Source organism: Thalassophryne amazonica, chromosome 4 (assembly GCF_902500255.1).
Source record: "Thalassophryne amazonica chromosome 4, fThaAma1.1, whole genome shotgun sequence".
Taxonomy (NCBI): domain Eukaryota; kingdom Metazoa; phylum Chordata; class Actinopteri; order Batrachoidiformes; family Batrachoididae; genus Thalassophryne; species Thalassophryne amazonica.
Window position 1 is genome coordinate 57,522,238 of NC_047106.1, and position 144,179 is coordinate 57,666,416.

At 41.3% G+C, this 144,179-nt stretch overlaps 2 protein-coding genes across 5 annotated transcripts in view; one reads left to right on the forward strand and one right to left on the reverse strand.

Moving 5' to 3' along the window:
* Window positions 1–8,626: 8,626 nt before the first annotated feature.
* git1 (G protein-coupled receptor kinase interacting ArfGAP 1) lies at window positions 8,627–88,155 on the reverse strand. Of its 4 annotated transcripts, XM_034167933.1 has the most exons (21): window positions 87,776–88,155; window positions 78,012–78,145; window positions 77,318–77,430; window positions 72,270–72,375; window positions 71,883–71,969; window positions 71,631–71,761; window positions 71,355–71,449; window positions 71,159–71,201; window positions 68,008–68,034; window positions 65,279–65,327; window positions 56,571–56,643; window positions 53,075–53,172; window positions 51,338–51,449; window positions 47,529–47,653; window positions 39,539–39,691; window positions 32,208–32,552; window positions 25,069–25,149; window positions 16,492–16,568; window positions 13,561–13,746; window positions 12,758–12,821; window positions 8,627–9,750 (listed from the first exon to the last, which is right to left on the reverse strand). In XM_034167933.1, the coding sequence occupies exons 1-21, from the start codon at window positions 87,825–87,827 to the stop codon at window positions 9,535–9,537; spliced, it is 2,367 nt and encodes a 788-aa protein (XP_034023824.1). In that variant the 5' UTR covers window positions 87,828–88,155; the 3' UTR covers window positions 8,627–9,534. The 4 variants fall into 4 exon arrangements, with proteins under 4 accessions (XP_034023824.1, XP_034023825.1, XP_034023826.1 ...); XM_034167934.1 differs by lacking the exon at window positions 68,008–68,034; XM_034167935.1 differs by lacking the exon at window positions 32,208–32,552.
* Window positions 88,156–98,550: 10,395 nt separating this feature from the next.
* Window positions 98,551–144,179, forward strand: part of ankrd13b (ankyrin repeat domain 13B) — a 219,567-nt gene continuing 173,938 nt past the window's right edge. The window contains exon 1 of the mRNA XM_034167937.1: window positions 98,551–98,864. Coding sequence (XP_034023828.1) covers window positions 98,757–98,864 — 108 coding nt within the window. The 5' untranslated portion in view covers window positions 98,551–98,756. The remainder of the gene's footprint in view (window positions 98,865–144,179) is intronic.

Here is a 144,179-nt window from a genome sequence, read left to right on the forward strand (position 1 = left end):
CAAAAAGTATCAGACCTTTTTATTTTTTTCAAAAACCTTATGGATTTAAATCATGTGTGCTTGCATGAGCCAACCTTGAACCGTCGTGTGCATGTGTGAGTTTTTTCACGCCTGTCGGTTGCGTCATTTGCCTGTGAGCAGGCTATGAGTGAGCACTGGTCCTCCCCCCTCGTTGGATTTTCATTTTGAGGAAAATGTCTGAACGATTGGAGCAGCGCTGAATCAAATTTTTCCAGAAACTGTGAGAGACACCCAAGTGGAAACCATTCGGAAGATTCAAATGGCTTTCGGTGGCTTTTCAGTCAAGTAAGTATCCGAGGAATTGTGTAAGAGCTGGACATGTCACAACATGTCCTGCGAGACTTCCAACTTCCGCACGTCTTTCATTACAAAATCTCCTGTAACAATGGAATGTGCCAAAAAAGTGCTGATGTCCACCTCTTCTGCAATTTCTCTGGTAGTCAGACGACATCCCGGATCAACACAGCGTTCACTTTGGAAATGATCTGGTCGTTTCAGCATGTCAATGGCCGATCGGAGCGCGGCGCACCTTCCGCCATTGTGCGCCGTCTTTAAACCGGTTGTAACGCTCCTTAATCTATGTGATGCCCATAGGATTGTCACCGAAAGCCGCCTGAATCTTCCGAATGGTTTCCACCTGGCTGTCTCACAGTTTCTAGAAAAATTTGATGCCGCAAAGCTCCAAATCGTTCCACCTCACAATGAAAATCCAACGAGAGGGGAGGACCAGTGCTCACACAAAGCCTGCTCACAGGCGAATGATGCAACCGATGGGCGTGAAAAAAATCACGCATGCGCATGAAGGTTCAAGGTTGGCTCATGCAAGCACACATGATTCAAATCCATATGGTTTTTGAAAAAAATAAAAAGGTCTGATACTTTTTGGACAGACCTCGTATATATAGATAGATATAAAATGTCTGAAATTCGGTTTGAGTTAGGGTTAGGGTCAGGGTCTCATACATACATTCTCTTATCAATGTGATGAAAAGCATAAAAATGTACATTTTGGTAGTATAATGTTCATTTGCAATTGTCATGTGGTTTCTCTGTTATTTTGACTGCAGTGATTCTCTGCCATGCAAGGGATCATGGGATATCAATAGGGTGAATGGTCACCCATTTTTGAAAACAAAGATGGTAGTGGTAGGGGGGAGTGTTACATGGCAACTATTTTTTGTATTCCTCACTTCATAAGTTTTCTAAAAAGGTATAGTTTTCTAAATATCCAAAAAATTTATAATTAACCTATGAATCATAAGAAACCTGACTACAAACCCAATGCTACAGAGTATCCATTGATTTGTCAAAGATCACAGCATTGTCTATGAAGTCAAGGTCAGTCAACCTTTCCTCCCCAGCAAAAACACTTAAGTCACTGGTTTCCACAACCCTATACAACACCCAGTCCATACAAGCATTGAACAGTATACAGTAGTGTTCAGAATAATAGTAGTCCTATGTGACTAAAAAGATTAATCCTGGTTTTGAGTATATTTCTTATTGTTACATGGGAAACAAGGTACCAGTAGACTCAGAGTCTCACAAATCCAACAAGACCAAGCATTCATGATATACACACTCTTAAGGCTATGAAATTGGGCTATTAGTAAAAAAAAAAGTAGAAAAGGGGGTGTTCACAATAATAGTAGTGTGGCATTCAGTCAGTGAGTTCGTCAGTTTTGTGGAACAAACAGGTGTGAATCAGGTGTCCCCTATTTAAGGATGAAGCCAGCACCTGTTGAACATGCTTTTCTCTTTGAAAGCCTGAGGAAAATGGGACGTTCAAGACACTGTTCAGAACAGCGTAGTTTGATTAAAAAGTTGATTGGAGAGGGGAAAACTTATACGCAGGTGCAACAAATTATAGGCTGTTCATCTATAATGATCTCCAATGCTTTAAAATGGACAAAAAAAACAGGCGCGTGGAAGAAAACGGAAAACAACCATCAAAATGGATAGAAGAATAACCAGAATGGCAAAGGCTCACCCATTGATCAGCTCCAGGTTGATCAAAGACAGTCTGGAGTTACCTGTAAGTGCTGTGACAGTTAGAAGACGCCTGTGTGAAGCTAATTTATTTGCAAGAATCCCCCGCAAAGTCCCTCTGTTAAATAAAAGACGTGCAGAAGAGGTTACAATTTGCCAAAGAGCACATCAACTGGCCTAAAGAGAAATGGAGGAATATTTTGTGGACTGATGAGAGTAAAATTGTTCTTTTTGGGTCCAAGGTCCGCAGACAGTTTGTGAGACGACCCCCAAACTCTGAATTCAAGCCACAGTGCAGTGAAGACAATGAAGCATGGTGGTGCAAGCACCATGATATGGGCATGTTTCTCCTACTATGGTGTTGGGCCTATATATCGCATACCAGGTATCATGGATCAGTTTGGATATGTCAAAATACTTGAAGAGGTCATGTTGCCTTATGCTGAAGAGGACATTCCCTTGAAATGGGTGTTTAAACAAGACAATGACCCCAAGCACACTAGTAAACGAGCAAAACCTTGGTTCCAAACCAACAAAATTAATGCGTCGCACATGTGAAGAAATCATGAAAAACTGTGCTTATACAACTACATACTAGATTAGTGATTCACAGGATTTCTAAAAAAAGCAGTTTGAACATAATAGTTTTGAGTTTGTAGCGTCAACAGCAGATGCTACAATTGTGAACACCCCCTTTTCTATTTTTTTTTTTTACTAATAGCCCAATTTCATAGCCTTAAGAGTGTGCATATCATGAATGCTTGGTCTTGTTGGATTTGTGAGAATCTACTGAATCTACTGGTACCTTGTTTCCCATGTAACAATAAGAAATATACTCAAAACCTGGATTAATCTTTTTAGTCACATAGCACTATTATTATTCTGAACACGACTGTAGGAGCTAGAACACACCCCTGACAAACACCAGTTTTCACTCTTAAAATATATATATATATATATATATATATATGTATATATGTATATATATATAGTATAGCTCCGTATAGTGGTCACAGTAACTCTGTATACAACCCCTGGCAAAAATCATGGAAATCATTGTTTTTTTACCATTCATTTTTATCATTGAAGATTAAAAGTCTGGGTGTGGGACAAGCACAAAACAGCAATATTTGCATATAATGATGCTGAAAAAAGGTGAAAAAGTCATTATAGACTACTAGAACAAATTTCTTAAAAACCTTTCATTGTAAAGATAACTATAAAAGTGTGAAATTTCACCTTTTTTCTGTTTTTCATACAATATGATCAAAGGACATAATAAGTGCCCGTAGTCTAAGAATCACCCGTAAATCTAACATGTCTATCATATATTATGTAAAAGCTACTGAAAAACACGCTGTATTCACAATACATATATACTGATAACACAAGACATCTCGCAGACATCAGTGTGCACACACATCCTGCAGTCGATGGTAACTTCCACATTTTTCAGAAGCTCATGCATGTGCACACGCATGATCTCCTTTGGATGGCATTAAAATGTCATTGAGTTTAGTAATTATTATGAAGACAATCCTCATATGGCCGAGGGCATTTTAGCATTGTGTTTATATTTCATAATATCAAACCTTATGAGCAGATTAGCAGCAGCATTTAATTTGCCTTGTGCATGGAATATTTTTGATAAAATTTTATTTTACTTCCGGAGAAACTTTTTCTCTGGTGATCAAACATTTTTTTTTATCATGAATTTCCTCAGGAAATTTTATTGTAATGTGTTTGTGTTAAAACTGTTCAATTTTGCTTTAAAAATTGTCTTCAATTATATTGTCGTATCTGACTGTCATACTTCTATGTGATAAAAAGAGTGTTTTGTCATGTGAATTTCCTCAGGAAATTTATTGTGTTTGTGTTAAACTGTTCAGTTTCGCTCTTAAAAATGTGTGTTCAGCAAGTTGCATTGTCGTATCTGACTAATGTCATACTGAGTCTTCAGATCTGTGATTAAAAACTTTATATTAATATTTTTTCATAAGAATTTTCTCAGGGAATTTATTGAGAGTAATGTTTGTTTTAAAACTGTCCAGTTTTGCTCTTAAATAGCATAAAGTATTATTAACTGTATGTAGATGTAAGCTGAATTTATTTTTGCTCCTAAAATGTGTAGTTGGTTGTAGATCAATAGATGAATGTTTTTTTAGGTTTCATTATTATTTCTCGAAGATTTATTCTTTTCTCTGAACATCTTTTGGAGTAGTGTTGGTGGTACGCCATGTAAGAAATCTTTTGTAAAGTTGAAAATTTTTCATTTTATGTGCTTTTTTATTTTTGAGCATGATGTTTAATTCTGTAAAGATGAATTCCATCATTAAATCTGTAAGTGATTTCAAAAGTTTCTGCATTATTGATTTTATATGTGAATTCCATTAATACATTGCAAGTTACTATTTGAATAAAACCTGTTGAATTTTAAAACATTTATAAAGTTTGTTTTACATCATTTTTAGTTCTCGATAGGAAAAATCACAAAAAAATTATAGATTTATTGAGCAGGAACATTGCACGAACATCATATGAACAAAGAATGAGGACAGGTAATGTTAGCGTTCAAACATTCTACAAATGTTCATTTAATGTTCTGGTTCAACTGTTCACATGATGTTTGTGAATGTTTGTATAATGTTCATTGAATGTTTGCATGCAAACATTACCTGTCCTCATTCTTTGTTCATATGATGTTCATCCAATGTTCATGCCATGTTTGCAAACGTTCTCATGCAAACGTTCAAATTCAAAGAATGTTCAGTTTCGTTGAGAAAAAAAAATAAAAAAATCACAGCATTCCCTCATATGAGTGTCCAAAGAAACTACAGAGAGCCACCAGGACAATTAACACATTTTATTATTTTATTACAAATGTACAGCTTATGAGTTTCCATTACAATTAACCTTTTTTAAGTGACTGTTTTCTCTACTTTATACAATTTTTAAACTTCTTTTAAAAGATAACTCTCCCGTCACCGATCTCCCAAAGTATAGAGCTGTGAGGAATCACGGGGACAGTGACGGAACACGCCGCAATGCACTGCCAGTCATGTGCATGAGTCAGCGGTTGCAAACCATTCAGATTTGTAACTGTGGAAGGCTTGGTCCAACTGAAGAGTGTTCAGGGATTATGTGCTCAATTCCAGGCGAATTAGTGATGAAACAAACATGAACTGACAGAAGCATTTAACATTCACACAAGAGGCACCCGACATCGGGTCTGAAAGGTTGGGCGGGGGGGCAGCATGTGCATTTTACCCCCTTCCCCCACCATTTGAGATGACCATAACGCTCAGCCAAAGTGAGCTCCAGCCCCAGATCAAACCCTTGTCTCCTGCACCTGATGGTCATGAAGGAACAGCTGTTAGTAGAGTGCGCGGTACGTAACGCACATCCAAATCTCCCCGGCTGGTGTTTAAAAATAGTGCAATTCATAACCACACTGTTATCAGCTACATCATTTCAGGTTGTAGTCAGACCATTACTACATACGCTATGACCATAATTAATAATAATAATACACCCTAGTGCATCTGGCAGCAGGAGTTACAGGATGATTTGGAGAACAGAGCCTGAAGCTCACTGGGAGCAGACATAAATATCTCACAAACATAACCTTAACATATAGCTTAATACAAAATATAGCATGAAAATATATGTTCATATATATATATATATATATATATATATATATGGCTCTAGTCTATAACTGAGGCAATCATGATTGAAGGGAGGAGCATCTGTACTGGCCCCGTGCACGTTTTGCGTTGTCTCAGCAGTCAATACATCACTGTAACTCAAACAGGAGATGATGATGATGATGTGCAAAGGCATTTGACATTAAAGAACCACACGTCAAGAGGATCTGTTATGACAGGGAACAAGAGTAAACAATCCAACCTCCCCTACGGAAACGCAGCCACATGACGGACAAAAAATACTGACAAGACACCCCGAGCCATGACTGAGCAAAAAAAGTTGGACGCAGAAGTGCTTTAGTACAACCCCTGGCAATACTTATGGAATCACCGGCCTCGGAGGATGTTCATTCAGTTGTTTAATTTTGTAGAAAAAAAGCAGATCACAGACATGACACAAAACTAAAGTCATTTCAAATGGCAACTTTCTGGCTTTAAGAAACACTATAAGAAATCAAGGAAAAATAATTGTGGCAGTCAGTAATGGTTACTTTTTTAGACCAAACAGAGGGAAAAAAATATGGACTCACTCAATTCTGAGGAAAAAATTATGTAATCACCCTGTAAATTTTCATCCCCAAAACTAACACCTGCTCTTTAGTCTGCATCTAAAAAGGAGTGATCACACCTTGGAGAGCTGTTGCACCAAGTGGACTGACATGAATCATGGCTCCAACACGAGAGATGTCAACTGAAACAAAGGAGAGGATTATCAAACTCTTAGAAGAGGGTAAATCATCACGCAATGTTGCAAAAGATGTTGGTTGTTCACAGTCAGCTGTGTCTAAACTCTGGACCAAATACAAACAACATGGGAAGGTTGTTAAAGGCAAACATACTGGTAGACCAAGGAAGACATCAAAGCGTCAAGACAGAAAACTTAAAGCAATATGTCTCAAAAATCGAAAATGCACAACAAAACAAATGAGGAACGAATGGGAGGAAACTGGAGTCAACATCTGTGACCGAACTGTAAGAAAATGCCTAAAGGAAATGGGATTTACATACAGAAAAGCTAAACAAAAGCCATCATTAACACCTAAACAGAAAAAAATCAAGGTTACAGTGGGCTAAGGAAAAGCAATCGTGGACTGTGGATGACTGGATGAAAGTCATATTCAGTGATGAATCTCGAATCTGCATTGGGCAAGATGATGATGCTGGAACTTTTGTTTGGTGCCGTTCCAATGAGATTTATAAAGATGACTGCCTGAAGAGAACATGTAAATTTCCACAGTCATTGATGATATGGGGCTGCATGTCAGGTAAAGGCACTGGGGAGATGGCTGTCATTACATCATCAATAAATGCACAAGTTTACGTTGATATTTTGGACACTTTTCTTTTCCCATCAATTGAAAAGATGTTTGGGGATGATGAAATTTTTCAAGATGATAATGCATCTTGCCATAGAGCAAAAACTGTGAAAACATTCCTTGCAAAAAGTCACATAGGGTCAATGTCATGGCCTGCAAATAGTCCGGATCTTAATCCAATTGAAAATCTTTGGTGGAAGTTGAAGAAAATGGTCCATGACAAGGCTCCAACCTGCAAAGCTGATCTGGCAACAGCAATCAGAGAAAGTTGGAGCCAGATTGATGAAGAGTACTGTTTGTCACTCATTAAGTCCATGCCTCAGAGACTGCAAGCTGTTATAAAAGCCAGAGGTGGTGCAACAAAATACTAGTGATGTGTTGGAACGTTCTTTTGTTTTTCATGATTCCATATTTTTTTTCCTCAAAATTGAGTGATTCCATATTTTTTGCCTTCTGCTTGGTCTAAAACCACAATTTTTTTTTCCTGATTTCTTATAGTGTTTCTTAAAGCCAGAAAGTTGCCATTTGAAATGACTTTAGTTTTGTGTCATGTCTGTGATCTGCTTTTTTTCTACAAAATTAAACAACTGAATGAACATCCTCAGAGGCCGGTGATTCCATAATTTTTGCCAGGGGTTGTAGTACTGGCATTTAGAAGCAAAAAGAACAGGAATTTAAGCTGTGCATGAGTGAGGCAACAATAAGGGAGCTGGAGCATCTGCAGAATGAAATGGTAGTAAGTTCTACACAGGCCCTGACACCCGTGGGCAGCCGTGCATGTGCCCAGATTGCGTAGCGTGAAGCAGATGAGAGATTATGACTGCCCCTGGAGGGGACACCAGTCTGATGCATGACAATGCAATGAAGTGTTTTGTCCAAGACAACACTGCATGACCAGGAATCAAACAGCTCTACATATTTATAGCCCAACTCCTTATCCCACTGAGCTACCGACTTTGCTGTGTCTGTAAGACGATCATGATTACTGTGATTTCAGAACATAACTGCAACAGTTACAAATGTTATAAACCTGAAAAAAAGCATCCAAAGGAAGAGTTAAGAGTTGAACCTACAATCCCTCAGGCACCTGGAGAGGGCTCTGATCATATCTGCATCACTGAGACACGATCACATTTGTTTGACTCATCACAAGCATCCATGTTCATATTGAGAAGTGGTAACTTCTCCAGCATCACGACAGATTCATTCATTCCAGATCTGCCATTTGCTAGTAGACGTGCACATTTCTGAATAAAGCTCATCCAACAACAGGGAGGTTGGTTCTCATGCACAAAGTGAGCCAAAGTGGCGTGTTTGCCTTTATTATCTTCAATGGTTGAGTAAAATAAATACAGGTTTGATTCTATCAGCTCACCGGCGCTGTTGAATGAGGCAAACAGCTGAGGGCGCCAGAGGACAATGATCCATCTCTAGTCAAAATGCAGCTTTTGGTCTGAAGGGAAAAATTGAAACCAAAAACAAATATCCCACAATGCCTCTTTCTCCCGTTGGCCACAGGACATTATAACATCACGTTATAAAACAAACAAATGATCACCCAGAAATGGAGTGTTAGAAAAATGACTTCACAGGTCGTGTTTAAATTTGTATTCAGATCCCAGTAAGTGGCTGAACTCACACCCCCACAATCTCCCCGTTCAACACAACGGAACGCAATCGAGACAATAAAATAAACTAACAGTTAAATCAAGACGTCAGTAAAAATATCCATACAAAAACAATAAGCATGACAAAACAATAAATCACAATTATTCCAGTGTAAGTGTTTTGCTTTTTTGTAAGTCAGTCATTTTTGTCTTCAGAGGTGCAGATCAAATTGACCTGCTTATTAAAAAAATAAGTAAAAATCAAAGAAGAGAAAGAAATGAAAACATGCCAGATCATGCCGTGTACCAAGTGGGACTGACGGGCTGAAGGTGAAGGGGGGCAGGTGCTCCTGTGGGTCTTCCTCGGCACCAGGAACTCATCCTGTCTGCAGCGAGACAAGATGGGGTCAGAGAGAGGAGCAAAGGGAGGGGCACAGAGGGAAGGAGGAAGAGTCTGACTCCTCAAGGACAGTGCTGGATGTGGACAGGCGGGAGGTGGAGGGACAGCGAGAATAAATAAAGCGGTAAGAATATCGCAGGATCTGTTTGGCTGGACACTGTCACCTCCGTGCACATGGCACACACCTGATGCCGACTTTGCCGCTCCGAGGTTCCACTCGTCCTTCCCAACTTTCACCTCACGGAATCACTTTCCAGTCTGACACCATTCCATCTGTCATGTTGCGAACAATCAGTAATCCTTAACTTCATCTGATTCCTATCCAACTTCCTTTGTCTTCCTCTCCTGATCTGCCCATCATTCTCTTGTCACTCCCCCCTCCCTCATCCTCCCGTCCACAACTGTGATGTGTTCCTCTCTTCCACCCTGGCCTCAGAGCCCCTCCATGTACAGAACCCGCCTCCCTCCCTCTTCCCGCTCTGCCCATCCATAGGTCACTGTTTCTTCTCACGAGTGGTTATGGTGACTAGCTGTTTGGCAGCCTTGGCAATGTCATAGGCGCACTGGATGACCTGCTGTGTGAGGAGTTGGTAGTCCACTGCAGGAGCTCCAGGGTCTGATGGCGCCGCCTTATGGCACTCCACCTGCAGCCGTGAGGCGCTGGAAGCCAGCAAGCGGAGTGAGCAATGGACTGCATCCAGGGCCGGGCGCTGTGGAGAGATGAAGGGGAATCAAACCTCAGAACGCCAAGAGAAAGTACGGCAAGATCACACAGACAAAGCTCATTTTCCACATGAGCTTTACTACATTTCAGGAAAAAAAACAACCAGGCATTCCTACAAGCTTCCTTCACAAAGAATTTCTTCATTAGTTTGTTTCCAAATATTTCAGATACAGTCATGTGAAGAAGTTGGTGCACGCCTGAGCTTTTTATTATTACAATTTATAAAATGATGCCCCTTAAACTCACAGTCAAAAAAACTAATCTCTACAATAAAACAAAAACATAAACGAAATAAAACTATAAAAGCCAAAACAGCAAAGAAACCTTTAATCAGCAGGCAGTTTCCTTAAGAAAAGTCAGGGGATGGATAAATCCACAGACTTGTCGCAATGGGCTGAAGACCAGAGGATCCTAGGTTTAAATAACCATCCTTGGGTAAGGTCCAAAATCAATAAGTGCTCCCAATGTGCAGGCAATCGGTTTGCATGGCAGCATGCTGGTATCAGTGTGCCTGAGCGGGTGAATATGAGACTGTAAAGCGCTTTGAGCGTCGACTTCAGATGGAAAAGTGCTACAGACATGAACGTTTCCAAGTTAGTGAATAAGTCTTGGACTTCATTTGCATCAATCATTCAGAAATGCAAACAGTATGATACTGTGGTAAATCTGTCCAGAGGAGATTTGTGAGGGAAGCCACAAAGAGGCACAGAGAACTCTGAAGGAGTTATAGGCTTCTGTGGCTGTGACTGGAGAAATTGTGCACAGTGCACCTTTTGTCTTCAACAACTTTGTGGTGGAGTGGAACAGAAATGGATTTGCACACAAGAAAGCCTAAAATCTATCTCAAGGCTCCTGTGTGTCTTCTGAAAAAAAATCTTATACTTAAAGGCACCCATATTTACACACACCATCGCTTGGCTTTTATATTTTTAACGAATGTATATTATGTTGTAAAGATTAATTTTCACTGTGAGTTTAAAGGGCACTGTGTGAGAAATTTTAATATAAACAAGCCTGATTTTTCTTTGATTTGATGTCATGAAAAATTCAAAAGCTTAATTAATTTCATTTGGAGGTCTGTTGCAGAGTGTATCACACCCACACATTTCATTATTGCATTTTTTGAACAGGGGAGTTCTCTGAGGCCTCATGTCCATATGGCATTAAGCAAGTAGGTCCCTTCAACTGCTCCCATGTTTTCACTCGGGGTCACCACAGCAGATCTAAGGGGGATCTGCATGTTTTACACCGGATGCTGTCTGGACGCAACTCCACATTACATGGAGAAATGTGGCAGGGGCGGGATTTGAACCGGGTACCTACCACATTGAAACCAAGCCCACTACAATTTAGAATACAAGGTCTGTGAGAAAAGTATCGGACCTTTTTATTTTTTCAAAAACTATATGGAATTGAATCACGTGCGATTACATCAGCCAACCTTGAACCCTCGTGCGCATGCGTGAGTTTTTTCACGCCTGTCGGTTGCGTCATTCGCCTGTGGGCAGGCTTTGAGTGAGCACTGGTCCACCCCTCGTGACATGCGGACGGATTCACGCGGCGGCACAGAAAAACACCTCCGTATTGGAAACCATTCGAAAGATTCAGGCGGCTTTCGATGGCTTTCAGTCGAGTGAGTATCCGAGCAAATTGTTTAACAGCTGGGCATGTTCCAACTTGTCCCGTAAGGCTTCCAATGGAGGTGTTTTCCTGTGGCGCCATGTCATGAGCGGCTGGGTGCTGACGCGCGAATCCGTCCGCACGTCTTTCATTACAAAATCTCCTTTAACAGTGGAATGTCCGGATAAACTGCTGATCCCGACCTCTTCTGAAACTTCTCTGCTCTCTCATGACGTCCTGGGTCAACAGAGGCTTAAATCTGGAAGTTTTCAGCTTGAAACAGGCTGACGACGGCGGCTCTGGGTGCGGCGCGCCATCCGGCGCCGTGGGCTGTCCTTAAAGCGATAGTAACACTCAATCTCTCATCAACCGTTAAAATTTTCACCGAAAACCATATGAATTTCTCTAATGGTGTCCACTTGGATGTGTCTCACAGTTTCTGAAAAAATTTTGATCAAGCAGAGCGGCAGTCTCTCAGCAAGTTCTCAGACAAAGGAATTCCGACAGGAGGGGTGGACCAGTGCTCACTCAAAGCCTGCCCACAGGCGAATGACGCAACCGACAGGCGTGAAAAAACTCACGCATGCGCACGAGGGTTCAAGGTTGGCTGATGTAATCGCACGTGATTCAAATCCATATAGTTTTTGAAACAAATAAAAAGGTCCGATACTTTTCTCACAGACCTCGTATTTCTTTACAGAAGCTGTTGGTCTTGATGACTTACAAGATGATTGCATTTACTGTTTTTTTGACCAAGCGCGCTAACCACTTGTCCACCACCCCCGCCTGGGTCCATGTAGCATTACTGTTTCTTTTTCAGTTGCTCAAAATGAGAATGGCATGCATGCAGCTGCAGAGGAGAAGAAAAAAATAAAAAATACCACAAGTGTTTTCGTAGAGGACCGCTTTTTTTTTTGTTCCCACTAAGAACACTTTGAATTTTTTGCTCAACTGTCACTCAAAATCAATCTCAATGGAGAAGAGAGCAAAATCTCATCTGTGATAGCAGCTTGGACACATACTTCGTTTTGGCTGTAAGTATTTTTTATTGCCGTACATTATAAGCTAGTCATTAGCTATTTATGGTTTTCACAGAAACAAATATCAGCGAGAAGCAAAACTGAAAATGTCGACACTGCTGGGATGAAGCATTTTTGGGCCCTCACTGTGCTTTTCCCATTAGAAGAAGAAAAAATAAATGTTAAGTGGACACAGACCATATACAACAATTGCCAATGTTGACTCAAAGGTTTAATTACTAACACCGTTTTGATATGACAAAGTATTTAAAATGACAACAAAAAAGTCACCTTTCAACTCAAAAGGCATTTTGGGTGAAACAAAGTGAAAAGGAAGACAAACATGGCACTTACTTTTGGGAAGAGTGAAGCCATCTCAGTGACAGCCGAGTGGATCTTCTCAGAACATGGAACAAAGCTGAAGAGGAGAGAAAAAACTTCCACTTAATGCTCTGTAAAAAGGCACGCTCATTTTATAACAAAACAGAATGATCATTTCAAAACTGACCACAGCGCATAATCGTTTTACTCAAGTATAACATATTTTCGATTGGCATATTCCAGATAGTTAACGGGAAATAGTGCAACATGATGCACTGATGACTGAACAAAACTGCTTATTTTGGTGATGTTGATGCCGTTTCAGTCAACTGTGAACAACAAACTCCTTTTGAATTTTCATCAGTTGAAGTTTTGGAGCAAACTATAAAATTAAAAATATGGGGAAGCTGCTGCTGTGAAAAGACTTGCTTAAAAACAAGGAGTCACACGTTGTCAGGAAGCGGTTATAAAGTGTTCTGTGTCAGAAGCAGACTTTTTTCCTGCATAACAATACACTAGTCATGAAAACAGAGGGCTGATTGTGTCCGTTTATCGCACTAACTATTGGCCATGTTAAGCTCTCGTAAGCGATTAGCATTGTTTGAATAAAGAGGTCATTTTCAACAGTGAACTAAAAGCAGATGCAGCTGACACTGATACTGAAGATTTTTACAGCCTGTATAGAAACATCAGTCACCCTGTAATGAAGCAGACAGCAGAAATATGTTAGGAAAATGGGGTTGGAATTCAGAGCAAAGCGATCACTGGTAATGTTATCAAAATGCAGACAATTCAGATTCATACCCGGTCCTGAGCCGTGTCTGCCTTCAACATACCTGTCATGTTTGAACTCCTGAGCTGCCCTGAGAAGTTCCTGGATGTTCTTGGTCACCTGTTCAGTTTTTAATATTACATCCTCTGTACAGGGCAAGGTAGGGTCCGGCTCCCCCGCCTCCCCACCACCCCCGCCTCCCCCCTCTTCAGATTCCCCGCGGCCTTCCTCCTCACTGCTGCGGCCCATACTGAAGAGAGAAAAACACATGAACATGTAATGAGAGACACCTTAGAAGAAAGACGACCAGGGGCAAATCAAGCGGAATGTTTCAAAACATTCCTTCTATACATCTGATGACATAATGAGGCCCCAACTGAGTCCAGTACGTGATGTGTCTCCTTTTTCACTGGACTTCAGCACAATGTTCTGAAATGTGAGTGCTGCAAAGGTTTACAAATGTTCGGAACCAGTCTTTCAAGTCTTCCATCACTAAGTTGCAGTACTGACAAAACGCTTTGTTGTTAAGTGCCGACATTTCTCCCCGCAGTTGTTAGCTTAACTTGTAAACTGGTCACACAATGTGTCCGTGAATTGTTGTTCCAACATTCACCAGGTGGCGCACACGTCCTCAGGACATTACAGACTCAACAAAGTTGCTTTTTGGATTGCTCTGGTGTATCAAAGTTCACTAGGTGTGAAACGTTTTGCCCTCATTATAGCTTCTTTTAATCTCTCTTGTTTTTGAGTTATGTTTGATACAAGCAGTGGAATAACTCAACAACCCACATTTTTACTGTACAAGGCCTCCAGTTTCCTGCACAGGGAGCAAGCAGCAGTGGCCTTGCTGGAAATGAAAGAAACTGACAAACAAACTAATTCCAAAGAATATACAACTAAGTTAAGAGCTACGTATAATAGGATTATTCCTTGCATTAATTTAGGTGTATGGTACGATACAAGTATGATCATACGGTATGATACAAGCATAACAACACTGCTTTCTGGGTCAATCTGGTGCATTTAAAGTTAATCAAATTTTTATCAGTTCATCCTCATTTCATGCACTTTTAATTTAGAGCAGTGAAAGATGACAGTATTTATTGATTCTCTGGTGCTAAAGTGGATTTATCTATCCACTCACTGCATTTCATAGGGTATATACAGTAGTGTTCAGAATAATAATAGTGCTATGTGACTAAAAAGATTAATCCAGGTTTTGAGCATATTTCTTATTGTTATATGGGAAACAAGGTACCAGTAGATTCAGTAGATTCTCACAAATCCAACAAGACTAAGCATTCATGATATGCACACTCTTAAGGCTATGAAATTGGGCTATTAGTAAAAAAAAGTAGAAAAGGGGGTGTTCACAATAGTAGCATGTGCTGTTGACGCTACAAACTCAAAACTATTATGTTCAAACTGCTTTTTTAGCAATCCTGTGAATCACTAAACTAGTATTTAGTTGTATAACCACAGTTTTTCATGACTTCTTCACATCTGCGAGGCATGGAGTCAACTAACTTGTGGCAACTTTCAGCTGTTATTCCACTCCAAGATTGTTTAACAACATTCCACAATTCATTCACATTTCTTGGTTTTGCTTCAGAAACAGCTTTTTTGATGTCACCCCACAAGTTCTCAACTGGATTTAGGACCGGGGATTGGGCAGGCCGCTCCAATACATTAATTTTATTGGTTTGGAACCAAGATTTTGCTCATTTACCGGTGTGCTTGTGGTCACTGTCTTGTTGAAACACCCATTTCAAGGGCATGACCTCTTCAGCATAAGGCAACATGACCTCTTCAAGTATTTTGACATATTCAAACTGATCCATGATACCTGGTATGCGATATATAGGCCCAACACCACTGTAGGATAAACATGCCCATATCATGATGCTTGCACCGCCATGCTTCACTGTCTTCACTGTGAACTGTGGTTTGAATTCAGAGTTTGGGGGTCATCTCACAAACTGTCTGCAGCCCTTGGACCCAAAAAGAACAATTTTAATCTCATCAGTCCACAAAATATTCCTCCATTTCTCTTTAGGCCAGTTGATGTGTTCTTTGGCAAATTGTAACCTCTTCTGCACATGTCTTTTATTTAACAGAGGGACTTTGTGGGGGATTCTTGCAAATAAATTAGCTTCACACAGGTGTCTTCTAACTGTCACAGCACTTACAGGTAACTCCAGACTGTCTTTGATCATCCTGGAGCTGATCAATGGGTGAGCCTTTGCCATTCTGGTTATTCTTCTATCCATTTTGATGGTTGTTTTTCCGTTTTCTTCCACGCGTCTCTGGTTTTTTTGTCCATTTTAAAGCACTGGAGATCACTGTAAATGAACAGCCTATAATTTTTTGCACCTGTGTGTAAGATTTCCCCTCTCCAATCAACTTTTTAATCAAACTACGCTGTTCATCTGAACAATGTCTTGAACGTCCCATTTTCCTCAGGCTTTCAAAGAGAAAAGCATGTTCAACAGGTGCTGGCTTCATCCTTAAATAGGGGACACCTGATTCACACCTGTTTGTTCCACAAAACTGACAAACTCACTGACTGAATGCCACACTACTATTATTGTGAACACCCCCGCTCTACTTTTTTTTTTTTAACTAATAGCCCAATTTCATAGCCTTAAGAGTGTGCATATCATGAATGTTTGATCTTGTTGGATTTGTGAGAATCTACTGAATCTACTGGTACCTTGCTTCCCATGTAACAAGAAATATACTCAAAACCTGGATTAATCTTTTTAGTCACATAGCACTACTATTATTCTGAACACTACTGTACCAAGGCTTTTCCAAAGCCTAGGAATTTACTCAAAACAAATCAAATATTTAAAGACCATCAAATTTTTTTCCTCACCATTGTTAAATTTGACTTTAATGGGCATTTATGTCTTTGGAATTGAAGTTTTCATTCTCAAAGATACACAAAACAATCATTTAAACCTAAACACAGTGTCCCTGCAGTTTGTCTAACCTTTGTGAGATGTCGTATGTTTGTGTGTTGTCGTAGTCACTGTCTGTGCCGCTGCCATGCTTCTCTGCTTTAGGGACCTGGGAAGACAATGACGGCATGAACACACAATTATAATTACATTTATCAAAAACCTCCTCTGTCGTTCCATTACACAAAGGTTCAGCGACAGCGGCCTCAAAGCTACGGGTTGCCACACCCTCTCTCTGGCTCTCTGGAGAGACAGAAGGGGGACATGCAGAGGCACAGAGGCAGAGCGCAGGCCGGGTCATTGGACTATATCTCAGTGACTGCCAGAAGTCCAGATATTTGTACTCAACGACTGTGCACTTCTGTTACATATGTCACAAAAGAAAAAAGAAAAAAAAAAAGCCATTTCAGGCTTCAGGTTTGCTTACAGCAGGAGAGCAGCAGCATCTATAATACAATAGCCAAGTGGCCTGTGTGTGTGTGTGTGTGTGTATGCCTTCGATCACATCAAAACCTGGGAGTGCTGACATCTGCTGTTTGGTATGCTTATGCATTTTGAGTCAAGGATGAACACTGCGAAAACAGAATGTTGATAGGATTAATATTTTTGGAGAAATTACCTATTTTTTATAATGCAAATTGTATTGAGATTTTTGTTTTATAAAACACACAACAAATATATATGCCACACCGACCTTTTTAAATCTACTTTACAGTTAGCCAGTTGGTAAAAGCAGACCATGTACAATCATACTGATGCATTTTACATAGGAGGCTGTATGTCACTTTCTCATAAGATGCCAGTTTAACCATAGTTGTCAGCCATTCATCATAAGGAGGAGGGTTCTTTTTCATCCAGTGTCTTAATAGAATCCTTTTTGCTGTAGTCAGAGCCAGAACAAGCCACCTCGTATCAAAAAGTGAGAAGTGTGAGTCTGGGAGTTCTATTGTGGAGCCTAAAACTGCAAGTCTGGCAGTAATGTTAAACCTTGTTTTCAATACTTCGAAAATGACTTCCATAATGTTCTTCCACCAATCTTGAAGAGCAGGGCAGGTCCAGAGAATATGTGGGATAGATGCTCCCTCCTCATTACATCTTCAGCATATGTCTTTAGGAATCAAGTTCCAATTATGAAGTTGATGAGGGGTTCTATGCCACCTATGAATGATTTTTAATTGAATAAACTTGTTGCTCATTTCTTTATACATTGTTTAAATTTTGTAAACATGAGTGCCAGTCATTTTCAGATATGTCCAAGGCCAAGTCTTCAGTCCAGTGTTTTTTAACCTTTGATAATGGGTCGCCCAATTGAATAAGTAACATTTTGTATATGTTAGAAGTAATACCTTTGCCACTGGTCAACTTACAAAGCAAGATTTCCACAGAGCTGCCCGAAGGACAGCTGAGAGGGCTTCCCAGCCATTTGGACAATGAACTACGTAATTGGACATATCTCCAAAATTGACTGCGTGGCAAATTATACCTATCAACAACCTCATCAAACCTCAGATAGTTTTTGGTCTTGGCATCAAACAAATGGAATACAAAGGAGATTCCCACTTTATGCCACTGTGGCCAGTTAACTGATTTTCCCCCAATAAGAATTTTTTTTATTATTCCATAAAGGAGCTAGTGGTGACTTAAGAAAATCCCAGTGACCCGCTCTATGTAATTTAATCCAAACTGATTTGGCTGCTGTAATAATGCGATGATCTCTGTACATTCTTGTTTTGACACCAAATAAAGTCACCCATGGAGATTCACCTCCATTCACATCAGACTCCAGCTGAAACCAGGGAGGTGAAAAGTGTATTGCGTTTGATGCCTTCCACCACGTCATTGTTTATGCCTGTCTAAAAACAGAAGCACCTGCTTGTGGCAGAATGCGGAAAAGACAAAAAGCTCTCAATGAGTGCGTTGTGTGTAACTTTGATCACAACAAAACTGTGGCCAGCTGACAAGGATGAACACTGCCAAAATGGAACACTGATGGAACTAATATTTTTGGAGAAGCTAAAAATATTTTTGGAGAAGCTAACAAGACTGAACAATGGACATTGCTAACTACATTCTGGACTCGCATGTCATTTCAGCAGGGGGTGTTAATCATCAATCAATCAATTTTTCAATCAATTTTTTTATATAGCGCCAAATCACAACAAACAGTTGCCCCAAGGCGCTTTATATTGTAAGGCAAGGCCATACAATAATTATGTAAAACCCCAACGGTCAAAACGACCCCCTGTGAGCAAGCACTTGGCTACAGTGGGAAGGAAAAACTCCCTCTTAACAGGAAGAAACCTCCAGCAGAACCAGGCTCAGGGAGGGGCAGTCTTCTGCTGGGACTGGTTGGGGCTGAGGGAGAGAACCAGGAAAAAGACATGCTGTGGAGGGGAGCAGAGATCGATCACTAATGATTAAATGCAGATTGGTGCATACAGAGCAAAAAGAGAAAGAAACAGTGCATCATGGGAACCCCCCAGCAGTCTACGTCTATAGCAGCATAACTAAGGGATGGTTCAGGGTCACCTGATCCAGCCCTAACTATAAGCTTTAGCAAAAAGGAAAGTTTTAAGCCTAATCTTAAAAGTAGAGAGGGTGTCTGTCTCCCTGATCTGAATTGGGAGCTGGTTCAACAGGAGAGGGGCCTGAAAGCTGAAGGCTCTGCCTCCCATTCTACTCTTACAAACCCTAGGAACTACAAGTAAGCCTGCAGTCTGAGAGCGAAGCGCTCTATTGGGGTGATATGGTACTATGAGGTCCCTAAGATAAGATGGGACCTGATTATTCAAAACCTTATAAGTAAGAAGAAGAATTTTAAATTCTATTCTAGAATTAACAGGAAGCCAATGAAGAGAGGCCAATATGGGTGAGATATGCTCTCTCCTTCTAGTCCCCGTCAGTACTCTAGCTGCAGCATTTTGAATTAACTGAAGGCTTTTTAGGGAACTTTTAGGACAACCTGATAATAATGAATTACAATAGTCCAGCCTAGAGGAAATAAATGCATGAATTAGTTTTTCAGCATCACTCTGAGACAAGACCTTTCTGATTTTAGAGATATTGCGTAAATGCAAAAAAGCAGTCCTACATATTTGTTTAATATGCGCTTTGAATGACATATCCTGATCAAAAATGACTCCCAAGATTTCTCACAGTATTACTAGAGGTCAGGGTAATGCCATCCAGAGTAAGGATCTGGTTAGACACCATGTTTCTAAGATTTGTGGGGCCAAGTACAATAACTTCAGTTTTATCTGAGTTTAAAAGCAGGAAATTAGAGGTCATCCATGTCTTTATGTCTGTAAGACAATCCTGCAGTTTAGCTAATTGGTGTGTGTCCTCTGGCTTCATGGATAGATAAAGCTGGGTATCATCTGCGTAACAATGAAAATTTAAGCAATACCGTCTAATAATACTGCCTAAGGGAAGCATGTATAAAGTGAATAAAATTGGTCCTAGCACAGAACCTTGTGGAACTCCATAATTAACTTTAGTCTGTGAAGAAGATTCCCCATTTACATGAACAAATTGTAATCTATTAGACAAATATGATTCAAACCACCGCAGCGCAGTGCCTTTAATACCTATGGCATGCTCTAATCTCTGTAATACAATTTTATGGTCCACAGTATCAAAAGCAGCACTGAGGTCTAACAGAACAAGCACAGAGATGAGTCCACTGTCCGAGGCCATAAGAAGATCATTTGTAACCTTCACTAATGCTGTTTCTGTACTATGATGAATTCTAAAACCTGACTGAAACTCTTCAAATAGACCATTCCTCTGCAGATGATCAGTTAGCTGTTTTACAACTACCCTTTCAAGAATTTTTGAGAGAAAAAGAAGGTTGGAGATTGGCCTATAATTAGCTAAGATAGCTGGGTCAAGTGATGGCTTTTTAAGTAATGGTTTAATTACTGCCACCTTAAAAGCCTGTGGTACATAGCCAACTAACAAAGATAGATTGATCATATTTAAGATCGAAGCATTAAATAATGGTAGGGCTTCCTTGAGCAGCTTGGTAGGAATGGGGTCTAATAAACATGTTGATGGTTTGGATGAAGTAACTAATGAAAATAACTCAGACAGAACAATCGGAGAGAAAGAGTCTAACCAAATACCGGCATCACTGAAAGCAGCCAAAGATCCTTACATTAAAAACGTGAGTGCATGATTTTACTTAGTAAGTTCAATGTAAGTACACAATACAATTGTAAATATGTTAAAAATACATGGATGACACAAAAAAGTGAAAGCACATATTTCCATTGTGGCCCATTTAAAAGTCAAATGACAAAACAGAAGTAATAATAAAATAATAATAATAATAATAATAGTGTGTATATGGCAACAACCTAAACAATTTATAAATATATTAAGACAGTAAATTAACATTAAAAAAAATGACAATTATGAGGAAAGAAGGGGCTTGAGTTCCTCTTTTAAAATTGTTGAGGTCTAAGGTGCAAAAAGCATTCTGGACTCACAAATCATTCCAATTCATTATACAAGCATTTATTACCACCCTTGAAAAATATCAGCTACCTATTTTATAAACACTACTTAATGTAGAGCTCGTGGATCCCAACAGGCATCATGCTAGTTTATATAAGACTTTTATTGTGAAATGTCGACAGCACAAGCAGTTTTTCCCTGACTAAGCTTAGCATCACGTGACCATCTTTGGGCAGAACTGTGCTGGAAAACAACAAAACAGAAACCAAGAACCATCATTTCAGTCTTTAAAAGTAGGAAATTCCTAAACATTCAGCTTTTCATTGATGCAAGGCAAGATTTGCCTAAGGATTTTAAGCGAATTAGATTACCAGCAGTTATCAGCATGTATAAATGAGTATCATCAGCATAGCAATGAAATATAATCCCAAAATGCCGCAATATGAAGCCAAAGGGTGCTTGTGGCCAAGAGGCCTAAGACAGACACCTGTGGAACCATAAAATTTCATGTCACTAAGGCTAGCAGTGGTGGTGTTGTGTAAAAAAAAAAAAAAGTGAGAACGACTGGTCAGGTATGACGTCAACCATGCAAGGGCACTCCCAGTTAATCCCAAAATGATTCTCCAGCCGACTGAGTAAAAGAACATGGTGATTCACGGTATCAAACGCAGCACTAAGATCTAACAGCACCAGAACCGTAGTGGTGTCAGAATCCATTGCAAGCAGATGATCATTTACCAATTTAGTGAGAGTTGTCTCTGTGAAATGATATTTTCTAAAAGCAGACTGCAGTGGTTCAAAAAGATTATTCTCAGTAAGACAGTCCACGAGCTGCAGTGAAACCACTTTTTCCAGAATTTTAGAACAAAATGATAGATTTCTTATCGGCCTGTAGTTTTTCAATATACTAGGGTCAAGATTAGATTTCTTAAGTAATGGTTTAATCACTGCAGATTTGAAACATCCAGGAACAGATCCAGAAGTTAATGACAGATTAATCATTTCCAGCACAGTCGGCCCAAGAGTGGGCCACAGGTCCTTAAAGGACATGTCACACATTTTTAAACGTCCCATTTAGTAAGACAACACAAAAGTACTCATGATTGTAAGTCTCTCCAGACACGTGCTAATAATTAGTGATCGCTGATGTATTTTATTCCTCTCACTGAGCGTTCCGGAAAACGTCTCACTCGGCAATTCTTGGAGTGTGACACACATTTTAGAATGAACAGAAACATCCCGATTACTGAGACAGAGGGAAATGAACCTGCTCCATCCGAAAACGAAGCTTCTGACCTTTCGTTCGAAAGTGATGGCTCGGATTCACAGAGGATTTACAGACAGGAAATGACACACTTCACCTCGAAAGTTTTTAAGAGTGTTGGATTTTGGAAACTAAAGTGTGGTGACGTTGTTTGTGTGGATGCTAGTTTACTGAAGCTGTGTACATGGATGTGAGGACATCTCCATGACGCTGTTTTAACAGACTACCTAGGGAGATGGATTTGTTACACTGGAAAAAGTCAGAATATCTTATTTCCAGGAGTTAATGGACTTTATGTGCCACAATCGTGAGAGAACTAAAAGCCCAGCTGGAGCCAATGATCGCTTGTGTGTTGGGACTTTGATCGTGTGGAGTTTACATTTGGAAATAAATCTACAGCTGGATGAGTCTGGCATGTTCAGGATTTGACCCCTTTTGTGTTTTGTGGCAAGCTTTTTTATTATTATTATTATTATTATTATTATTATTGAGTGTGAATTTGGAGCTGGACTCCAAATTCTCTCATTGCCTCTCATCAGCTGCACTGTGCAGCTGATGAGAGGCTCCTGCCACTGTGAATGTCTCCACAATTACAAAAATTAATATAATTAATTGTGCACAAAGCTGATCCTGGAGCAAAGATTGTTATTGACACGCTGCGTTTGTAACTAATTGTCACAGGTGCACTCAAACTTCTCAAGGCTGCTGCTTTTACTGTGACTACATGAAAAAACGAGTCATCATGACATGACATCACATTTAAGTTTGGAATGAATCTGTGCTTCAGTTCTTAACGTTAGCAACTACATTCCATTGAAGGGCACCCTGGGACACTTCTAATAGGCACGTCACCTGTCGGAAACACCAGAGTACTCACAAGTACTTTGTTTTCAGACGTCTCCGTAGCTGTTTGCTGCGAATGCTGTATACTTTGAAACTGCTCACAGAAGTGCACAAAGTAATCCAGGTGGATCATCGGATGGTCACTAACAGCGTAAATCTAAACTGTTATGATTTCTGTGCGACATGTCCTTTAAAGTTTTGTTGGTATAGGACCAAATAAGCAGGTTGTGCTTTTAGTAGATGTTACAAGTTTTGCCAGCACACCTAGTGAGATACTATCAAGTTCTGTAAATCTAGATAATACCTCAGTGATGGCACCCACCTTGGGTCACAACTTGGGGCTCCAACGAGGGCGGTCGCATCTCCTCCACTCTCCCTTATCTCTGCTTTCTGCTTTAACCTTCACGTTCCTACTTCACCAGACTGTGAATTCCTCAAATTACACTGGATACTGGATCTATTGGATTTACCATGGAATTGATCAGCTGGTCTCTGAACGCTATTGATACTATTTTTTCTACAAGAAGGTCAGGACCGGGGGATCCTACCTGCCCAGATGGAATGTATCCTGCGGGCTATGTTCTCGACTCCTGGGGCTCTTGGCGTGTGGCATGCTTGGGGCCTTTCTCTGTTGAGGACGTCCAGGATTTATTCATTTTTAGTCTTATGGTAGCAGGGCTGGTACTTTTTGGCTTTTGTGCTGCCCTGATCTACCGGAAAATTGGCAAGACGGTGGCATCAAGAACCACAGCCCCTCGTTTGTCTGTCATGATTAACGAGGTTGGCAAGGCAGTGCATTCTCAGACTGCGATGACTCTTGAACTCAGACGCAAATTGGATGACATCTTGGAGCAGATGCGTGCCTTGCAGTTGAAGTTGAAGGTTTCGGAGGCCGGTGAATATTCCTAATTCATAACTAGGATTTGGTTGTTCAAGTGGAACTGTTAAAAGTGTTTTTCACTGCTCAACCACAACACTCCAGGCTTATCAAGCCTGAAGGACAAACTGCCCACTGTTTTCCTCCAGAGGAATTTATTCAGGCTTTGGTGAGATTATTCGGCTCCTTTCTTATCTCAACCCACAAAGACAATAAACTGACAGACTTACACATGGACAAAGACTGACGCATGCTCCATTTTTCCCTTCACCTCCCTTCCTGCCGCCCCATCACACACCCCATCCCGGCCACCGCTCACGCCACCCCTTTCCCCTGCGGGGGCTGCGCGGTTTTTAGCTGCAGCAGGTCCCCCCAAGCTAGCGGTGGCGCGACTCCAGTTGCAGCGACTACCACACACTCATATCGCCTCAATTTGGAAAACGGTCTGTTTCAAGTTTAGTGCACATAAACAATGTCAAATGTATATGTGTTGTCTTAATTCTGATGTGTGCCATTATTACAGTAAACAAGTAATAATTGTGGATTAATTGCCGTTTGTCTGTGGAAATGTGAGTGTGGATGTAATCTCGTTGTTGTTGCACTTGCAGTGACAATGATAATAAAGCTATCCATCCATCTAAATGTGTACGCAATGTCAAGTAGACAGAATTATTTTGAGAACAGAAACTATGATGTTGACCTAAACCAGTTAATTTATTGAGCATTCCTTGCAGTCTTTGATCTTTTCTTAGTTTAGTATACATTTTATTTTATATGCAGATGCGATTACCTACAAAAAACCAAACCAAATTATTCTAGATTGTGTCATTCTTTTCAGAGAGATATTCAAATTATGTGTGAAAATTCCTGTTTTTCTCCCCACATCACATATCGCAGTGGAAAAAATGTCAGTTTTTTCCAATGACATGCAGCCCCAGAACTGTAGGATGTTTAACATGGTACACAACCACATGCAACTGTAAAACATAGATAAACTTTAGTTCACTAAATATGACCCCATTAAATGAAGGGACTGCAAATGTGTAAATGTGGACACTTTAAGGTTTACAAACATATGAGTGGACCCAGAATTTACAATTCCTGAACAAATGGAGTCCTAGTCCTTGTCTCAAATGAAAAAGTAAAAAAAAAGAAATGATGACTCACCATGTACCTGCCCATCTCTGTGGATCCAGAGAGATGTTGGCCCCCATATAGTGCTGCACCCCCCGTACCACCCTTCCTTACCTGTAAACATGAGACAGAGTGACAGACAGAAGTAAAGAAAAAGAAGTGCATAGAAAAAAGAAGTTGGACAAAAATGAAATGAAGACATGAGAAAAAGAAAACATTTTTAAAAATTAGCAGAGAAACCAGACAAATGATCAGCTCGCCCATTATCCTGTCAAAGTGGAGCTTTGGTCTCTGTCAACCGCTTACATACGGTGAGTTACTCTAACCTATGTTGTACACTAACACAACAAAGCAGCTACAAAATGACTACACACATACATCAGTACCAGTATGCATAATAAAGAGAGATCATCCATGTGTGAAGATGAAACTGGAAAACAGAATGCTTACATCCAGAGGATGCACAGCTGTGCTGCAGTGAGCAATGGACAGACAGGTGACAAGACAGACAGGTAAATGTGAGACAGATGGGGACTCAGACAATGGACGATTGTTCACATGTGCCTCTGTAGAAAAGCTGAGCACAGAGGCAAGTGATTTCCAATAATTATCTATAGTTCCAATAATTATCTATAAAATTAAATTAATCACCACTGAATAAATACTGCTGGATGCTGCAACTGAATGTGTTGTATGGTTAAAATGCTCTTATCCCTGTGAATTATGGATGTGTGCACAGGTACAACTTTATGTGTGTGTCCACCAGCAGGAGAGGATCAGAGAAGGGAGAAGTCACTGGAGGTTAAAAGGATTAAAGCACAGAGTGGCATAAAACATTTGTAAACCATAGGGTATGTTTATGGATTTTTATTTATTTTTTATAAATTAAAAATTCAGGCTTCTCTATTAAGAAATTTCTGAAATTATGCCCTTTAAATTAACAGTGAAAACACCATGTTTTCCTTTGTGTTATTTATTTATTTTTAATTAGTGTGGAAGTTAATCCATTGCAAATTAAAGTACGGTTGGTACAGGAAAGTTTAACTACAGCATAAATCAAAGCCAAAATAATGTAATCCATAAGTATTGACACATTTATTATAATGACAATAAATCAGTATTACAGCAAATATTCTTTTGTCAAGCCGAGGGATGGAATTTACATCCATCATTAAGAAATATAAATGGTATCATACTGTATGGCTAAGCTATTTGGAATAGACCGTTGTCAAAAGTGAGTGACTGTGCAAAAAGCAGTGAGTGAGAAAAGCCATGGCAACTCAGAAGTGGTTGGTTATAATTTCTCTGGTTGTGTCTGGAGACACTGCATCAGGCAACTTTTGTTTGCTGCAGCTTCATAGTGAACTGGGTGGGCAGGAGACCAACGTCATAGTCACCACTGGTCCAACAGTTCACCATCTTGGAACCATCTTTTCTTCTTCAATACGCCAAGGAAAAATAACAGGCAAATTATTTTAAAATAATGCCAGATATTCATTAATTTGAGATCAATCAACATGTTGGCACACCACAGAATAAGGTAGTCATGGAAATGATTCAACTGAAACAGCGGCCTTTTGGACTGCCAACTCGTTTAAGTTCTACCAATCATTAATTAACACAAACACATACCTTTAAACATAAATAATTGTTTAAAAAATAGATTTTTTAAAGTACATATCTCTGGTAAATAAAATGTCAAATGAGATGACTATTCTAAATAAATAAATAATTACAAATATATCAATGCATTGTGCCTTATTTTAGGTGCCATATGCCCTGAGAAATTAAGTCAAACATGGGGAAATGATCTTGATTTCATCTGTCACTGACTCAGAAATGTTTGCCTGTGGAAAAAGTTGCTTTCACTTACATCATGTGATGGACCACGCCCTTGGAGACAGTTAATGAAATAAATGGGAAAACCAGAACTTTTTTGCTCCTCAAAATCTGTTTTATCTTTTTTTTTCTTCAGGCTTTGATGGTGAATATGCCAAAATGATGAACAGGTGTGTTTTGGGAGGGACTATCATAACCAGTCATGGTGTTTATTAGTTGTACAGTTTTCCCACAAACAACATTTTTGAGGGAGAAGTGTAAGTGTTTTGTACATGCCTCCTGTAAAGAGTAATGCAGCCGAGCACAGCATAACAAATGTACTTCAAAATCTACTGGAAGACGGAGTTGCAAAGAAAGAAAGTATCCACTGCTACAGATTTAATGTGAGACCCCCCAGCTGTTTAACTGTGTTACCTGCTTGCTGGATCAGTGACTGAACGGCCAAAGACAGATGGAAGCAGCGACGATCGGATCTTTACTGATTGTCATGTACCTTACTGAATTTTCATGTGTTTGTATAATTTGGATTTTTTTTTTAAATAAGAGGACGACACTGGAACCGAAGCAGCAGCAATATTTTAAATGGCTGCTGTGTGTGAACACAGCTAGATGCTTCTCTCAGCGCATCCAGAAAGTATTCACAGCGCTTCACTTTTTCCACATTTTGTTATGTTGCAGCCTTATTCCCCCCTTAAAATTCTACTCACAACATCACATAATGACAATATGGAAAAAGGGTTTTTTTTGGGTTTTTTTGCAAATTAGTAAAAAGAAGAAACAAATAAGTCACACGTACTTAAATATTCACACCCTTTGCACAATACTTTGTTGATGCACCTTTGGCAGTTACTACAGTCTCAGGTCTTCTTGAATATGATGCCACAATCTTGGCACACCTATCTTTGAGTATTTTTTCCCCATTCCTCTTGGCAGCACCTCTCAAGCTCCATCAGGCTGGATGGGTAGGGTCGGTGCACAGCCATTTACAGATCTCTCCAGAGATGTTCAATCGGATTCAGGTCTGGGTTCTGGCTGGGCCACTCAAAGACATTCACAGAGTTGTCCTGAAGCCACTCCTTTGATATCTTGGCTGTGTGCTTTCTGTCAGACCACAGAATTTTCTTTCTCATAGTCTGAGAGTCTTTCAAGTGCTGCCGCCACCATGCTTCACTGCAGGGATGGTGCCTGGCTTCCTCCAAGCATGACACCTGGCATTCACACCAAAGACTTCAATCTTTGTCTCACCCGAGAATTTTGTTTCTCATGGTCTGAGAGTCCCTCAGGTGCCTTTTGGCAAACTCCAGGTGGGCTGCCATGTTCCATTTACTAAGGAGTAGCTTCCACCTGGCCACTCTACCATACAGGCCTGATTGGTGGACTGCTGCAGAGATGGTTGTCCTTCTGGAAGGTTCTCCTCTCTCCACAGAGGAATGCTGGAGTTCTGACAGAGTGACCATCGGGTTGTTGGTCACTTCCTTGACTAAGGCTCTTCTCCCCCAATCGCTCAGTTTAGAGGGGTGGTTAGTTCTAGGAAGAGTCCTGGTGGATCCAAATTACTTCTATTTACGGATGCGAGGCCACTGTGCTCAATGCAACCTTCAAAGCAGCAGGAATGTTTCTGTACCCTTTCCCAGATTTATGGCTCAAGACAATCCTGTCTTGGATGTCTACAGACAATTACTTTGACTTCATGCTTCGTTTGTGCTCCAACATGCACTGTCAACTGTGGGACTTTTTATGTAGACAGGTGTGTGCCTTTCCAAATCTTGTCCAATCAACTGAATTTACCACAGGTGGACTCCAATTATACTAGGGGAGCTACGACCACTACCTTTGCACCCCCCAGGACTAAACCAAACTAACTTTTTTAGGTTCCTTAGATGACTCCAAAACACAATCAGGATGTTCCCAAAAATAAAAACTGGCCTCAAGCCAGTTATCCAAGATGGCTTCCAAGATGGCCAACAAAATAGGGTTTTTTCACTAAAACACCAATGACTTCTGTCATTATTAAGTCTATTGTTTGTTCTTACTATGTATTTTAATGATAAGGGTCTATTGGAGGCCATTTTGCACACCATTTTCAATCTTAAACCCATGAATGAATTTAGTTTACGCACAAATGAGTTTGTTGTGACCTGCAATGGTCTTCCCATTGAATCTCTGTGATATTTAAGTTGTTTATATGTTGTGTAAAAGTGTTTTAGTGAGAAAAAAAAACAACAACCCTATTTTGGTGGCCATCTTGGATAACTGGCTTGAGGCCAGTTTTTATTTTTTGGAACATCCTGATTGTGTTTTGGAGTCATCTAAGGAACCTAAAACCGTTGGTTTGGTTTAGTCCTGGGGGGAGGTGCAAAGGTAGTGGGTGTAGCTCCCCTAGTATTAAGCTGTAGGAACATCTCAAGCATGATCAGTGGAAACAGGAGGCACCTAAGCTGAATTTTGGCCTTCATGACAAAGGCTGTGAATATTTATGTACATGTGAAGTTAAGTTTTATTTTCTTAATATATTTGCAAAAATTAAAAAAAAAACAAAAAAAAAAAAAACTTTTTTCACATTGTCATTATATGGTATTGTGTGTTTTTGAGGACAAAAATGAAATTCAACCATTTTGAACTAAGGTTGTAACATAAAATGTGGAAAAACTGAAGTGCTGTGAATACTTTCTGGATGCACTGTACACATTTATTACTTTGTGCTTTTCGGTCTTATTTAAATGCATTTGATGTGGGACTTTTCTGAATTCAAAAAAGCAACCCAGACTGACATACTGTCATACGAGCAGGAAACTAAGTGGAGCGGCGTGACTTTCAGCTAGCTAAAAGTCGGTCCACAAAGTTACGTAATGATTATGGATGCAATGACTATTAATCTGTTGTGCATTTTTCTGATGAACTCTAGCTTATTTTAGCGTTATCAACTACACTCAACAAAAATATAAACGCAACACTTTTGGTTTTGCTCCCATTTTGTATGAGATGAACTCAAAGATCTAAAACTTTTTCCACATACACAATATCACCATTTCCCTCAAATATTGTTCACAAACCAGTCTAAATCTGTGATAGTGAGCACTTCTCCTTTGCTGAGATAATCCATCCCACCTCACAGGTGTGCCATATCAAGATGCTGATTAGACACCATGGTTAGTGCACAGTTGTGCCTTAGACTGTCCACAATAAAAGGCCACTCTGAAAGGTGCAGTTTTGCTTTACTGGGGGGGATACCAGTCAGTATCTGGTGTGACCACCATTTGCCTCATGCAGTGCAACACATCTCCTTCGCATAGAGTTGATCATTGTTGTCAATTGTGGCCTGTGGAATGTTGGTCCACTCCTCTTCAATGGCTGTGCGAAGTTGCTGGATATTGGCAGGAACTGGTACACACTGTCGTATACGCCGGTCCAGAGCATCCCAAACATGCTCAATGGGTGACATGTCCGGTGAGTATGCCGGCCATGCAAGAACTGGGACATTTTCAGCTTCCAAGAATTGTGTACAGATCCTTGCAACATGCATTATCCTGCTGCAACATGAGGTGATGTTCGTGGATGTACAGTATGGCACAACAATGGGCCTCAGGATCTCGTCACGGTATCTCTGTGCATTCAAAATGCCATCAATAAAATGCACCTGTGTTCTTCATCCATAACAGACGCCTGCCCATACCATAACCCCACCGCCACCATGGGCCACTCGATCCACAACATTGACATGAGAAAACCGCTCACCCACACGATGCCACACACGCTGTTTGCCATCTGCCCTGAACAGTGTGAACCGGGATTCATCCGTGAAGAGAACACCTCTCCAACGTGCCAAACGCCAGTGAATGTGAGCATTTGCCCACTCAAGTCGGTTACGACGACGAACTGGAGTCAGGTCGAGTCCCCGATGAGGACGACGAGCATGCAGATGAGCTTCCCTGAGATGGTTTCTTACAGTTTGTGCAGAAATTCTTTGGTTATGCAAACCGATTGTTTCAGCAGCTGTCCGAGTGGCTGGTCTCAGACAATCTTGGAGGTGAACATGCTGGATGTGGAGGTCCTGGGCTGGTGTGGTTACACGTGGTCTGCGATTGTGAGGCTGGTTGGATGTACTGCCAAATTCTCTGAAACGCCTTTGGAGATGGCTTATGGTAGAGAAATGAACATTCAATACACGAGCAACAGCTCTGGTTGACATTCCTGCTGTCAGCATGCCAATTGCATGCTCCCTCAAATCTTGCGACATCTGTGGCATTGTGCTGTGTGATAAAACTGCACCTTTCAGAGTGGCGATATTGTGTATGTGGAAAAAGTTTTAGATCTTTGAGTTCATCTCATACAAAATGGGAGCAAAACCAAAAGTGTTGCGTTTATATTTTTGTTGAGTATATATCAGTGCCTGCACAAGTTAAAGACTTGGAAGAAATGATTTACAAACTGGTATATAATTATTTAAAAGATACCACTGACTGGAGTGAGAGATGCATTTTAAGATTATCGCCTAAATTTTAGCTTTGAATGAGCAGATTTGAAAATGAGAACAGTAAAGGTTAACCTTTTGCTGAAAAAAAAAAAAAAAAAAAAAAAAAAAAAACACGAAAGATAATTTATGAAGCGATCAAAAAGCGATCATCAAGCGTCTAAAGAAAACTGCGTGCACAAATAATATATTTCAAGATATTTCTTTGATTAAGTTTATCCAATTACTGATATATCCTCTGAGAATGCAGAGCCTGTGCATAAAAATGGCTGTAATTCTTACATGAATTAAAGCTTCACAAGTTCACCTCATCTCATTTCAATTCCATTGTGATGGTGTTGAGAGGTAAATTTACAAAAATCTTGTCACTATCCAAATGTTTATGGCTCTGACTGTACTTATGCATTCCATTATTTTGGCTTTGATAATTGACATTTGATATTTTCCTTGAAATCTGACGTCATTCAAAAACCTTAGAATATGTAAACACCCAAGAGTGTACAAATTTTTCATGTCACCCCAAAAAAGTCAAAGTGCAGAGCAGCACAGGCATCACCTGACAATCGAAAAGATAACAATCCCTACATAGTTTCTTCTGTTTTCGGTTCTAGTTGTGCATTTTTCCCTCAATGCTGTTAAATACAAAGTCCAAAATTCAATAGTTTCTAGCCACTTCCATGTCTGAAAAAGAATCATGCACATTTGGACCTTTCATCAAAAAAAGATGAGGGAGTGAGATGCAAAGGAAGAGTGAAACAAAGATCAGGATTGGACGACCATCCATCAATCAGGCCAAAAACAGCCAATTAGCATTAAAAAGAGAAAGGCGAAGACTGAAAGGAAATGGAGGGTCATAACTTACACTGGGTGTGTTGAGGGGCTGCAGGCGGGCTGCCAAGGAGTCCAGGGCTGGGGGACCATGGGCTGTTGGGCCGGGAGCTGCCCCTGGCTCATACATTGAAAATGCTTGGCGGTCCCTACGATGTGAATGGGGGGCACTTGAGGGCACTGAGAATCCAGGGGACTCTGAGCCTTGCCCAAACCCACTCAGACTTCCCCCTACTGCAATTCCTCCTCTCGCCCCGCCCACTGGCCTATGGCCTCCTCCCCCTGCTCCTCCACCAGGCCCCCCGACCCCGTGGCCGACAGCCCCTCCAGCCTGCTGGCCTCCTCGCAGTGCACTGTTCTCTGTCTGCATCCGTGTGATCTACAGCAGAGGAGGAAAAGGGGCAAAGGGGGTATGAGAGGATGGAGGAAGGGACATGGGAGGTTGGAGGGAAGGGGGAGGGTGTCAACTAAATGGTCAGACACAAGCATCCACAATCACAGGTACAGTAAAACGTCATGTAAGTATTGGAGAGGGACAGCTTGCATGATAAACAGTCCAATGGCTGACATGTTGAAATTAGACCTTCTTGGGGCATAGAAGGCTTCATACCTGTACTGCGTGCCGTGTATGTACTGTTTTTTTCCAGAGTATAAGTCACAGGGCTTGTTTGTTTGATTGTTTTACTAGTATGGGAAGTCTTGTGACTTGTATTCCAAAGTCACATGTGAAAAAAAATACTGCATTATAAACTATAGCCACCAGATGGCACCAGCTACATACTTGATGAGCTGCTCCTGCATAGTGAATGAGGTACTGTGATTCATATTCCGGAGCAGGAGAAATCAATGAAGAAGCAAAAGAAGCTCTGACTGAGAAGTATGTTCTTTGTCTTAAGAGCATTAGTACATTCAATGAATCATGCTCTCCTCCTAAAAGACTACATTCTAGAATCAAATGAGAGAACATAGCTTTTATGTGACTTGACTCAACACTTTTATAGACTGTGTGTGAAACAAGCACAGCAACTGCAACTCAGCTAAGTATTTTACAAATGTTCCACAAAATAATTGTCAAATGTTTACCTCATGTATGTTCATCTTTTCAAAAGAAGCAGTTTACTCATGTTCTATTGTTGGTACAATAACAATGAGCTCATTAGCTCTTCCTGACTAATGCAGTGTTATAAATACATCATGCAGTGACTTTTCAAACATTTATTTATAATGAATGTTCACCTAACAAATGATTATTTGTTCAGTGGCCAAAAGAAGCCGTTTATTTGCATTTGGTGCATGGTGCAATAACATTAATTGGCTTGTTAGCTTCTGCTGGTGAACTCAGTATTTGTATTATAAATAATTAATGTCCTGATTAAACTAATTTTGCTTCTTGCTGCATGAAGTGCCGACACATTTCAAAAACAGACAGATGCAACTTGTACTCCGGTGTGACTTATAGTCAGGAAAATATGGTAGTATGTTTGGAGGTTCAATAAGTGACTTGCACTTAAAGTATTCCTGATTACTGGGAAACTACAATATAACAGATTATAATGCTCATGTTATTTGTCACACAACACCTAGTCTACAGTGAGGAAAATAAGTATTTGAACACCCTGCGATTTTGCAAGTTCTTCCACTTAGAAATCATAGAGGGATCTGAAATTTTCATCTTAGGTGCATGTCCACTGTCAGAGACATAATCTAAAAAAAAAAAAAAAAAAAAAAAAAAAAAAAAATCCGGAAATCACAATGTATGATTTTTTAAAATAATTTATTTGTATGTTACTGCTGCAAATAAGTATTTGATCCCCTACCAACCAGCAAGAATTCTGGCTCACACAGACCTGTTTTTTTTCTTTAAGAAGCCCTCTTATTCTGCACTCTTTACCTCTATTAATGGCACCTGTTTGAACTTGTTACCTGTATAAAAGACACCTGTCCACCATAGCCAAGACCAAAGAGCTGTCTAAGGACACCAGGGACAAAACTGTAGACCTGCACAAGGCTGGGATGGACTACAGGACAACAGGCAAGCAGCTTGGTAGAAGACAACAACTGTTATGATCATTTATTAGAAAGTGGAAGAAACACAAGATGACTGTCAATCTCCCTCGGTCTAGGATTCCATGCAAGATCTCACTTTGTGGGGTAAGAGCTACACAGGAGGACCTGGTCAATGACCTGAAAAGAGCTGGGACCACAGTCACAAAGATTACATGAGTAACACATGATGCTGTCATGGTTTAAAATCCTGCAGGGCAGCAAGGTCCCCCTGCTCAAGCCAGCACATGTCCAGGCCCATTTGAAGTTCACCAGTGACCATCTGGATGATCCAGAGGAGGCATGGGAGAAGGTCATGTGGTCAGATGAGACCAGAATAGAGCTTTTTGGAATCAACTCCACTTACCATGTTTAGAGGATGAGAACAACCCCAAAAAAACAATCCCAACCGTGAAGCATGGGGGGTGGAAACATCACACTCTGGGGGTGCTCTTCTGCAAAGGAGACAGGACGACTGCACGGTATGGAAGGGAGGATGGATGGGGTTATGTATTGCGAGATTTTGGCAAACAACCTCCTTCCCTCAGTAAGAGCATTGAAGATGGGTCATGGCTGGGTCTTCCAGCATGACAATGACCCCAAACACACAGCCAGGGCAACTAAGGAGGGGCTCTGTAAGAAGCATTTCAAGGTCTTGGAGTGGCCTGGCCAGTCTCCAGACCTGAACTCAATAGAAAATCTTTGGAGAGAGCTGAAACTCCAAACCTGAAAGATTTGGAGAAGATCTGTATGGAGGAGTGGACCAAAATCCCTGCTGCAGTGTGTGAAAACCTGGTGAAAAACTACAGGAAATGTCTGACCTCTGTAATTGCAAACAAAGTTTACTGTACCAAATATTAACATTGATTTTCCCAGGTGCTGAAATACTTATCTGCAGCAGTAACATACAAATAAATTATTATTAAAAAAAAAAAAAAATCATACATTGTGATTTCCAGATTTTTTTTTTTTTTTTAGATTATGTCTCTCACAGTGGACATGCACCTAAGATGAAAATTTCAGACCCCTCCATGATTTCTAAGTGGGAGAACTTGCAAAAATCGCAGGGTGTTTACTTATTTTCCTCACTGTATGTGCATGTGTGTAAACATGCATTTATTTCAACTGAACACAAACATATGAATGAATCAGTTGAGTGAGCCAAAACTAACAACCACTCATGAACGCGAATTAATTATGATGACTCAAACATAAAATGGAACAATGATGAACAACAGATAAACATTAAATGACTGTTAAGTAAATTCTGATCCTTAAATCTAAGAAAACCAGTCCGTATGTATTAAGACTATGTTACAAATGTTACAGGGGTGAACCTTTTTCCCCAGCATGTGGCACCGATCTGATATTTTTGACATAATAGTGTATAAACAAGAACAACAACAAAAACAGTTCAATCCTTCACCCCTAATGTCATCAGCAGGAAAATTGTGTTTCACTGATGCATCACCCTCTTTCTCCACACCACCATCTGGAATATCATTTGATCATTTGATCTACCAGTTGTGGTCAGATGTTTACATACACTCATGGGCATGAATGTCATGAAAGGTTTGGGCTTTGAATGATGTCTTCGAACTGTTCTTTTGTCAGGATTGAATGACTGCTCAGCATACATCTTGAATGACATAAAAAAACGGGGTACAAAATCTTGAATTAATTTTATACCTCTTCTATGCCTTAACTTCATCTCTGTGACTATCCCAACTCTTTATCATCAACATCTTCCTTCTTATACTTTTGTGTATTTCCACACTCAACCACCAAGTCTTCTAATCTTCCATCCTCTGCCCAGATGCATCTTAATGCCTAGTTCACACGGCAAAATTTTAAAATTGTCGGTAGGTTTTCAATACCTAAGAGCCCCCCCATGGCAAGTATTTTAAATAAAATAAAATAAAATAGATAAATAAATGGTAAATGGACTGCATTTATATAGTGCTTTTCCATCTGCATCAGACGCTCAAAGCACTTTACAATTATGCCTCACATTCACCCCGATGTCAGGGTGCTGCCATACAAGGTGCTCACTACACACCGGGAGCAGTGGGGGATTAAAGGCCTTGCCCAAGGGCCCTTGGTGATTTTCCAGTCAGTTGGGGATTTGAACCCATGATCTTCTAGACTCAAGCCCAACACCTTAACCACTAGACCATCACCTCCCCCAATTAAAAAAAATCATAGATATAAAAGCTTGGTTGTACAGTGTGTGATGTGCAGCCACATGGTAAAGACAACACACGACACACAAACAGATTTCACTCACAAACATTCCCAGGTCAGACGGGAATCTCACAAAACCTCTCAAGATCAAACACAACTTCGGAGTAAACAAACATGGATGAGGAAGAAGCAATGGCAATAACTTTGTGGGCAATTTCTAACTGAGAAAAACAATACAAAAAGAAAAAGAAAAGGCCTTGGTTAAATGACTTTCTGGTGCGTCATGACAGCTGTTTTGAATTTGGATTCCCTTCCGTGCTTCTGTCACCTCGCTTTCTGATTGCCTACACATCACATTCAACAGGCTGCGTGCTCATTTGTGCTCAGGGCACAACCCACACGCTGGGATATTGGGCCAAGACAATCCAACATGTTGAATATTCACCATTTCAGGTCTGCGCGGTCCTGAAGTCCTTCCAAGTAGACTACAGCACTCTTAACACACCACACACAGCAGGAATATCTGATAAGATCATCTTTAGAGCCAGCATGATAGTCGGGACGCCCTTAGGAATGTCGGAACGGGAAGATTGGGTAAGAAATCGGCATAATCTTTCCATGTGAACCAGGCATAAGTACCTTCACAGCTGTCTCCCTCACCCCTTCTGTAGTTGCTCAGGTGATCTTTTCAATGCCCACCATCTGTGCATGTGCATTTCATATAGCAGCCTTGGTCCCTCACCATCTAACCCATGTTTCAGTCTTTTTCTTCCACTCCAAAGTCATGGTACAACCCTGTGTTCAATGCTGCTGAGCTACACTCTCCCCTTCCACAATCTCCTCTCTCTTTCAGGTTGCTTCTCCTGCATTGGATGTAGTCAACCTGTGTGCACCTTCCTCCACTCGTGTCACCTTGTACTCCTCATTCCTTTTGAAAAGGCTTAACATTTTGGCATGACATCTGAGGCATTTGTTTAAATTCAGACTTACCACATTTTTCGGAGTATAAGATCCTGCTACTTATACTCTGGTGTGACTTATATACCAAAAACTCACAAATTTGTTACTAATTACTATTATTAGTAACAAACTCACAAGTTTCTTACTAGTAATAGTAATTCTAATAACTATTTATATAGAACTTTCCCAAGAATCAAAGCACTAAACAAAATAAACTCTAAAAAAAAAGTGCCAAGAATATAAAATACACTACAACAATGCAAAAAAATCCCAAATTAAAGAGCCCATAACACAGAAAAAGGTGCGACTTATAGCCCGGTGCAACATATACGAGGTCTATTAGAAAAGTATCCGACCTTATTATTTTTTTCAAAAACCATATGGATTTGAATCACGTGTGATTGCGTCAGCCAAGCTTGAACCCTCGTGAGTATGCGTGAGTTTTTTCACGCCTGTCGGTTGCGTCATTCGCCTGTGAGCAGGCTTTGGGTGAGGAGTGGTCCACCCCTCTCGTCGTTTTTTTTTTTTCATTGTTTAGGAATGGCTCAGACTGCCGCTTTGCTTGATCAAATTTTTTTCAGAAACTGTGAGGGACATCAAAGTGGACACCATTCGAGAAATTCAGATGGTTTTTGGTGAAAATTTTATGGGCTTCAAAGAGATTACGGAGTGTTACTGTCGCTTTAAGGACGGCCCAGAGCGACTGGTGGTGCGCCGCGTTCCGAAGCCGCCATCGACAGGCTGAGCGACAATTTCATTTCTAAACGGATGGCTGTCTGGATCCGTGACCATCGTGTGCCATTTCTCTGGTTATCACAAGAGCTGGACATCAACCATTTTCCGGCAGATTTCACTTTTAACAAAAGATTTTGTCATGGAAAGTCATGGAGGCTTCGCGCGTCACGATGGATTCGCTACTGGAGCGAGACAAAACCACCTCCATTTTGGTCTCACAGGACGGCTTTGAGATGGCGTTCAGACAGCTGTCGGTGGTTTTTCCATCGAGTGATTATCCGAGAAATTGTGGATGTGCCTGGACATGCCAGAACATGTCCTGTGAGGCTTCATCACGGCATTGCTTTGCGCCATGCGGCACCGCCGCGACGCGCGAAGCCTCCGCTCCTCTTTCCATGACAAAAACTCCTGTAACAGTGGAATCTGCTGTTCATTTCCAAACTGGACGCTGTATTTTATCCGGGATGTCATCTGGCTAGCACAGGAATTGTGAAAAGACGTGGACATCAGCACTTTTTCGGCACATTGAGACACGTGCGGAGGAATTCCACGCGGCGCGGCGGTGCCGCATGGCGCAAAGCAACGCCGTGATGAAGCCTCACAGGACATGTTCTGGCATGTCCAGGCACATCCACAATTTCTCGGATAATCACTCGATGGAAAAACCACTGACAGCTGTCTGAACGCCATCTCAAAGCCGTCCTGTGAGACCAAAACGGAGGTGGTTTTGTCTCGCTCCAGTAGCGAATCCATCGTGACGCACGAAGCCTCCGCTCAGCTTTCCATGACAAAATCTCTTGTTAAAAGTGAAATCTGCTGGAAAATGGTTGATGTCCAGCTCTTGTGATAACCGGAGAAATTGCACACGATGGTCACGGATCCATACAGCCATCCGTTTAGAAATGAAATGGTCTCTCAGCCTGTCGATGGCGGCTTCGGAGCGCAGCGCACCACCAGTCGCTCTGGGCCGTCCTTAAAGCGACAGTAACACTCCGTAATCTCTTTGAAGCCCATAAAATTTTCACCAAAAACCATATAAATTTCTCGAATGGTGTCCACTTTGATGTCCTTCACAGTTTCTGAAAAAATTTTGATCAAGCAAAGCGGCAGTCTCTGAGCCATTCCTAAACAATGAAAAAAACGACAAGAGGGGTGGACCACTCCTCACTCAAAGCCTGCTCACAGGCGAATGACGCAACCGACAGGCGTGAAAAAACTCACGCATGCGCACGAAGGTTCAAGCTTGGCTGACGCAATCACACGTGATTCAAATCCATATGGTTTTTTGAAAAAAATAATAAGGTCGGATACTTTTCTAATAGACCTCGTACGGGGGGGTTTTTCCCCCTCAAGAGACATTTTTTGACAGGTATGACTTACACTCCGGAAAACGGTAATTTATCCGATTTCATAGTCATTTCATTCTGCCTCCACTCTCCCTACCTCCTTCTGGAGCCGTCGCAACTCTTCACTCAGATTGTTGTTGACCTTCATCAGCTGTTGAACTTTGGCTTCTGAGGAGGCAAGCGCTTTCTTCACCTCCAGGTACTCCTGCAGGGTAATGGGGCCATCTGACAAGTCTGATGAGTCCATACTCTGAATGAATAAGATATACAATTAAGGCCAAAAATATTCAGATACTGTCAGTTATTTGTTGTTGTTTTTACAAAATAGACATTTTCAGCTTTAATTTGTGAGCATTTATGTGTAAATAGTGAATGGACCACATTTATAAAGCGCTTTCCCATCTGAAGTGGGGACACAAAGTGCTTTACAACAATGCCTCACATTCACCCATTCTCCATCTATCCCACGCACACACAGGAAGCAACTTTGTATGATGGATCTTGCTCAAGGGACCTTAGTGATTTTCCGGTCTGACAGGGCTTTGTACCAGGAAACATCTGGCCACATGTTCTTCGTTAACCCAGTGAATGTGAATTATTGCATTTTTACTTGGTCTTCCATTTTAAGTTTATTTCAGGCAAATGGACAATTAGCCAGTGACATATTTCATGACTATGTGTGTACCAGCTCCTCAATTAATTTACAATTGAGCACATCAAGTCTACAGCTGATTACAAGTGTCACACGTCCATTTGGAATCTTCTGTTACCAACTTTTAAATTTAATTTAGCCAATGAATCTGTCCATATATAGACTGAAAAACAAAAAAACAAAACAGAGGGGAAAAAGAAGTTGTGGCTAAAACCAATATTTATTCTGAAAATAAATAAAAAAAATTTAGCTCAAAACAGAAAAATTGAAAGACATCAATTGTCATTGTTGTGGCAATCCTTGTCCAGTGGTGAGGAAGATCGTCTCAATTGATTCCTGGATGAGATGGTGGATGTGAGTGAAGAGGACCAGTCTTGACATGCACTGTTTCTGACAGGCGCTGTGACTAAAAAGATTAATCCTGGTTTTGAGTATATTTCTTATTGTTACATGGGAAACAAGGTACCAGTAGATTCAGTCGATTCTCACAAAACCAACAAGACCAAGCATTCATGATATACACACTCTTAAGGCTATGAAATTGGGCTATTAGTAAAAAAAAAAGTAGAAAAGGGGGTGTTCACAATAATAGTCGCATCTGCTGTTGACACTACGAACTCATATTATTATGTTCAAACTACTTTTTTTTTAGCAATCCTTTAGTTGTATAACCACAGTTTTTCATGACTTCTTCACATCTGCGAGGCATTGTTGAAACAACCATTTCAAGGGCATGTCCTCTTCAGCATAAGGCAACATGACCTCAAGTACTTTGACATATCCAAACTGATCCATGATACCTGGTATGTGTTATACTCGTATAGGTCCAACACCATAGTAGGACAAACATGCCCATATCATGATGCTTGCACCACCATGCTTCACTGTCTTCACTGTGAACTGTGGCTTGAATTCAGAGTTTGGGGGTCATCTCACAAACTGTCTGCGGCCCTTGGACCCAAAAAGAACAATTTTACTCTCATCAGTCCACAAAATATTCCTCCATTTCTCTTTAGGTCAGTTGATGTGTTCTTGGGCAAATTGTAACCTCTTCTGCACGTCTTTAATTTAACAGAGGGACTTTGTGGGGGACTCTTGCAAATAAATTAGCTTCACACAGGCGTCTTCTAACTGTCACAGCACTTACAGGTAACTCCAGACTGTCTTTGATCATCCTGGAGCTTATCAATGGGTGAGCCTTTGCCATTCTGATTATTCTTCTATTCATTTTGATGGTTGTTTTCCGTTTTCTTCCACGCGTCTGTGTTTTTTGTCCATTTTAAAGCATTGGAGATCATTGTAGATGAACAACCTATAATTTTTTTGCACCTGTGTGTAAGTTTTCCCCTCTCCAATCAACTTTTTAATCAAACCACGCTGTTCTTCTGAACAATGTCTTGAACGTCCCATTTTCCTCAGGCTTTCAAAGAGAAAAGCATGTTCAACAGGTGCTGGCTTCATCCTTAAATAGGAGACACCTGATTCACACCTGTTTGTTCCACACTCACTGACTGAATGCCACACTACTATTATTGTGAACACCCCCTTTTCTACTTTTTTTACTAATAGCCCAATTTCATAGCCTTAAGAGTGTGCATATCATGAATGTTTGGTCTTGTTGGATTTGTGAGAATCTACTGAATCTACTGGTACCTTGTTTCCCATGTAACAATAAGAAATATACTCAAAACCTGGATTAATCTTTTTAGTCACATAGCACTACTATTATTCTGAACACTACTGTATGTGGTTGCTGTGAGACACTTGTGTCAGTCAGGATCTTGCTCTCTCTCCTCTGTGTTGTTTGTCCGCATTTCCACTCTTGTGCAGATCATTACTCACCAGGTGGCTCGGTCCCTTACTTATTCTTCCCAGGTCTTCCAGTTAAGGGAGCAGCTCTGTTGTGCTTCAGAAGGTCCTTTAGTGTTTCTTCTGCCCTCCTCTTCCCTTTGCCCAGCTGGGAGCAGAAGATCTGGTTGAGAAGTCGACCGTCATCCATTCTAACAACGAGACCGACCCACTGAAGCTGGTTCTAGATAATGACACACTTTGCTCTGGAGCTCGTCTTCAGCCAGGATGCTAATCTTGGTATGGTAGTCGCCCCCACATGATGCAGAGGATACTCTTCAGGCAGCGATGGTGGAATCTCTTGAGAGTTTTCAGGTGGCGGTGGTAGGTCATGCAGGTCTCAGATCCAGACAGTAAGGTTGGCATAACAACAGATTTGTAGACGAGGACTTTTATCTGGTACAGAAGGTCTGTGTTGTTGAAAACACAGGTGTGAAGCCAGCCGAAAGCAGTTCCTGCACACTTGAGCCAGTGGTGGATCTCATCATTTATGCCTGCGTTTGATGACAAATGGCTGCCTAGGTATGGAAAGTAGGTCACGTTTTCAAAGACCTGTCCGTGCAGTTCCTCAGCTTTCAGTCAGCTCAGGTTGAAGCGCTTTCCATCCATTCTGTACATGATGTCAATTAATGGTGGCACATTTTCAATGATCAGGTGGACCACTGTTGCAACGAGGATGTTGAAGAGCAGTGGGGGGAATGACAGTCCTGCTCTACTTGACTGAACACTGAAGGCTTCAGTTTTTGTGCCATTTATCAGAACTGTGGCAGCCATGTCATTGTGGAGAAGCCTCAGGATCTTGATGAATTTCTCCGGACAGCCCGTTTTGCCCAGGATCTTCCACAGAAACAGGCATGACACACTGTCAAAGACCTTTGTCATTAAATAGAAGCCATTCATAACAGTTGGCCAGATGAAGAATAGCTTCCAGAACTTAGTTATCCATACCAATCCAGGGAAGACATAACTAGAGTCAATAGCAAAACCAAAATTATTTTTAAGCCTCAAAACAGCACAATGGTCACATTACAATTTGCCAAAATGAAGCATCTTACAAAGCCCGCACAGTTGTAAAGCAGCCGATAAACAGATGAGGGAAGGTGATCTTATACCAGAATGATGGAATAAAAAAGGTTCTATATAAAGTAAAGCGCTCCTCATTATAATTACTGTCTACATCTGTGAAACATTTTGGAGGTAGTGATATGGCGTGGACATACATGGCTGCCAATGAAACAAGTTGTCTCATATTTAGGGATAATGCAACAGTGGTCAAAAGCATCAGGATGAACAATAAAGCAATGTGATCTACTATATTACCAGCTTATGTTCAGCTAAAATGCTTCAAAATGTAAAACTTCAGCCAAATGATTCAAAGCTCACCCAGGAAAACATCTGGGATAAGAACAGTTTATTACTGTTTGACAGGAAAACTGCTGGCTTTTGGGAGCAGTCTCTACAGACAGTAAAGCCTCAGTTTTCACTCAACGTCCAATCCGCCCCCTATTTCCTGTGACACAGCGGGAGCTCAAACACATTTCGACACTACTACCTAAAACAAACATTAAAAATATGTCCATTTTGGGTTTATAACTAACCATCTTTGGTATTCTGCTAAATTGTACACCCACTTGTTTTAAGTAGGCTGTGTACACACTTTATTTCATTTAGAACTTCATTTAGTTCTGTGCAAAAGTTTTAGGCATGTCTAATGTGCTTAAAACTTGCAACAACAATAAAGCGATAATTCCTGCATCTTATGTAAAATAATAATAATAATAAAATCTGGTTATATTTATTCTGTATTTTTACAGTATTTTATTATTGGGTTTCCAGCAACTGTGTCTCTCAGAGACAAAGATTTGTATTAACCTCAGAACAAACCAACAAAAACAACTGATCAAAAACCTCCTTTGTGGTCATAATTGTTTCTAATTGTTAAAATGGAGGCAGGGTCCATTTAATAGGTTTACTTAAGAATTTAACAATTACCATAATACACCCTATGTTTTGGACTATAGATTGTATTTTGTTTTTTTTTACTTGTTTGGTTGGTCCTGGAACTTATACATCAAAATACTGCATTATTATCTACAGCACAGACATGGCAGTGGCTACATGTGTGACAAGCTGCTTCTATATACTGGTCTGAATAAGGTGCCATCTGATCCACACTCCAGAGCAGAAAGTGACTGTCATGCACCATGAAGCAGGATGCCTACCACCATAAAGCAAGACAATGATCCGAATTATCATTGTCTAAGATCTGAATGAAGACATGCTAGGTATTACATAATGAGTGAATTTACTAAATCATGCTTGAATAAAGAGAGGGTACAACTTTTATATGCGCTTGCATAAAGACTGGGAGTAGCCATTTTACTCAACACTCAACTTGGTTACACTTTGTTGGACAGCTGGAGTACAAGAAGAAGGACAGCTAGGCCAAAGTAAAGCTAACTATGTTTTAAAAAGGTATGAAGTAAGCCATTCCATCACAGGTTACTTCCTAGCCAAGGCCGGTACCCATTTTAGAGCTGGGTGGACTGAGATAACGCAGATAGATTTAGGCCCAATCCCAATACCCTCCCTTTGCCGTAATACTTGGCCTTTTCTCTTCATTTTGAGTGCACACGCGTGCGTGCGCGCACACACACACACACACACACACACACACACTACATTAGCTTGGGACTCCGACGAAGGCAGTCGCATCTACTCCACTCTCCCTTATCTCTGCTTTAACCTTCAAGTCCCTACTTCACCGGTCTGTGAATTCCTCAAATTATATTGGATAGTGGTTCTATTGGACTACTATTGGATTGATCAGCTGGTCTCTGAACGCTATTGACACCATCTTTTCTACAAGAAGGTCAGGACCTGGGGATCCTACCTGCCCAGATGGAATGCATCCTCCGGGCTATGTTCTTGACTCCTGGGGGTCTTGGCGTATTGCATGCTTGGCGCCTTTCCCCGTTGAGGACGTCGATGATTTATTCATATTTGGTCTTATGGTAGCAGGACTGGTACTTTCTGGCTTATGTGCTGCCCTGATCTATCGGACAATTGGCAACATGGTGGCATCAAGAACCACGGCCCCTCGCTTGTCCATCATGATTAATGAGGTGGGCAAGGCATTGCATTCTAAGACTGCGATGACTCTTGAACTCAGACGCAAGTCGGATGACATCTTGGAGCAGATGTGCGCCTTGCAGTTGAAGTTGAAGATTTCAGAGGCCTGGGAATATTCTTAATTCATAATTCGGAATATTCTAAATTCATAATTGGGATTTGGCTGTTCAAGTGGAACTGTAAAAAGTGTTCTCACTGCTCAAACCGCAACACGGCAGGCTTATCAAGCCTGGAGGACAAATTGCCCGACTGTTTTCCTCCAGAGGAATGTCTTCAGGTCTTGGTGATTATTTGGCTCCTTCTTATCTCAACCCACAAAGTCAAACTGTTTTTCATATGACTGAAGCATGCTCCACTACCTAAGTGTGAATTGTAGACTGACGCAACTTTTGTATGTTTCTATCCTCTTCATTACACATTTTTGGCCAGATGTGACTCATACTCCAGTGCAGCATATAGTCTGAAAAATATGGTACATTTCAGTCAACTGACCATTTGTTGTAACTCGTGCCTCTTGAAATAAGAAAGTCCTCAAGAAGCATATTTTGGATTAAGCTGTGTTTACTTTGACATTCAAAATCAAATCAAATCAATTTTATTTATACAGCGCCAAATCACAACAAACAGTTGCCCCAAGGCGCTTTATATTGTAAAGCAAAGCCATACAATAATTACGGGAAAAACCCCAATGGTCAAAACGACCCCCTGTGAGCAAGCACTTGGCGACAGTGGGAAGGAAAAACTCCCTTTTAACAGGAAGAAACCTCCAGCAGAACCAGGCTCAGGGAGGGGCAGTCTTCTGCTGGGACTGGTTGGGGCTGAGGGAAAGAACCAGGAAAAAGACATGCTGTGGAGGGGAGCAGAGATCAATCACTAATGATTAAATGCAGAGTGGTGCATACAGAGCAAAAAGGGAAAGAAACACTCAGTGCATCATGGGAACCCCCCAGCAGTCTAAGTCTATAGCAGTATAACTAAGGGATGGTTCAGGGTCACCTGATCCAGCCCTAACTATAAGCTTTAGCAAAAAGGAAGGTTTTAAGCCTAATCTTAAAAGTAGAGAGGGTGTCTGTCTCCCTCATCCGAAGTGGGAGCTGGTTCCACAGGAGAGGAGCCTGAAAGCTGAAGGCTCTGCCTCCCATTCTACTCTTAAAAACTCTAGGAACTACAAGTTAGCCTGCAGTCTGAAAGCGAAGCGCTCTATTGGGGTGATATGGTACTATGAGGTCCCTAAGATAAGATGGGACCTGATTATTCAAAACCTTATAAGTAAGAAGAAGAATTTTAAATTCTATTCTAGAATTAACAGGAAGCCAATATGGGTGAAATATGCTCTCTCCTTCTAGTCCCCGTCAGTACTCTAGCTGCAGCATTCTGAATTAACTGAAGGCTTTTCAGGGAACTTTTAGGACAACCTGATAATAATGAATTACAATAGTCCAGCCTAGAGGAAATAAATGCATGAATTAGTTTTTCAGCATCACTCTGAGACAAGACCTTTCTAATTTTAGAGATATTGCGCAAATGCAAAAAAGCAGTCCTACATATTTGCTTAATATGCACATTGAAGGACATATCCTGATCAAAAATGACTCCAAGATTTCTCACAGTATTACTAGAGGTCAGGGTAATGCCATCCAGAGTAAGGATCTGGTTAGACACGTTTCTAAGATTTGTGGGGCCAAGTACAAGTTTTATCTGAGTTTAAAAGCAAGAAATTAGAGGTCATCCATGTCTTTATGTCTGTAAGACAATCCTGCAGTTTAGCTAATTGGTGTGTGTCCTCTGGCTTCATGGATAGATAAAGCTGAGTATCATCTGCGTAACAATGAAAATTTAAGCAATGCTGTCTAATAATACTGCCTAAGGGAAGCATGTATAAAGTGAATAAAATTGGTCCTAGCACAGAACCTTGTGGAACTCCATAATTAACCTTAGTCTGTGAAGAAGATTCCCCATTTACATTGAGATGACTATCATGACTTCTACACCACCTTTCTTCTTTCCGTCTTGTTGAATCTTCTCTCCCACTACTCACTTTCCCTCCCTTTGTGAACAATGCCTCTCTGACTGGGAGCCAGAATAATCTGTGATGTCACTCAGAAGATATGTGGCAGCATGTTCTATGACCACTCCCTGCAATGTATGCTGGGACATGATTTCTTTAAATGTGAAAAGATTGAAGGCTTTGTTAGCTGATGCTAAGCTGTTTATTATTATATTTATTAGATTGTTATAAATGGATCAAGAGTGAATGGTTGATCATTTGTGCACCTTAGTATAGCTCTTAAATACTGGAAAAAGTACTACAGTGTTAAAATATGCAGAGTTATAAGAATTCACGAGATGCCACCTTGCCAAAAATGTAGCATTGTATTCTAGGCTGCAAACTATGTGAGAAATGTGCAAGCAGCAAGAACTAAACATTTTCCTGCACTCTATTTGGGTATTATACCTTTGCACGGTTGCTACGCTGTGTGCTGTTGTTGTTCTGAGTAGTCAGCTCACTGTCTGTGTCTTCGTCGGATGCCACACTGTCATAATCGTGTTGGTCATCATCTATGCCCAGGTCCAATGGGTCTGGAAAAAAAAAGCAAGAATCACCCTAATGTATTTACTTTGTAAATAGTAAACATCTTTTTTTCCCCCTCCGTCTTGGCGATGAAACGACAATAATGAAGAACAAGATTAGTAACCAGATTCATCGAACTAACATATTTCATTGGGAGCCTCTAACTCATCTTAATATACTAACAAGTCCTTAACAAAAGCAAGATGTCTATGCAAATACGAGGTCTGCGAGAAAAATAACGTACCTTTTTATTTCTTTCAAAAACTATATGGATTTGAATCACGTGCAATTACATCAGCCAACCTTGAACCCTCGTGCGCATGCGTGAGTTTTGTCAAGTCTGTCGGTTACGTCATTCGCCTGTGGGCAGGCTTTCAGTGAGGAGTGGTCCACCCCCTTCTTCGGAATTCCTTTGTCTGACTTCTTCCTGAGAGACTGGCGCTTTGCTTTATCAAAATGTTTTCAGAACTTGTGAGGCAGATCGAAGTGGATACCATTCGAGAAATTCAGCTGGTTTTCGGTGAAAATTTTAACGACTGATGAGAGATTATGGAGTCTTACTGTCGCTTTAAGGACTTCCCACGGAGCAGGACGTCGCGCAGCGCTCCGAGGCTCCGTCGTCAGCCTGTTTCGAGCTGAAAACCTCCAAATTTAAGCCTCTGTTGACCCAGGACGTCGTGAGAGAACAGAGGAGTTTCAGAAGAGCTCGGGATCAGCAGTTTATCCGGACATTCCACTGTTAAAGGAGATTTTGTAATGAAAGACGTGCGGATGGATTGGTGTGTTGGCAGGCAGCCGGCGCGGCGCGCCGCCACAGGAAAAACACCTCCGTGTTGATAACCATTTGTAAAAACCAGGCGGCTTTTGATGGGTTTCAGTAGAGTGAGTATCTGAGAAATTGTTACACAGCTGGACATGTTCCAACTTGTCCTTAAGGCTTCAAACGGAGGTGTTTTTCCTGTGGCGGCGCGCTGCGCCGGCTGCCTGCTGACACGCCAATCCGTCCGCACGTCTTTCATTACAAAATCTCCTTTAACAGTGGAATGTCCGGATAAACTGCTGATCCCGACCTCTTCTGAAAGTTCTCTGTTCTCTCACGACGTCCTGGGTCAACAGAGGCTTAAATTTGGAGGTTTTCAGCTCGAAACAGGCTGACAACGGCACCTCGGAGTGCTGCGCGACTTCCCGCTCTGTGGGAAGTCCTTAAAGCGACAGTAAGACTCCATAATCTCTCATCAGCCGTTTAAATTTTCACCGAAAACCATCTGAATTTCTCGAAAGGTGTCCACTTCGATTTGCCTCACAGGTTCTGAAAAAATTTTGATAAAGCAAAGCGCCAGTCTCTCAGGAAGAAGTCAGACAAAGGAATTCCGACAAGGGGGGTGGACCACTCCTCACTCAAAGCCTGCCCACAGACAAATGATGTGACCGACAGGCGTGAAAAAATTCTCGCATGCCCACGAGGGTTCAAGCTTGTCTGATGTAATCGCACATGATTCAAATCCATATAGTTTTTGAAAAAAATAAAAAGGTCCGATACTTTTCTCACAGACCTCGTATATGAAGGTAAATAAACCCCTGATAGCACAGTTTAAGTGCCAAAAAACACATTAAAGCTAAATCTGAAGTGTATAATACATGCCATATCTGGCACAGGCTGTACCAAGATGAGAAACGTGAAGGTAAGAATCCCTCACCTCGACTTATCTCACTCACCCACAATGTTCACTGGCACTCCTGTACAGCCTATAGGACAACTGCAAACTCCTGACAGAGCTGCCAGGACCTTCATCTTAATGCTTGCCATCTATTTCAAAGATTGTCCTTTGTGTTGGAAAAATCACATTTCATGCTCTTAATACTAGTTTAGAACAGGTTCTTTGAAAATTAGTCTAGCCAGCTGACAGCAGCATACGAGGTCTGTTAGAAAAGTATCGGACCTTTTTATTTTTTGCAAAAACCATATGGATTTGAATCACATGTGACTGCATCAGCCAAGCTTGAACCTTTGTGCGCAAGCTTGAGTTTTTTCACACCTGTCGGTTGCGTCATTCGCCTGTGAGCAGGCTTTGTGTGAGCAGTGGTCCATCCCTCTCGTCGGATTTTTATTGCGAATAAAATGTCTGAATGATTTGGAGCTTTGCTGCATCAAGTTTTTCCAGAAACTGTGAGAGACCTCCAGGTGGACATCATTCGGAAAATTCAGATGGCTTTCAGCGATGATTTTATTGGGATTACACAGATTAAGGAGTGCTCCAGCCGGTTTAAAGACTGCCCACAGCGCCTGAGAGCGTGGCGCACTCCGAGCGCCGATCGACAGGCTGAAACCCCGCTCAAACAATCAGATCATTTCCAACGTGAAGGCTTTGTTGATCCGGGACGTCGTCTGACTTCCACAAAAAAGGCAGAAGGCGTGGGCATCAGCACTTTTTCGGCACATTCCACTGTTACAGGAGTTTTTTTCATGGAAAGAGGAGCGGAGGAATGTGCCACGGTGCCGCCCATGGCGCGGCACAAAACCACCTCCGTGTTGGTCTCAAAGGACACCTTTCAGATGGCTTTCGGTGGCTTTTGAGTTGTGTGACTATCCGAGAAATTGTGGATGACCTGGACATGCCAGAACATGTCCTGTGAGGCTTCATCACGGTGTTGCTTTGCGCCATGCGGAAACGTCCTGACGCGCGGAATTCCTCCGCACGTCTGTCTCAAAGTGCTGATGTCCACGTCTTCCGCAATTTCTGTGTTAGTCAGACGGCGTCCCGGATCAACACAGTGTCCAGTTTGGAAATGAATGGCATATTCCACTGTTACAGGAGTTTTTGTCATGGAAAGAGGAGCGGAGGAATTCCGCGCGTCGCGGTGCAGCCGCATGGCGCAAAGCAACGCCGTGATGAAGCCTCACAGGACATGTTCTGGCATGTCCAGGTCATCCACAATTTCTCGGATAGTCACATGACTGAAAAGCCACCGAAAGCCATCTGAAAGCCGTCCTGTGAGACCAACACTGAGGTGGTTTTGTCCCACGCCATGAGCGGCACGATGGCACATTCCTCTGCTCCTCCTTCCATGAAAAAAAACTCCTGTAACAGTGGAATGTGCCAAAAAAGTGCTGATGACCATGCCTTCTGCCATTTTTATGGAAGTCAGACGACGTCCCAGATCAACAAAGCTTCACGTTGGAAATTATCTGGTTGTTTGAGCGGGGTTTCAGCCTGTCGATCGGCGCTCGGAGTGCGCCGAGCTCTCAGACGCTGTGGGCGGTCTTTAAACCGGCTGGAGCACTCCTTAATCTGTGTAATCCCCATTAAATCGTCGCTGAAAGCCATCTGAATTTTCCGAATGGTGTCCACCTGGAGGTCTCTCACAGTTTCTGGAAATATTTGATGCAGCAAAGCTCCAAATCGTTCAGACATTTTATTTGCAAAAAAAATCCGACGAGAGGGGTGGACCACTGCTCACACAAAGCCTGCTCACAGGCGAATGACGCAACCGACAGGCGCGTGAAAAAACTCACGCATGCGCATGAAGGTTCAAGCTTGGCTGATGTAATCACACGTGATTCAAATCCATATGGTTTTTGCAAAAAATAAAAAGGTCCGATACTTTTCTAACAGACCTCGTACATTATACCTTTGCAGGTTTTACATATGACATTGCCCTGTATATCAAACCCATTCACCCTACAATCTCACCAGTAGGGCTGCTGAGACCTTTTCCCTGCTGCCTCCTTTTGGCATCACTCAAAATGTCGATGATGAGTGTGGCAAACTCCCGTGCATTGAAACGCGCCAGCTTCTGTCGTCCCTGTAGACAGGGAGAAAAAGAAAGAGAAATAGCATGCATTCAATAAAATATAAAGAAATGAAGTTTTTTTTATGAGCTACATGCTCGGAATATAGTCAGAGTTTGGTATAAATTTGTTCTATGGTCTAGATTTTGACTGTGCCATACTAACCAGTAGAACAGGCTTCAACATCATCAGCCTGCACAAGCAAATCATTTGAAAAAAAGTGAAAATACATTGCTTTGTTTTGCAAAAAAAAGTCAGACAGATGTATGACAAACAAAAGACTAGTGAAATGTCCATTTTCTGGACATTGTCCAGACTTGAATGATAATTTGAAAACTGTTAGGAGACAGTGGCTGTAATCTATTCTACCACCTCAAATCAAAACTTTGGAGTACGAGAAATGCAAAACAATGTATCTGCTACCAATGTCAGGTAAATGGTCAAGCAGAGATGAGGAGAAAGAAAGCTACCTCTGCAAATAAGGTCAGTTTTGTTTTCATTTTGTGCATCTTGGTTGTTAGTTTATTTAATCAACCTGAAGTTACTTGAGAAAAGGTACTGGATATTTGTTTTTGTTTTTGTTTTTTTGTTTTTTTGCAGTGCTATATGAAATATGTTATAGTAATTCACTTAAGAATACTATCAAAGCTGCCATAGAGTTCCAGTACAAGTGCTTTACTACTTGTATTTACAGTGAAATTTTAAGAAAAATTAACATACCGTGATATATACAGTTACCGTTTGTCCTTCAAATTACATAAATTATAGGCCATACCGTTCCGCCCGACTGTAAACTACACAAATATTATCCACACAACAGCCAGTGGTTCCCAGCCTGTAAAGATTGCTGTATTAAGTGATCACAAGCTACGGAAAAACATCATCATACCAAACTCTTATGCATACGCTCAAACATAAATTTTCTGTATTAATTCAAACATGTAAAAACAATCATACTATTGACACACTTACTGTCAGTTAGCATCCTGCCAAGAAAACAAACATTTCTGATTTCATCCAAGTACAACAATATGCAGAAATGGGATAAAACACAGTGTGCTGTCCACAGCACTGCACGATGAAAAATAAGAAGTGTGTGTGTGTATTTACAACCACAAACAGCCGTTCCTGACCACAGTCAGCTGTCCAATCAGGGCAGAGCAAACGTGGCAATGTGGGTGTTTTCTGTGCCAGTAATTTTATATATATATATATATATATATATATATATATATATATATATATATAAAATGAAATACATAAAGAATGAACTATGTAGGAGAAGGACCGATAGATTTCCATCAGGCACAAAAACTAAGTACAGAGAACAGGGGGAAAATAGGCACAGATTAGTTATGTCTTTCTCTCACAGCTGAAGAACCTCCCTGGGTAACTCACACACTCTCAGCCTGTTCACAACCTGGTGAACCACACACGCTGTCAAAACTATGATGTCACGCACACACAGCTGTGTGTTTATGGGAATGTTCTTACATCTGCTTTCTCTCACGGCTATCTTGTTTAAGCATAATCTACAAATAGGCAAAACAATCTGCATCTTGAAAAAGGGCAATGTTCTATCTGGAGAATGTGTGCAGCATGCCACTGCATGCATGCATTTGTGTGCACGTGTGTTTACCTGGTTACGTGTGGCAGAGTATTCGGGATTGACTGGTAGGAAAGGCACTGCGCTGCGTTCTGTTACCAGGGTGCTGTGGTTCTGGGTTGTCAGCCACACTGCAGACAGGAACATAAACGTGAGCCTGTGTTTAAACAACGAGGTCTCGGCTGGAGCGCAGGCAGCTCAACACACATTAGACCTGCCCACACAAACACAATCGCACAAGTCATAAACTGCAGATCTTAAAAACTAAATTGCTGCTCCCGTGACACACCAGAGCGGTCTGGGCATAAAGTTCGTGAGCTGATGACTGTCTTTCCTACTTACCTGCAGGGCTTCTGTTGGAAAGCAAAATGTGACTGTGGCTGCTACCAAGAGGAAAGGAAGGGAAGAGATGGAAAAAGCAGAGGACAGAGGGCAAAAAACAGGCTAAGGAGGTGGAGAGTGTGACTCTTCCAGAGGCACTTCCTCACTTAGTATTCTCCTCCTCCTTTACCCACTCAATTTTTCCTTCTCTCCGATCCCCATGTCCATCACACTGGCTCTGCTCTCACCACTTCTCCTCCCCCTTTCTTATCTCAAGTGTGGCATCCAGAGCAGTCAGCTGTTCTTCCCAGCCCTTCTTCTTCCCTTCCACAAACATTTACATTACACATTAATAAATGTTTTTTATGGATGTACTGATGCACTCAAGTCATGATTCGATACGATTCAGGCGTCTGAGTTCACCATATGATTTTTTTTTTTTAAATAGGATATTCTGCAGAACAATTATGACTGAAAAATCTTCCTTGATTTTTGTAAAATGTGCAAAGCAACATGTCTTCTCCAAAGTGCAACAGAAATTATATATGGTTTTAAATAACACAAATAAAAATGGGATTTTTGAAACACATCAGACGTAAATCGAAATATAATATGCTGCCACATCACTGACTTTAGAAATTAAAAAGTATGTCCTTCCCAATTACTTCATTTTTGTCATTTCTGACTATTTGAACTACTACATTTAACATTACAAATACTAAGTCATAGATGCACAATATCTACTATGTAATATCCAGCATTCTACTACTTTGAAAAACAATATTCATGACCCTGAAATCGTTTTTCACATTTAGCAAATTATTTCTGCAAAATTACATAAATATAAATGGTATGCTTACTGTATTATAGCCCTTTGGTTCAAAAGCATCAAGTGATAAAAAGGCACACCCTGATTGGCTATTGATTCTGGCCATTTAAGGTCAGGAGAAAATGAAGGATATATCTCTTTGCATTTGGATAACTTTGGAATTTCACATTAGAAGTATCACATTAAAATATCACCTAAATCACCGAGCTACACAGCGCTGGAATTCAATGTGTCCTTTTTGTGAAAGCGATACATTAAAGCTGCGTTTCACACAGCCTGGATTTAGCTTGACATTCCAATTTAAAACTAACTTCACCTCGGGTTCTGGTGCGTGCAAGTGAAAGAGCATCATGATTCTTTTTTTTTCCTCAACCGATTTTAATCTTGACAAATTTAGCATTTTTCTTAATCAATTTTCAATGCATTATGCATCGTTCCAACCTTGACAGTCTTAGTTTTCAAGAAAGTTGACATCTTAATCCCAGTGTCCACAAAGTACTTTTTCCTAGGCGCCAGTCTTTTCAGTTGCATGAAATGAAAAGGGAGCATATGCAGCCACCACAAGAAGCAGGGGGGGGTGCACCTATCGTATTTCGTCAGAGTGGTCCACTTTTTCTGTATGCCCACTCAGAGCACTTTAATGCCTGGTTCACACGCCAAGATAATTATGCCGATTTCTGACCTGATCTTCCCCTTCCGACAATCTTAAGAATGCCCCAACTATCGTGATGGCTCGAAAGAAACCTTATCAGATATCCCAGCGTGTGTGGTGTCCCCCGACCACAAATGAGCACACAACCTGCTGAATGTGACGTGTAGTCAAATCAGAAAGCGAGATGACGGACCCACGGAGTGAAATCCAAAATCAAAACAGCTGTTCAAAATCAAAGCAGCACCAGAAAGTCCAGTGGTCACGCTGTCTCCACTCCTTTAAACACCTTTTCTTTTTGTTTCAGTTTTTCTGTTAGAAATAGTCCACAAACTATCTCCACTGCTTCTTCCTCATCCACCATGTTTGTTTACTCTGAAGTCACATTTAATCCCGAGAGATTTTGCGAGATTTTCTGTCTGACCTGTGAATGCTCGTGTTTGAAATCTGTTTGTGTCTGGTGTGTTGTCTTTATCATGTGGCTGCACACCACACACTGTACGACCAAAACTGTTAGATCTATGATCCTTTATCTCCATGTGTGTGGTCTCTCAGGTATTAAAAACCTACAGACAATTTTAAAATATTGCAGTGTGAACCAAGCATAAGTTGAAAATCACTCAACTTTTCAGAGGGGTGCCATGACAAGACTGTAGTGCCAGTTCAGGCAAACAAGATGAGAATTATTTTTGCTGATTTGTCACTCAAAATCTCTCACAATAGACGAAAAGAGTCACCTGTGATAGAAGATTGAACAGACGCTTGGTTTTATTCTCAAGGTGAGCATGTTTTACCACCATACATTACAAGCCAACTGTTAGCTGTTTATTGTTGTCACAGGAACAACTTATTCAGAGAGTAGCGACAACTGAGAACATGGCGCCGTTTTGGGGCCAATTGTGCTGGACTACTGAACAAACCTTTTATGTTTTCAACATTTTTTTTTTATCAGTTAACCACATACAACACATCCAGGTGCAAGAATTATCAAAATAAATATAGTTAAGCTATCAAATTTAGAATGTATGATGATTTATTTAATTAATTTAAAGCGTGATTTATGCTTCTGCAACTCTGTCATGACGTTGACGTGCGTGACAGTTTTACAGTTCTCCCCGTAGCTGGATTATGTTTTATTCTGGACTAATTTGACCCTCAACAAGCTTTTCTTTCTACAATCATCACCTCCAATTCAAAGATAAGGTGTACAATTTCCTCAAGGCTGACTTTATTTTCCAAAATTTTACTTCTGTTCAGATCTGAAGGGAAACTGTACATCTTGAAGCTCTTGTTGTGTCTATTTGTGCATCCAAATGAACAACAACCCAGCATTTTCAGCGAATAAATAAATAAACAAGCTGGATGTACATGAAGATAGATCAACAACGAATGCTATTTTGGCCCCAAGATAGCATCACGAGTCACGTGACTGTTCTTTTTTCCAACTCGTCATGTCGCTACTCTCTGTATAAAGGGACCCTAATGAGGAGTGCCCCACTCCCACCCCACTGAAAACACAAATTGCTGGGAGGAAAAATTTTGTTGGCACTCCCTCGGCACCTTTCCGCCAGAAAAACAAAAAACAAAAACAAGAAGAAAAAAAAAAAGAAGCTATACGGACACAGGGCCTTATGTGCATAAACACGGGCTACAAGGTGCACAAATATTGATATAAATTGACACAAATGTCCACGACACAGAAAACAAGTGATGAAAGAAATGGGGCCCACCTGCATCATTCTCTCTGCGATCCACCTCATCATAGACGTCCATCGCTAGCTCCTCAAACAGACGGTTGTTCAGCTGTCACAAACACACAACAACAAAACAATTTGATCCCAGACACAGTTAAGTAATTATATTAAACCATTCTCATCATGAGTGCACTAAAAGAATGTTTTTCCTCACAACAAAGCACGGGGGGGGGGTGATGGTCGAGTGGTTAAAGTGTTGGGCAAGAGACCAGAAGATCATCGGTTCAAATCCCCGCCTGACTGGAAAATCACTAAGGGCCCTTGGGCAACCTCTTTAATCCCCTATTGCTCCCGGTGTATAGTAAGCGCCTTGTATGGCAGCACCCTGACATCGGGGTGAATGTGAGGCATAATTGTAAAGCGCTTTGAGCATCTGATGCAGATGGAAAAGCGCTATATAAATGCAGTCCATTTATAACAAAGCAGATGTAAAAGTCAAAGACAATTAAAAATCTTTGACAAAGTTACCACCCACTCCACCATACAAGTTGCTTGCATGTATTATATGCTGGTTTTAGTAAATCTGTTGTCATCAAATGCCTTAATTAGCAAACTGGTCAACCTGTGGACATGTAACTTACCTTTTTTTTTTTTGTCTGGGGAGGGGATTGCTGTTTAAGGTCCAGTTACATCCCCCAGGGGTCATAATACATTTTTTTAACCTACTTGCACTGGTGCTAGTAACAAAAAAAAAATTACTTGCACCAAAAAATTTACTTGCACAACCAGAAGTCAGTCTTATATCAACCTTAAAACTCCTCCTCTGATGTGTCAGACTCTTAATTCCTCTCTGGGGAGAGTTTGCCGCTGCTGCTCTCCCCTCAGTTTTTTTTTTTTCCCATGTGCGTGTGCGAATGAATCGTCTGTGAAGATTATTTATTTATTAACTACACAGATATATAATAAAACAAATGGTGAATGGTTTATAACACAATTATGACAGAGTTTCAGGGGAGAGAGAGCGAAGAACTACAGAGCCCTGGAAGTGTCATCGCAAAATGTTTTGCATGTGGAGAGAATGTGCGCACATTTTATTATAATGTGCGCACGTTTTAAGCATCGTTTGAGTAAAACAGGGGCACAATCTACTTAAACGTGGCCAAAATTTGTAAAACGTGCACTCAATATTGTCTTGACACATAAATGTTGGCTATTAGCCAACAAAACAGCAGACAGTGTAATACATTTCCCCATTAGAAATGGATCTGGTCAGAGTGTATCATCATGGTTTGGATGCACAAGGACATATAGAGAACTCCAGCTGCCCAGCATGGCATCATCTGGAGTTTAAGCACACTAAAAAGGATGCTGATGGCGAAGTGTCGTGAGGATGACAATTTAGGTCATATTATGAAGTCATTTTGAACGAAAGGAAAACGTGCGCACGTTTTATTAATTCATGGGCACGATTAAAGGAAAACGTGCACACGAATTATCATGGCCAGGAAAACATGCGCACGTTTTATTAATTTGAGAGCACGTTTTATTCATTCATGGGCTCAATTAAAGGAAAACGTGCGCAGAAATTATCATGGCCAGAAAAAAAAAAAAAAAAAAAATCACTTTAAGTGACGTCTCCTGGGTTCCATAAAGGGACTGCAGCGGCAGCCACTTTTTTTTTTTCACGTGCGCACGAACTAATCGTCCGTGAAGATAATTTTATTAACTACACAGATGTATAATAAAACAAATAGTGACTGGTTTATAACACAACGATGACAGAGTTTGAGGGGGAGAGAGAGAAAGGAACCGCAGCCAGCCAGTTTTTTTTCTTTTCTTTGTTTACATGTGCGCGTGCGAACACAACAAATGGAGCACAGCAACTCGCTTCATGTGTGTGAGTCATAAAACGCAGGGAAGACGAAGACAACACACTGGAAATTGTTTTTTTTTCCTCATTTATTCCGTTACTGGTTCATTCTACTGGTGCTTATATTGGCCTCTCTTCATTGGCTCCCTGTTAATTCCAGAATAGAATTTAAAATTCTTCTTCTTACTTATAAGGTTTTGAATAATCAGGTCCCATCTTATCTTAGGGACCTCTTAGTACCATATCACCCCAATAGAGCGCTTCGCTCTCAGACTGCAGGCTTACTTGTAGTTCCTAGGGTTTGTAAGAGTAGAATGGGAGGCAGAGCCTTCAGCTTTCAGGCTCCTCTCCTGTGGAACCAGCTCCCAATTCAGATTAGGGAGACAGACATCCTCTCTACTTTTAAGATTAAGCTTAAAACTTTCCTTTTCGAAAAAGCTTATAGTTAGGGCTGGATCAGGTGACCCTGAACCATCCCTTAGTTATGCTGCTATAGACTTAGACTGCTGGGGGGTTTCCCATGATGCACCCAGTGTTTCTTTTTGCTCTGTATGCACCACTCTGCTTTTAATCATTGGTGATTGATCTCTGCTCTCTTCCACAGCATGTCTTTTTCCTGATTCTCTCCCCTCAGCCCCAACCAGTCCCAGCAGAAGACTGCCCCTCCCTGAGCCTGGTTCTGCTGGAGGTTTCTTCCTGTTAAGAGAGTTTTTCCTTCCCACTGTCGCCAAGTGCTTGCTCATAGGGGGTCGTTTTGACCATTGGGGTTTTTCTGTAATTATTGTGTGGCTTTTGTGTTTTGGTGCTATATAAATAAAATTGATTTGATTTGATATACAAATCAATATATAAGGTCTATTCCAGAGTATTGGAGAGGAGAATTTGACCAATGGTCGAACCTCGGATTGAGGAGGAGCAGTGTGGTTTTCGTCCTGGTCGCAGCACACTGGACAAGCTCTACACGCTCCATCGGGTGCTCGAGGGTTCATGGGAGTTCGGCCAACCAGTCCACATGTGTTTTGTGGATGTGGAGAAGGCGTTCGACCGTGTCCCTCGGGGCACCCTGTGGGGAGTGTTCCAGGAGTACGGCGTCCGGGGTCCTTTGCTAAGGGCTATCCAGTCCCTGTATGACCGCAGCAGGAGCTTGGTTCGCATTGCCGGTAGTAAGTCAAACCTGTATCCAGTGCATGTTGGCCTCCGCCAGGGCTGCCCTTTGTCACCAGTTCTGTTCATTATTTTTATGGACAGAATTTCTAGGCGCAGCTAGGGTGTAGAGGGGGTCTGGTTTGGGAACCACAGAATCTCGTCTCTGCTGTTTGCGGACGATGTGGTTATGTTGGCTTCGTCAAATCAGGACCTTCAGCGTGCACTGGGGCGGTTTGCAGCTGAGTGTGAGGCGTCCGGGATGAAAATCAGCACCTCCAAATCCGAGGCCATGGTTCTCGACCGGAAAAAGGTGCTTTGCCCTCTTCAGGTCGGTGGAGTGTCCTTGCCTCAAGTGGAGGAGTTTAAGTATCTCGGGGTCTTGTTCACGAGTGAGGGACGGATGGAGCATGAGATCGATAGACGGATCGGTGCAGCGTCTGCAGTGATGCGGTCGCTGTATCGGACCGTCGTGGTGAAGAGAGAGCTGAGTAGGGGGGCAAAGCTCTCGATTTACCGATCGATCTACGTTCCGATCCTCACCTATGGTCATGAGATTTGGCTCATGACCGAAAGAACGAGATCGCGGGTACAAGTGGCCGAGATGAGTTTCCTCCGCAGGGTGGCTGGGCGCTCCCTTAGAGATAGGGTGAGGAGCTCGGTCACTCGGGAGGAGCTCGGAGTCGAGCCGCTGCTCCTCCACGTCGAAAGGAGTCAGTTGAGGTGGCTAAGGCATCTTTTCCGGATGCCCCCTGGACGCCTCGCTGGAGAGGTGTTCCGGGCACGTCCCACTGGGAGGAGGCCCTGGGGAAGACCCAGGACACGCTGGAAGGATTACATCTCTCGGCTGGCTTGGGAACGCCTTGGGGTTCCCCCGGAGGAGCTGGGGGAGGTGTGTGTGGATCGGGAGGTCTGGGCGGCTTTGCTTGAGCTGCTGCCCCCGCGACCAGACTCCGGATAAAGCGGAAGAAAATGGATGGATGGATGATTTGATATACGAGGTCTGTCAATAAAGTAACGGTCCTTTTTATTTTTTCAAAAACTATATGGATTTCATTCATATGTTTTTACGTCAGACATGCTTGAACCCTTGTGCGCATGCGTGAGTTTTTCCACGCCTGTCGGTGACGTCATTCGCCTGTGAGCACGCCTTGGGAAGGAGTGGTCCCGCCCCCTCGTCGGATTTTCGCGCGTAAAGACCGATTCGCTTTGGAAGCGAGACAAAGGAACACCTCCGTTTCGGCGTGTCAGAGGACAAGTTTGGACATGTCCAGCTCTCCACAATTTCACTGATACTTACTAGACTGGTAATCATTGAAAGCCGAGATAGACATGTCCATGTCTGAGACGCCCAGGACTCAACAGGTGGACGCCGCAGGCTCGGTTATGCCTTCCACAATGGATCTGATGTTGGCTATCCAGACATTTAAGAAAGAATTTCACGAAGAAATGAGCGGAGTTATGTCGGCAATCCAAAACGCTCAATCTGATATCCAACAGTGCGGAGGACGTATCACCGAGGCAGAGACACGAATTTCCAGTGCTGAAGACGAAATAGAAGCACTGAAAAGTGAAGTGCAGAGTTTAAGGAAGAAATCTTCAAGCCTGACCACTAAGTTGGAAGACCTGGAAGCAAGAAGTCGACGTTCTAATATCCGAATACTAGGGCTGCCAGAAAAGGAAGAAAACGGTACAGAATTATGCTCCTTTATGGAAAAATGGATAGCGGACATCTTGAAGATTAGTCCCCTAGTCCTAGAGAGGGGGCACCGGATCAAAACAAACAAGCCCCCAGTCTCCTCTCCGAGGACCGTGATCGTAAAGTGTTTAAACTACAGAGATCGAGAGAAGATTATGACCGCAGCAAGAATGCAGAAAGAGCTAACATTCAAAGGCAATAGGATGATTCATTCCGGACTTGCCAACTGAGATATACCAACAGCAAAGAAAATACGACTGAGTGAGGAAGAAGCTGCGTGAGAGAGGGCTGTCCAAACACCGGATCATCTACCCTGCGAGGCTGCTGCTGACCAATGAGGAGCGCACACATGTTTGACAGTCCTGCCGAAGTGGATGACTTCATAAAGAAGATGGAGAGACCAGATGAGTAACCGGTATCACTGATGGCACCGTTATGTTGTAACATATCTTTGTTACTGTGGGACATGTTTGTTTCTTTTTGAGGTTTTTCTTTTTTGTATTTTAAACATGCCTATAGTTGACAATTTCATTTGTGCCAAAAGTACAGGTGTTAAATATAATCATGAGGTGGATTTTACTTTTTACGTTTTTCTTTGTTTACAAGCAACTGTAGCAAGAAAGTAGAAGAATAGTTCCTCATAGTAGTGTGGACCTGTTCCAGATGAGCACTGGAAGTATTTCAGGAGTTCGGGGGTACCTGTATGTTCTTATACAGGCCTGGGAATGGGGAGGGCCGCTCTCTCTTTTTGGTTTTCTATGTATTTGGGATAACGTTATAGAGAATTTGATTCTTTTTGTTTCTGTAAAAATCCTTTTGTTAATTGAGCTTATTGATGGATAGGGTATGACTGATGTCCTTATAGACTGTATTTCTTGGAATTGTAGAGGTATACGCAAATTGGTAAAGATAAAACAAGTTATGAGTAGGATAAAGCACTTGAAAGGTAAAATTGTGTTTATGCAAGAAACACACACATTAGCTTCTGAAATGGTTAGGATAAAAAGGACCGTTACTTTATTGACAGACCTCGTAGTTGATAAAACTTGGATAAAGTTACCTGCACCAGTGCAAGTGCAGTATAACATTACGTGCACCGCTCGAATAATACATGCACAAACTAGCACATGCACGTACCATTTCGAGCCCTGCATCCCCTAATGGTATTCTTGAGTTTTACCATAACTTAAGAAATTCCCCTTTAAAGACACCATCATTTATTTTAGTATGATGCCCATGTTTTTCATATCAAAATGTTTCTGAAGCTTTCTGAATGTGAGACATATTTGTCTAGAACACAGTGTAAAAGACATGATTTATTAATAGAATTATAATGAAAAGTTAACAAGGATGCAGGAAAAGTCATTAAGGCTCTAAGAGTTAAAGAGGTTGTCCCAGAATGATTTCCCTACATGCACGCTGTCATTGTGACACATTAAGGAAGAGCTGCACAGACACAGGTTAAAACAAGAAGATGTCAAGCTCAGCAGTAATCTGAGCTGTAATTTCCATTTTACTCATTATTTCATTTTAACACCAATAAGCTAACACAACTCTTCCACATCCACTGTGTTGGAATGTATGAATTCGGTCCCATAAAATATATACAACTGATACACATGTATTTGAGTCGCTACAATTTTGTGGGCATTAGGAGCCTGGGTTAAAAAAAACCTATAGAAAAAAGACAGTGTGGAAATCACAGCAAGGTGACAAGGTGTGGAGGCTCTTCATTCTCTGAGCAAGGCTCTAGGTCTAGGACCCATCCTTGAATGTAGTGACGAGCTGTCTGCTGAAGACTACGTCATCATCTCAGACGTGAAGCCTGTCATTCAGTTATTCTGTAAAAACATCCTCCAGGTAAAGGAGAATGACACAGACCTCATGGAGACAATCAATAAGTCAGCATTAGACGACACGAACAGCAAATATGATGACATTGTTACTGAGGAACTGGTCAATTTGGCAAGTCCACCTGATCCATGCTTTCACACTGAATAAATGAGTGAAAGTGAGAGCAACCAGAGCATCTAATGATGTGGAATCCCTTCTATTAGAGCAGATTTGCACAGCTGAATCTAAGGCCCTCTTGAAACAGCAAAAGACACCCAAATGACCCAAGGTGGCTCCAAAGAAAACTTTTTCAAGGGTACAGCAAGAGAGAAAGCTGGTGTGTCAGATAGATACAGATACTTGAACTGTCTACCAGCAGACAGTGAGAGTGATCACCTCCCGTGGTGGAAAAATACATGAACTTTCTTCAAATCAGTTGTTTAGCCAAGAAATACTGACACATTCCTGCTACCAGTGCTGCCTCTGAGAGAATGGTGGTGTTCTTGACAAAGAATCTAAAGCTCTGTCATGTGTCTGCCAGTTGGATGTGTAGTAAAATGTTTATTTCTACACTTCCAGCACAGACATTAAAACTTACCTCATTTTATATTATACAGGGCTGTGAAATGAAAATTGTGAAATCCGAGGAAAATGTGCAGGGGGTCCCCACAGGGCCCCAGAATTAATTTTTTATCTAATGATACTTTTTCCAGCATCTCCTGGAAGAACAAATCTCAAAATTAGTGGATATTTAAATGATCCTATATTCAACCTTTTATTTGACCTGTCAATGATGATGTTGAAATAACAGAATATAACATGGAAGTAGGACCTGGAATGATTTTCCTTTTAACTGTAAACCAAATTTTGCATTAATTCAGAACAATTAAACTACATCAAATTGATGAAGACTAAAAAGACTGTTACAGCATTTCAAAAACCACAGCTAAAGCTTGTAGAATTTTTGGAAAATCATGGTAAAATATCAATAACATTCCTTATAATAAAAAGTCACATTCTTTTGTAAATTCATGCAGCCTAAATCCATTCAAAGCCACAATGTCTTTTACAATGAAAGAAAGTCTAGATCAGTGAAAACAAGTCACATAATCTTGTCTAAAATCCTGTTTGAACAGCAGAATGTTCATTTTCCAAGGAGAGAAAAATTCTTACCATGTTTTCCTGAGAGGGCACAGTTCACTTTTCCCGTTTCTTTTATCTTTTAGGTGTGTTGATGAAGCCAGCGACAATTCCACAGATTCTTGTCCTTATGAGACTTTTTCAAACAGTCTTTCTCACCATCTTCTCTCTGTGCGACGTCAGTCCGTGACACAGACATGCTGCACAAATCTTCTTTTAAAAACTTGAAAGCTCTAAAAGTTTGGGATGTCCTCATGCTAAGTTTAGCTTAAGCATCGCACAGGAGCCACACAGCGCCGCAGCAACCAACCAGTCCTGCTTTACGACAACTGTTGTAACAGCTACGCTTTGAGTGGCATTTTTCCTGCGCGAAACTCCGCGGATCCGAGGAAACTTATTTGTATCTGTAACACACAGATCAGTGTCCGTGGATTTATAAAACTTACACGATGTCGTAAAAAAAAGAGCTTTGCGATAAGCATTTTAAAAACTCAGTGATGTTCACGATTAAAGAGTACATCACTAACACCCCTCCACCTCCCATGATGAAGTCCGCAGAATCAGCCCTGATTATATCCATTTTATGTTTACACAAGAAATTAGAGACAACACACAGGTCCATCACTGAAATTCTACCTTATTTGATGGTTATCTAAAAAGATGCAAGGTAACTTATTTAAGCTTTAACATCATTTTGAGAAGAGGTGAATGTGTACATTCTGACTGAAGGTTTATTTGCATTTGTACTTCAAAGCTGAGGTCAAGTTTAATAGGTGACCATATTGTGCTGGCTCCTACAGAGTGACAGGGTTAGGTTACTTTAGCTATTGTTAAACTAAAATGTGAAGCAGTTGTGTTAAATTTTTATTTCAGATTTCCAGGAAAAAAAAAAACACTACCTAGGCTAGTTATCCTTACAGGTGCCTTTGAACCGAGGACCTTCTCATTGTGAGGCAAGCATATAAACTACTTGTGCCACTGTACTGTGAACACGTACAACAACATCAAAATAACAAATAACTGCTTTTTGACTTAAGCTTTCTTTTCAAGCCAACTCACCGCTTGGAGCTTCTTTTTGGCGGCCTTTGCCAGTTCTGAGAGATCCAAACTACAAAACACAAATGACAACAATCAGACAGGCACTACAGAGATACAGGAATAAGGACACAGTGGGGATGGAGGACGGGAGTGATGGGGACAGCAAGAGCTGAGGTGGTATGACTATCAGGCTACAGACAGCGGGCAGGGAGACTAAACATTTGGGATAGAATGACAGGGCTTCTATAGGACTGCAATTGATTATTATTTGTATTACCTTTCAGACTTTTAATAATTTCCGTAATGAATAGTACTGGTTAATTTATGTATAAAATATTAGGCAATAATGAAACCTGTCTGTCACAGTATGGTTAAGTTGTGACATTCTGTCCAACCACCTGTCAGATTTAAATCTGATATGACTGACATTATGGTATGCATTTTTCTTTTACCTTCCAGTGCTTAAATTAATCATCACAGACACAAGGGGAAGATTGAAAAATGTCAATATTTGCTAAAGATTAAATTATATAATTCATATCCGAGCTTCATATGCATATTTATATGCCGTTACATTATTTGCCTGTGCTTTGGTATGATTTTCACTGTGATTAGCAGGAAAAATACAGGAGTTTGTCAGTGTGTGGGTGCACCAAATGTTCATAATAACTCCCTAAAAACAACTGCATATTCAGCAACATTCTGGGATATGATAGATACAAGTGAGGACCAGTGAACCTCCTAATTTGGACCAAGACAGCATCAGTTATCATGCAAAATGACTGTAAATGCCCATCCATTTATACAAGTCTGTCACCAGAGTAGTGAGAATCTGCATAGTTAAATTGCAGTCATACCTGAGAACCTATACAGCTACGACAATCTTTCACCCTACATTTCTGCTGCAAACGCCTCCATGTTACTTACAAGTTTGCATATTATGTCATCAAAAGGTGAAGTTATTTGCTTCCCAACACTGCAAGCGTAAAATTTTAATTTTTCTGAACTGTTAATACATTTCCTTTGTCTTGAACTGGCCACATGCCAGCATTATCGATCCATCCATCCATTTTTATACCTGCTTACTCCAATTATGGGTCACAGGGAGCTGGACCCTATCCCAGCAGTCACAGGTCGTAAGGGGGGGGTACACTCTGGACAGGAGACCAGTCTGCCACAAGGCCACATATAGACAAGGCAAATGCATTCATACCTGCATGCGCACCGACGGACAATTTAAAGTTTTCAAGTCACCTAACCTGTATGTGTTTGGATGTGGGAAGAAGCCTGAGCACCCGGACGGAACCCACGCAGACATGGGGAGAACATGCAAACTCCACACAAAGGTCACAGGTGGGAACAATCCCATGACCTTCTTGCTGTGAGGCAACAGCGCTAACCACTAAGCCACCGTGCCAGCATTATGTCAGATAAAATGTCCATGAAGACAGCTCGCAGCCTTCATGTTCATTGCAGGAAACCAATAGCCACGAAGGCCAATGCAACTTATAAAGTGCTGAAGATGAAAGGTTGGTTACCTTAAAAAAGTAAAAAAAAAAAAAAAATCATGCAGTTCTTTGGTTGAATTAAGGCCTTTCTTGGAGCACAGGTTTAACCAGACCAATTTAAAAAATAGAGATTTAGCTATGTGACACTATTCTTTTGCAACAAGTAAAATTTTGACATTTGTAGTATATGCAAATGAACCAATACATATGCAAATGAACCAATACATTTCTCGGAAATGTATTGGTTCCTATCATCTTCATTCTGCCGACCGTTTTTTATTGTCAGTTCCAAAGGTCCGGTCAGAGCTGGGAAAGAAGGGCTTTCAGTTTGCTGCACCCTCTGCATGGAACCTTTTACTGAGGGAGCTGGTCTCCTTAGAATCTTTTAAATGACAGAGATGCTGGCACATTGACGTAGTTGTTTTAACTGATTTTTTTTAATTATATTGTAAAAATGTGTTGTTTTTTACCTTTTATACTGAAACTTTTCCATTGGCTGGTAATTGTTTATTCTGTATGTGTGGTGGAATGCTGAAATTGACACGTAACCTTGCTGCCTGTCTTGGCCAGGACGCTCTTGTAAAAGAGATTTTTAATCTCAATGAGTCTCTTTTCCTGGTTAAATAAAGGTTTGATATGCAGCTTTGGCTACAGTTGTACAAAATCCTTGCTGCGGGGTTGTGGGGACATGTAGTCATGCCATTTTAAAAAAAGCTGATAAATAATCAAATAATAACCACGTGCTTATCAGATTTTTTTTTTTCCACAGCAGAAATTTTCTCTCTCTCTCTCTCAGCTAAATTCAAAACTGGCCAGATATGAGTTTGTCCTCATTAGGCGCCTTTTAAAAGTTGCCGAGTTACAAGACGACAGCACTCTTCTGGCGTTACTGTGTTACACTGAATGGGGTGGACTCATTTACCATAGATCTATTTATTCATTCATTGCATTTTACACGGCATATGCTTAGGCTTGTCCAAAGCCTTGGAAGAAATAGTTAATGTGAGTTTTGAATATCTGAAAATTAAAGAAGCTGTCTGGTGTTACAACTAACTTTTGTAGCTGTATTTTCCAGCAGTAAGACAGAGACCCATTATTCTCCTCATTCTCAAACTGAGGAAGGTGAAGAAGGCTTGATCTGGTAGACAAGACCGAAGACTACAAGAGAGCAAGTCAGCACAGACAGGGGCATGAAATGAAGAAAAACTATAGGGAACAAAAGAAAAAGGAAAGTACAGATACCTCTGAGTCGGGCACTTAGGACGAGCTCTGGCTCCACCAAGCGCAGCAAAATAGAGAAAACAGAAAACGAGTGAGAAGAATGAAACAGAAAGAGGGATAGAGAAAGCTACATCAAACAACTTTATTATCCAGAGATACGGTGCATCCACAAAGTATTCACGGCGCTTCACTTTTTCCGCATTTTGTTATATTACAGCCTTATTATAAAATGGGGTAAATAAATTTTTCCCCTCAAAATTATACTCACAACACCCCATAATGACAACATGAAAAAAATTTAAATTTTTGCAAAATTCAAAAAACGAAAGAAATCACGTGTACGTAAGTATTCACACCCTTTGCTCAATACTTTGTTGATGTACCTTTGGCAGCAATTACAGCCTCAATTCTTCTTGAACATGATGCCACAAGCTTAGTGCACCTAGCTTTGGCTCTATCAGGTTGGATAGGGAGTGTCAGTGCACAGCCATTTTTAGGTTTCTCTAGATGTTCAATGGGATTCAGGTCTGGGCTCTGGCTGAGCCACTCAAGGACATTCACAGAGTTGTCCTGAAGCCACTCCAATGATATCTTGACTGTGTGCTTAGAGTAATTTTACTGCTTAAAGATGAATAGTCACCCCAGTCTGAAGTCAAGAGCGCGCTGGAGCAGGTTTTCATCCAGGATGCCTCTGTCCATTGATGCATTCATCTTTCCCTCAATCCTGACTAGTCTCACAGTTCCTGTCACTGAAAAACATCCCCACAGCATAATGCTGCCACAATCATGCTTCACTGTAGGGATGGTGCCAAACATAACACCTGACATTCACATCAAATATTTCAAGCTTCGTCTCATCAGACCAAAGAATTTTGTTTCTCATGGTCTGAGAGTCCTTCAGGTGCCTTTTGGCAAACTCGGACAGGTTGCCATGTGCCTTTTAATGAGCAGTACTTTCCACCTGGCCACTCTACCATACAGGCCTGATTGCTGGATTGTTGCAGAGATGGTTGTCCTTCTGGAAGGTTCTCCTCTCTCCACAGAGGAATGCTGGAGCTCTGACAGAGTGACCATCAGGTTCTTCGTCAGCTCTGACTAAGGCCCTTCTCCCCTGATCGCTCAGTGTAGATGGGCGGCCAGCTCTAGGAAGAGTCCTCATGGATCTCAACTTCTTCCATTTACAGATTGAGGCCACTGTGCTCATTGGGACCTTCAAAGCAGCAGATATGTTTCTGTACCCTTCCCCAGATTTGTGTCTTGAGACAATCCTGTCACAGAGGTCTACAGACAATTCCTTTGACTTTCTGCTTGGTTTGTACTCTGACATGTACTGTCAACTGTGGGACCTTATATGTAGACAGGTGTGTGTCTTTACAAATCATGTCCAATCAACTGAATTTACCTGAGGTGGACTCCAATTAAGCTGTAGAAACATCAAGGGTGATCAGTTGAAACAGGATGAAGCCAAGCTCAGTTTTTAGCTTCATGGCAATGGCTGTGAATACCTATAGTGATGTCATTTCTTTGTTTTTTTGTTTTATAAATTTGCAAACGCCTCAAAGAAAGAACATTTGTGAGGGAAAAAATGAATTTCATCCATTTTGGAATAAAGTTGTAACATAACAAAATATAGAAAAAGTGAAGCACTGTGAATACTTTCTGGATCCACCGTACCATTCACTAGAACAGAACAGAGTGCAAGTGGGGTTAGATGGTCAGCCCAAAAGTAAGACCTACTTAAATAAAATAAAAAAAACCTTGGTTTAGATGGCAATTACTTTCAAAAGGTGTACATTTTTTAACTAGAGCTGCCACAAATGACTATTTTGACAGTTGACTAGTCAATGATTATTTTTGTGATTAGTCAACTCGTCGGATCATACGTAAATTGCAGCTTATCACATTTTATTGATATCATTATCGATTCCACTTATTAATCCGATTCCTTATTGATTCCCTTATGGATACCTCCTGTGAATTTTCTGTGTGCTACAAGTAGACTTTACAGGTTTTCAATGTCAACAACATTTTATTGAGTCTTAAAGTAAATAAATATGAAATTGGTCACTGGATCCTTGATCTCTGGACATAAATAAACTCTACATGGTGGATCCTTGATCTCTGGACACAGATAGAAAAAAATCTGTAGTTTCTGTGAAAAGCAGTTCCTTTCAGACATTAATGGCATGGATGTCAATCCATACTTAAAAAAAAAAAAACAAAAAAACAAACAATTTTGATCGACTGCAGTTTATTGTTTTCATTACGTTTGGAAAGAGGTGGATTTAAACGGCAATTTACTTTGAAGTTATTAATTCCGAGCAGACTATTTTTCCTAACTTGACTTGGTGGCACAGTGTTTGGACCAACGGAAGGAGGACGATTCTCATTTCTTTCTCACAACAAGACAGGAGTCCCAGTTAGTCACTTTAATCCCCAAAAAAGTGGCTCATGATTGACATATTTTAATGGCTTTGAGAGGGAATAAGAAGCGGAGTTGCCCATTCCAAAGAGGACTGAAGCAAAGAGCCAACGAAGCAGCGGATCGAAGCACTGCTTCATTGGTTCAAGGTTCAAAGCAAATGACTCGTCGACTACTAAATTAGTTGTCGGCAGTGTCAACAGTTGACGTAGTCGTGACTAGTCAACTAATCGCGACAGCCCTATGTTGAACAACTACGTTTAATGAAGTCAAACACTGAGTTACTGCTCAGATTGTGAAATAAATCTGAGCCAACTGATGCTGAATTTGATTACTGAAGTATGATGATGTACTTGATAATGATCAACAGCTCAGCAATAACACGTCAATCACAGATGAAGCATGTCACTCAAGTGATCTACAACTGCGTGGACTGGAACTCTTTATACAGAGTTCCTTGAGTTCAATGTTAAAAACTGACTGCTTCGCTGTCCATGAACGATTTTGAGGTGGGATGATATAAACTGTGGCACCACCATTTGGCAAAACTATAAAATCCATCAAAATCAATTATTCTATACAAAAGGGATATAATTTACTACAAAGAAGCAGTTGTCAAAGTATAGTAAGCAAGATGTTCAGGTATACAACACTCAGCTGAGACAGACCAAAGATCCTTCATGCAACCGAGCCATACATGCCACAGCAAATCAAAAGGGGCTGAACGCTAACCAATAATGTACCTCATACCTGTCTGCCATTTGTGGAATGATGTAATGACCATTCTTGTGATCTGAGGAGAGACGAGGATTTACATATAGAAACTGTAGTTGGAACCCCACAAAGAACAATGAAGTAGAGACTCTCTGAACGTGGATAACAACAACACGTCACAATGATGCGAAATGTCTTTCTACACTACACATGAATGAGTGTTGTTAATTACCTGGGCGTCGACCGCACAGGTAGAAGGCTAGTCTGTCTGTCAGCTCATACTGACACTCCACCAGTCGCTCTGCTAACTCTATATGGCCTGCCTGTCTGGAATATAAAAACCACACACTTTTCAATGAATATAAACTACTTTAATTTATTCTTTTTTTCTTTTATTCTTTGTGTGTATGTTTTTCCTTTTATAAATGTTTGGTTTTCATTTTCTAACTATTCTCCCAAGGCATTTTCAAAGGTCATGCAAACAGAGTTCAAAATGACTGTGCTGTACCTAGCGTAGTCTATTGGCGTGCGCCCGTTTACGTCTGGGGCTCCAGGATCGGCGCCATACACCACAAGCAGCTCGGCCTGTAGAATCTGACCTGCCTTGGCTGCTACATGGAGCGGAGTTGTGCCTTTCTCCTGAGGTAAAGTGCAAACACAGAGTAACGCATTCAGAGTTTGACACATAGTGTGAGAAAAACAACAGAAGAGTGTGGCTCATTACTAGACAGAGCAAGGTAGCAAGCAGTTTTTTCCTGACCGGATGGAAGAAGTTGGCCTGAGCGCCAAGGGACAGCAGCCGCAGACATGTCTCTAAACTTCCCGTCCGAACACTTGAGTGGAGTTGCTGAAAAGAAACAAAGGGGGCAGTGTGGTTAAAAAGAAAATACTGGGAAGATGAAAGAGGAAAAACATAAACAAGACGGCTGCAATTATTAGCCCAGTGGAGTGCCACATCCTCAGAAATAATGACTGCATCCTGATGTCTCCTTCAGGTTACTTCCAACATGGGTTGTAATCAGTGTCACTGTCATCGGTTTGTTTGCGTGTGTGTAAGGCAGCCCACAAAATTATGTTTACACATACAGTTTGACAGCATGGGTCCTTCCATACAGGCTAATTCAATTGTACCATAATAAGCCCTCACCTTGCTGAGGTCCTTGGTTGTGACACCATCATCATCGCGGCAGGGCAACTTGTGCACAAAGGCCAGCATCTGATATTTGGCTCTAATAAACTCTGACTTAGTGGGACTGGACACAGAGAGAAAAGATAATGGTTAATAGCATGCAAAATGTCAAAGGGGGTGGGGAGGAACCCTTCAATACAGAATATCAGCGGCTGAGGTGCCAAATATTCCAATCATATTTTCCCAGAATACAAAAGCAAGTACAAAACTGCAAAGTGTTGAAATTTATGAATTATCTACTTTTATCAAAGTAATGATTTATAATACAACTAAAACAGTTCTGAATCTGATTGGCCTCATTGTTGATCTGAGCTTAATTTCATTCTTTCTTCTCTCGTGTTTGACAGAAATTACATTACAGGTATACTTAACTATACACAAAATGGAACCAGAGAAGAAAACAACAGGATTAAAGGAATATACAACTACTTTATTAACCAAACCTGAGAATGACTTTTTAAAATGTCTTGTTGAGCTCATTTCTTCTATAACAAAAAATCTAAGAAAGATAAAGCTACACAGGCAGAGGGAGACAGAGAGAGTGATAAAGATATATACTCGCGTTGGGAATCAGACCTGTGATACTCACTCAACCGCTTGGCCATTTTATCAAGCATACTCTAGCATTTAATGCATATATGGCGGACAACCTGACATAATGTAGGGTGTTGCTTCATACCGTAGGTGTGAGGCAATGGCCTGAGCAAAAGGAAACTTTTTCCCCGTTTCTGCAACTGACCTGCGGCACGTCAGACAGCAGACACAGCAGTTTTTGTTTGGCTGCAACACTTTTTTTGTGCCACACTCTTCTTGTTCTTCTCATCTTCTGTGACCAAAATCCAAATCACAGAAAACATCACTTTATTTTGGAGTGTGCATACACACACTTTATCTGTGTGTCTTTGTATATATGTGTGTGTGTGTGTGTGTGTGTGTTGGGGGGGGGGGGGGGGCGTTTACTTTGACTCTCTTGTAGCTGGCACAGCTGTCAACTGCGCCTCCTGTCTATCATTTAATAATGTACAAATGTAAGAATATGACCATCAGAAGTTCCTTTGGTATAATCCAGATCACAGACTGGATGCAAAAGTGATGGTTTACTTGTCTTATACTAAAGGTTTGCACCATCATATTTTTTTTAAATTCATGATTCAGAGATTACTTCTCACTGCGAGTTTAAAGGGCAACATTTCAGAAAATTTACTATAAAAAGCCAGAATATTTTTTTTATTAAAATTATTTATCTATCTATCTTGATGATATAAACATTCAAAACACATAAAACCTTAAAGGTGCATACACTTTTTCCACATCTCTGTACAAATAATGAATGTTTGAGTGCAATGGTAGAAATATTTGCATGAGTTCAAAATTGGAACATATATTCAACAAGGTGCCCGTTGAATGGTACATGACATTTTTCAACAAATTAAAATATTCATTCCACTGCATGAATGGAAATCTTTCATTATAGACCCTTGTCAAAAAAATATTCCAGTAGTTTAGGAACAATGTTTCTCAACGTTCAATTGCAAGGAGTTTAGGGATTCCATCAATTACAGTCCATAATATAGTCAGAAGATTCAGAGAATCTGGAGAACGTTCTACATGTAAGCGGCAAGGCCGAAAACCAACACTGAATGCCCATGACCTTCGATCCCTCAGGTGGCACTGCATTAAAAATCAACATCATTGTGTCAAGGATCTTACCGTGTGGGCTCAGGAACACTTCAGAAAACCATTGTCCGTTAACACAGTTCGTCACTACAAGTGGAAGTTACAACTCTACCATGCAAAGTGAAAGCCATACATCAACAACATCCAGAAACGCTGCCGACTTCTCTGGGCCCAAGCTCATTTGAAATGGACAGACGCAAAGTGGAAAAGTGTGCTGTGGTCTGATGAGTCCACATTTCAAATTGATTTTGGAAATCATGGACATAGTGTCCTCCGGACAAAAGAGGAAAAAGACAATCCAGACTGTTACCAGCGCAAAGTTCAAAAGCCAGCATCTGTGATGGTATGGGGGTGTGCTAGTGCCCATGGCATCTGTGATGGTACCATCAATGCAGAAAGGTACATCCAGGTTTTGGAGTAACACATGCTGCCATCCAAGCAACGTCTTTTTCAGGGACGTCGCTGCTTATTTCAGCAAGACAATGCCAAACCACATTCTGCACATGTTACAAGAGCATGGCTTCGTAGTAAAAGAATGCGGGTACTAGACTGGCCTTGAAAATGTGTGGCGCATTATGGAGTGCAAAATACGACAGAGACCCCAGATCAATCAAGAATGGGAAAGAATTCCACCTACAAAGCTTCAACAATTACTGTCTTCAGTTCCCAAACGCTTATTGAGTGTTGTTAGAAGGAAAGGTGGTGTAACACAGTGGTAAACATACCACTGTCCCAGCTTTTTTTGAAAGGTGTTGCAAGCATCCATTTCAAAATGAGCAAATATTTGCACAAAACAATGTTTATCAGTTTGAACATTAAATATCTTGTCTTTGTGGTGTATTCAATTGAAAATAGGTTGAAGAGGATTTGCAAATCATTTTATTCTGTTTTTATTTACATTTTACACAACGTCCCAACTTCATTGGAACTGTACTTAAAATTAGAGGTATTTCTTCTTGGAGAAAGAATCAGAGGGCAGCAAGACCCAGCAGTACAATCTACTCCCCAGGCAGTTCACTGACACACCACTGAGTTCAATGAGTGCTGCTGAGCTTAGCAGGCTATGTGGAGCACACATCTGCTTTCTTTAATCCAGCAAAAAACTGGAATAAGAACTTGTCCAATTCTTCATTTGCCAGTGCTTCAAAAGTCATTAAAGATGTCCCCTTAAACACAGCAAATGCTAGATTTAGCTTCCTCCTTCAGAGAAGCGTTTTTCGGAAAAGCTCATGGAGTACAAGACAGCAAAATGTATGGGACAAAAATGTACAATAATACCACAATGCATGGCACCTGGCATCACACATACAATCAAATGAATAATGAATGTGACGTGACATACAATGTACCAATCAAATGGCAAGAATGCATTAAGGTGTCATTCACACACACACATACGTGTGTGTACACACATACAGCAGGTAAATTAAGTATTAAATATGTTACAATTTTTCTCAGATATATTTCAAAAGGTTGCTACTGACATGAAATGTTCACCATATGTCAGTAACAACCTACTTAATGTGCACACACAACAAAATCAAACCATAGATCTCCAAAAATTTAAGCTAGGTGTAAAAATGACAGGAAAAAGTACTGAACACCTGAATAAAGGGAGGTGAAAAAAGACATGGAAAGCCAAGACACCATCTGAAATCTATCAGTAATGAGAAAGCAGTTCTCCCCTTGTGCAAATTAACATCAGCTATTTCTGTCCCAAATAATGGTGTCTAAAAAGATGTCTTATTATCACACAAGAAATATCTCATGGTGGGTAATATCTTTGCAACATTACTGTTGCAAAACATACTGATGGCATTTGGTTGCAAAAGGATTTCTAAACTGAATGTTTCAGTTTGTTGGGAGCATGATCTGAAAGTGGAAAGAACATCATTCCACCATAACGTGACCATGACCGGGCGCTCCTCACAAGATTACCGACAGAGGAGTGAAAGGAATTATTAGAAGAATTGTCCAAGAGCCAAGGACTGCTTCAGACCCGGAATGAGCAGATACATTTGCTTCCAAGAGAACAATAAGTAATACACTCACTTCACCACGCAAGACTTCATTGCTTAAGAAAAAGCAGGTTGAAGCTCATTTAAAGTTTGCTGCACAACATTTAGAGAAACCTGTGAAATACTGCAAGAATATAGTCTGGTCAGATGAGACCAAAACTGAAGTCTTTGGGTGCCACAATACATACCATTAATGGCACTGCACATCGTTCCAAAACCATAATACCAAGAGTGATGTTTGGAGGTGAGAACATCATGATGTGGGGCTGTTTTTCAGCATACGCACTGGAAATCTTCATATAATTGAAAGAATGAATAGAAAAATGTACCGAGACAAGTAATCCAGCCATCCACATCCTCGCTTTGCCATTGTTTACATGGCTTTGAAATGCCGGAACTCTGCTGGTGCCGCAGTGATTATGGGAAACATTAAAATACTGAATGGAAATACACTGCGATCGGACAGGACACTTTATCCGATGTAAGCGAAAATCTGTTATGCAACATCCGTTATATATGGTGTTTATTACATGGAAAACCATACAAAAACCTCTGGTTATACGATGACAGTTTAGGTGAGTTTTACTGTAAATGGGACTGAACAATAAATTTACCTCTCAAAGCTTTGATGATGAAGTCGCTTCCATCTTTACTTTATTTTCCCAACCTTTTTTTCTGTTCGGATCTGAAGTGAATCTGTACATCTTGATCCCATTTTGTGTTTATTTGTGCATCCAAATGCACAGCAACCCAGCATTTTCAGTGAATAAATAAATAAAATAGCTGGATTTACATGCGGCCAGCTTAACAGTGAACGGTATTTTGGCTCCAAGATGGCACCACGAGTCACGTGACCACTTTTTTTTTTTTTGGCTTGTCATGTCGCTACTCTCTGAATAAAGGGCCTCTATCACATGCCACCCTCCCCAGGTGGGGTGAGGGGGAAATTTTTATATCAGTGTTTAGTGATCCTGAAAACAACAAAACAACACAAGCAATAACACAGTGAAAAAGTCATGAACAAATCTATGCCAAATGCTTGACCTCATTACTACCAAATGCCATATTTAAAACACCAGCAAAAAACACCAGCAAAAAAAAACTGACACTAAAGACCATGATCAAGGAGCAAGTGAAAACTGAAGGGAATTAAGGATCAACTGGGTGCAGTTCTTCTGAACTTTTGAAAAATTGTATTATTTTCTGAAAAACTGCAGTACAAAACATTCTTATACGGCAGAGATAAACAAGTTACCACATCAGGCAAAATGTTTGATTGTGGCATTCGCAGCCCAATGACAGCATACTTACTGGACTTTGTCCTGGGGATTGGGTTTTCTACGACCGCTCTGCACCTGAGCTGGATCCAGGAGACTGTGTTCCCATATAGAGTTGGCTCCATTACTGGCCAATGTCTGAACCATCTGGAATGCACAGCAGTCATGCAGTCGGGGTACAACGCCAAGAAAGAAAATTACCACTGTCACATGCATATGCAGCAGAGTATAGCCACAACACATCTTAAATGCCACTGGAACACAAACTCCTTTAAACAACCCCTATACTTTCAAATGACTTAATTACAGTGGAAATTGCAGGGTTGAGAGGAAAAAAGAAAGCACTATGCAGTATTGTGTGTTCTGGAATATCCATCCTCACATAACCTGAACCTAGCCAAACTGCATTTTACAGAGTTTGAGACATATGGTCTTAGAGATATGCTTGAAACATTACCACATATAGCTCAATAAATTATCCACAAAGGGCTATATTTTCTATAGAAAAAAATAAATCAACCAACCAATGTGGATACAGGTTGGAAAGCATAGCCAGTCAGAGCGATAGTCAAAATTCTGTGTGGCACTGCTCCAGTCATGAAATACTGTTTTTGGCTTTAATTTTCCACATGTGCAGACTGAGACAACCATCCTGAATCCAGGCTCTCCTCTACCCAAGTAAGACTCCCTGCTTTCCTTTCTCTTAGCTCTTCATTCCTCAGGCTTACCTGCAGTAGCGCGGGAGGCCAACCACTGTGCCTCAGGTGCTTGACTATGGAGATGTGCCGGCCTAAGCTGCGGTGGACTGAACAGCACTCATCACAGATCAGGACCCCTCGGTTGATACTGGTCCAGCCCGGATCTTACAGAAAAACAGGGAATATATGCATATTCAGCATTACAAACTTACCAAACAAATTGTCAAGTTGTCTTCAGTGTTGTTTAAAAAATTCATTAATTAATTTTCATATTTTCCAGACTTTTCTTTTCTTTATACTTGTTTCGATGGACCTGTGTCATAATTCAAAAGCAATTTGTGCAACCCCTGGCAAAAATTATGGAATCACCGGCCTCGGAGGATGTTCATTCAGTTTTTTAATTTTGTAGAAAAAAAGCAGATCACACACATGACACAAAACTAAAGTCATTTCAAACGGCAACTTTCTGGCTTTAACAAACACTATAAGAAATCAAGAAAAAAAGATTGTGGCAGTCAGTAACGGTTACTTTTTTAGACCAAGCAGAGGGAAAAAAATATGGACTCACTCAATTCTGAGGAAAAAATTATGGAATCACCCTGTAAATTTTCATTCCCAAAACTAACACCTGCATCATATCAGATCTACTCATTAGTCTGCATCTAAAAAAGGAGTGATCACACCTTGGAGAGCTGTTGCACCAAGTGGACTGACATGAATCATGGCTCCAACATGAGAGATGTCAGTTGAAACAAAGGAGAGGATTATCAAACTCTTAAAAGAGAGTAAATCATCATGCAATGTTGCAAAAGATGCTGGTTGTTCACAGTCAGCTGTGTCTAAACTCAGGACCAAATACAAAAAATATGGGAAGGTTGTTAAAGGCAAACATACTGGTAGACCAAGGAAGACATCAAAGCGTCAAGACAGAAAACTTAAAGCAATATGTCTCAAAAATCCAAAAATGCACAACAAAACAAATGAGGAACGAATGGGAGGAAACTGGAGTCAACGTCTATGACTGAACTGTAAGAAACCGCCTAAGGAAATGGGATTTACATACAGAAAAGCTAAACGAAAGCCATCATTAACACCTAAACAGAATAAACAAGGTTACAATGGGCTAAGGAAAAGCAATCGTGGACTGTGGATGACTGGATGAAACTGATATTCAGTGATGAATCTCAAATCTGCATTGGGCAAGGTGATGATGCTGGAACTTTTGTTTGGTGCCGTTCCAATGAGATTTATAAAGATGACTGCCTGAAGAGAACATCTAAATTTCCACAGTCATTGATGATATGGGGCTGCATGTCAGGTAAAGGCACTGGGGAGATGGCTGTCATTACATCATCAATAAATGCACAAGTTTACGTTGATATTTTGGACAATTGAAAGGATGTTTGGGGATGATGAAATCATTTTTCAAGATGATAATGCATATTGCCATAGAGCAAAAACTGTGAAAACGTTCCTTGCAAAAAGACACATAGGATCAATGTCATGGCATAGGGTCAATGTCAACGAGCAGATCTGATTTGATGCAATTTTTAGTTTGGGGGATGGAAATTTACAGGGTGATTCCATAATTTATTCCTCAGAATTGAGTGATTCCATATTTTTTTCCTCTGCTTGGTCTAAAAAAGTAACCGTTACTGACTGCCACAATCTTTTTTTTCTTGATTTCTTATAGTGTTTCTTAAAGCCAGAAAGTTGCCATTTGAAATGACTTTAGTTTTGTGTCATGTCTGTGATCTGCTTTTTTTCTACAAAATTAAACAACTGAATGAACATCCTCCGAGGCCGGTGATTCCATAATTTTTGCCAGGGGCTGTACATTAAAAAATACTGCATTATCAGCTAGGGCAATAAGATGGTACCATCTACACACGACAAGCTGCTCCTGTATATGACATTCCGGAGCACAAGGTGACGTAATGGACCATTAAGGTGGATGCCAACTGTAGTACAACAACAACTGAATGAGGAGGACATGCCTGATCTTAAGAAAAAAAGTGTCATTAATGAACAATGCTCTCAAAGTGAAAGAACACGCTCTGAATAAATTGAGGGAACAACCATCATAAAGTGAGTCCCTTCAGCTGCTCCCTTGTTTTCACTTGGGGTCACCACAGCAAATCCAAGGTGGATGTGCGTGTTGATTTGGCACAAGTTTTTATGCCAGATGCCCTTCCTGACGCAACTCCACCTTGCATGGATAAATGTAGCAGGGGGGTTTGAACCGGGAACCTCCCGCACTGAAACCAAGGGAATAACCATCGTACTACTCAGTATTCCACTTGTTTAATTTTGTAGGATAGCCAGAATCACAACGAAGGAAGGCTAGACTAAAGTAAGGCCAACTAATACATTTTAAAAATGCATAATTAATTAAAATGTTTATTTACATTTAGTGAGGCAAACGTGCACGTTTAGCTCCACTTTGATGTTTCCGTCTGTTCCGTGGTCAGAAGAAGCAGTTGACTCTTTGTGCCTTATACAATGACACTAATTATCCCATTAGCTTCTGCTGATTAATGCAGTGTTTGTATGACAAATAATGTGCCAATTAAATACATTTTGCTTCTTGCTGCATAAACCATTTGCACCACAGTTCAAAAATAAATGTGATTCACATATGGTTTTTCATCTTCATTACCCATTTTTAGAAAGATGTGATGAATACCCCGGTGCAACAAATAGTCCAGAAAATATGGTAGTTTACAAAACTAACATCCCCATTCTAGTTAATGGGTTAAATGCTTCTTCAATGGTCTAAGATGAGGCTAAAGGTATGCATAATTAGGGTGCGGTCGCTTTGAGTGACAGCTGCTGAGCCCAGCACATCTGCCTCTCATTACGTCTGAAACTCAGAATCTGCTACTGTTGTGGAGGGTTGTGTCTGTCTTTTTGAGCTTTTATGACAAATACCTGGAATAGTACGGCTTGTTGCATTGTGAAATGTCCAAACAGATCATCTAATGCAGTGGTGTCTAAAATATTTCCAGAAAGGGCCAAGAGGGTGCAGGTTTTCTTTGCAGCCACTGACACCAGCAGGTGGATTCACTGATGAACTCATCCCATCTGCTCAAGGTGATGTTAATCAGTGAAATCATCTGCTGGAGTCAGTGGCTACAAAGAAAACCTGCACCCTCTTGGCCCTTTTTTGAATAGTTTGGACACCAATGATCTAAGGTGTCCTTGCTGGAAGTTCCCACTGTGTGAAATTTTCATTTTACAGTACTCACATTTATTAAAGGAGCAGGTACAAACTGTAGATTGTGTTATATAACTGTAAGTGAACTGGCATAACTGTGTATAAATTTAATTTCTTTTGAACCTCTTGAGTGGTTTGGCAGTTTTTTATGTGATTAAAAAAAAAATAACTCAATCAACTGTGAAAATTACCTCATAACAAAACAGCTTAGTACACCAACAAAGCATTTATTAAACCAAAGTTAAACAATCAATAAGGTGTATGCCCCACTCTAGCATTTACACACTCCTGGCATTGATTTGGCATATTCCTGACAATTCTGTCAGCAGTACAAAAACATACCTGCTCCTTTAATAAATGTGAGTAGTGTATTTAATGCTGTATGCACCAAATCACATTGTTTCACTTCCGATCCAGGTACCTGAATTTGGATATCTGCCAATACCAGAGCTCTGTTTAATAGTATTATTATTGTTGATTTTATATGAGAACAGTTTGTATCCCCAGTTATACACCTTCATGATTAACTGATATAGAGGAGGATTTTCTTAAAAAGACCTGGAAGTTCAGCTACGGAAGATACATCTAAGATGCAAGCCTAGATGTGATGTTTTGGTGAAAGAATTAGGTAAAAGTAAGTCCCTTCGGCTGCTCCTTTGTTTGCACTGAGGGTCACCACACAGATCGGACGTGGATCTGCATGTTGAATTGGCCCAGGTTTGTACTTTTATTGATTTTTTTTTTTTGGTGTTTTTGTGTGGCATTTTGGAAATGCGAAAATGCGCTCCTTGCTCAAAATGGTATGTTTACTCGTACACAATTTTGGGACGCCCCTGTGAAAAAAAAAAAAAAATTAAGTGCACCCTGTGACAGAGTGCGCTTGATTTTTTTTCCACAGCCAGATAATGGGAGATGAGCTCCCCTGTCCCCAAGTTGAGTCCCACGTAGCGGAGCACGTTTACATGACCATAACAACAACAAAAACAACTGCATGCAAAATGCCTCAACAAAGAGCCATGAGCCAGTTTAAAAAAGCAGCCAGAAGCTTTAATCGCTGGTCTGCAGTGGTTTAATTCCTTAATCAGGATAATAAATATAAAAAACTCTCACAGGCTAAGTTATCTGCTTGGCTCATGGGATCAATATTAGGTTACACCATTAAGCTATTAAACCTAGACAGACAATCAGCAGCAGCATATCGGCCAATACGCAATATGTGACACAATTTAGGCTACAGCTGACCTAAAGTTTCATGGTGGAGGGGAACCTAATTCATAAAGAGGAAATAGATGTCTGTTTTTACAACTTTCAATTATTCCTGCTTAAAAGCTTACATCTGAATAAGAAAATGAATAGTAAACATTTGAAGACAGCAGAAGTCTTGAAGAAACAAACTGGAGGTTCTGTGCGCATGTATGTGTCTGTACCTAAAAGCTGAAGGATGTCTGCATGACAATCTGTTTTTTGCAGCGGCAACAAGCACTGATCCACATCACCAATAGAATTACTTGAAATAGTACACCTTGTTTTTATTCCCCTTAGGGATTAAAACACACACACAACACTGACACTGCCCACAGACAGAAAAAGAAATCGTACAAATTCCATAATGACTGATACTGTGTCTCTGGCTGTTATGCAATTACATATGTGTTCAACTAAAAGTATACCTTGATTCATGACAATATGACTGAGTGTTGCTACAAACCATACAGATTGCCCTGGCATGACATTAAAGAGTCTTGAGGCTGAGCTAATTCTGGGTGTATCAACCCTCCTTTGTAGCTGTGTCACAGAGAATCCACAACTATGACACAAAGCTGCCAAGTAGGGAAACAGTCTGTCACGAGTGTCCAAGTCAGCATTTTGCAGAACAGACTGCACATGGGTTAATATGTACCTGTGTCATGTTGAGAAGAGAATTTAAGTGTTCAGTTGAAGGAAGGTTAAGACTTCTTCCTGGAAATGAAGAACTGTCTGACAACAAAGACAGGTCTTTCCCTTTTTATGTTCTCCCCTGCACAAAATGCTACAGAGGAGGGTCTGCATTTTTTTTTAAATATCAATCTGTCTGTGTTGAAATGTTTTTTACACAAGGCAGAGTATTACTTTGGATTAGTCACCCACCAAGAGCATCCTGTCCTGGATCGTAGAATGTTTTAAATGATTATAAATGCAGGGATGAGATTGGCAAATTTGATTTTCAGAGGAAAATAAGCCAGGGTCCAGGGGCCACAGGCCCCGGCGGGTCCAGGGCAGAGCCCTGGCCAGGGGGTCAGAAGCCAAAGCATTTTTGCTGTTTTAAAACATGTAAATTGCACTAAAATGATATTAAAAACTACTATAAATGCCAGGTGTTCATATCTATAATTCAAACTGTAAACCCTTACTAAGACCATCTACTGTACATGTGTATTTTTGTGACCAAAATATTTTTTCATAACTAGACTTACTTGATTTTCAGCATTCTCCACTTTCAGCATGGCACACTTGTCAACAAACATACATGTACATGTATAGTAGAGAAGCTTGAATCTTCGACTGGACTGGGTTGCTTGACGTGAGGACGTTTCGCTTCAAATCGCAGAAGCTTCCTCAGCTAAAATTCTTGCTCTGGTAGTCTGACTTCCGTCTTGACTCTTGTAGAGAAGAATAAAACAGAAGCCAACAAAAGCTGGAGTTTTTAACCTAACCAGACCCCTCCTACCGAGAGGCTGACTGCTACAGGCTAGTGACTAAACAATAGCTCTAATTAGCACCTATTGTGCTCTAGTTAGCACCCTCCTAATGACAGGGCAGCTGTCCCTCCTAATGATGGGATGGAAGTCTCTCCTGTTGACTCCCTTGACGACTTTCCTGATGACGTGAATGACTCATTACCATGAACAAAAGACTGAAACTGCTTTGACCTGAGTACACCATTGTAAACAGGGGACAAAGCGTGTCTGAGACCCCCTCCCCGCTACCTATGTAGCGTTTATTACATTATGTCAGGAAAACTGTAATGAACACTACATAGGTGAGACTAAGCAACCTTTACACCAAAGGCTATACCAGCACCGCAGAGAGGGCACCAGTGGACCTCAGTCTGCAGTTCATCTCCACCTGAAAGACACTAACCACACGTTTGAGGATAAGGAACTTTGAATCTTAGCCAGAGAGAAGAAATGGTTTGAGAGAGAGGTGTCAAGGAAGCATTCTTTGTAAAACAGTTGAAACCCAGCCTTAACCGGGGAGGGGGTCTCAGAGGTGCTAATTAGAGCTATTGTTTAGTCACTAGCCTGTAGCAGTCAGCCTCTCGGTAGGAGGGGTCTGGTTAGGTTAAAAACTCCAGCTTTTGTTGGCTTCTGTTTTATTCGTCTCTACAAGAGTCAAGACGGAAGTCAGACTACCAGAGCAAGAATTTTAGCTGAGGAAGCTTCTGCGATTTGAAGCAAAACGTCCTCACGTCAAGCAACCCAGTCCAGTCGAAGATTCAAGCTTCTCTACTATGGAAGCCACCTGGACAACTGAGAGCCTACACAGAAACATGTACATGTATAATCCAATGTTCTATGTCCATTGAACTATCAGACCATATAAGGTTTATATTTAGTCGATGTGATCTCCACCTATAACACTGTATCACAAGATCATTGCTTCACTTTATCATACTGGACTAATTATATATGAGGACTGTTTCACTGTGTCGCATCGTTTCAAGCACTCTCTCGCGCGCGCTCGCTCTCTCTCTCTCTCTATCTCTCTCTGTCAGAGAAAGAGATTTTTTATTTTGAGGAGTCTGAGTCTCCTCAAAATAAATAAATCTCTCTCCTCTATCAGACTCCTTAAAATAAAATAAAAGCGCTCTCTCACGCGCGCGCTCTCCCTCCCTCCCTCACTCTCTCTCTCTCTCTCTCTCTGTGTCTAATCAGAGCTGTGACTCTTTAAAATAAACGCGCACTCACTACATGTCGGTGCGCTCATCAAACACCCTGATCGATCAGTCTGATCAAAGCTGAAAAGAGCTGTGACTCTAAAATAAACGCGCACTCGCTGCATAAAAAAAAAAAATAATAATAATAATAATAATAATGTTAAATGACTGTTTTTGAGCCACACCACACCACGCAGTAGAGAACAGAGCACACTTCCACAGAGGCAGAAAATAGCACTGAAACTGGTGCGCACATTAAAATGCGAACACACACAGCTGCAAGTATGAACGAACACTGTTAAAGGCTGAGTATGCGCGTATTTCGGCCGTATTTAAATGAAACGCAACGCTGTAATGAGCAGCTCTACGAATACGCCACTGTGAAAGCCCCTAAAGGTACTGCTGGCATTAATTTTTTTTTTTTTTGCATTCTTACCCCCCCCCTAAAATTTTCTCAACGGATTTGGACGTTTCACAAAATCGACCCCCAGGACTGTCAAATCCGCGGAAATTTGCGGATCCACGGAAAAATCTCATCCCTGTAAATGTTAAATGGACTGCATTTAAATTGCTTTCACAGTCAAAGCGCTTTACACTGATGCCTGACATTCACCCCTTCACACACAGTGCTGTCAGGGTGCTGTCATGCTAAGCACTCACTACACACTGTAAGCAATCTAGGATTTAGAGATTTTCTGGTCTGGTAGGGATTTGAACCAAGGATCCTCTGGTCAAAAGCTCACTGCTTTAACCATCACCTCCTCATTATTTACCACTGAGAGATAGGGATACTTATTGTATTCAATGATTTACATTTCAAGAAAATGGGGACAATATTTCATTGGCTTCTTGTCCCTTCCCTATCACTTTGATTTGAAAGGTAACAAGTAGTCACAAGGGGGAAAAAAAGGTTAGACCTTACTCTTGTGAAGCGCCTATGGGTGACTAATGTTGTGATTTGGTGCTAGATAGCAACACTCAACAAATTGAATTCTATCATTGTTGATGTTTGTCTTTCTGCCCCTGGCTGTTCAGGATCACCACTGCTGATCTGATTGTGATCTGGAGTGGGATTTGGCACAAGTCCTGCACCAGAAGCCCAGCTACAGTTCTACATGGAGAAACATACACAGCCCCTTGTCTTCCAAAGTGGTCTCCCAGCCAAGTACTAATCATAACCTACTCAATCTCACTTCTAAGGGCTGACTGGACCAAGGGCACACAAAGCAGACTGGCTGCTAAATGCATACATGTGCCGCTCGGTGCAAACACATAACCTCTAGGATGGGAGGCAGATACTCTAACCCCAAGGCTAAAAACCATGGGCTCTACAGTCTGTCGCTAGAGTGTCTTTTGGCCTTGAAGAGTGAGATTTATACTAACTTCTTCTGCACAGCACCACTTGATGGCCTCTATTACACATAGCACACTGTCTGTTGTGTCAGATTTTCTTAAGCAAATGCAAAATTTAAGCAATAATATGCCAGAAGGCAAATGGGAGAAGGAATCAAGATTTGATCTGTCTGCTTGTATGAAACTCCTCCTGTGTTCCAACCACCATGAACAAATCAGTCCTAAATTATTCAATGAAAAAGACACACAGCAGCAAATTAGAATCACATCATAAATCATACACCCAATGTAGCCACTTGGATTTTTAAGCACCAAGTAACAGAGTGGTAAAGCTTAGGGACACACAAACTATCAGAGGGACCAGCTGTAAGACAGCAGCTGTTCAAATGCATGAATGCAACAAACGTAGCAGCACAAATCACCAAATATGAAAAGTATGTGGAGCTGCAGGAAAAGATACTACGGTTGTTTGGGCATCACCTCCGTTAAACTCGGACAGGACCATTAAACAGCAAAGTGATGCAGCAATACCTTACTGACAAACTCATTCACAACTGTCAGGGGGGAGGCAGGATTATATTCTTTTAAATGTCTGGGTTTTAATTGTAAAATGTGCCTGATTCCGGTGGGCACTGTTGTCCACATTTACAATGGTGACTATATTAAACAGGGATCAAATTGCACAAACAAAACTGAAGTTAGATCCAGTTAAAATGACTGACGCTGAATCAGCTCAGCTAACTCTGACTAGCAGCCTACCGTTTTAGCGAAGCTAACACAGTTAGCCCGGTAGCTGCAAATCTGACAGCAAACGCTGAAAGAAAACGATAATATACTAATTAAAAACGCTCGTGCTGTGAAATACAATCACAAAACTGATCGTCGTAATATAAAATTTAAGTTCAGTCGACTAATCATTTTTTCTGTCATAAAATAGAGTGTCAAAACAACCAGCTTGTTAGCCATGCTAAGCTAAATTGCCCCACTGGTGAAAATCAAAACAAACGTTTCTCCAAACAAAAACGACAAAAATCTGAAATTTGCGGAAAACAAAATGTTCATATATTGTACTACAGACTACGTTAGACTATGATGAAAAGCTATTAACGACAGATATTCCCCGTTAGAACCACACGCCTATTTCCACTGCTTATTCAGGGCCTAAGCGGAGCGGACCGGCCGTTTTCCTGCTCTGTGTACACGATGACAGTGACAGCAGCTTCGGCCCCGCCACGCCAACATGTCGCTCTACCGCCGTATTGTTCCAGAGCAGTGGTTTTGTTTAAGTCTTATGAGACTCTTTCCTACCTGGCGCACTGCAATCGGCGCAGACTTCTGTCCGTTGTAGCTTTCTTGACATGACGAAAGGTGCTGAATTTAAGAGTTGGAAGTCTGTCACACTTTTCTCCTGAACTACCGACCGAAGTCTCTGCCGTCAAGTTACGAAGCGGCCCCTGAATCCCCGGAAGCCGGGCTGTGAGGTCGGCTTTCTCGCACAGCTGACAGTTGAGTTTTCCGTTTGTTCTCCCACGTTTCCTTCTAAACTCCAAGTCTAGATCCAAGTAATGTGGAACATAGTGAATGTGAGGGTTTGCATATGATCGCATCGGAATAATTTACGATTGGTAGTTGCATTTACAACAACTCACCGAGAGACGGCAGCTCTTTACCTGCTACTGCTTTGTGGACGGACACACGCAACAACCTGCATTACGAAGGGGAACAAAAAAAGCATCCATCAAACGGCCAGATTGCACTCACACATACTACTTCAATTCAATTTACTTCATTTATTCGTGTGTAAAAATGCATAAAGGTATATATAAAGCACACGTCATACAACTACAACAATAGCATAATAAAATAAGAGAAAGCTGGTGGTGTTGTAATAAGCATCATGATTAATTTAAAAAAGTATTAACATCTGGTGAGAGGACAATATGATCAGGAAGGGTATTTCATAAACAAACCAAACCTTTCTGTCATTTTATCTTCAGCAGATAAATCACAGCCTCGAAGTCCACTATACCTTCTTTTCTCAAAGAAAAATCATTAATTCATTGATTCAAAGCCATATATTAATTTGCACATTTCAGTTAAGTATTTTAGTGCAGCAGATTTCCAAAATGACTGTGCATTTTTGTGATTCAAGCGTGAAATTTGGCACATATATTCTAAATTCACTAATGATTATTTTCGGATGTGGAGGCATCCTGGAGCTGACCTCTAATGACCTACAGGGGTCAATGAAGAATTACACAAGGGTCAAAATTTTAAAAGTGTTCCAATCGTGTACCATTTGATTGATTGATTTTTATTTGTATAAAATGTAAACATGTGTAAGATAATACAGTATAAAAATGTATTAAATAAACATGGATACATTAATATATAGGGTAACACAAAAAAGCATAAAGCCTTTGTTTTCCATTGTGGCCCAACAATCATATTATTTGACCACCATAATGATTCCAAAAGGTAGCGTTCAGACTAGAAGTGGGTGGATCGATCCTAATATCGATAATATCGATACCAATGCTGGTATTGATATTGAACGATCCTCGTGTAAAAAAGATCGATACTCAAGCTTTTTTTCTCTCCTGCATGCACTGACTGCTGTGCACGCAGATTCATCAAAGTCTACTCTCTGTCTGTAAGAGCAGCGCTGTGCTGTGTCACACAACACGGAGCAGCTCACCCTTGTATTGTGGTTTGTCAGCTCTCTACCTCAGGAGATTTTAAGTTGTTGAGTGATATTTTTTAAACAAAAATGTTGATTGTGATAATAAAGTATTTTGTTCTCACGTACAATGTTTGGTGAAATTCTGTCCTAGGTCTTTTGGATCCTTTGGCTCTATGAAGTTTAAATATGAAAAAGTATCGGTATTGGTACTGATATCGGTGATACTGGGCCTGTAGTTACTTGGTATCAGATCAATACCAAAATTCCCAGTATCGCCCACCTCTAGTTTAGACCAGTGGTTTTCAAACTGTGCAAAAAAAATAACTGTAAACACTGTTAACCAACAAAAGAAGAAGGAGAAAAAAGGAAAAAAGAAAACATTGTTAGCTAACATGCCAGGAGCAAAATGAATAAATATTTAGTGCGTAAATCTACCAGTGAGGAGACAGAGTTTGGGGTAGCCAAAAAAAGAGGAAAGTAGAGGACGATCTTCCTTTGCTCCCCTCCACAGTGCATCCCCGCATCAGCCGTCTGTGCGTGTCGAAGACCCAGACTCATTGCTCACACTAGAGGTGAGACTAGATGAGACTAAATATACGTATATAAAAGTTGAATTAAATATCATTTATGTTAAAATGTGTTGGTTATGTCAAAGTTTAAAAGCATGCAGAGATGTTTAAATGTTAAAAAACAATGTTTAAAATATGACCAAAGGTATAAATAAAAGAACAGAAAGTTTTTTTAAAAACACATTTAAAATGTTTGAAAAGGGTGTAAAATGTGTGAAAGAATAGAAAGTTCTTTAGAAATATGTTTAAAATGTTTACAAAGTCTGTGAAATGTGTAAGTGCATTGACAGTTCCTTAAAAACACATATTTAAAATGTGTTTAACATGTGTAAAAGAATAAAAAAGAAACACACAAAGATGTTGAAATTGTGTGTATGTCTGTCAGTGGAGGGGCAGCTATTCATTCATTCTGTGAAGGGGGCTCACTCTCCCACACTTTGAAAACCCCTGGTTTAGACTATCTCTGACTCATAATGCAAGTGATACTCTTCATTTGAGTCTCTCTGAGGAATGATTAATTTTACATAAAATTTTTCCAGTGGTACCAGAGGATCCTCCGAAGAGACCAAGTGCCAAAGATACGCAGTCAGTGCTTTAAGTCAATGATTATCATATATATCTCTCAACCAGAGGACAAGAAGCATCCGGGCCGTAAACCGTGGACCTTCTTTCTCCCGCTAAGGTATCAGCATCTCTACAAACCTCTGTCCAGTGACTTCATAACTCCATAAACAGTTTCAAAATGTCTCTCAGTCTCACAGGCAAAAGACTCATAGGCATGAACGCCACTATCAATTCAGTTAAATTTACTGAGGAAGCTGCTCAGCATCCTGGATGACACCCCCTACCCCCTGCATGCATATAGGCAATAGTGGTAAGGAAAACTCTCTCTGCTGTTCATGAGGAAACCTCAAGCAGAGCAGAGAGGTGACCCACTACTTAGACCACTCCAACAGTTACAAAGCTACAAGAAGTTACAAAAAAGAAGGGCATGAAGCTTAGTCCCATATCACTGCCACAAGCAATGGCACTTCTGGCTGTTGTTATGGAATGTAGTGGGCTGGATCAGCCCAGCATTGAGACAGTCAGGTTCCCCCAATCTCAGCAACAATACCTCAAACAAAGAGGAAAAAGTGCCAAATCAAGACAAGACAAGTGAATCAAATATTCAGTGTAGGGGAAGGAAGGTGCAAACTCTAAGTAGCAGTCACAGATGAAGAACAAACCTGGGAACTGGTCAAGCTGCCAGCCAACCGCAAGGTCATCAGCTGCAAGTGGGTCTTCAAGGTAAAGTACAACCCCTGGCAAAAATTATGGAATCACCGGCCTCGGAGGATGTTCATTCAGTTGTTTAATTTTGCAGAAAAAAAGCAGATCACAGACATGACACAAAACTAAAGTCATTTCAAATGGCAACTTTCTGGCTTTAAGAAACACTATAAGAAATCAGGAAAAAAAATTGTGGCAGTCAGTAACGGTTACTTTTTTAGACCAAGCAGAGGGAAAAAAATATGGACTCACTCAATTCTGAGGAATAAATTATGGAATCACCCTGTAAATTTTCATCCCCAAAACTAACACCTGCATCAAATCAGATCTGCTCGTTAGTCTGCATCTAAAAAGGAGTGATCACACCTTGGAGAGCTGTTGCACCAAGTGGACTGACATGAATCTTGGCTCCAACACGAGAGATGTCAATTGAAACAAAGGAGAGGATTATCAAACTCTTAAAAGAGAGTAAATCATCACGCAATGTTGCAAAAAGATGTTGGTTGTTCACAGTCAGCTGTGTCTAAACTCTGGACCAAATACAAACTACATGGAAAGGTTGTTAAAGGCAAACATACTGGTAGACCAAAGAAGACATCAAAGCGTCAAGACAGAAAACTTAAAGCAATATGTCTCAAAAATCGAAAATGCACAACAAAACAAATGAGGAATGAATGGGAGGAAACTGGAGTCAACGACTGTGACCAAACTGTAAGAAACCGCATAAAGGAAATGGGATTTACATACAGAAAAGCTAAATGAAAGCCATCATTAACACCTAAACAGAAAAAAACAAGGTTACAATGGGCTAAGGAAAAGCAATCACGGACTGTGGATGACTGGATGAAAGTCATATTCAGTGATGAATCTTGAATCTGCATTGGGCAAGGTGATGATGCTGGAACTTTTGTTTGGTGCCGTTCCAATGAGATTTATAAAGATGACTGCCTGAAGAGAACAGGTAAATTTCCACAGTCATTGATGATATGGGGCTGCATGTCAGGTAAAGGCACTGGGGAGATGGCTGTCATTACATCATCAATAAATGCACAAGTTTACATTGATATTTTGGACACTTTTCTTATCCCATCAATTGAAAGAATGTTTGGGGATGATGAAATCATTTTTCAAGATGATAATGCATCTTGACATAGAGCAAAAACTGTGAAAACATTCCTTGCAAAAAGACACATAGGGTCAATGTCATGGTCTGCAAATAGTCCGGATCTTAATCCAATTGAAAATCTTTGGTGGAAGTTGAAGAAAATGGTCCATGACAAGGCTCCAACCTGCAAAGCTGATCTGGCAACAGCAATCAGAGAAAGTTGGAGCCAGATTGATGAAGAGTACTGTTTGTCACTCATTAAGTCCATGCCTCAGAGACTGCAAGCTGTTATAAAAGCCAGAGGTGGTGCAACAAAATACTAGTGATGTGTTGGAGCGTTCTTTTGTTTTTCATGATTCCATAATTTTTTCCTCAGAATTGAGTGATTCCATATTTTTTTCCCTCTGCTTGGTCTAAAAAAGTAACTGTTACTGACTGCTACAATTTTTTTTCCTGATTTCTTATAGTGTTTCTTAAAGCCAGAAAGTTGCCATTTGAAATGACTTTAGTTTTGTGTCATGTCTGTGATCTGCTTTTTTTCTACAAAATTAAACAACTGAATGAACGTCCTCCGAGGCCGGTGATTCCATAATTTTTGCCAGGGGTTGTATAAGAAACATGGACAGGTGCAGCATTCCAGAGGTTGGTTGGTTGGTTGCCAAAAGATAATGCCAGACATTCAGCATAGACTACAATGAGACATTCTCCCCTGTTGTGTTTTTCAGCACCATTGCCATTTTGTTGACATATCAGGGCTGGGCCCCTCCTCCCTCCAGTTTGGTCGAACAATGCCGTTGATGGCGCCTAAAGGCGGCCTCCGGGTGTTCTGTCTGATAACTGGACCCTTACAAATCTCGGTCGTCGTCTCTCATCCTGTTGTTGTGTGTGATCATTGTTCATTGTGCTGATGGTTTTTTTTTCCTGCTTTGCTGCTGCGTGATTCAATGCAGCAGCAATGAAGGTTTTTCTTTCCCAAGTTTTACCTTGTGTGTGCTTTTTATATGTGTTCATGTACCGGGACGGCTTATGTGTGTGTTATGTGTGTGTTGTCTGTTGTCATGAGGCCGGTCAAGGTTTGCTCAGCCCTGCTGTTGACCTAAGGCAGGGATATACATCTGGAGCTGGTCCCTGGGTGCCTAAAGGCGACTTCTGCTCCTAACTGGCAATTAGGATGGGTTAAATGCAGTAATCACATTTCATTGTGCAGGGAACATGTTCCTTTGTGCATATGACAATACGCGTAAAACTCTTTTGAATCCTTTTGAATCCTTTGAATCCTTGAATATACTTTTCAGAAAATGATGCTGATCCAAATGATATATCATGGTCACAGTCTCTGTGAATCAATCAAGATCTGGAAGAAAAAATCCTAAAGCAGCCAGAAGGATATGTGGAATCTGGGAAGGAGGAGATGGTCTGCAAAATCATTAAATCTCTCTGTGCTTCTCACTCCTACTTGTGTTTACTGGTGTTAATAAATTAGTGATGGATTCAAGTACTTACCACAAGCCTCTTTCAAGGGTATACCTTAACTTGTTGGTAGAGCTTATAGGACTTGATGGTACACTTCCTTGAATAATCAGCACTGCTTCTTGTCTGGTGCCTTAATTGGGAGAGGGTTAAACACTTCATTGGGGTAATCAGGTGGACACGCTCCTTCCTTAGTATTTCATTGATTTAGACCTATGACATCTCCAGAGGGCTCAACAGCGACACCTGGCATCCCAGGTGTGCCCCTCTCTGCTTTTACCCATCAATGGTCATCACCTTGCTATGCCAGTTGTGTTTTTCTGCCTTGGCTGCTATTTCATAATACTTTAAACTTTTCAGTTCGTACACCTCTCCAACTGCAGCTTCCCATGGTAATGTTCCAAGATGTATAGTAACGGCTGTGAAGTTGACCCAAAGATGAGGCCTGGCCTGAGAGCAGCTGTTATTATGTCTGTTGGAAAGACCAGTTTGTGATGAAGGCTGACCTGCATTTTCCAGTCACGGACCAAGTCAAGGAGGGTCGTGTTCACTCTTTCTGTTGATTTCACCGGACATTCTCCTGCTGTCATGAAAGGAGTGGTGTTTAGTAGTCCAGCCATCGGAGGAGGAAGGATAATGGTGGAAGTTCTCCTTCCTTCTAGAGTGACTGCCAGTTGATGCAAGGCCTGGCTATACCTCCAGGTGTAGAGGCCTTGGGACAGGCTGGTTTTGCAGCCATAAGGAAGTTTGGCAGAGAACACGTGGGATCTTTTCCTACCCTTGTTTAGGTTTTGGGCTGTAGGAAGAACATCATAGGTGGCTCTGATTATTAAGCAAATTCGGCATCCTTCCATTTCCCAGACATCTCTCCAGGTGAGTTTGCAATGTTCCAGGTCTTCCTGGCTGGTCCACCTGCCCTGTTTGGACTGTGAGACTGCCTTCACGCAACTTTCTGCCTCCTCTTGGCGCTGAACCTGCTCAATCACCAACTTTCCTCTCTGGGTGGATGAAGCCTTGTCCCACGTTGGTCGACTTGCATCAAATTCAAACCATGCTCTTCCCTGCTGAACGTATCCAACTACATCTCCATGCTGAAGAGCAAATTTTGGTTGTGGCACAGGCTCTGATGGAGTCCATTTCTTCCCAATTGCCAGGGTGGGAGCAGCCGCTTGTATTGCTGCTACTGGGGAAGTGATGGTAGTGGTTAAGCAGTAGGCTTGAGACCAGAGGATTCTTGGTTCAAATCCCCATCTGGCCTGAAAATCACTAAGGGCCCTTGGGCAAGGTCCTTAATCCCCAAGTTGCTCTGGGTGTATGAGTGCCTTGCATTGCGACACCCTGACATTGGTGTGTGAGTGTATGGGTGTGAATGTCTGAATGTGAGGCATTACTGTAAAGCACTTTGAGCTTCTGATATAGATGGAAAAGTGCAATATAAATGCAGTCCTTTTGCCAATTGCCATCTTGAGACTCAGTCGGGGTCATATCCAGCCTCATTTTGATGCACTTGTATTCTTCAGTGAGGCTAGAGACAAGCAGTCCCAGAGCACTCTGTCCATACAAGGCAATACTGCTGAGACAACTCAGGAGTAGGAGGTGACTGTCAGGACTTCATAGATCATTAGGGGCCACATCACATGGGTGAGCAATCCAAACTGCAGGCACTACAGTTTCAGCTTGTCAGGAAGCGACTTCTTGTCTATGGTTGTTTGGCCATTGGTGGTTTCCTTCCTCAGTTAGTTACTCTGTTTTGACTCTTTGAGGCTTTTATGATACCACACTGCCCCAAGCTTGTGACCGGCTGATCTGGCACCACTGAAATGGATGTTTTGCCAATGTGGATTCTCTGGTCTACAGGTTTTCTGGATTTTATGTTGAGGTTTGGTCAGGGTTTTTTTCTTTTAGTTGTCCCCATGTCCTTTGGTTGTAAGTCCTTTTCTCTTATGGTCTGTGGATGTGTGGGAGAGTTTGTGTGTGTGTGCCATGTGTATGCGAGTGTGTGCCTCTCTGGATGTGGGTGTGTGAGTTCAGTCCATATGTGTCATGAGTGTGCTCCTGCCCTGTCCTGTCTCCAAGCGTATTTGTGTGTGTGTGTGTGTGTGTGTGTGTGTGTGGATGTCTCTGTCATCCTCCAGTATGTTCACACACTGTCTTATGTCTCCAAGTGTCCACAGAGGATGTCTTTCTCCCCACACTGTGTTCTGTCTCTGGCAACCAGAGAGGTCATCTCTGTCTCCCTGCAGTCTGTCCATTCATCGGTGTCTCTCTGTCCCGTCCTTGTCCCCTGCCTTGTGCTTCATGGTCCTGGGTCCCCCTTGGCTTAGGGTTTAGTGATGTCCAGTGTTCCCTTATGTTATTATTATTAGTGTTTCTCCATATATTTGTTTGTGTCTTGGCTCTTGTTGCATTTTACACCTTTGAAGTCCACTTTGGTTTTTTTGTATTTAATATTTGGGAATTGTGTTTTGGTCCTGTTGCTACTTCGGTTGTATTTTTGTGATCATGGGATTTTGTTATCTTTGTGGGTGTTCAGCTGCTTATTACTTTGTGTGTCTGTCTGTGGTCATGTTATCTGTTCTGTTGTAGGTCCTGGTATTTGCTGCCCTCTCATGTTCCTTTTGTGTTAGCACATGTTCTGATCTGACTAATCATGACACCTGTATATCAGGTAAAGTTATTTAAGCCGCGCCCTTCTCACTGTTTTTTTTTTTTTTGCTGGGCATTACACTCACTTCCGTGCTCCTGTGAAATCTTGTGTCTTTATCCTGCTGTAGTTTTGCTTAGTGTTTTTTCCCCACTTTGTTAGTCTTTTTTCACCCAGTCTGTTTGCTTTATTTTGGAGTCTAGTTACTTTGGGTTATTTGGTCACTGTCACCTTGGCGAAGTAAAGCACTCATTTTTGTGAACTCAACCCTTTGTGTCCTGGACTTGCACCTGGGTTCTATCTTGACTGTTTGAAATGCAAACTGTAATATTTTAATAATCTGAGCCCATGTTATGTTGTGGTGAAGCTTTTCCAGCAGATGCTTGGTGCATGGGATGATAGAAGTCAGGGTGGTCAGGTCATCCATGTAGGCATGAACAGGTTCTCGCTATCCATCCTGCATATGTCTTCCTCCTACAACCCATTTGGAAGCTTGGATAATCACTTCCATTGCCATGGTAAAGACTAATGGGGAGATGGTACATCCTGCCAATAACACCACTTCCAATGATTGCCAGGATGTTGTGTATTGTTGTTATGCAGAATTGTAAATCATGGAAGTAGTTTCTGATCAGGTCTGTGAAGTTCTTTGAAACATTAAAAAATGTCAAAGTATGTCCAGCTGGGATAATGGGGCACAAAAGTAGCAACAGTAACACCACACTCATGAATAGGGCATATTTAGAATGGCTAGTTTGAGGAGTTGGTTAAAGTTGAATTCATAACACCATTCTCTTTGTCACTTTGACCTTTGATTTTGGGTGCTTTGAAAGGTCAAACTCAAAGTCAGAATTTAAATTTTTCATCCAATGTCGAGGCTATACAGAACCATTTACTGTATCATGCAACCGCAAAGAATTTATTTGCATAAATCAGTGTCAAACAAGGGCTGAATATGCCTTATAGTTGATTTTTTTTTAATTTACAGATTTACTTTTGTAGAGCTCATCTGACTCAGGCAGATATTCAAGTCATTTAACTACGAGTACTACTGCTACCACCACCACTGCTACTACTTCTACTTCTACTGCATGACTACAACATTTGTGACAACAATAACAAGGAGTTCAAACGTGGACGCTACTGAAGTATGTCGTACCAGAATCGCTGCAAGGCCGGTCTCTATGCAACCAAAGTAGGAGTTGGGTCCACATTTTCTGCATTACATCAGACCTGTTCCCTGTAGGTACTGGACTCCGCCAGGGCTGCCCCCTCATCAATCCTGATCATGATGTTCACCAGGATTTCAGTGCAGATGGGGAGTGGACGGTGTCCTCTGTTGGAATAGGCTGGATTGTCGGGGGAGAGTTATTGCCCAAAGTGGAGGTGTTCAAGTGTCTTGGGCTCTTGTTTTCACAGATGGGGGTTAGTTGGAGTGTGAGCTCAATAGATGGGTTGGGGTTGCATCTGATGTTCTGTGGGTGCTGTACTGGACTGATGTGAAGAAAATGCTGAGCCAGAAGACATGACTTTCAATGTACCAGTTGCTTTACACCTATGGTCATGAACTTTGGAGAATGAACAAAAGAACAAGGTCTCAAAATATAAATTCATTACTGAAGTAATTATCCTGATCGAAAATATAACAAAGTATTACAAAATCATTACTCATAAATATAACTTAATCACAATACAAATTCACCAATTGCATATCGATCATCATGATATTAATTACCTATCTTTACATTGATTTGATTTGATTTGATTCGACAATAAAATTACATAAGAATACATAAAAAATACTGCCGAGGATAACACAAGAAAGCTTCCAATACGGATGTTTATTTACATTGTGGTCCTTGGAAAAAAAAAAAAAGACATACACAAAAATAAAATACAATAATAGAAAAACGAAATATGTTACGAAAATACACGAACCAAACAATAATACGGTAAAATAATCAATAAAAGTGATGAGGGTATGCAATTCACATACAGACCAAACAGATAAAGACAAATATGATTATTAATGAATGATTGATTTATTCGGGACACAAATTCAACACACACAGCTCCTTAATCTATATATATTATTATGCATATTTTGTACAATCTACAATATGACATACATTCTTGCTTTTTTCTGACAGCCAATCAAAATGTTTCACCTCACACCCCTCACACCTGATTGGCTGAGAGTGCGCACGTTCCCTGCTTGTCAGCGCATCTTTTTAAGTGGCCGTCGGATGGGAGGAGGAGTGGAAGGAGGCGGATAGATGTGTAGAGGAGGTGAAGGGAGAGACGGGGAGGAGAGGGCGGAGGTGGGAGAACGTCACTGTAGCTTTATCCACGGCCGTCGTCCTAAAAAAAGAAAGCGTGTGTTGCTAGTTTATTGTCGAAGACTCGAATGATTTGTGAAGTGCTCCGTCTTTGGGCACCTCCGCGCCGTTAAACCATGTCAGGTTTGGCTGTATAGCGACAAATAATCCCACAAAGTGTCCGTATTATCCACAGTAACCAAGCGACTAGAGGCAAACTATGATCCTAGGATGATTTCTGCTAAAGCAACTCCGGAGAAGAGTCGTTATCCTGTGCACTATCTGGTGTGGCACAATAAACACCGACAGCTGGAGAAAGAACTGGCAACCAATGAGCAGGTGAGATCAAACACATCTTTATTTGTTTATTTATTTATTTATTATATTATGGGCGTGTGAGCCTGTGCATTGTCCTGGATAATGAGTTCATAAGATGCACTGAAAATCAGCTCCAGCACCTACACCAGTGAAATCTTTCACACACAGGGTGGATTTTCTTCACACCCAGGTTTTTTTTTTTTTTTTTAGGGGACAGGTTCACTTCCTTACCACCTTTTATTGAAACAATGTTAGCAATCAAGCATCTGAGTGCTCTAATCACTTCTGATGAGTGCGTCCTCTGAGACAAACTGCTGAAAAGAAAATACATGGGTATCAATGGGCCACCTGCAGTGGCGCTCCAAATGAACTGAACCTACCCCCCCCCCCCCCCTCCAAAACACACACAGAGGGGAAGTGTATTCATTACAGCATTCTTGCATTTTATGACATATTGCAGGTGCTATTCTATAGGGACTATTTCCTGCCGTTAGCAGGAGATATAGGCTGAGTGGAGTTAGTGTGTGAATGAGTGGGTGGGTGCGCAAAATTTCCTAAATTAATTCCAAAAACTCTACTGAATATTCACCTCTGATATTTTGGTCCTAATAGAGAGGCCTGTCAAGTTGCTTGTGAAGTCTTTCACAAGGTGGCAGAAGCAAGGGGATGGACTGTGGGATGGGGCTGAATGAAGTGATGTGAGTGAATATGGTGGTCAGAGAACAGGATGGTCTGGTAGGATTTCTGTTGGAATTTATTAATTCTGTTTGGTGGCTCAGTGAGATAATGCATAGACCTGGATTTAATTCTTCCTGGACAAGACCCTTCATGTTTATTGTCCCAGTCCACCCGGTTGTAAATGGGTACCACCCTTGGTTGGATATGTAATCTGCATCGAAAGCAAACTCTCATCTTCATGGTACAGTGTCCAGGGATAAGTTCCAGTCCCAATGGGCCTCATAAGGCTATCTTCTTCTTCTGTTTGATGGTGCGTACTGATTTATTGCTATAATGATAAATTATATATAGTTATGCAGCAGTTTTATTGTCAAAGTGCTTTACAGTGATGCCTCATATTCACACACCAATGTCAGGGTGCTGCCATGCAAAGTGCTTACGAGACACGGGTGGCAACTTGGAGATTTAGGACCTTGCCCAAGGGATCTAAGTGATTTTTCTGGTCTGACAGGGATTTGAACTGAGTATCTTCTGATTACAAGCCCATAGCTTTAACCACTTGACCATCTCCTCCTCATCTACACATTTGGTACTTTGTACATTTAAGGTTGAATATGTGTGAAGAAGAATTAATGTGCACATTTCTGAGAATATTACAGCCATTGTTTTCCTTTCCATGGGTTTCTCAGGGCAGCTGACATCTCTGTCAGCTTCTTCTAATCGTCGTCCTCATCCATTTGGCTGCTCCTGTTTTGTGTTCGGGGTCACCACAGCGGATACAACCAGATCCGCATTGATATTTGGCACAAGTTTTACACTGGATGCCCTTCCTGACACAACTCCAGTGTTACCTGGAGAAACACACACAGCCGCTGGTGTTCCAAAGAGGTCTCCCATCCAAGTACTAACCAGGTCCCGCACTGCTTAGCTTCTGAGATCTGACGGGATCAGGCTTACACAGAGCAGATGTCAGCTTCTTCTAATAACTCATCTTATTTTGAATGTGCTTCAAAATAAAACCCTTTCAACATCAGACTACCATCAGAATTCATTGAGAATACATAAAGAAGTTTGTTGTGACAGGCTAATGCTGGCCCTCAGGCTGAGCTTACAAGGAATAAATGGACATAAGTTAACAGTGGCACTCAGAAGAACTAACGGGGGACTAACATGAAATTTCATTCTTATTAACACATTTTAATTGGGAAGGTACTTACAAACATCTTAAGTCTAAGATACATTCTATTGCATCCCCAGCCCAGTCTCATGTTTTTTTGTTTGTCCACCCATCACGATATGATTCAAATTGTGACAGGGTTTTTTAGCTCACTATTACTAACCCTACTCCTACCCCAACCCTAAACATAACCACCCCCATCCCCGCTGCACTTTTAATTACGTGCGGCCATCACGGAATGAATTAGAATTAATTTGTGCTCCCATGACGAAAATTTTGCACTTTTCGTGACAATATGACAAACTAATAGGTCAACGTACATGTCGTGCTGCTGAATCACGACAATCCATGAGACTGGGTTGCGCATCCCAGTGGGCAAGATTACATTGATCCAAATGTGGATCCATAATGAACTCTAATGATGAATCAAATGTGTAAAATACATTGGATTTGAAAATTCAATCTCCAAATACATAGATACTAGGCATGTGGAGATTAATCGATATGAATCGGTAGCTAGATACAATTGTGCGCGATGCGAGTATTCATTCAGTGTGCATCGGTTCAACTGACGGGCAAAATTGTGGTCGCATCGCTCGCTGTGTGCTTGCATTGATCCTCCACCGTCCCTGCTTTGCGTTTTTATTTTGAACACGGGCGGAAGCCAGAAATTGCATTTCTGCCAGAACAAACATGGAGGTCTGCAAGTGATTGGAGATTTTTCACGCACCTAAAACATTTAAATCAGGTGTTTGGAGATACTTTGGCTGTTTTTAAAAAAAGATGCGTAAGTTCACAAGACACAGGTCATTTGTAAAGAATGCCGTGCTGCTAAACCATATGGCCTCTGCTGCTCTACTCGGATATTCCTCAGATTGTAAACCTCCAGCAAAACTCTGGTGAGAAAAGTATCTCAAATTACTTTTGCCAAGGTGGTAGTCTGTCAATGAATGACTCACTTTAAGTCACTCAGCGAGAGTGATGTTATCTTACTGTTTAAGTTCTGACAGTGTGATGAAGCAGGTTCCACATATGAGGGAACTGATTCTTGTTCCTTAATGATAAATCTGGTAAATTTGCTGCTTATAAGGAGTGAAACAAATCCTCTGCCTCTAGTAGAATCAGAAGAAGAAGAATACCATCGTGCCATACTGAATTGCAGCTTCTTATTTTCTATTTAAATTTTTGGTATAATTTCTTTGCATCATGTTGATTTGCATTGTATCGCACCAAATATCATATCGCATTGTGAGGAATTGAATTGCCATCAAATACATATCAAATCACATTGAATCGGGAGCAGGGGTGAATCGTATTGAGATGCGTATGTAATCGTTGTCAGTGATGAGATTCACATCCCTAATAGATAGATACCATACATACGAGGTCTGTTAGAAAAGTATTGGACCTTTTTATTTTTTTCAAAAACCATATGGATTTGAATCACGTGTGATTGCATCAGCCAAGCTTGAACCTTCGTGCGCATGCGTGTTTTTTCACGCCTGTCGGTTGTGTCATTCGCCTGTGAGCAGGCTTTGTGTGAGCAGTGGTCCACCCCTCTCGTTGGATTTTTATTGCGAATAAATGTCTGAACGATTTGGAGCTTTGCTGCATCAATTTTTTTCCAGAAACTGTGAGAGACCTCCAGGTGGACACTGTTCGGAAAATTAATATGGCTTTCAGGGACAATTTTATGGGGATTATACAGATTAAGGAGTGTTACTGCCGCTTTAAGGACGGCCCACAACTGCTGAGAGCGCGGTGCAGCAGCAATAAAAATCCGACGAGAGGGGTGGACCACTGCTCACACAAAGCCTGCTCACAGGCGAATGACGCAACCGACAGGCATGAAAAAACTCACACATGCGCACGAAGGTTCAAGCTTGGCTGATGCAATCACACGTGATTCAAATCCATATGGTTTTTGAAAAAAATAAAAAGGTCCGATACTTTTCTAACAGACCTTGTATTCAATATAATAATCAACTTATTATAGTAAATGTTAAAATCAACACTTAAAACCACTATCTTGTGTAAAAATAAATAAATACATAAAATAAAAACACTTCCTTGGGTTTGACAGAAATTACAAATAGATAAAAATGCAGGTCAGAAATATAACCACATTTTAACATCATATTCTGACATTGTTACAACATTGATGTTTGAACAATGTTATTATTTTGATTCATGCCAAAATGTAATACAATAATAATAATGAAACAACTTTGATACAATCTCGTCATGCACACTGGGATGTTCTTGACTTACTCCATTCACATTCTCTGCAGACAACATTAGTAGAAAAAACTACAGCACTAACTACTGAAAGAAATTTTATTAAATATGCAACTGAAATGTTATATAATTGAAAGGCTGCACAGTGGTTTGCTTCCAACGATTCCAGTTCCATTCAGTCATAGCGGTGAGTTTGATGTGTGCGAGCAGCATTGTTGTTCAGTCTCACAAATGTGGGCTGCACATGGCCCCACCAACCTACACTTGGTGGGTGAGACGATTCATTGTGTAGCATGTGGGCGAACCACTCACTACTACATACAGCCATTTTCTGCAGAAAGTGTCTTTTCTTGTTATAATCTGGGAATGTTTTTCTTTGCATCTGAAATATTTTCCCCTGCATCAGGCTGCTATCATAACCATCAGTCGAGTTCTATTTATAGTAAGCAAGTGTGGTGGTAAAATTTGTCATTTATTCACATTGTGCAGTTCATATAAAATGTATCATCCTGACCATGTGACAAATTGGGACTCTCACAATGCTGATAACAGTGCACTAACCTTTAATACATAGTGACAGTGATTACTGTGTTGCTGTGAGTGTTGATAACTATAAGAAGGGCTGTTGTGAAATCTGGTACATTCATAGACCCACAGATGTAAACCCAGGAGTTACATGAGTGACTATCTACTGAGGTTTCATGTTATAAGAACTATTAGTGCAACATATTCACTGGTTCAACACATCACTTATAGAGCCAGAAAAATATTCACTAACTTCCATTTTTAGCTATTTTAAGATTAATGCTGATGCACATGCATAATTGTGCTGCAGAAAGTAAAACTGCAGATGAGCACCTTTATAAAAGAACTGACAACATTCTTCTGAACATTTACCATGACCTCATTAGCATATGTGACTGAATGCCTCTCCAAACAGTAGGCAATATAGATTAAAACTGAATTCACACAATATAAGTCATATTGTGCAAAAGTAGTTTTTTATGTGACTGTGCACTCTGTATGACATATCCACACAGTCTGTGAGAGAAAGTGGGTGAGGGCGTATTCACGTCCAGGTCAACACACCGTGGATTTTGTTTTAGAAAGAATAATGGAGTATACAGTATCTTTTGAAAAATTACTGAGTTTAGGTTGATTCTGATGAGATTAGTTTTTTATAAGTAGGTGACATAAAGTAATATGTGCTATGACTAAACAGCATGGGATAAGAAAGCTTGATATGAATGAGAAATCCATCATTTTACAGAAGGTAAAAGATGGCAAAATACTGGCATTGATGCACACAGTCCATATGGTGCACTCAGATGCTGCAAAATACGGGGGATTTCTGGTCATAATTATTTCTCCTCACCCTCCCCATACGAGGCCTGTCTCATCTGAATAAATTATGCAATAAGGGATTTATCAATCAATTAAACAGAGATACTGCTCACTTGACAAGATTTTTATGGAGGCAGCAGATGATAAGGAAATATTTTGAGGCTTTGCTCGCTGACCAGGATTCACATAAAGGTGAGAAATCAGACCTGTTTTTAACCTGACTGTCCTTAAATGAATTGAAGACTGTATTATCTAAATAGTAATAATAATATTAATAACTGTTAAATTGAACAGTTGTGTCAGTCATGTGAGGTTGATGCTCTGGTTATGTTTATGGTCACACTACATGTGACTGCAGTCAAGTCCAGCTGGACTGCACCCCAGTCTTCTCTTCAAGTTGGGTCAGACTCCCATGTGGAGTGGCCTCTGTCACAGCCCAGAGCACTCACACTACTCAAAATATAATTTGATGTTGTAATACAGTCCAGAGTGCCTAGTGCGAGTTCACCCTCCGCAATCATGGACTGGCAACTCCCATTCCAGCTATAGCTGTGAGGGTTTAGGGTTGTCCCACTGTCAAATGTCAAGTACATGAGGGCTCTTTACATAAGTCAGCATTTCTAGATGTTTCCCCAGGGAATTAGCCACTGTTCATGTTGTGATGTAAACTGCAGGGTTACCTGGAAGTGTAAAAAAGGTAAACTACCAGTATAACATAAAAAATGGGGACAGAAGAAGGGTTCACACTGCATTAGCAAGGTTTAACATGTTACATAAAAAAGAAAATTGAAAGACTCACAAATGCTATACTACAGAGTGTATACAAACTTGGAAAACCCTTTGTGATGTCACCTGTAGGTTTTCTGATGAGCTGTTGTGAAGCTCAAATAATGTGGCTCTGGGTGTCATCATCTTGGCAGTGCTTCCTCCTCTTAAGTCCCATCCAGCCCATAAATGGTTAAAGAGGTGGAGTTTGAGCAAAATCTTGCATGACCTGGGAGGGACAAATGAAGCTTAAACACTGTCCTATCTCAAGCTAAAGCTAACAGGCTAGCTTTGATTCAGGTGTTTTATTCATATTTTGATGGACTCTGGTGGTTTTCGTAGCAGCTGGTTTGGGTGTGGGCATGAGAAATTGTGACCGGTTTGTTGCCTCAGTAACCATGGAGTAACAGTGGAGCAAATGTTACTTATGGGCCTGTCACACCTTGACTGTTTAGGCAGCGTATGCAGACGTATTAAAAATATGCCAGATACGCTGGCGTACATCTAATAAGTTGTGGGTAAGTTTTGTTTAAGTTAAGTACACATTGAAGGACACTGGTATACCTCGTAGTATGATGGGTTCGTCGATTTAGGGAATATTACATATGTGGGCCATACGTTGTAAGTAAGTTATGTGATTGTTGAAACATGTTACTTGTAACCTACCCATAAGTCCAAATACGTCCATTGATGCTGTCCATTGATTGGCTTAACAACTGAAAGCTGCAGTCATGTGAACAGTTAAGACTGCTCAACATCTACATGCTCCGCCTACCAGACAAAAGGGTTCTGCTGGTGGTTGAAACACAAGCCAAGCTAGACTTAACCGTTTCAACCCAGACCGTGCCATGCCAACTTGGACTGCTCAGTGGAAACGGGGCTGTCTGCATATGCTGGCTAAATCGTCTTATTCAACATAGCCATCATATAGCCAGATTTTTTACAAGTCGGCATGCGTGACAGGCCCATAAGCTCACTGTACCTGCCAACAGTGTTAATAGTGCTAACATACAAATTAAATGGCATGAAAGTTTCACTTAATGGAAATACTGGAGCACAGACTTCTTCGATGGTCTGTGAGGACAAAGACATGCGCGTCAAGCCATGTAATTTCAGAAAGGACCAACGGTCGGTCCACAATGGCTAGTAGCCACTACTAGCAAACTTCACTAGGGAGCCTCTGGACATGGCACACACTACCTGTTGCTCAGAATGACCCTGCCCCTAATTTTCATAACTTTTTGGCTTAAAATATTTTAAACTGATGAGTTATTGATGAGATGATGAGTTGCTGAAGACTAATAAAAAAATACACCCCCTCCCTGTATTGTTTCATTTACAGTCATGAAGGGGGAAGCTAACTACAGAGTCCAATCCCATTTTTGTACCAGGCTGTGTACATGTTTGTTTTGCCTCTAAAGTTGGTCATTTTAATTTGGGCTTCTATGGGAAGTGACTCCCTTTTGGAGCTAGTTTCAAGCGGTAATTCAAGGCCAGATTTTCCATTTCTGCATCTATTTCTTTTGTCAGAACCGGAGACTGAAGCTTGTACCACACCCATAATTTGTTCATTACTCATGATCATCATCAGTAATTGTTATTTTTGCTGTTTTTACACACAGAGACAGAGAGAGACAGAGAGAGACAGAGAGAGACAGAGAGAGAGAGAGAGAGAGAGAGAGAGAGAGAGAGAGAGAGAGAGAGAATGTTCAGATCAGACAGTCAGCCCCTTAAACATCGCCATAATGAAGAAAGTAAAAAAAAAAAACAAAAAAAAAAAACCCCAAATCCATAATAAGAAACATCGTCCAGTTAAAGTGACATGTCGCAACATGCAACATTCCTGTGTGTGTCATTTTGAACCCCTGCAGCCAGTTGCTTCACGGGTTAGGGCAGAGTGGGCGAGTAGCAGCCTCTTTTCATTTAAAGCGACAGACACAGGAGTGGCTCATTTCTTAAAGAGCAGACAATGGGTTGTTTTAACTGTCACCCAACTGTGGAGTATTGTTGGCTACAAACTTTAATACCGTTTGTTGATTACCCACTTTAGCTATTTGAAAACCTATATAATAGGACCCCTTTAAGGTTTTAGCTGTATTTTTGTTTTAGAAAATGAGTCCTCACACACAGACATTAGTTTCTGATGCACTTTTCATTGCTCCTTTGAAGTGCATCTGATATTTTAAACAAATCTATGACAATCTCATAGACCTTTCACCAAAACTTTGTATATTTGACCGGAAATATGCAATCGCTGTGAAAACCTTTTTTCCGACAGTAAGTAAAATGCAAAACTCGCCTAAACCGTCATTGTATAAACCAGATATTTGCACTCACCAGACAAACAAAAGTCCCGATGCTTTTGCATGGTTTTCCATGTAATAAACACAGTATATAACATATAATTATTATATATATATGTGTGTGTATATATATGTGTGTGTATATATATGTGTGTGTATATATATGTGTGTGTATATATATGTGTGTGTATATATATGTGTGTGTGTATATATGTGTGTGTGTGCAGGAATATAATAAACACTATATTTTGTATAACGGACTTCTGCTCACATCGGACAAAACATCCTGTCTGACCGCAAAACATTTTCATTAAAAACCCCTCACATGTACCGGACAGAGCAGTCTGGATCAGTGTGCCCAGTAACAGAGGTATGAAATTAAGTTCAGCGCTGACACTCACCAATTTGAGGAAAGTGTGTACTGTATTTCTGTGGTTAAAAGACCAGCCATTTATTTTGTTTTTGTTTTTTTTGTTTTTTTTCCAATCTACAGTAGATGATTGTGGAAAGAAGAGCTTGTTGAGGGACAAATCCAGAAAAAAGCATAATGTAGAAAAACTGCATAACAGCATGAAGGAGAACTTTAAAACTGTCGCGCAAGTTAATGTTATTGCATGACACAAAGTTAGAGAGCTGCAGAGGATTTTAAGGTACAACTCCACAGTGGACTTGGAAAAAGAATGACTCGACCAAATATAATCTTTTTAATGGACATAAGGCCCACCTCTTATTTAAGGCCGGCCTTTATTTTTTTCAGAGGAATTTTTTACCCGGTCATTAAATGAGGCAAGTCCCAATTCAGGATTCCTCATAGATCGTCCGGCACCTCCTGACTGTAACTAATACATTATATACATATAACGTATTTTGTCTGTTCTGTTCGTATAACGGATGAAATTCGCTGGTCCACCCAAATCATTATATGCAAGTTTTATTGTAAAGGCATTATGTCTAAGAGGATACGCTAATGATTTGACATCCCAGTTAACAGGTCAGTCACAGTTAGTTGGTGCTCGCTCTCTGCTTTTCTTGGTACTTATGGACGAAGCCCTCGTAGAAAATTTGTACTCTCTGTTCATTTTTTTCTTTTTGGTGGCAGAGTTTTCCAACAACAATCTTGCAACATCGGGAAACAAAATTTTGGTAAATCCGTCAATGAAGTTGTGTACACTCTCTCCATTTTCTAATGCTGGGTATGTTTTTCTGTTGTGTTGACACTTGACAGGAACTGTGATTCCACAACTTTTATGTATTTCCAGTTACTGACAGAAAGATCTATTGTAGTCTCTCAGTCACATGGACCATCTTCTGCCAGTTTTCTCCCAAATGTGTTGTTCCTCTTCATTGTCATAGTGTTCTGCTTTCAAACAAACAAAAAAGCTTTTATGTGGAGCCTTCACAAACCAGTCACTTACCTGTTTTGAGTTAAACCGCAAATATCAGTGTGGATCTATAGGTCAGGAGGGTATAGCTCAGGTGGACCAGATGATCAAGTTAACGCCTTTCACAGCATGTATACTGTTTGCACAAAACGCACTAGGAAAAAAATAAAACCTCTGTTTTCTCCTCAGAATTGTTGTGTGGCTGGGGGGGCCTGGCTGCCTTTTGTTTCTGTTTTCTGTCCTGTCTTTTGTTTTTCCTTCCAGGTGGCTTGCATTTGGGACTGAGTGGCTGTGTAGCTGAGTTTATCAGGACCTCACCCTGATCACCTGCGGCTCGTCAGGACTCACAGCTGTGGTGCATCTACATGGATTGGAACATGGTGGCATTTAAGACTGGAGTACACAGTGTGTATTTGCCAGAGACTCGACCTTGTGACCAGACGGGTGAGATTGTCGTCTCGGGAGCCATCTCATCATCAGTGGATGCAGAGAACGTCCAGGTTTGATGCATGGTCTGTGAAAGAGGAGGGGGTGAGGTCTCACGCTCGTCAGCACACTTCCTGAGGTATGTTAGATTTTGTGACTAACATTTATACAGTCAGTAAATGTGGTGTCCCTCACACCTTATTATATTGAGCTGTATGTTGGTCGTTTAAATCAGCTTCCTCTGCAGTGGAGTTTTGTGAACTGGATGTTCCATGCCTGCAGGGTGGGAAGCTGATTAGTAATTAAGCCAGGAAGTGTTTGCTGTTTGTGCACCTTTGAGTGGTCTCTCTGTGTGTTGAGTGTGGACTCACATAATGATTTCTTCTTTCACAGACTCGGTTTGTCGCGGCCACCTGGGGGGTGTCGGCGGGGTCCTTGGGTCCGAACTGGTTCTGGCTCCGGACCGTTTTGTGCTGCTGGGAGCACACCGCAAATCCGCCACGCCAGACCGCGCACTTATTTGTTTGTATTTTTTCACATCACTGTTATGTTTATTAAACTCTGTTATCCTTTGTACCGTGCTCTGCTTATTTTATACTGGGTCCTTCAAACGCTGGTCGGTTCTCCGGGCTGCGTCCGACACATAACAGTAGTCTCTGGCCAAACATCACGGACCCAGTGGTAGCAGAGACGGTAAAGCAGCTCGTTTGTTTTCTCTGTCACCAAAGGGGGTTTTTCATTTTTAGCACTCTGGCTCCCTCTGTTGGTGACTGAGTCACATTACCGTCAAGCTCTTAAGTTGGAACAGGTGTGTTCCATTTGTTTGAGCTTGACGGTATAAATCACTTATTTGTTTTGTGTTAGTTCATTTTGTGTGGGTGTTTTTTGAGTTGGTTTTTGTGTGGGATTTGTTTTTTTTTTTTACACTATTAGTGTCTGGGGTCGTGTCCCTGCAGTCTGTTTGGAGCACAAAAAGGACCCAAGCAACTTTATGTTAGTCTGATAGTCTTTCTTTTTATTTCTTTTAGTTTCACCTCCCAGGGTTTGATGGGACGGTCCCCTGGGGGGTGATGGGGGGGTAATTGGGTTGTTTTTTCTTTTTTCTTTTTTTTTGTTTTGTTTTTTGTTATGCCCTCTCTTCTCCTCTGACTCCAGCCGGGTGAGCCGTAGAGTCGGCGTTGCTGGAGTGGTGCAGTTTGGTTATGCTGGGCGTTTCCCAGGTAACCTCTGCACCCGGGAGGGGAGGGGGGGGTTTGGGGTATTTTCTTTTTGTTCCCTCTTCTCCTCTGGCTCCAGCCGTGTGAGCCGTAGTGTCGGCGTTGCTGGAGTGGTGCAGTTTGGTTATGCTGGGCGTTTCCCAGGTAACCTCTGCACCTGGGGGGGTGTGTGTGTGTGTGTGTGTGTGTGTTTTTGTTTGTTGATTCCCTGTTCCACCTCCGGCTTCAGCGCGCCTTTGAGCCATCTGCCATCGGCGTGGCTGAGGTTTGGGGCAGTGGGATATACCCGCAGCTGGTGGCTGGTTTGGAAGTCGGAGGAGTGGCGCCGTTTTGTGCCGTCTGCCATAACCGCTGTTCCACTCCTCCCGGTTGGCTTCTGGGGTATAGTCACGGTTGGTGACACTGGACGTGCTTCCAGTTTCCACTGCGCCAAGGGGGTGGGGTTGGGGTTGTTTTGTTTATATGCTTTGTTTTTCCCCCCAGTTTCCGCCCTCAGGGTTTGACTGTGGTGTCCTCTGGGGGGGAAAGGGCTGTGGGTCCATCTAGCCATAGACGGCCGGGGCTGGGTCCGTTGGTCATGAGGGGAGGCGTCTCCTGGGGTTGATGGAATGGTCCTCTGGGAGGCGCTGGGAGTCCCCGTGGGTGACATTGGATCCCAGAGGGACCTCGGCTGTGGTTATTACTCCTGGAGCTGGCGGGATGTCCTCTGGGGGGTGTTGGTCCCTACATGTCGTTGGGGGGGGGGGGGGGGGTGTTAGTGTTTTTATTTGTTAGCTTAAGTTTGGGTTGTTTTTCTTTTCTCCCCTTCCCGGGGTTTGATGGAACGGTCCTCTGGGGAGGGGGGGGGGTGTTAGTGTTTTTATTTGTTAGCTTAAGTTTGGGTTGTTTTTCTTTTCTCCCCTTCCCGGGGTTTGATGGAACGGTCCTCTGGGGGGGGGGGTTAGCATTTTTATTTGTAAGCTTAAGTTTGGGTTGTGTTTTTCTTTTCTCCTCTTCCCGGGGTTTGATGGGACGGTCCCCTGGGGAGGGGGGGGGTGGTTTGGTTGTTTATGTTTGTCTTTTTTGTTTTATGACTAATCAGACTGAACATGGTTGGACAAAGGCTGACCGCACAGGTTTAAGAACTCCTGGCCACACCTGTGCTAAGTGACTGACAGAAACAAAGGCAAAGATGCAGCCAGAGGAGAAGACATCAACCATTCTGTTGGAAGACGAATGCAGATACGGTTTCCAGCCATGGCCCCTGGAGGGGGGTGTTTCTCCGGGCTGCGTCCAACACATAACAAGAATGTTATCTTTGGAAAATCTGTCCACCTAATAAAGAAACACTAGTCATGTGACTGCATCCTTGCAAAATACACATTGTAACCATTTTGATGTATTCACTGTCAAAGCCCACAGCCCCCTCCCTGCCCCCACTGATTTCACACTGTAAAAAATTGTTTTCCCCCATTCATTTTAGGGGCATGACCTGAGATGATGTCACCAAAATTCATATTCCTCACAGCTTGAGGTTTCTGAGCGTTTATCAGGGGAAGGTGAAGTCATGCTGGTTTCTCCATGTTTATGACTTAGTTTCTCTGGGCATATAGCACCAAAAATAAATAAACATTTTCACAATTCTTTATTTATTTAGAATCATCATAGCTCATTTAACATTTTATTTACTAGTGATATGCACTTTAATTTTGCTATATATTTGGTTGATAAAACGGAGCTAAAATATGGCTGTGGTTATTTGTTGAATGCATTTTCTTTGCTCATATCTTTTTGTTTAGTTGTGTAGCTAGTTACCTACTTAGCTGTATAAATTGAAACCGCTGAAATGTATTTCATTGACATATGGTAAAGAGGTAGTCCTTGGGACAAGGAAGATGCTATAAAGGTTTTGGCAAACATGAATCAAGGTGAAGACTTTAATTGTAATTTGACTTTTGATCCTTGAGCTTGGATCTTTGATTCAGACTCCTATGTTCTCAATCAAGGAGAGGATCCTGCCTTTGATCTTTATTTCTATGATCCTGACATGCCTGTCATCTTTGATTCTGATTTTTTTGATTGTGACCAAGAGCCAAATCCGGCATTTGATCATCTTTCACCCGCCATATCTGTCTGTCTGTTAGTTATTGGTTAGTAGGTATCTAACTTAGTATAGTACTGTAACTCGGTAACTGTAACTGAGTGACGTAGTGTACCCAGGGCAGGGACATTTCATACCATCACTAGTTACACTGTAACAGAATAACTTAAAAGTACTACAGGGAAACCTCATGATCTTGTGCAAGTTGGGGTCCACAAAATCAGACTGCGAGTTATCTGAGGCCGCAAGTTAATGAGCTCAACCAAAAAAAACTTGAAACCAGCTTACCTTGCCAGTGGCAGCGCCAAGGGGGGCTTGGGGGGGCTTAAGCCCCCTCAATAATGAGCTGAGCCTCCCCTCAGCCCCCCCAATAATTCTGCCAAAAATGTGAATAGCGACTGACATATTTGTGGATCGTAACTGCAGTTTTGCCCTGAGAATGTCTCAATATTGCGTAACTGAGCAAAATGATGAATGTGTGTGTTCGGTGATCCACCAATGCTGAATCACCCTTCACAAACAGAATTTTCAGTTTTGCAAATAAACATTTATTTGTAAAAACCCACACACAAGTTACAAATCAGAAATTTGTGTTTGTGGATCACAAAGCACGTGTACAAATCAAAGGATATTTGTAAATCACCTTCTGTGCATTTGCAAGTATTAATGAGACAAATTTAACTCCATACTCCAAAAAGTTATGTTTCCTAAATATTTATTAGGGCCACTCTTAAAACTTCACTCATCTTTATAATTTTATTACTGGTAAATTTTAGAATTGATTTAGATGAGATATACTTATCTCCCAGGAATATATCACAATTATCTGGGAGCTATTTTTTGCGCAGGAATTCATCAAGCATGTCGGCCGCAGCCGCGCACGAACACAGAATATACAGAAGCTCTATATCGTTGTTCAGCAGTCATTCTAAGTGATGTGTGTGTGCATTGATACCACATTTTAGAGGAGCACGGGTGACTAAAACATATACCTTGGTATTTATAAAGCAATTTACTATATATTATATATACCCCAGCTCCCCCTCAGCCCCCCCAACAAAAATTTCTTGCCGCTGCCACTGTACCTTGCCATATTACAATACTTTTGGCCATTTGAAGCATGACTCCTTCCTGGATGTGATGATTTCTTCATCTGGAGTGGGTTCGGTATCTTTTTCTTCCTCTTCCGGCTGCTGCATGTCTGGGGAAGAGGGCTTTGTCACTGTGGATGATTCTGAACGATTTAAAGTTTTTGGATGGGACTCTTTAGATCCATACTGCCGGTTCAGATTGGGCCGGAATTTACAGACGTGCTTGTGTAAATTCTGGCCTAATCTGAACTGGCAGTAAGGATCTAAAGAGGAAGGTCACATGCAAAAACTTTAAATCATTCACTGTCATCGCTGATGTGCAGCAGCCGGAGGAGGAAGAAGAAATCATTGTCCAGAATCATCTGTACTGACTATCCCTCCCAAAAACGGTGTAATCAAAATGGACTTGTATATAATAGTCTAAATTTTCAGGGTCCACAAATTGACCGCGAGTAAAACCGAAACGCGACTTACGTGAACTTTAGTTGGGATGGATATTTGATCATTTTTCTAGTCACTGAATATGTCTTGGACTTCATTCACATTATTGAGAAATCCAAACAGTATGGTACTATATGGTTAATCTGTCTGGCGTAAACGGTTCTCAAAAACTGCATGACTGCAAGAAGGAGACTGCTGAGGGAAGGCTCCACGATACCTTTGACAGCTCTGAAGGAATTATGTTTGTGTGGCCAGTCACAGGTTCATGGTGCCTTTGTGGAGGAGTGGAACAGAGAAGGAATTTCATAGAAGAAAACAGATGAAACCTAGTCTTGGTCTCCCATGTGTATCCTAGCAAATTGGGCACCATAGTCTCGTTTGAGGATGGGCACTAAAGCGCCTTGGGGCAACTGTTTGTTGTGATTTGGCGCTATATAAAAAAATTGATTGATTGATTAGAAACATGGCGGCTGGCTTCCGGTTCCGCCACCACCGAGATGGCAGAGTAAAACACGATCTCCTCCGACCAGAATATAAAAACGCCCTGCTAACCCGAAAATAACCACAAGAATATACTAAAACAATTGGATAGCGGCGCAACGATGGAGATGAGGACAAAAAGTAAGAAAAACGCAGCGGAATTTTATGAAAATGAGGAGGAAAGACAAGCTACCGAGGCGGGTGCTAATGCTAAAGATGGCGGACGGCAAAAAAGCACCGAAAGACCAAAGGTGAATATGGAAAGAATCCTTCAAGAAATTTTAGAGTTCCGAAAAGAGAATGGTCAGCAATTAGTCGAAATAAAAGATGAGATTAACAAAACAAACCAGAGGATTGAAGAAGGGGAGATGCGCATTGACAGCGCCGAAACTAGGCTGCTAGCAGCGGAGGAAGTGATAAGAAACATGCTAAAGATCCAGCAGCAGCATGAAGAGAAACTAATCAATCAGGAGGGGAGAGCGAGAAGGGAAAATGTCAGATTGTACAATGTACCAGAAGGAAAAGAGGGAAACTCGATGGTAACTTTCATTGAAACGCTTCTCAGAGAAAAGCTGGATTTTCCACTGACCACCGAACTCCATATTGAAAGAGCACACAGAGCGCTGATTATGAAACCCGCCGCTGCAGGCAGACCTCGATCGATTGTAATTAATTTTCACGGATACAAAGCAAAAGAAGAAGTTCTACGCAGAGCATGGGAAAAGAAGGAAATCCTTCTGGACAATCAGAGAATCTACTTCGACCATGACTACCCTTTGGCCATTCTGAATAAGAGAAAGGAATACGAGGTGAAACGAATGTTAAAAGTGAAGAAGATCCGCTTCCAGACACCATATCCTGCCAAACTACGGGTTTTCTATGAGGAGGGGACACGACTCTACCACACGATCAATGAAGCCACGAGCGACATGGAGACCAGGGGCTTCCCAGTCAAAGCAGTCCCCCCACCAGAAGATCCACTTGAGAAACTGAACCAGAACCCCTGGCGCACAACGGGAGGACAAGCGGCGCACACCAGAGGTTCACCACGGAATATCGACATCAGAGAAAAGCTGCAGTCCTTCAGACGACAGACTTCCTCTTAAAAACACTTAAAAGGGTTTAAAGGGAAAAAAAGAAACAGAAGAAGAGATAGGAAAATCAGAAACATTTATTTCCATCTACTCCAAACTCTTTTTAAAAACAAAGGCTGCGATAAGGAACAATGTATTACTGACCTAGAGAAAGACCATACTCTCCTTAATAGGAATAGATAAATAGGTCACAGATATGTTCCCCCTTCCCTTCCCCCTCATCTCCTCAAAAAAAGAAAGAGAGGGAAAAAAAAGGGGAAAAAATAAATATTAAAATGAGTCGGAGGTAGACAATAACCACTCAAAGACAATGGATGTCTTATGGTCTACTCTCCTAAAGAGGGCCCTCTACCTACAGATGTTGAAAGAGGCATTCCCTCTAAAGCCAGATACATTATGGCTATTTAAGGGATTATTTAACAAATTCCTTTTTTTGAAGCCAATGTTCTGTATTTGTTCAGCTTGTTCAATGTTAGTAGCTGCTTTAGTTATATATTTACTTGTGTTTTTCATCAGTTCACCAGAGGGAAAATCGGTAGCACACAGTTATGACCTTTTGATCTCACATAAGAAAGGAAATCAATCAATCAATCAATTTTTTTATATAGCGCCAAATCACAACAAACAGTTGCCCCAAGGCACTTTATATTGTAAGGCAAGGCCATACAATAATTATGTAAAACCCCAACGGTCAAAACGACCCCCTGTGAGCAAGCACTTGGCTACAGTGGGAAGGAAAAACTCCCTTTTAACAGGAAGAAACCTCCAGCAGAACCAGGCTCAGGGAGGGGCAGTCTTCTGCTGGGACTGGTTGGGGCTGAGGGAGAGAACCAGGAAAAAGACATGCTGTGGAGGGGAGCAGAGATCGATCACTAATGATTAAATGCAGAGTGGTGCATACAGAGCAAAAATAGAAAGAAACAGTGCATCATGGGAACCCCCCAGCAGTCTACGTCTATAGCAGCATAACTAAGGGATGGTTCAGGGTCACCTGATCCAGCCCTAACTATAAGCTTTAGCAAAAAGGAAAGTTTTAAGCCTAATCTTAAAAGTAGAGAGGGTGTCTGTCTCCGTGATCTGAATTGGGAGCTGGTTCCACAGGAGAGGAGCCTGAAAGCTGAAGGCTCTGCCTCCCATTCTACTCTTACAAACCCTGGGAACTACAAGTAAGCCTGCAGTCTGAGAGCGAAGCGCTCTATTGGGGTGATATGGTACTACGAGGTCCCTAAGATAAGATGGGACCTGATTATTCAAAACCTTATAAGTAAGAAGAAGAATTTTAAATTCTATTCTAGAATTAACAGGAAGCCAATGAAGAGAGGCCAATATGGGTGAGATATGCTCTCTCCTTCTAGTCCCCGTCAGTACTCTAGCTGCAGCATTTTGAATTAACTGAAGGCTTTTTAGGGAACGTTTAGGACAACCTGATAATAATGAATTACAATAGTCCAGCCTAGAGGAAATAAATGCATGAATTAGTTTTTCAGCATCACTCTGAGACAAGACCTTTCTGATTTTAGAGATATTGTGTAAATGCAAAAAAGCAGTCCTACATATTTGTTTAATATGCGCTTTGAATGACATATCCTGATCAAAAATGACTCCAAGATTTCTCACAGTATTACTAGAGGTCAGGGTAATGCCATCCACAGTAAGGATCTGGTTAGACACCATGTTTCTAAGATTTGTGGGGCCAAGTACAATAACTTCAGTTTTATCTGAGTTTAAAAGCAGGAAATTAGAGGTCATCCATGTCTTTATGTCTGTAAGACAATCCTGCAGTTTAGCTAATTGGTGTGTGTCCTCTGGCTTCATGGATAGATAAAGCTGGGTATCATCTGCGTAACAATGAAAATTTAAGCAATACCGTCTAATAATACTGCCTAAGGGAAGCATGTATAAAGTGAATAAAATTGGTCCTAGCACAGAACCTTGTGGAACTCCATAATTAACTTTAGTCTGTGAAGAAGATTCCCCATTTACATGAACAAATTGTAATCTATTAGACAAATATGATTCAAACCACCGCAGCGCAGTGCCTTTAATACCTATGGCATGCTCTAATCTCTGTAATAAAATTTTATGGTCAACAGTATCAAAAGCACCACTGAGGTCTAACAGAACAAGCACAGAGATGAGTCCACTGTCCGAGGCCATAAGAAGATCATTTGTAACCTTCACTAATGCTGTTTCTGTACTATGATGAATTCTAAAACCTGACTGAAACTCTTCAAATAGACCATTCCTCTGCAGATGATCAGTTAGCTGTTTTACAACTACCCTTTCAAGAATTTTTGAGAGAAATGGCTAATCAAAAACTGAAATTTACTTCTTTCAATGTGAATGGAATATTAAATGCAGTGAAACGCACTAAGATACTATTGAAAATGAAAAAAGAGAAAGCACAAATTGTATATCTACAAGAGACGCACCTAAATGATGCAGAACATGAGAAATTAAGAAGAATGGGTTTCTCAAACATTTTCTTTTCATCATACAAAGCTAAACACAAGAGAGGTGTTGCTATTCTACTTTCCAACAAGCTGGCTTTTCAACACACATATACTCAAAGATAAGGAAGGCAGATTTATCCTGGTTAGAGGCATACTAGAAGGGACAGAGGTTACCCTACTGAATATATACGCCCCTCCTGGAAGTAATTTTTTGTTCTATAGGGAAATTTTTGACAAGATAGTGAGTCAATCAAAGGGGGTCTTAATATGTGGAGGAGACTTAAACCTACATCTACAACCAAAGCTAGACGTATCAAACCCCTCATATGCCTCTAGAGCAATAAGTAGGAAATTTAAAGAATTGATGAATGAAATAGGACTAATTGACATATGGAGGGATATGTTCTCCTCTACCAAACAATATACACACTTTTCCACTCCCCACTCGGTATACACTAGAATTGACTATTTCATCATATTTGCCCGGGATAAATCAAGGGTTGTAGACTCAGAAATTGGCACACTAGACCTAAGTGATCATGCCCCAATATACCTCACCCTTAATCTGGAAAGCCGTAGGAGGAATGCAACATGGCGTTTTAATTTCAGCCTTCTCAATGACCCACTATTCAAGAAACAAATGATAAATGAAATTCAAATGTATATAAAGGAAAATACTAATAGAGAAAGTTCACCACCTATGGTATGGGATGCAGCAAAGGCGGTATTAAGGGGCAAAATTATTGCAATGTCCTCGTTCAAAAAGAAATTAAATCAAAGAAAATTGCTTGATTTACAAAAACAACTAAAGCAGTTGGAAAGCTACCATGCATTAACTCAAGATTTATATACACTACAAAAATTGAAAAAAGTTAGAAATGAAATTAATCTAATGTATACACAAGAAATTGAAAAGAGAATGCTCTTCACTAGACAAAGATTTTATGAAAATGGACCTAAATTCACAAAATTATTAGCTTGGAAGCTGAAAAAAGAATACGCGAACAATGATATATAAAATTCGAAACCCACAGAAAAATAGTATCGAAAGCAAACAAGAACAGATCGAAACAGTTTTTGAATTATTTTATAAACGACTCTATTCCAGAACAACAGAGGCTCAAGAAGATCAGATTGACTCATTTCTGGAATCTCTAGATCTACCAGTTATGACAGAAGAACAAAATAAAATCCTAAGTACAGAAATAACGATAAAAGAATGATCAGATACAATAAATAGACTCAAAAGCAATAAATCACCAGGTGGGGATGGATTTACAACCGAATGGTATAAGACCTTTAAGGCAGAGCTCATACCTATATTGCTACCTGCATGTAATTGGGCACTGAAAAAAGCCGAGACTCCACCGTCTTGGAAAGAAGCCATTATTTCCCTCATACATAAAGAGGGGAAAGACAAACTTGAGTGTGGATCGTACAGACCAGTTTCGATACTTAACATGGACTACCGTATATACACATCGATAATGGCTCAAAGAATGGAAAAAATGCTACCCACCTTAATCCATAATGATCAGACAGGCTTTATACACGCACGACTCACACAAGATAATATAAGGCGCACCCTCCATATTATGAACCATATTAAACAACATACGATAAAGGCCCTAATTCTGAGTCTGGACGCAGAAAAGGCCTTTGACTCTGTTAGCTGGCAATACCTATTTAAAGTTCTAATTAAATTCGGCTTTAATGAAATGATGATAAACACCTTCAAAGCTATCTACAATAACCCTACGGCAAGAATTAAAATAAACGGTTACCTATCCACACCACTCATTTTAGAGAGAGGAGTGAGGCAGGGATGTGCCTGGTCTCCACTCCTCTTTGCATTATTTCTAGAACTGTTAGCCCAATATATTAGACAGAATACTAAAATTAAGGGAATATATCTCAACAAAACTGAACATAAAATAGCATGCTATGCAGATGATGTCCTTCTATATCTCAAGGACCCCGAAACATCTTTACCAGAGGTTCTGACTTTCCTAAACAATATAGGTTCTATGTCGGGATATAAATTAAATGTTAACAAAACTGAAACTTTAGTATATAATTTCAATCCAAGTGAAAAATTGAAAGAAAAATACCCTCTAAGATGGAAAACAGAATCCTTCAGATATTTAGGAGTAAACCTTCCTAAAGACTTGACAAAACTTTACGAAAAAAACTATAAACCCTTATTATGTAAGATTAAGGAGGATCTTAGGAGGTGGAATCTTATACCCATCTTAAGTCTGAGTGCAAGAATTGAAACAATAAAAATTAATATATTACTGAGATTCCTCTATCTATTTCAAACGTTACCAGTATTAATTACAAGAAAGCAAACTGAAGAATGGGACAAAATAATATCAAGATTTATATGGCAAGGCAAGAAACCCAGAATACGATATAAAACGTTACAACTGCCCAAACAAAAAGGGGGATGGGGCCTACCATGTTTGGAAAAATATTATGTTTCGGCACAGGTGAGGGCGCTGATCTGGTGGTGCGACCCCTCCTATGAGGCACAAAGGAAAGATATTGAATGCGGTCTGATACAGGCCATACTACCGGATAAAAACTTACAATATATAGATAGACTCGAAAATCCATGGGTTAACTAGAAAATATAAAGTGAATGAGGAGGTTAGAATTCTAAGTTGGTGTGCCTTTGACTCAGACTTTACACCAAACAGATTTGATGATAGATTTAGAGCGTGGAATGAAAAAGGCATTACATCAATGTGTAATATTGTACAGAAAGACACCCTTATGAGCTTTCAAAGTATGAAGGATAGTTTTTCACTACAAAAACAAGATTTCTACAGATACCTCCAATTGCGACATTACTACAACCAGAAAATAAAAAATAGGGATGGTAGAGAGGCCAGTAAACCATTTGTCCAACTGTTCATTGATGCGTATAAATCGAATATAAAGAGAGGAATTATTTCCAGATTATATAAGAGTTTACAGAATTTAGAAACTAACTCAACAAAATATATACAAGCTAAATGGGAAAGGGAGGGAAATATAACAATAACAGATAAAGAATGGGAGGACATCTGTACAGTTCAATGGAAAACTACAAAATCTCATATATGGAAAGAATTTTGTTGGAAAAACATAATACGATATTTCATCACCCCAGTCATGAAGGTACACCAAAACGATAATAATACTGCTCTTTGCTGGCGAGGATGTGGATGTCAGATTGCAAACCACTACCATGTGTTTTGGGACTGTCCAAAAATACAAAATTATTGGAAAGATGTACATAATGCAACACAGGAGGTCCTTAATACATGGATACCCTTCGACTTTAAAACCATGTACTTGGGAATTATTCCACCGAGACTGATGGCTAAAGATAAATATCTGTTAGGAGTGTTGCTGGCAGCAGGGAAAAAGGCTTTAACTAAAAGATGGAAACTCCAAAACGGACCTACACTTAATAACTGGATAGACGTGATAATTGAAATATATATTTTGGAAAAGGTTACTTTCTCTTTGAATTTAAAGATGGACACTTTTATGAAAAACTGGAAAGGATGGGTGCACTTTATTAGACCCCGAAGACCAGACTTTGTCAAGATAATGAACTAAGGGAATGATAACCTCTCATTTATTATGAGTTACACGTGTTTTTTTTTTATCTCGAATCCTTAGCAGTATCTCAATGAATAATATAACTGAATGAAACTGAAGCACTGCACATATTTTTTAAGAAGTATTCTAAGTATCTTTGACTGTTATTGTACAACCCCTCTGGATGTAAAAAGTTCAACTATATATGTTCTGTTCTTTCTCCCTTCCCTCCTCTTTACCCGCTAGGGTGTCAAAACAAAAAGGAAATGGACCAGCCATATGGCTAACACGAACATTCAAAATAAGAAACTCCAATGCAACTATAGGAAGATCCAAGTTTATGTTATAATCAATCAATCAATCAACTTTTTTCTTATATAGCGCCAAATCACAACAAACAGTTGCCCCAAGGCGCTCCATATTGCAAGGCAAGGCCATACAATAATTATGAAAAACCCCAACGGTCAAAACGACCCCCTATGAGCAAGCACTTGGCCACAGTGGGAAGGAAAAACTCCCTTTTAACAGGAAGAAACCTCCAGCAGAACCAGGCTCAGGGAGGGGCAGTCTTCTGCTGAGACTGGTTGGGGCTGAGGGAAAGAACCAGGAAAAAGACATGCCGAGAAGGGGGGCAGAGATCGATCACTAATGATTAAATGCAGAGTGATGCATACGGAGCAAAAAGAGAAAGAAACAGTGCATCATGGGAACCCCCCCACAGTCTACGTCTAAAGCAACATAACCAAGGGATGGTCCAGGGTCACCCGATCCAGCCCTAACTATAAGCCTTAGCGAAAAGGAAAGTTTTAAGCCTAATCTTAAAAGTAGAGAGGGTATCTGTCTCCCTGATCTGAATTGGGAGCTGGTTCCACAGGAGAGGAGCCTGAAAGCTGAAGGCTCTGCCTCCCATTCTACTCTTACAAACCCTAGGAACTACAAGTAAGCCTGCAGTCTGAGAGCGAAGTGCTCTATTGGGGTGATATGGTACTACGAGGTCCCTAAGATAAGATGGGACCTGATTATTCAAAACCTTATAAGTAAGAAGAAGAATTTTAAATTCTATTCTAGAATTAACAGGAAGCCAATGAAGAGAGGCCAACACGGGTGAGATATGCTCTCTCCTGCTAGTCCCCGTCAGTACTCTAGCTGCAGCATTCTGAACCAACTGAAGGCTTTTTAGGGAACTTTTAGGACAACCTGATAATAATGAATTACAATAGTCCAGCCTAGAGGAAATAAATGCATGAATTAGTTTTTCAGCATCACTCTGAGACAAGACCTTTCTGATTTTAGAGATATTGCGTAAATGCAAAAAGGCAGTCCTACATATTTGTTTAATATGCGCTTTGAATGACATATCCTGATCAAAAATAACTCCAAGATTTCTCACAGTATTACTAGAGATCAGGGAAATGCCATCCAGAGTAACGATCTGGTTAGACACCATGCTTCTAAGATTTGTGGGGCCAAGTACAATAACTTCAGTTTTATCCGAGTTTAAAAGCAGGAAATTAGAGGTCATCCATGTCTTTATGTCTGTAAGACAATCCTGCAGTTTAGCTAATTGGTGTGTATCCTCTGGCTTCATGGATAGATAAAGCTGGGTATCATCTGCGTAACAATGAAAATTTAAGCAATACCGTCTAATAATACTGCCCAAGGGAAGCATGTATAAAGTGAATAAAATTGGTCCTAGCACAGAACCTTGTGGAACTCCATAATTAACTTTAGTCTGTGAAGAAGATTCCCCATTTACATGAACAAACTGTAATCTATTAGACAAATATGATTCAAACCACCGCAGCGCAGTGCCTTTAATACCTATGACATGCTCTAATCTCTGTAATAAAATTTTATGGTCAACAGTATCAAAAGCAGCACTGAGGTCCAACAGAACAAACACAGAGATAAGTCCACTGTCCGAAGCCATAAGAAGATCATTTGTAACCTTCACTAATGCTGTTTCTGTACTATGATGAATTCTAAAACCTGACTGAAACTCTTCAAATAGACCATTCCTCTGCAGGTGATCAGTTAGCTGTTTTACAACTACCCTCTCAAGAATCTTTGAGAGAAAAGGAAGGTTGGAGATTGGCCTATAATTAGCTAAGATAGCTGGGTCAAGTGATGGCTTTTTAAGTAATGGTTTAATTACTGCCACCTTAAAGGCCTGTGGTACATAACCAACTAACAAAGATAGATTGATCATATTTAAGATTGAAGCATTAAATAATGGTAGGACTTCCTTGAGCAGCCTGGCAGGAATGGGGTCTAATAAGCATGTTGATGGTTTGGATGAAGTAACTAATGAAAATAACTCAGACAGAACAATCGGAGAGAAAGAGTCTAACCAAATACCGGCATCACTGAAAGCAGCCAAAGATAACGATACATCTTTGGGATGGTTATGAGTAATTTTTTCTCTAATAGTCAAAATTTTGTTAGCAAAGAAAGTCATGAAGTCATTACTAGTTAAAGTTAATGGAATACTCAGCTCAATAGAGCTCTGACTCTTTGTCAGCCTGGCTACAGTGCTGAAAAGAAACCTGGGGTTGTTCTTATTTTCTTCAATTAGTGATGAGTAGAAAGATGTCCTAGCTTCACGGAGGGCTTTCTTATAGAGCAACAAACTCTTTTTCCAGGCTAAGTGAAGATCTTCTAAATTAGTGAGACGCCATTTTCTCTCCAACTTACGGGTTATCTGCTTTAAGCTACGAGTTTGTGAGTTATACCACGGAGTCAGACACTTCTGATTTAAAGCTCTCTTTTTCAGAGGAGCTACGGCATCCAAAGTTGTCTTCAATGAGGATGTAAAACTATTGACGAGATACTCTAACTCCCTTACAGAGTTTAGGTAGCTACTCTGCTCTGTGTTGGTATATGACATTAGAGAACATAAAGAAGGAATCATATCCTTAAACCTAGTTACAGCGCTTTCTGAAAGACTTCTAGTGTAATGAAACTTATTCCCCACTGCAGGGTAGTCCATCAGGGTAAATGTAAATGTTATTAAAAAATGATCAGACAGAAGGGAGTTTTCAGGGAATACTGTTAAGTCTTCTATTTCCATACCATAAGTCAGAACAAGATCTAAAATATGATTAAAGTGGTGGGTGGACTCATTTACTTTTTGAGCAAAGCCGATAGAGTCTAATAATAGATTAAATGCAGTGTTGAGGCTGTCATTCTCAGCATCTGTGTGGATGTTAAAATCGCCCACTATAATTATCTTATCTGAGCTAAGCACTAAGTCAGACAAAAGGTCTGAAAATTCACAGAGAAACTCACAGTAACGACCAGGTGGACGATAGATAATAACAAATAAAACTGGTTTTTGGGACTTCCAAATTTGGATGGACAAGACTAAGAGACAAGCTTTCAAATGAATTAAAGCTCTGTCTAGGTTTTTGATTAATTAATAAGCTGGAATGGAAGATTGCTGCTAATCCTCCGCCCCGGCCCGTGCTACGAGCATTCTGACAGTTAGTGTGACTCGGGGGTGTTGACTCATTTAAACTAACATATTCATCCTGCTGTAACCAAGTTTCTGTTAGGCAGAATAAATCAATACGTTGATCAATTATTATATCATTTACCAACAGGGACTTAGAAGAAAGAGACCTAATGTTTAATAGACCACATTTAACTGTTTTAGTCTGTGGTGCAATTGAAGGTGCTATATTATTTTTTCTTTTTGAATTTTTATGCTTAAATAGATTTTTGCTAGTTATTGGTGGTCTGGGAGCAGGCACCGTCTCTACGGGGATGGGGTAATAAGGGGATGGCAGGGGGAGAGAAGCTGCAGAGAGGTGTATAAGACCACAGCTCTGCCTCCTGGTCCCAACGCTAGACAGTCACAGTTTGGAGGATCCAAAAAAATTGGCCAGATTTCTAGAAATGAGAGCTGCTCCCTCTAAAGTGGGATGGATGCCGTCTCTCCTAACAAGACCAGGTTTTCCCCAGAAGCTTTGCCAATTATCAATGAAGCCCACCTCATTTTTTGGACACCACTCAGACAGCCAGCAATTCAAGGAGAACATGCGGCTAAACATGTCACTCCCGGTCTGATTGGGGAGGGGCCCAGAGAAAACAACAGAGTCCGACATTGTTTTTGCAAAGTTACACACCGATTTAATGTTAATTTTAGTGACCTCCGATTGGCGTAACCGAGTGTCATTACTGCCGACGTGAATTACAATCTTACCAAATTTACGCTTAGCCTTAGCCAGCAATTTCAAATGTCCTTCGATGTCGCCTGCTCTGGCCCCCGGAAGACAATTGACAATGGTTGCTGGTGTCGCTAACTTCACATTTCTCAAAACAGAGTCGCCAATAACCAGAGTTTGATCCTCGGCGAGTGTATCGTCGAGTGGGGAAAAACGGTTAGAGATGTGAACGGGTTGACGGTGTACACGGGGCTTCTGTTTAGGGCTACGCTTCCTCCTCACAGTCACCCAGTCAGCCTGCTTTCCCGACTGCACGGGATCTGCCAGGGGGGAACTAACGGCGGCTAAGCTACCTTGGTCCGCACCGACTACAGGGGCCTGGCTAGCTGTAGAATTTTCCACGGTGCGGAGCCGAGCCTCCAATTCGCCCAGCCTGGCCTCCAAAGCTACGAATAAGCTGCACTTATTACAAGTACCGTTACTGCTAAAGGAGGCCGAGGAATAACTAAACATTTCACACCCAGAGCAGAAAAGTACAGGAGAGACAGGAGAAGCCGCCATGCTAAACCGGCTAAGAGCTAGTAGCTACGCTAAGCTAGCGGATTCCCAAAAACACACAAAGTGAATAATGTGCAAATAATCCAGAGGTGATTCAGCAGAAGGAGTGCCCCAATCAAGGCACCAAACAGGCCATGAAGCAGCACAGGCAACGCACGACAACAGCGAAGGCACGACAACGTTGCTAAAATAAAATAAAAATAAAAAAGTAAAAAAATAAAAACAAAGCTAGTTAGCCTGCCAACGCTAATGAAAGTTAGCTGATAAAAGTGCTCCGTCGCGATGTTTTGACCGTTAGAGGTCTTCCTTAGGCGTTGGAGCACAGTAAAAAAGTTAAAAAAAATTAAAAAGGTAAAAAAGTAAAAAAGTCTTGAAAAAGACTGTTAGTTCAAGTCCAAAGCAGCAGGTAGCAGTCTCTGTGTAAACAGTCCCAACAGAGAGCCAAAATTCTCCTTCTTCTTGTAGATTCTTGTAGATGAACATATATAACATGTTAAAACATGGTTGTATTGGTACATGAATATATTATATGTATTTCCAATAAAAAGATAATTTCAAAAAAAAAAAAGAAAGAAACATGGCACTTTCTATGAGTTAATGGGTAAATTACATGGCAAACAAAGTGAAAATGCAAAGAAAAAGTGAAGGCGTGGTGGAAAGCAGACATGTGTTGCGGTTTGTTTATAACCCGGAGATTAAACATGACGAGCCGGTTGTGCAGGTGAGAGACCGCGGCTACTCTGTTAAGATGTGTAAGCTAAAACGTACTGACGCGAACTCTTCCATTTGCCTTGCCTTCCCCTCTCCACTGCGAACTGAAAAAATTGCACTTTTCGGGACTGTTTCGGTGATTGCAGCCGAAAAACAAAACAGTATACCATTTTCCTGTTATGCAGGCTGTCCCCTAAGTGGTCAAATCCCATGATATCACCTGGGGTTTCAAATGAGACTCTGACTTCCTATTGTAGCTAAAAGTTCATGTGTTCTTTTAAGAAAGAGTTTTTTGACGTGTTCAGCCTGGTCGAGAAGCCTTGAACCTGAGAAATAAGCCTTGTGAATTATAAGGAGCGAGCTGACACTGAGGAAGGTGTAGCCAATAGATAAAGAAAAACACAGCCAATGTTGACTTACAGAATCATGGAGGGGACACACAAACAAAATGATGAAGCGAGGAAGTAAAGGAGGAAATGACAGATTTTGCCCGTGCAGAGTTATACTCTGTTGTAGCGGAACACAAATGTAAATATACAGTACAACGGAAAAAGAACAGAGCCCTATGAAGATGGATGTTCTGACTCAAGATGAAAGCAGAGAATTAAATAAACATCTCTTCTTTTTCTGTTACTGCTTCTTGTCCTCTCGTGTCTCTCTGTCATATGTCTTCGCCCATCTCCTCACTTTCTATCTTTGTCTCAGTGTGTAGATTGCTTACGATGCCCTCTGTTAAATCAACTTAGCAATATCATAATAAATTAACCAACCATCTCCTGGCTGCTATCAAGATCTGTTGTTACAAACCTTGTTTTGGTTCATCCTATCCCTAAATAATCATGTCCAGCCACTGTGAAGTTTTCTTTACTGTGCTTCCATTCCTCATCCATCCATCCGTCAACCTCAAAGCCACCTCAGTGTAATGAAACCCAAGGCTTTATTGCTACTTATAAACAGCCACAAAGAGATGCAGCGAGGGCTGAGCTCGGGTAGAATTTTTAAGTTGTTAAAAGCTTTCAACACCGAGAGAGACAGACAATTATTGACTGTAATAGCTACATGAAACAGGAAATCTGTGATGATAAAAAAGGGAAAAGATGATAGGTTGAAGTCAGGTGAGGTCTGGGAGAAAGTTCTCAGGCTATGAATCGCCCCGCCCACCACCCTAAAAAAACACATGGACTCCCGATTGTCAACCACACAGGCAGACCAATGGTACATGTATTCAGGTCACAAAACCACACAAGACTGGAATTATTCTGGAGATTTTCAGATATGAAAAATAATCCATTACAGTGGTCCCTCGTTTATAGCAGGAGTTACGTTCTAAAAACAACCCGCGATAAGCGAAATCCGCGAAGTAGTCAGCGCTATTTTTTGCAATTATTATAGATGTTTTAAGGCTGTAAAACCCCTCACTACACACTTTATACACTTTTCTCAAACAGGTATGAACATTTTCTCAATTTTCTCTCCTGTGTAAACACTCTTTTTTTTTTCTTCTGGGCGAGAAGATTATAAACAGACACACGCAGAACTCTCCCTTCGCTCACTGCCTCCAGAGGTACGTATGCGGGACCCGCAAAGAATCCAAGTCGTCTCTCGGTGGCCTCGGAGCTCTGTGGCTGCGGTCAACATCCGCATCAAAACAGCGAGCATAGTCTCTGGACCTGTTGCCAGATTTGCCGCAGCTCTGCACAGCAGACAGGAGGGCGGTGTGAGTGGCCCGCTGCTGCATTTACTGAGCCCACAGACTCCGTAAGCGCATCAGAGGCAGTGAGAGCAATCGCGGTGATGCCGACCCGTGCTGCGACCGGCCCGCCTGATAAGGACACAGAGCACAATGCGCTGTTAAAAAAAAAAGCATGCAAAATTGCACTAAAAAAAAATTAGCGAAACTGCGAGGCCACGAAAGGTGAACCGCGTTATAGCGAGGGACCACTGTATACAGTGTTGACAGATGTATAAAGGCATTTATGGTTTGCCGAGTACAAATACATAATAAACACCTCCAGCTCTGCCTCCTATCTTTTTGTTAGTGCCACAGTGTCTAAGCGGTACAACGTATGCAGCTGGTCTCACTGCTATCTTGTAGACTTTCCCCTTCGCTCTTGCAGATATACATATACTTCTCCATCAGTACTCTCAGAGCAAACATTGTATCTGTGGTGCTCTTTCTCTGCATGAAATCACATTGCTGCTCACAGATCTTCACTTATCTTCTAAGCCTAGCTTCTACTACTCTTTGTTATCGTTAGATGTCCGGACAGGACTTGACAGGTTCAGGCTATGGACCCAAATGCTGGGAGCAAGGAACAGAGCAGGTTGTGAATGAAAAGGTATTTATTTAGAAGAAGGAAAATAATAATGCTGCGCTGGGGGTGTCTGCAGAGTGGAGAGTCAGCCCGCTTGTGGCAGTGGAAAATAGGGAGCTGCAGGTTCCCGAGCCAGTCTTGCAAATGAACTGAAAGCTTGAGAGGTTCAGAGCCAGGGACCAGGTGGGACGCACAGAGCTAGGGCTGCAGCTATCGAATATTTTTGGAATTGAGCATTCTATCGATTATTTTATCAAGTAATCGGATAAAAAAAGTACTTTTGTATTTTTAAACAATATCAGTAGTGGCAGGGCTCTCCCTAAGCAATGGCACAATGTTGCTTTACCATCATGCAGATTTTTAAGTTTAGGATGTTCCCTCTCTCTCTGTTTAGGTAATTAATTATTTTTTCACATTATTAAGAGTTTTGGAGCTTTGCCAAACCATATATATATATATATATAAACACACTGCTTCACTTTAAATGCATAATAAGTCCGTTTCAGATGATCAGCACAGACCTTCTCTCTTAAAAGGCTTTATATTACTCAGCATGTGGCTTTGTAAACTTGTAGCATTGCCTGCTACATTGATTAGCGCTTACATTAGTTATGGGCATGCTCTACGGTCTTCTTCTCATTTTTTTGTGGGAGCGTTACAGTGCCACCTACAGGCCTGGCTTATGTACTGCAGCTTTAAACGAAGCTTTGAGGCAAAGGCTTTGCCTCGAACATTTTTTGTAATCAAATTATTCGAATTACTCGATTAATCGTTTCAGCCCTACACAGAGCCAAGACCAGGAACTAGAAGAACGGAGTTGGTGAGTGTTGCACTTGTAACACAGGATGCCTCTAACAGTTCACAGTTCACAGGAGGCTTAAGCAGAAGAGTTCACAGTTCTGGAAATAATGTTCTCCTTTTAGGAAATAAGGTTCACTGTTCAGGAATCGTTCACAGTTCATAAGTTATCTTCAGAGGTCAAGTGCCACGTGTCTGTGATGCAGTTTCAACAGTTCAATGTCAGTGTTCATACAGTTCTTAGGAAGAGTTATTTAACATGCACAGTCATAGGCAGGGATAACTGAGAATGGAATCCCACTGATACATGAAGGAACATAACTGTAGTGGAGCAGAGCTGCGGGAATTAGAGTGCTGGCCAGGTTACCTTGAGTTTAGCTGTGGGGAGCTCCGTCGTCTTAGCACATGGGAGCAGCAGGAAGATGAGGTCAAGATCAGGAGTCTTGGAAAGCACCAGGCAGGACTGGAACACTAGGAAGATGATCGTCTCGTATCTGGCAACAGTAGAACTGAAAGTCTGAAAGTGATGAGTGTTGAGGCGTAGCAGCTGTGAATCGGCTCTGAGTATGCCATCTGGGGGGAAAAAACTCATAAACTACAACTAGGATAAAAACAGGATTAGGAGGCAGACCATAACATTACCATGGGTGTACTCTACCCATGGAAGGTGAATGCTCCAGTCAATCAGGTGAGCAGCTGCGATGCATCTCAGGGTAGTTTCAAGGCTTTGATTGGTGTGTTCAGTTTGTCCGTTAGTCTCAGGGTGGAAACCTGAGGAGAGGCTAACCAAGGCTCCCAGGGCAGCACAGAAACATCTTCACACCTGAGAGGTGAGCTGGGGACCTCGGTCAGACACTATATCCTGCGGGATGCCATGCAGCCAGAGGATGTGGTGAACCAGGAGGTCCACAGTCTCCTGGGCTCACGGTAGCTTTTCTATGGCTATGAAGTGGGCTGCCTTTGAAAATCTGTCCATGACCGTGAGGACTACGGTCTTCACTTGGGAGGCCGGCAGTCCGGTCACAAAATCCAACCCTATGTGTGACCATGGGTGTCCCGAGACTGGGAGAGGCTGGAGCAGGCTGGCAGGTGGCCTATGAGAGGTCTTCCCACCAGCACATTCTGTGCAGGCCTGGACACAACTGCGGACATCAGCTCGGCAGGAAGGCCACCAAAAGCGGCAGCAAATCAAATCCAGGGTTCTATGGACTCCAGGATGACATGCCAAATTGGAGGAATGGAGGAACTGGATCATGACTGAAAGTACTTTGGAGGGCATGATAGTGTGTCCAGGAGGTGTCCCACTGGGATCAGGGTGGCAAGCGAGAGCCTCTTGGACAATCTTGTCAACCTCCCACACTAGAGCCCCCACGACCGTGGACTTAGGAGCAATGCGGTCCTGTGTCTCAGATGTCATGGCAGCAGTGGGTTAGAATCTCCAAGAAAGGGCATCTGGCTTGCCGTTCCTCTACCCTGGTCGATATGTTATATTGTGAAGTTAAACTGGGTGAAAAACAGCGCCCACCTGACTTGCCGGGAATTTGATCTTTTTGCTTTTTTGATGAACTCCAAGTGTCTATGGTCTGTCCATACTACAAAGGGTACTGCAGCTCCCTCCAGCCAATGTCTCCACTCTGTCAGGGTTTCTTTTACAGCTAACAACTCCCGTTTACCTATGTCATAATTATTTCAGCAGGAGTTAACCGCCGAGAAGAGAAGGCACACGGTTGCATTCTCCCATCCCCCTCAGTCCATTGTGAGAGGACTGCCCCTACCCCTAATTCCAAGGCATCCACCTCAACAATAAACTCTCTCTGGGTCTGGTTGAGCAAGAATGGGAGCTGTGGAGAAGCGATGTTTCAGTGTGTTGAAAGCTGTGTCTGCTTGGGATGACCAGTGGAATGTGACTTTGGGTGATGTTAACGCTGTGAGGGGTGCCGCAACCTGGCTGTACGCGTGAATGAACCATCTGTAAAAATGAGCAAACCCCAAGAATTGTTGCAATTGTTTGCGGGTTGATGGCATGGGCCAGTCAGTAACAGCGGTAACCTTGGCTGGGGCAGGTTCAATATGGTTGGGTGAAATAATAAACCTGAGGAAGGAGACTGTTTCCCGGTTGAATTCACATTTTTCAGCCTTCACAAAAAGGCAATTTTCCAGAAGTCGCTGGAGGACTAGGCGGACATGGCGGGTGTGTGACACAGGATCAGGCAAGAAAATCAAGATATCATCTAAATAGACGAAAAAGAATCGGTTCAAGAAGTCACGGAAGACATCGCTGACCAGTGCTTGAAATGTTGCGGGGGCATTGGTCAGGCTGAACGGTATTACCAGATATTCAAAATGGCCGATTGGCGTGTTGATAGCTGTCTTCCATTCGTCCCCCTCCCGAACACGGACCAGGTGATAGCCATTCCGCAAATCCAGTTTTGTGAATTGGGTCACCCAGTGCAGGGAACTGAATGTGGAATCGAGGAGGGGTAGTGGGTAGCAATTGCGGACCATGATGTCATTCAGTCCCCGGAAGTCAGTGCAGGAGAGTATCATCTATTTTCCTCACAAAAAAGAAACCAGTGCCTGCGGCTGATGACGAGAGCTGGATCAGCCCAGCTGCCAAAGAGTCCTGGATATTGATCTCCGTAGCCTCTTGCTACAGGTGTGAGAGATCGTACAACCAGCTGGACGGTATCTCAGTGCTTGGAAGGAGATCTATGGAGCAATCATATGGCCTGTAAGGGGGAAGTGAGAGTGCCTGATCTTTGCTGAAAGAATCGGGCTCCATAGACTCGTTGGCAGGGGGAGCTGGAGCAGGAAGGCTCAGACGAGTGCAGGCAGATGGACGCGGTCGAGTATGAGGAGTCCGAGTGGAGGCGGTCCGATCTGACGCACTGCCCTTTTCTCGATGTCTTTCTGTTATGCGGCAGTCTAAACAAATTACCAAAGAAATAAGCTTATCCAGGTCCTCTGGTTCATCACGGATTAACTTGTTCTCGGGAAAACTCGGAGAAAGAGTTGAAAACAGGAAATTCGCTGCTCCACAGCGCTGTGGCCCAGGCTTGTGCATCACCGCGCAGTAGATTCGTCACGTAAGTGACTTGGCTGCTGTCGGTGGCGTACTGCGAGGGTTGCTGAAAAAAAAGCGAGCGAACACTGCATAAGGAACGTGGCACAAGTTTTTTAACAACCGGCAAACGGTTCAGGGTGGCATATAAATGGTTTGGGAACTGGAGATACAGATGCAGACGGAGGATCTGCTTGTGGTGTAGATGGAGACACAGAAGCTGGTGCGGCAGAGGAATCTGAAAGTTGTGCGGCTAACTGTGTGACCTGAGCAGTGAGTTGTGAAATGAGTGAGTCTGAGTGTGTGTTCTGGACCTGGTTTCCCATGGAGTCTATGGTCTGCTGGATTTTTCCCATGAATTGTCCTTGATGATTGAGAGTCCCGGTGAGTCCATCTTGTTTGGTGAGGTCAAGGGTCTTGAAGAGCCAGTCTCCAACATTGGCCAGATACTTCTGTTCCAGACTGTTCCAAATGCTGTTTTGACACAGTGAGAGTATTTACGAGGTCTGTCAATAAAGCAACGGTCCTTTTTATTTTTTTTCAAAAACTATATGGATTTCATTCATATGTTTTTACGTCAGACATGCTTGAACCCTCGTGCGCATGCGTGAGTTTTTCCACGCCTGTCGGTGACGTCATTCGCCTGTGAGCACTCCTTGTGGGAGGAGTCGTCCAGCCCCTCGTCGGAATTCCTTTGTCTGAGAGACTGGCGCGTTGTTTGATCAAAATTTTTTCTAAACCTGTGAGACACATCGAAGTGGACACGGTTCGAAAAATTAAGCTGGTTTTCAGTGAAAATTTTAATGGCTGATGAGAGATTTTGAGGTGATTCTGTCGCTTTAAGGACTTCCCATGGTGCGAGACGTCGCTCAGCGCCCTCAGCCGCCGTCGTCAGCCTGTTCAAGCTGAAAACCTCCACATTTCAGGCTCTATTGATCCAGGACGTCGTGAGAGAACAGAGAAGTTTCAGAAGAAGTCGGTTTCAGCATTTTATCCGGATATTCCACTGTTAAAGGAGATTTTTTTAATGAAAGACGTGCGGACGGGTCCGCGCGTCGGGACGCAGCCGACGCGGTGCGGCGGCACAGGAAAAACACCTCCGTGTTGATAACCATTTGTAAAATCCAGGCGGCTTTTGATGGCTTTCAGTGGAGAGAGTATATGAGAAATTGTTTAACAGCAGGACATGTTCCAACTTGTCCTTAAGGCTTTCAACAGAGGTGTTTTTCCTGTGGCGGAGCGTCGCGTCGGCTGCGTCCCGACGCGCGGACCCGTCCGCACGTCTTTCATTAAAAAAATCTCCTTTAACAGTGGAATATCCGGATAAAATGCTGAAACCGACTTCTTCTGAAACTTCTCTGTTCTCTCACGACGTCCTGGATCAATAGAGCCTGAAATGTGGAGGTTTTCAGCTTGAACAGGCTGACGACGGCGGCTGAGAGCGCTGAGCGACGTCTTTATTGACAGCCCTCGTATACTGCATTCAGACTGCAGTTAGAGTGCACCTCAACTGCCATTTCATATTTTTCCACTTTGATTGCGCCATGAATGTTCAAAACATGAGCAACACATTTGGGTTGATCGCAAGACTGTGCCCTGCTGTTTAGACTGCTCTGAGATTGCTGGCCGATGTTTCGGAATGCACCTTGACACTTCCAAAATGTGGGATGAATTTTCATTTGGAGGGGATTTGGGCTCATTTGGCCTCTAGTGTGATTGGGGTATTAACCTCCTACACACTCCCCAACACCATTTGTCTTCTTATCCTCACCATGATACAACAACTTGAACCCACTGCCTATACTCCTGTCCTTGCTTCCCTTCCACTTGGTCTCTTGCACACACACAGTATGTCTACCTTTCTTCTCTCCACCATTTTGCACCATTGCACGCCGCAACCACCTTAATGTAAAAACACGACTTGTTGCGTTTGTGTGCTTACAGCAATGAAGCATTGATGGACCGCACGCGTCACACTAACACTCTCCCAGCCTTTGACACGGCAGCAGCGCTTATTTTAAAAACAAACATGATGGGGTTTGTTTGGTGACAGGTGATGATTTGACGGTGTTCATTCTTCTAACACAAAAAAATTTATCCAGTATGCTGTAATCCATCTGGAGGCATTTACAGTATTCGCTGGGATGTCTGTAGTTGAAGTAGAAACACTGTCAGATGAAGAGCTGTTCTGTCAAGATTTTTCGCTGGACTGAGGAAAGCAGACGGCACTCTGTACACAAAGAAGTCAATGCATCAGGTATGGACTACATTGTCATTTTAAGATCATGAGATGTTGATATTAGCAACCCTGATAAGTTTCACTATTTAAAGTTTGTTGGACTGGAACCTCTTGACCTCAAAGGACCAGTGATTTAGAGAAAAATGTAAGTCCCTTTTCTCTTGTTTATAAATTAGTAAAATATCAAATGACAAGGGTCTATTTTAGGTGTTATGTAAAGCAAATAATGAATGTTTTTTCATTCGTGCTCAGCTGCACCTCGTTGAATGGAACATTTCATCTTTTCACCTCATGAAATAGTCTTACCTTAAATTCGTTATTTGTATAATGAATATTGATGGACCATATGCATGGAAATTAGGGTCAGTTGTTGTTTGTTTGTTTTTTTTTTAAATAGTGCAAGAACAGTCTGTCCTTTAACATTTTCTTGGTGAGACCAAGAACTTTGTGAGGACACTTATTCTTCCAAATGATCAATGTGATATCTCTGATATCATTTTGAGTTGAGGAATCTTGATGAATTCACCTGTATATGCTAACAGTTACATAAACAACCTGCAGACTGTTGGTCATTTATTGCATGTATTTGCGTCGATCAGAGTCTTCACCATCTGACCTCTGTGAATAACCTCAGTGCAGTTGAATTGAATATTTGTGAGTGTCGATAGTCTTTTTGGAGTTCATTAGCATCTTTTGGCAAGCAAAGAAACATCCAGTGCTTTTGTTTTCATCTCTGACAGGTGTGTGAACCTCCAGCCTTTTCTATGCTCTCACTACATGTTTGACAGTGTTTATTTCTGTTTGCCTCTGTATCTGTCTGAAGAGATTTAGGGTGGCATCAAGTGGGCAATGTGCAGTGGAAAAAATAGAGTAAATATTCTGGAATGTAGGTCAGAGTTTTCACTTGATGATTTGGTTTGATGTTCTACTGCTTGAATTGATAATGTTTGTCACACTCCAAGCTTCAGCGCGACGCTTTAACGCCCCCTAGCGCGTCAGGCCAATGCGTTCCAACGCGTCATGACATCAGACGCGTCGCTTCGGAAGCGGCAAGGGGGCGGAGATTGCGGCTACGTCACACTCTGGCTGTTTCACACCCTGAAAAAAGTTCAGCAATTGCCATCTTGAATTTGCGTCACCTGAACCACAAAAAAGATTTAAAAAAACAGCAGTAGAACGATTCTCCCATCACCCTGCTGGGAGAAGCTTTTTTTTCAGCTACTTTTCGGAGTGACGCTGACCGAGGGAGGACTGACGACTTGGTGGGATATCGATCGAACCGCGACAGCGGGCCGACCCGCACGGAGAAGCTGGCCTTCAGGCATCATCCCTGGGCAGACCGAGGCAGGCAGCCGGGGTGATGGAGCAGACCCACTCACTCCAAAATCTCCCACTTTTTGGATATATGCAAAGTCCCAGTTTGCCCAACGGAGGTTAGTTCTGCAGCTTTATCGAGGTGAGGATAAAATTAAAGTAAAATGTGACGTTTCTGCACTGCTGTGAAGGTTTAATGATTGGCTAATGTTAGCTTAGCTTTTTAGCACAGTTGATCTGAGTGAACACTTTAATTTGTAAATGGTTCAGTCTTTTTTATTTTTACCAAATAAAGCTACAGCTTTTTTCAGACACCACAAAAGCTCAACTTTAAATAACTTATTTTTTCGGGTGTTTTTTTCCATCGTTTTTTGCCGTTTTTTTCCCCTTTTTTATATATAAACTGTTTAGTGTTTCTTTATATTTAAAAAAATATTTTTATTTGTCCAAGTCAGGAACACTTGCTGTGCAGACAACCAAACTTCCATTGATGAGCTGAACACCACGAAGTCAAGTCGAAAGAAAACATCTCTGCTCTTCAAAATAGGAAAAAGTGTCTTCAGCAACACCACCAGAGTTCAAAGCTGCAGAAGAGACCTTCATCTGGTCCTGAGAATCCAGCATAACATCACCTGCTTCTAAATAAAAGGCTCTTTCAACAGCAACTATTTTATTATTTTTTAAAAAGCTGTTTCATTTTATATTTTAACAATAAATGAACGGATGGTTGGGCGCTCCCTTAGAGATAGGGTGAGGAGCTCGGTCACTCGGGAGGAGCTCGGAGTCGAGCCGCTGCTCCTCCACATCGAAAGGAGTCAGTTGAGGTGGCTCGGGCATCTTTTCCGGATGCCCCCTGGACGCCTCGTTGGAGAGGTGTTCCGGGCACGTCCCATTGGGAGGAGGCCCCAGGGAAGACCCAGGACACGCTGGAGGGACTACATCTCTCGGCTGGCTTGGGAACGCCTTGGGGTTCCCCCGGAGGAGCTGGGGGAGGTGTGTGTGGATCGGGAGGTCTGGGCGGCTTTGCTTGAGCTGCTGCCCCCGCGACCCGACTCTGGATAAAGCGGAAGAAAATGGATGGATGGATGGATCATTAAAAATGTCCACGAATCAAAGTCAAAAGACATTTGCACAGGTAGAAGCTCTCCACTTATTGTGCTCAAATTCATATTTTAGAAATGACTCTGTCCTGATAACAACATTGAAGGCAGTTACATATTTTGACGAAATTACAAATTTAAATGACTATATAAAAAAAATTCATCATGAGGTTTATGTCACAGAAATCCTACTTTACAATCAGACTGCAGTTATTTCCTGTTGCATTTATAATACACATTTGTATTTATTTAGTGTCTTTTTCTGGTTGAAATGAGATATAAATAATCTACCAGACTTTAAAAAATGTACAAGTTTCCATGTTATTTTATTTGTCTAAAAATAAATGTCCAAGGTTCCTTATGTTAAACAAGAAATTATCTAATCTGAAATAACAGGTGGTTTTAATTTACAGATGAAAGGTTTATAAAGAACCATTTATTGATTTATTTTGCTATTTTAATGACAAGTGTTCTAAACTTTTTTAAACAGTAATCAGAAATTTTGAGGTAACAAACAACAACAAAAAACATTTTCAATTTTTCTTCAGAAAACTGCTCTATAAATGAGCAGTCCTGTCACACGTTAATGTTTTGTACAGATCAGTGGTTTCTACACCGATTCATTTTGTAGAGATCAGTGGTTTCTGCCACTCGTCTTCCGTGTTTTGGCCCAATGCGTCGTTCCTATTGGACAACGCGAAGGTACGTCACAGCTCAGAGTGTCGAAAGTTGGGTTGGATTGAACTTTGACCGCGTCAGCCTGCCGACAAGTGGCAATACGCACTCCCATCAGAAGCGTTGGTTTAGCTCAGCTTTTGACGCGACACTTCTGACGCGTCTAAAAAGCAAAGCGTCTCATTGAAAATAATGCTTTTTAGACCGATTTTTGATGCGTCTGATGCGTTCAGTGTGAAACGCGTCAGTCTCTCACTGTTGTCTCGGCCTACGTGCCGAGCGGCAGTGCAGAGTACCCGACCTTCTTGGAGTCTCTGGGAGGGGTACTAGATAGCGCTCCGACTGGGGACTCCATTTTTCTCCTGGGGGATTTCAACGCCCACGTGGGCGGCGACAGTGAGACCTGGGGGGGTGATCGGGAAGCACGGCCTCCCCGATCTGCACCCTAGTGGTGTTCAGTTGTTGGACTTCTGTGCTAGTCACAGTTTGTCCATCACGAACACCATGTTCGAGCACAAGGGTGTCCATAAGTGCACGTGGCACCAGGACACCTTGAGCTGGAGGTCTGACCTTTGGCCACGTGTCTCGGACACTTGAGTGAAGGGAGGGGCTGAGCTGTCAACCGATCACCACCTGGTGGTGAGTTGGCTCTGCTGGGAGGGGAGGAAGCCGGTCAGACCTGGCAGGCCCAAACATATCGTGAGGGTCTGCTGGGAACCACTGGCAGAACTCTCTGTCAGCGAGGTCTTCAACTCCCACCTCCAGGAGAGCTTCTTCCAGATCCCGGGGGAGGTTGGAGACATGGAGTCCGAGTGGACCATGTTCTCCACCTCCATTGTCAATACGGTTGCTCGTAGCTGTGGTCACAAAGTCTCTGGTGCCTGTTGCGGCGGCAATCCCAGAACCTGGTGGTGGACGCCAGAAGTAAGGGATGCCGTCAAGCTGAAGGAGTCCTACTTGTCTTTGTTGGTGGGAGGGACCCTGGAGGCAGCTGACAGGTACCGGCAGGCCAAGCGTGCCGCAGCCCGTGCGGTCACACAGGCAAAAACCCGGGTCTGGGAGGAGTTCGGGGAGGCCATGGAGGAGGACTATCGGTCGGTTTTGAAGAAATTCTGGCAAACCGTCTGACACCTCAGGAGGTGGAAGCAGCTGTCCACCAGCACTGTCTACGGTGTGGGTGGGGAGCTGTTGACCCTGACTAGGGATGATGTTGAGCAGTGGAAGGAATACTTCGAGGATCTCCTCAGATCCTATTGTCTTACGTACAATTTGTCCATGTTCAATAAAGCCCCTCAATCAAACACTATTTACTTTTATGAGCTTTTCACAAGAGAGGAAGTTAGCTTTGAGTTAGCGAAATTTAGTGTGCATGCTAACGTCTGCAAACTATCATAAATCACTCCAGATTACAAAATAAATAGGAGAAAAGTGTCTTCAGCAACACCACCAGAGTTCAAAACTGCAGAAGAGACCTTCATCTGGTCCCGAGAATTCAGCATAACATCACCTGCTTCTAAATAAAAGGCTCTTTCAACAGCAACTATTTTATTATTTTTTTAAAAAGCTGTTTCATTTTATATTTTAACAATAAATGAAATTGATCATTAAAAATGTCCACGAAATCAAAGTCAAAAGACATTTGCACAGGTAGAAGCTCTCCACTTATTGTGCTCAAATTAATATTTTAGAAATTCCAAAATTAGATTTTGGAACTTCAAGCGTTGTGATGCTGCCGTTTGTACCACAGCTGCTGGTTTACTGCTGCAGACATGCCTGGAGACACAGATGTATGTCTCCTATTGGAAAAACTCAGAAGATGCTATTTTCAGGAGCTAATGGACTATCTAACGTTATTCTCTGGCTGAGTTGAGCTTGAAAATGATCTTTGGTTGTGGATCCGAGAGTGGACGAGTGGACAGTTCCATGCCTGGTGATCGCAATTGTGAATGTGTGCGCATGACGCATATGCATGGGGGCTTGTTTTTGTTGTGGATTAATTTGGAAATCTTTACATTGGGTGAGTGGAATGTTAATTTTTTTTCATCTTTTGCTTTGTGTTTGTTTCAGTGGAGCCATTTACTTTGAAAGAGTCTGAATGTGGTGTATGCATGTTTTAACCCCCAATTTAGATGGACTTCTGGCTGAATTTGAACAATATATAATCTCTATTAAGCTTGTAGACTCTCAAATGTCATAAAACTGTCAATCTCTATAAGACACTTTTTAAAAGAAAATTAATGTTGAATAATCCCTTAAAAAACAAAGAGCTGACATGTGGGTTAAAACGGCTGTTTATGCTGTTTTAACCCGCATGCCAGCAGTTTATTGCTGCTTAATGAATGTGGAATGTCTCCATGATGACACAGATATATTTATTAGATTTTTCACAGTTATATACTACACTTATCAGCATTTTTAACAGGCTGCGTTTATTATTTAATTGCCACAGGCACACAAAACCTTCTCATAGCTGCAGCTTTTACCGTGACTGCATCAAAATGAACAGTTATCACTTAAAAACAAGTCATCATAACACAACATCACACTTATATAAACTTTGGAATTAATCTGTGCCTCAGCTCATTGAAGCGCATGCTGGGACACTTCTAGTAACTGTCACCTGTCGGAAATACTCGAGTACTCACGTGTACTTTGTTTTCGGACGTCTCCATAGCTGTTTGTTGCGAATATATGGAAGTGCACAAAGTAATCCCGTTGAATCATCGGATGGTCACTAACAACCTAAATCTTAATTGTTATGATTTAAAACAGAGCTGTATTATTTGTGACACATTTTGTACTGACACTTTGTTTCCGTCGTCGTGTAACAGAAAGTATATCGGTATTTCTTTGTTTGCAATAGTTTTAACTGGATGAATAATCACTGATGCAGGAAGGGATGTGGTGGTGAAGGATAGTTATTTTTAATGCTCTCGGTCCCCGTCACCACTCTGTTCCTGTGTTCCCCTGCACAAAAGTGGGTGTGTGTATGAAAGATTGATGTCAGCTTAAGTACCTGCCAGGCTGCATCAAGCAAGGCACATAGTGAGTGGGGAAAAAGAGAGAGGTGAAGGAAGGATGAGAGACAGAGAGAAAAAGTGGAGAATGGGAGAGCAAGGAGGAGTAAGAATGTGCAAAGGCCACATTTAGAGATGTCTATCAATAATGCAGCCTCCACTGAGCTTACTGAGGGAAGACGAGAAAGAAAGAATGAAATCAAGGAAAGTTAAGCAGCTGAGTGAAGATGAGAATTACGAAGAAAGCCTTTCTTAATTGCAGAATATACAGTGGGGCAAAAAAGTATTTAGTCAGCCCCGGATTGTGCAAGTTCTCCTACTTCGAAAGATGAGAGGTCTGTAATTTTCATCATAGGTACACTTCAGTTATGAGAGACAAAATGAGAAAAAATCCAGAAAATCACATTGTAGGATTTTTAAAGAATTTATTTGTAAATTATGGTTGAAAATAAGTACTTGATCACCCACAAACAAGCAAGATTTCTGGCTCTCACAGACCTGTAACTTCTGCTTTAAGAAGCTCTTCTGTCCTCCACTCCTTACCTGTATTAATGGCATCTATTGGAACTCGTAATCTGTATAAAAGACACCTATCCACAGCTTCAAACAGTCAGACTCCAAACTCAACCACGGCCAAGACCAAAGAGCTGTCAAAGGACACCAGGAAGAAAACTGTTGATGTGGACCAGGCTGGGAAGAGTGAATCTACAATAGTCAAGCAGGTGTGAGTAAATCAACTGTGGGAGCAGTTGTAAGAAAAGGGAAGACATACAAGACCATTGATAATCTCCCTCGATGTGGGGCTCCACGCACGATGTCATCCCGTGGGGTCAAAATGATCATGAGAACGATGAACAAAAATCCCAGAACTACATGGAGGGACCTGATGAATTACCTGCAGAGAGCTGGGACCAAAGTAACAAAGAGGCTACACACTATGCAGAGAGGGACTAAATCTGCAGTGCCAGATGTGTCCCCCTGCTTAAGCCAGTACATGTCCAGGCTTGTCTGAAGTTTATCAGAGAGCATATGGATGATCCAGAAGAGGATTGGGAGAATATCATGTGGTCAGATGAAACCTAAATAGAACTTTTTGGTAAAAACTCATCTCGTCGTGTTTTGAGGAAGAAGAATGCTGAGTTGCATTCCAAGAACACCATATCTACTGTGAAGCATGGGGGTGGAAACATCTTGCTTTGGGGCTGTTTCTTTGCAAAGGTGACAGGACGACTGATCCGTGTTAAGGGAAGAATGAACAGGGCCATGTATCGTGAGATTTTAAGCCAAAACCTCCTTCCATCAGTGAGAGCATTAAAGATGCAACGTGGCTGGGTCTTCCAGCATGACAATGATCCCAAACACACCACTCGGGCAATGGAGTGGCTCCATAAAAAGCATTTCAAGGTACTGGAGTGGCCTAGCCAGTCTCCAGACGTCAACCCCATAGGAAATTTGTTGAGGGAGTTGAAAGTCCATGTTGCCCAGTGACAGCCCCAAAACATCACTGCTCTAGAGGAGATCTGCATGGAGGAATGGGCCAAAATACCAGCTACAGTGTGTGCAAACCTGGTGAAGACTTAGAGGAAACATTTGACCTCTGTCATTGCCAACAAAGATTATGTTACAAAGTATTGAGTTGAACTTTTGTTATTGACCAAATACTTCTTTTCCACCATAATTTATAAATACATTCTTTAAAAATCCTACAATGTGATTTCCTGGATTTCTTTTCTCATTTTGTCTCTCACAGTTGAAGTGTACCTATGTTGAAAATTACAGACATCTCTCATCTTTCTAAGTAGAACTTCCACAATCAGGGACTGACTAAATACCTTATTACCACACTGTATGTGTGAATTTTAGAAAGACTACAGTTTCAGAAACAACACACAATGTGTTGTAACACATCACAACATCAGAAGTTTCTCATCACACATGTGCTTTAAAAGGCCGCCCCCAAGAAGGACCAGAACATTCGACATGGGTAGTAGTTTGTAGAAGTAGACAACATGCTGACTCAGTGGCAAATACACATTCCCTTACCATAGCTGAGATGCTGTCCAGCGTAAGTAAAGGGTTGCACAGCTGTCCTCTCTGTGAGAACCAACCCTTTCTCCACAACACACTGTCTGCCAAGGTTCTCACAAAGAAACACTTTGGGACATGTTTTCTTGTCAGGTTGAAGAATATGCAAAGGTGCTATGTACAGCATGGCCAACATATCAGTTGTCTGATAATATCAGCCAATATTAGCCATTGACGAACATCTTGGTATCAGCATTATTTTTGCAGAGATGTTAACTTTTATTTTATTGACTAAACAATACAGAAAAACAGTTTGGCTGTTGGAAATTGTGTAATTACATTGTTTGAGCATCAGATGGTGCTCCAACAGCATTGGCTATAGTGCTGTCAAAGATGGCTGGGATCTCCATCACCCCTTGGTCATATTAGCTACAAGAGACAGAGGCAAAGCGGACACCTGCCATTCATCTTCAATTAGAGTGGGTGTTTTACAGCAACAAGAGACAAGTAGTTACTATGCTGCCAGCTAGGAATGGACATATCAGAGGGACAGCTCAGGTTGGACGGTTTGGAGATGGTCAGTGGTGAGATTGA

What these genes read in the sequence shown, in the direction of transcription:
- git1 (XM_034167933.1), bottom strand. Translation starts at nt 87,827, where the DNA reads ATGTCAAGAAAGCTACAACGGACAGAAGTCTGCGCCGATTGCAGTGCG. An exon ending in TCGCAGAGAGAATGATGCAG is followed by an intron (nt 53,173 to 56,570) that starts GTGGGCCCCATT and finishes TCCTGTCTGCAG; the next exon opens with TGTGGCTGACAACCCAGAAC. An exon ending in TGGCTTCACTCTTCCCAAAA is followed by an intron (nt 9,751 to 12,757) that starts GTAAGTGCCATG and finishes ATCTCTCCACAG; the next exon opens with CGCCCGGCCCTGGATGCAGT.